This window comes from Lipophrys pholis (assembly GCF_963383615.2).
Source record: "Lipophrys pholis genome assembly, chromosome: 22".
In the NCBI taxonomy this organism is placed as follows: Eukaryota; Metazoa; Chordata; class Actinopteri; order Blenniiformes; family Blenniidae; genus Lipophrys; species Lipophrys pholis.
In genome coordinates, this window is record NC_137644.1 from 10,686,740 (window position 1) to 10,830,918 (window position 144,179).

Below are 144,179 nucleotides of genomic sequence, written 5' to 3' on the forward strand. Positions count from 1 at the left end.
TTTCATATGATCAACATCTTTTCAATTTGTGTCATTATATTAGTTTAAATATTCAGGTAACTAGTAGTAGTTACTATTTTGTATCCAATGAAATTGATTATATTTCATTTGTATTCAAAAGTCTGAACGAAAGCAGGTAATTTCTATTGCATCCTATGAGGAGGAAATATTTCAGTGTGACGCTTTGAAGATTGCTCACACTTACAAGAAACGCATTCACTTTGATGAGATCACACTTCACACATGATTGTACGTTACACCATCCATATATTCCCCTTGTATTAAATTCTCAAACTATTACTTGTACTTGCCCTTTTCAGGGTGGATGTGTTCAGACCTGCTACCATCACGTACTTTAAGTCGATTTAATCGTTAGCCAAAGATGTATTGTAACAGATGTTACTCTGCATCACGTTTTGGAGTGTGAACCGCCATCTCCAAACTTCACAACACAGCTGCTGAAGTACTGCGTCTGATCCAGCTCACTCCCGACACTTGTATCACGTCACAAGAGTCACTCATCGTTGTACTTAAGCGTGACTCAACTACTCTTCCATGCAAACTGCACACAGAAAGGCCTGGCCGGCATTTGAACCCGTGATCTCCGTAATATGAGTCCAGAGCTCCAAGCAATTGTACTCGATTGCAAAACTAAAAGTTCTGAAAAAACGACTCAAAGTACCAGTTACTCAACTCTTGAGTGCAACCGTTTGATTCAATACCTATGAATTTTCTCTTTACTGGCTATGAAAATGCTAGAAAAAAAAAAAAGTAGTTTTAAGCATATTTGACTATTTACTTGCTCACTATTTAAAGGCGTCGCCAGAACAAATCGTTGCAACTTGCAAGTCGTGCCAATTGAGATCTGGGTTACTCACACTCAAGGTCAAATCAGATTCCATGTAATGGATGGTACTTTATAAGGTAGAGATTTTGCCCCATGTGGACATGATAGCGCCACTCATTGGATGCAGATGATGCAAATGTCCCGTTCCGCCAAACCCCGAAGGGGCCGTATTGGATTGAGATCTGGTTACTGTCGGGGCCTTCGAAGGACAGTGGGCTCGTTGGTGGATGAAGCCGGCTTTAAGTTATTTGCAGGTTCACCAATATTGGAGATTAAAAAATGTTGCTTGTTCTATTGAGTCTTGATTTTTGCCGCGTCATTCCTACGGAAGGGTCAAAAATTCAGTGTAACACAAGGCGTCCATCCATCCCTGTCGTTCTTGTTTTATTTTATCAATGCACAAGGCACAATAAATTTGACTCAAAAGGATGTAGTATATGTGCACGACCTATAGGGGGTGCTGTAACTGCCACAGAAATGCACCAAAACTGGAGCATGAAAAGAATCCTTGTATTGGAGAAAGCAAACATGTTGCTTCTACTGCTCGAGCTGGAGCATGTTGTCTGGCGGGGTTATAGGGTCGAGAGGAAGGTGATGACATCATCATTTTCAGCCATTTCTCCATCCACGCGTCAAAGCTGAGGTGGCGTTTTTAAATTTCCCCTCGTTGGAACTCATTGTTTAAAAAGAATCTTGAAACGCTGCCCCGTGTGGATGATCGGCCAAAGAACGAAGCGATTACTAGAAACGGCGTTCTCGTATGGACAGGCCCTCAGCTGGACAGTGGCGTGGCGGAAAAATACGTAAACATCATCGGTGTGGACTGTGTTTACGAGAAATATGTCCTTGGTCTGGGGACAGAGTAAAGGACTTCACCCCGGGCCCTTTGACCTTTCAGCCGAAGTAACTAGAGGTACCAAAACAATCCCGAAATGAAATGATACGGACGAGTGTGAAGCGCTGGACGGCCTTTCCTGTGCGGAGTTTGCATGTTCTGCCGGTTCTTTATGGGGGATGTGGTTCAGTGTGAATGCAGAAGAGGGTGGAGGGAGGCGCTATAGGCAGAGAGGTGATGGAGCACACCTGAGAGTCCCATCAGGGACTAATACCCCCCCTCTGAGTCATAAAAGGAGAACATGGAGAGAAAGAAATAAACTGTGCAAAAGAGTAGAAATTCAGTTTGGGAGTGTGTGTGTGTGTGTGTGTGTGTGTGTGTGTGTGTGTGTGTGTGTGTGTGTGTGTGTGTGTAAACGCTGCAGTTTCCTGCTTCGGGTTTCCCTTTAAAAGGGGGCAAGGCTCAATGCTGGGAATTCACGTCATTTCGCCGTTTTACACACATCGAGATCAATGAGAGAGAGAGAGTGAGGGAGGGAGAGAGTGAGGGAGGGAGAGAGAGAGAGAGAGAGAGAGAGAGAGAGAGAGAGCGAGCGAGACAGAGCGAGAGAGAGAGAGAGACTTCCAGGAAGGGATTATTAACCAGCGCGCTGCCGACACGTGAAGGAAAACACACGCAGACAAAAGAAGTTTTTCACGCCGCGCGTCGCGCGCGATGGACCCGCACGGCGCTTAGAGCAGGAAACGCGACACACACACACACATAGAAGGAGGAAGGAGGAAGGAGAGAGAGCGAGAGAGAGAGAGAGAACGAGAGAAAAAAGCGGGCTGCATGAGGAAAAAACTACACAACTTCCTCCCACGACCACCGAGCCGAGCAGCCGCCGGAGCGCCGCTTCTGCTGCAGCCCAGCGGCGGCGCGTCCGCTCCCGCGAACCACGCAGCGCAGCGCCGCAGACACAGAGAGAGAGAGAGAAGTGGAAGGACGCGGAGAGAAGTTTGACGGGAGATAATGTCTGAATCCTCCTCCTCTGCTGCAAACAAGGTATCCCCCTTTCTTTCTATCTCTCCGTTTATTAACACGATCGCTCCACTTCCTCTCCGCTCTCTCGCGCTTGCCGTCCTCGCTGCGGATCATGGAGCCGCCGGAGCGCCATTCAGCCGAGGCGCGTTTGTTTTGCCCGTCATCTGTTGCTCTTTTCTTTTTTGAGTTCAGGAGAGGGGGGGTAGTCGTGACTGTCGGAGAACCGCTTGATCCAGAGTTTGGATCGATCAGAGCTGAGAGGGATACAACCTGGATTGACCGGTGGTCGCCGGGAGAAAGAGCGCGTTCTGGTAGATGATGCACACGAGAACAACGAGGGTTCTGCAACAGGACGGCACGATCATATCGTGTGCATTGCGATCGTAATAACATATTGCGATACATGCATGACAATTTCTGTTCTTCTGACTTCATCCCTGAGGTCACCTGGTATGACGTGATCAATCTACTAAAAACTTTTCATTAGTTGATCGCTCAATTTTTTGTAATTTAATCGTGATCAGTCATACTTTACCTCATTTAAAACCAAATACTTGTCGCATAATCTCTGGGATTAGCGGGCCCTTTGTATATTGTGCATCATGATAATAATTCATTTGTGATATATGGTGCAGCGATGACAGAACCTCTCCAAAATCTATGTATCCGTACATTAAATCGTGTTTTATCACAACACAGTCAGAATTTAAGCATCTGTCCCAGTTCAGCCACACAGAGAGAAACAACAGTGCAGATTACAAGTGTCAGATGAGGATACAACATAGAGACAGTTTCTTGTTCTTCCCAAACATGGATTTCCATGACTGCATTCAGTAATTTATTTAAAACCTGTTTTAACTGAGATTGAGTATCAAAAGTCACCCGACTGTCACAGCAGTTCAGCAACAACAAACTTACAAAAGAAGCAGATTGAATATTGATGAATAAAGATTGAATATTGATATAAACTCCACTTAACTTTTTATCAGTCCGGTGACCATATTTGTTACCTTCTGAGTTACCTCCTCGTTCCCCTGTACATTGATGAGGATCACGTTATAAATTGTTCTGGTAAAACATCTTTTCCTTTCAGTCCAGTTGGCGCACAAGCAAGTGTTCTAATTAAATGTACACATAGACCTAATGCACATACGTGTATTAGACACTTATAACTATTTGTATTGATTTATTTCAGCTGACAATACACTACATAGTATTGGCCAGTGGGGCGCAATAGCATGAAGTGAAAGCTTTATACAATTAAGAGATTTTATTATTATGCTGGAAATGGTGAAATATGTGTGTAAGAGTGTTTCACCTGGGCATCATAAGGCCCCGCGGGCCACATGGTTGACCATGCTTGACCGGCCCTCAGGGTGTCCCTGGAAAATCCTGAAGTGAAGTGTTATCATTGGCTTTATTACATCTAAAATAGTCACATTGTTCAGGTTATTTGTTGTTATTACATTATTGGTTGCAGCTTACAAAAAAAATGGCGTTTCACAGTGGAGGAACAAAAAAAGTGCTTAATGGGAAAATATAGTTTTTAGTCTGTTATTTACTAAACCGGAAAATTAGGGAAAAGTTAGGGAAAAGTCCAGCAGAGCAGCAGCAGTTTATAAAAATCTAGTTAAAAAAAGAAAATTTCAAGTATTGAAATATCTTAAGATAAAACTGTAAGAACTCAAACACCCATAATATTCAATTACAATATTGTAATCGGTTTCTCCCCATCCTGCATTTAATAGATGTTTATGAATGATTTACTCTCCCGGCTCGGTCAACAACTTTTTGTACACGTCGTGTTCCGGATGATTCATTCAACGAAAGTAGTCGATAGACGCATGGGAGTCGTGCATTCATCAGCTCGCACAGGGACAGAGAAGCAGGCGGATCAATATGCAACGGTCTTCATAGAGGTAAATTGTTTAATTTAAGCTGCGTCATCAAGTGGATTAATACCACATCTGAAGAAGTCACCTTGGGCTTCATTGTTTATTTTTCCGTCTTGGTGTTTGGTCACTTTTGTAAATCATGAAAGACGGGTTAATTGTTAGGCGCCAACACTAGTAGAAATATTATTTTGGATGTCGAGGTGAAGGAGCTGGAAACGGCGGCGCTGGCTGTGCGCGAGTGAAATACGGTGTTTTGTTTACGAGGGACGTCTCGCTCATTAGCCAGTCTGATGTCAGCGCACGGTTGCAGAGGAACGATCAGCACTTCACTCTGCTGCGATGGTGAAACTTCTCAGAGAGAGGGGGGGGGAGAGAGAGAGAGCGAGCGAGCGAGTATGACTCCCCTTCACCTCCACGCTGCAGCCAGTTCTCGCTTTGGGGCTGGTCTTTCTCGCCGACTTTGTCCTCTGCGAAGAGGGACCTGGTTGAAAGTCGCATGTGGCAGCATGACTTATTAGAATCGGAGAGACGAGGAAATAGACGACCGGGGGATTATTGCTCGGCCTCCACAGGAAATTCCTGGTGCTGGCGTGCAGGTCTCGGCGTGGCTGGGTGGTGACAGCAGCTGCACTGAAACTGGAAGGAGAAATGGAACAAAAAGCAAAAAAAAGAAAAGCTGAGCTTCATTTCCTCAAGAAACCTTATGTGGCTTCGTTTGCAGGAGAGAAAACCAGTCGCAAGGAGAAAAAAAAGAGCACAAACTGGGAAACCTCACACTTTAGCCTGGACCGTGTGGAGCGGTCCGGATTCGGCGGCTCATATTGTCGAGCGTCCCGCCGCAGTTTTCATTCAGTGACTCACCAAATCGCAGTTTAAATATAACAATGGAGACGGTGAAGGGGCCCGCATTGTAGTGTGACTGCTGGAGCACTCTCGCTTCAGGGGAAGAGTATCCCAGGTGTGATTCTGGGTTTGGGTTTTGAGTCAGTGGGTTTTCTAGTTTCCTTCCACTGTCCAAAGAAAGGCGCATTCTGTGAATTAGGCCCCCGTTTCCAAGTGAAAACAGCAAACGTTTGTAGCGTTTTGGGGCATCCGTTTTACACAACGGCGACCACTGCGCATGCGCACCACGGCCATAGTGAAAAGCTCTTCTGCACATGCTCAGTCGATGGACAATAAAAACAACGGCGGCCTCCAGAGTGTCATGACTCCCAGTCCATATTCTCACAAGACCTGGTAGTTTTATAGCCAGTCAACGTAATTACAATCCAACTATCATATTGTGCTCTGCAAACACCAGTGTGATTTGATTACTAAAACAAACGATGGCACCAACAGCTGCGTTTCTGCCGTTTCCATGTAAACAGACATCGTTTTCAAAAAGTTGCCTTGTGAACGCGAAACTTTTCGGAAACGAAAACAACAAAAAACAACACGTTTCCGCTTGAAACGTCGTGTGACTGTGTTCTGGACTGGTGAGGGGTCTGTCCAAGTCGGAAATGAAGTGGTGCGGATGGATGGATGGATGGATGGCAGGATGGATGGCTGGATGGCTGGATGGATGGCAGAAATTCTAGTAAAATATGAAACGTTTATTTTGTATGTTTCATTCGACCGTACTGCCTTCATTCCAAGCCTGACTATCTTAAGCGTTCTCGTCGGCGTGTTTCTGGAACTCTGGTTAGCAGATCCACCTGTACTGTACAGGTAAACTTTCGGCCAAATCGCTGGCTCTCGTATCGCCGGCGTAGCAAAGCGCGGCCGCCGTCGCCGTGGGTGCACGGCGAGGTGAGCGGCGTCGTCGCGGGGCTGTTTGGGTTCAGGGCCGGTGCACCGTGCAGCGTTGTGAGCCATGCTTTGTGTCTCTGTGTCTATTCATAGCCGGAGAGGAGCTCTTTCAGTCCTTCCGCGAACCCGCTGCCAAACTCCACTTCCTCCCCCGTCCATGCTCCCGCCGCGAGGCCGGCCAGCCGAATGGAGGACGAGCCCGCCAGGCTGCCTGCGCACCTGCGTGAGTCACACTCACACACACACACACACACACACACACACACACACACACACACACACACACACACACACACACACACACACACACACACACACACACACACACACACACACACACACACACACACACACACTAATGACCAGCGACTCCTACACACATCGATCATTCCAAGAGGACCAATTGATTTAAATGTTTGGGTTTTGCCTCAGGAGTTCGTTTGGTCTGATCCTCCAAACTCAGTCCGTCGACAGACTTGCTCTGTATTGAACGAGGAACTGACGGACCAACTGCACCGGCAGAACCAACCGTCTCACAGCGGTCAGAAGATAATGAGCAGAGTATAACAGGAAGTAGGATATTTAACTGGGTGACTATTGTTTTTGCCACATGTGCATCTTTAGGGCACGTTTGGACAGTTTTATTAAAATGTTTTGTCAATGTTTGAAGCTAGAAAAGTTGCAAAAAAAACAAAACCTACTTAGAAACGGAGCTTTTACTCATGAACTGACCAAACCAACTTTTGGGAATCAAACTGAAGTTTTTGCCGCTACAAAATGTCATCAAATTTGAAACGCGTACTTCTTTACATAAAGTGATTCCGTTATAGCTGCTCAGATGGTTGAATTGGAGGCGTCCTTGAATGGTCCTTGATTATGGAAAATGAAATTATTACAAAAATACGGCATTTTTAAAGAATCTAAATACAAGCGGACTACTTTTATATTCTTAGGTATTACAGATATTGATTTATGTGAAACAATTGCCCGTGCGTGGATTTCACCAATGTTATGTGCTAAATATAGACATTCTGGAAACATTCGCTTCCTGTTTGATGGCAGGTGAAGAGCCGTGATCATGTGACCAAATTCACCCACTGCCATTGGCTTAACAAGTCAGGGGAGGCAAACTGACTGCAGGAAGTAAACCTAGAGATTAAAAGAGTTCTTAAAAGTCTATGAGGAAGGAGATTTTTATCTCACAAGGAGCGCTTTTGTTTATTTCCAATGACACCACTTGAAACTGCTCCAATTGAAACTTCACCTGCCTTCAGTAGTGCAAAGTAAAAACGGGCTGAGTTTGCATGTTTCCCAGGTGGAACCAGTTGTTTGGGAACACCGATTGTCCATATTTGCTTTGAATCTGAGCAAAACCAGTTTGTTCAAATTCAGACGAAGGAAAACCAAGTTTATGCTCCGGAAGAGAGAAAACAGGGCGTGAAGCTTTGGTTTTGTTTTTGGGTTTTTTTTGGGTGAGTGAATCAAGAAGTTTTCGAGGGAAACGGTGAAGCAACACGGTGACATATACACTTCTGTGAAATTTGGGTTTGGTCTTTTTTATTTATTTATTTTTCTTCTTACTCAATCGCAGCAGCGGCGGAGCCGAAGCTCCCGGTTCAAAGATTAACCTCCAGCTGCTTCGCCCCGTCAATATTTAACCACTTCACGTCTGTTTTCTGGAGGAAGTGTGAAGTTCAGGGTGTTCGTCTGGGTGTTGGGTCTGGATCCGACGCGCCGGAAAACCCCCTCGGCACACTTCCTCTTTCGCATTGTTGCAGAAAAAAAGAAAAAAAAAAAAAAAAAGGAAGAGCGCTCAACAGGTCCGCGTTGAGTTTCCTGCCGGGGGCAAACCGACGGGGTCAGCTCACATCCGCAGGCGCGTGGAAGTCCCACTTTTGTTTGAGTAACATGTCAAACACAGACCGCTCTCTCTCGCACATCTGCAGGGAGATTGTGGCTTCTCTCTCTCTCTCTCTCTCTCTCCCTCTCGCCGGTGTTTAGATTATTTCAGCTGCCGGTGGAGATCCGCTCCGCTCGCCCAGACGGCCGGCGACACGTCTTCGTCACGGCTCGTACGGCCTTTCTTCTCCATCGCTGTTTAAACACACGTGCTGGAAAATGCAGCCGTCCATTAACCCCCCCCCTACACACACACACACATATATACAGACACTTTGTCCTGAGTGGAGGGGGAGAGGGAAGGAAGAGCGAGGAGGAGGAGAGGGGGAGGCAAGGGAGGAGGAGGAAAAAAAAAAAAAAACAGAGAAAAAGAATGAGGGAGGAAATTGCAGTGTGGGCAGAAATCCGCCTTCTCCATTTCCTGGGGAGGAAGTGGATTAGATCGGGGAGAGTTGCAGCCTGCTCCTCACACTAAAGAACGCTACTAGGCTCCATTTTTTTTTAACCCTTTCAGCCTGACACCACTGTGACACGCCGCAAACACCCACTCCATGAAGATGAATAATTCTGTTTTAACCCCCCCCCCTTTAAAAAAAAAAAAAAAGTAATTTTCTTGCGTTCGTTTTACTTTGTTGCAAATCTTTCAGCTTTTCCGACTCTTGTCTCATTTTCAGTCACTGAAGTGTTCGAATTTCCGTCAGATTGATTCCTGTGCGTCCTTCCAACATGTACGCCTCCAATTTGACTTAAATTGCCATCAAACTCTGTTCATGGAAATGTAATCATGTGTTAGAATTGGCAGTAGAACCACTCCATTGCCTCCATTAGCCTTTACCAGTTCACTCCTATTCACAGATTTGTCAAAAAAAAAAACAGGAGCAGGACTAAATATTCTGAATGAGTAGACTGGAAGATATGCGATCGGACGTCTAATCAGTGTGAAATGTGCGTTTTTCTCTCCAGGCGTTTGTTTAAGCATTTAAACGACTGTAGCTTAGAACGAATTGTGCTCGTCCTACCACAGCCTAGACGATACAGTCTTTTACCAGAGTTCTGGTTGTCGATTGACAACGGTTGTCCGCCCGTTGTAGTCATGCTGTCGGGATGCCATTGAGCCAAGTCAGACTCTTCCAAACGTGGAAGGCCGGCGGGTCGGCTAGCCCTGCAGCGTTAAGCTCGGCGCCACGAAAAACGTAACGCAGACGGCTTGTTAACTTGCTTGTAACAAGTAGTCCTTCCTTTATGGAGTCAGGTGTTCAGAGAATGTGTTTGGGTATAAATGAATTAACTTTTTGTTCCTGCGGCTTTAAACCAAAACTTGACAGGGACTGTGTGGTAGCATTAGCCTGCGACGCGACGGGTTTAAGCAGCTATAGCGGAGGAGTGCTGTCAACCGTCCATGTCACTTTGTTTTGTTTGGCTGTTTGTGTGAAAGACTAGACGACTTCTGAAAGACGGTCCCGCTCACGCACACGCGCAGATTACGAAGCGGCGCAGACGCTACGCTAACTGTCGAACTGGATTTGTCGGCTTGCAATTCAGCGGTAATCCTTGCGGCGGCGGGCCAACGCGGCGCCTACGAACCCCAGCGTGACGCAAACGATGGGGCCGGTCGGAGAGAACGCCGTTACTGAGAGGTCTTCAACGCAAGCTGACTGTGTGTTCGCTTACAACAAAGAGCCATGGGACACAAAAGAACAGCAAGAGAAGAAATATCTTGTCCGATTTAAAAAAAAAAAAATAAATCTATGTCCATGGAAACAAGACTGTGTGTATGTGTGTGTGTGTGTGTGTGTGCTCACAGCTGGGTTTGTGCTGTTCGTGCTGTACGAGTGGGTGGATGAGTGTGAGTGAATCTTGTGTCTTTGTGCAAAGCTTGTGCGTGTGTGTGTGTGTGTGTGTGTGTGTGTGTCTGTGTCTGTGTCTGTGTGCGTGTTTAGTCTTTCTGAGGGGAAATTTCCTGCCCCTGGAAGCAGCTCTTGTCCTCAGGAATTTCCTGAGTGGGCAGACAGCGCTTCCTGAATAAATGTTGTTGTTGTTATGTGTGTGTGTGTGGCTACGTGTGTGTGTGTGTGTGTGTGTGTGTTTTAACTTGCTCTCCTTTCTCCTCTGAAAAGGAAACTGTTTTCACATGCCAGCGAGGGAGCTAAGCGCCACCACCCCCACTCCCCCTTTCTCTTCCTGTTCGCGACGCGCTCCGCATGGCATTCTTCATTTTCTTTGGAGGGGGGGGGGGGGGGTCATCTCTGTATTGAAAACATCACAGTTGATGCACGCTAGTCTCACAGACTGATGGTGTGATGATAAAGACAAGTCATAAGACGATGCATTACATTGATCCCAGGTGGGTTTTTTCTTTCTTATTTGGAAGTTGAAGAAAGAGAAAGTTCCTCTGCCTCATGATAATAATAAAAGTGACACGTTTGACTGGTTTTGTGCCCCCAAAAAAGTGCCATTGATGGATGGTGAGATCTGTGCAGCACATGTATCAGATCTGTGCAAATTACAAGGGATTTTGTTGGCTGGTGTAAGACCCTTGTGGGCTTGCCAGACCTGCTGCCATAGAAACGTGGTTTTTATTCTACAAATGCTGATATCAAAGTGTGAAACAAAACCAAGTTCTAGACAGCTAGAATAGACGTCTCATAACTCTTTCATCACTCGTCATTGCTCACTCATCCATCACCTATACATTACTGATAAAAAAAGAAGCCGTGTAAATATTTAGTGAACGCGCCGACAGACGTCCCTGCAACACTTTCACAATATCAACACTGATTCTGTCCTTATTGTCCTGCCCTAGATTACAGTTCTGCATTGCGCAAGTTAGCCTGCACAGTCTCGAGAGAACTGAACATGAATATTGTTTTATGAGCACAATTAGGCCATTTAGTCTCATCAGTTCTCATTTAAGAGTGAAAATTGGGCTTTAAAATGAAATTTTTGGATCATTAGTCACAGATGAACGTTTGTGGCCATGAAACCACACTTGGTGTCGGAGCCGAGTGGTTCTGATGTATTTGATCGAGAACCAGTAAAATAATGGATTAACAACCACAACTCCAAATGTTCTCCCTTCGTTCCATCGTATAGGTTAAACTTTTAGAGGAAAAACTATTCAAATTTTGATAATACTTCTATTAAAGTAAGTGACTTGGTGTTTATATTATATTTAGCATTAACGTAACTTATCCAAATACCTGACTTAAAGAAGCCTTGACAATGAAAATGTACCTGTTATATATACGGTTTTGTATTGTTTTTGTATTAATATATTACAAAGGGATTATATTCATCTATAGAAATATATTAAATGAAATATATACAAGTCATACACGCCAATCATTCCTCATTTAAGATTTCTACTAGAAAATGTTTGAGGGAGTGGCTTAACGCTGGCAAGGTTCTGATAATCTCACGTCTGGCCACTTTCATCTCGCACAACTTGTGCTCATACTACTTCTCTGTTGCACTCGGTGACCACGCCGCCCCCCTACTGTTGCCGGCGGTACTGCAGGCGATGAACAGAACTGCAGACGATGGCTTTGTGCGTACGCCCGTCGCGCACAAATGAGCCTTTAGCGTGAATCGAGCAGCCTGGATGGACGGAACAAAGCTTTAGCCAATTGAACACTGCATTTATTTGTCGGACGTTAAGTAAAAAAAAAAAAAAAGCTGCAACACAATGTTGAAACACTCAAAAAATGAGGAGTTCATTAATTTTGGCTTCATACGTCAGGGACACTCCTCTTTAACTTTGCAATGTGGAAAAAGAGGATCAGTGAAGTTTCCAACATTGGGAAATATTAAAAACAGCTTTTGTAACCACGGCTAACTTTCTAACGTGTAGTTTTCTTGTACAGTTGACAAATAATTACAGTCTGTCAGTCGTTTAATTGCTCTTTCGAATCAAACTTCTGCTTTAAATGACTAAAAATAAAGACTTCCCATTCTCCACTTGGAGAAAAGAAGACGTGCTCTGACAGTTTGTGCGGGGTTTTGGACAAGCTGGGGCCTTTTCAGTGGGTTAACAAAAAGTCTTTGAAGTTGAAGCATTTACAAAAAACAAACCAAAAAAAACAAAAAACGAGGAGGGGAACAAGGTAGAGGAGGGGAAGAAAAAGTTGGCTGTAGAACAAAAGGAAGAGTGGCAGTTGACGTTGGATTCAGGAACTAACCTACAAGAGCCGGCTTGCTCCGGCGCTCGACAACAAACTAACCGCCCCCCCCCCCTCCGAAAAAAAAAAAAAAAAAAAACAGGTCGTGCTACTTCCTGGCCATAAAAGTTGAGCGTGATTGACGATCTGTTTAATGTTTGTTGTGACTGGATGCGGCCCAGTTTTGCCAGACGGGGACAGGCACGTGCACGCCGGAGGAGGAAGTTAGAGAATAAATATGAGAGGGGGGGGAGGAAGAGGAGATGGAGGAGGGGTGGCAGGGTTCTCCCGTACGATAAGTAAAAGTGTCAACGTGTTGGTGTGGAGGTGGATTTTTTTTTTTATTAAATTTTTTTCTCTCCCCCTGCCGCGCCCACCTGACGGGCAGCGGGGCTGTGCGGCCGGCGACGCTCACAAAGCGAGGAGGAGACGGAGGATCTGTGGAAATAACCACACGTCCCTGAGTCAGGGTGTCAGGAGGTCACAACAACACCTCCTCCTTCCTCCTTCCTCCTTCCTCCTCCTCCTCCTCCTCCTCCTCCTCCTCTGTCTGCAGAAAGAAAAACCTTTTCTCTATCGAGATAGCAAAACCAATATCCGCCTACTTCTGCTCGGAAGAGAAAAAGCAAACATTTGCCGAGGAGCGGTGTGACTAAGGATCGCTGGGTGTTCAGAGCAAAGTCCCGACATTACTGTTTTACTTCTTTTTCTCGTGTTTGTTGTTTACTCAGTTGTAGTCCGTCCAGATTGCTGACAGTCCGGACTTTCCTGATCCTTATACGACTCCAAATCTAGTTCCACTGATGAAAAAGAGAGGAAGCAGACTGCTCATGACTGCATGTGTGGACATGTTTTCCACTTTATTGCAGTTTATTGGATCCCCGGGACTATTAAAGCGGCACAGTATCCAGTGAACAGAAGATAAGCGATCTTGTTGCTTAATATTGCGATAGACAACGATTAATATTGTGCAGCCCAAGGCATCGATCTGGCGTCCTTGTACAACGACTTAAAGTACCTTCATAAGCAGTATAACATCTTGTTTACCCTAAAATCCTGTTGGACATATGTAGTAACATTGGGTTACGACAGACCAGGTGTTTAACTGGAATCTGTCCAACGCTCTACTTTATATATTGGAACATTAGAACATGTACCTCGCTGTTTGGGAAACTATACTTTCTACATTGTTGTACAGTAAGTTTACCTGCTGTTTATGGCCAATGCTACCGTTCTCAATGATGGTTCAATTCCGGGCTCCACACAGATGCCTCACTCCTAAAACGCAAAGTGGGAAAAAAAATCTGCTCATGGTGCGAGTTGGTTAAACAAATGTATTAATGTATTAATCTTAAAGGATTTGATTTTCTAATTAAATAACGATATTTTGACAAGTAACAAAACAAAGACTCCCGGGTCTCGTTTACTTATTTCTAAGTTCAAATAAAAACTGCGTTTTAGTGTCCGTTTACATGACAACGGTGCTCGGAGTCACAGAAAGACGCAAGTTTTTGAAAGTTTTTGAAACCACGGACACGATGAATAGTTCTTTTGCACATGCGCGAGTAGATGGTCAATAACAACAGTGGCTGCACCCCCTGGTGGCCTGGCGAGCTAATTGCATAGTTTCCAGCGTTTCGGCCATTTTCGTGTAAATGGGCATCTTTTTCAAAACAATGCATTATGACTTGAAACGTTGTGTGAGCGAGGGGGCTGGAGTTTTCAGTCGGGTGCGGAATGAGCGGCGCGGGGCAGCGGCGTTTTGGCGTGCGGCGCCGGGAGAGTGATTGCGGACGGGACCTTTCGGCAGAGCGGCAGGACGGACCTCATTAACTCGTCTGGCTGAGAGGGGAAGCTGAGGGCTTCTGTACCGCAACAACGAAACTGGATACCAGTGATCTCATCCTCCTCTTCCCTTCATTCATCCCGAGCGCTTACGAGTTGCCTTGGCAACTTGCGCGCGCTCTGTGTGTGTGTGTGTGTGTGTGTGTGTTAGCGGGGGCCTGAGAAACCACAGAGTGAAAATTATGTGTCATCAGAGAGGATTAGGAGCCCACGGTTTAGTCAAGGGTTTGGGATCCTGCTACTGTCATGCTTGAAGGTTTTATTCAATGTAAAAACACACAAACGTACACACAAACACGCGCACACACACACACACACGCGCACACACAGTCAGAACCGGAGATGCATTCATAGAAGGCAGGATGATGGCGAGGAAGACTGAAATTGATTTTCCTCCTGTAACAGATTTTCTGACAGAAAACAAGCGCAGAGGACAAATTTATCATCTCCGGGAAGCGTGTGAATGTGTGGAAGGAACAGAGTGTCAGGGTCGAGGGTGCTCTCTCTTTTTTTTTATTTTTTTTTTCTCTCCACCCCTCATTCACTCGCTGTCGAGGCCATCCATTTTCTTTCCCCCCTCAGAGTAAGCCAAGAGACCGTTTGCGTCTTGACGTCTCCTCTGCAGCGGAGACCTTAACATCGTATTTAGAATCGGTTCCTGCCTGCATCACACAGATAGCACAGATCAGAAAAGATCCCAAAATTGCAGCTTCAGTGTGACTCGGATGAGCCATGTTTAAAAAAAAAAAATAAAAAATGATGATAGAATGTGCGCGGCGAAATAAAGCACGTCGGCACAGACGTAGTTTTAATCTCTGAGACGCATTAATGAAGCCAAAATCCAACTTGGTCCCAAAAGGATTCGTTAAGACGTTGAACGATTTGAACGTTATCGTTAGATAGGTCATGAAGGTTTTTTTTTTTAGAGGCATTTAGGATGTTCCTGGCAACTGATTCTTCTGTTGATTTAAATAATCAGACCCCCCCGACAAATAACAGCACTGCCTTGCATGTCATTGTTTGTGAAAAACTGGCGTTTCTGGGCTGCTTTAAAAAAAACAAAATCAAGAGTATACTCAGTTCTCCAGGGACGACTAAACCACTGGTTGTGACCACAGAGTGGCTTTAATGCTGTAGTTGGTGATATCTATCAGGCAGCAAGTCAATATCAAAATGATGTGTTAGATGGAGGTAGAAAATGGGTGAACCGGCGACGGTGCCATTGATGGCCTTGTTTTTTTAAAGCACATGGGGAGTGAAGGCTGGTCCCGCCGGGGGTCAATTAAACGGACAACTGCTCGTTCTCAAATGGCGGAGATGGATAGAGAGATGTGAGAATATACACAGTCTTTAGTCACAGAGTTAAGTCTTTGCCGGAGTTCATACATGGAGTGCCGCTTTGTACACGAGCGACTGTCGCCTGCTCAAACCCTAAACAGGGAAAGTGCAGCATGGGGGGACCGTGCATGACTTCTCTTCCTGTTTGGCTTTTCTTTCCTCTTTCTTTAGTCCTCCTGTTCTTGGTACTTTTACTTCATCCGCCTTCAATTTATTTATTTATTTCTTTTCTCGCCGCTTCTGAACGCCATCCGCTGCGACTCTCACCACTCCTTCCTCTCCATTTCCATCTCTCGTCTTTATTTTTTTTTTCTCTTTTCTTCTCACCTTCTTTTCTTCTCCGCGCTGCCGCCGCCTGTTGAGAAAACCTCCCGGCATTGCTCTCTAACCTTACCGCGGGAAGTTTCCTGTGCTGAAACGGAGCCCACGCTGGATTGCTTCCTGCCAGAGTGCGTTGTGGGACACATTTGTTTGCCCCCACCCCCTCATTCCTCCTCCTCCTCCTCCTCCTCCTCCTCGTCTCTCCTGCTCCCCTTGTTGCTTCCTCCTCTGGGTCCTGTGCAGATGGCCGGGGCCGGCAGACCGGATCTCCGAGGGGTTTTGGCAGCGCTGCATCGTTCTCCGGCCCCGGAGAGAGCATACCGCAGCCGTGACCTCGCGACCCGGGGGCCGTGGCGCTGCCCGACCCGGCGTCGCTCCTCTCACAAGTCGGCGGCGAGGGACCGACGTACAGCTGGCGCATGCCGTGCAGATGGCAGCTTGATCCAATATTGATTTAAAAAAAAATAAATAAATAAAAAGTCTGATGTCTGCGACTGGTATTCCAGCGGACCCCAGATCTATTCTGGTTATGTGGTCCAGCTAAATTTAAACATAAAGCCATTGTACGAGCTGTAAAAAAGGGGGTCACGTATCAGCAGTTTAAATCAGTCCTGGCAGACATCAAAGTCTTCCCCTACCACCGATATTCAGACATATTGATCAAAAAGGTGTGTGAACACACATTTCTTTGTACATGGCACATACAGCCGTGTCACTTCCTGGGCCGAGGAACTGGACACCTCGTCAGAAGGTGTGAAGAGAAACCACCATCTCTTATCTGCAGGAGTTCCTGTGGTTGCGAAACACCTGTACCCCCCCCGTTCGCCGACACTTTCTTCAGATGTCTGTCGACACGGAGAGGGTCTGAGCTCGACAGGCTGCGAGCCGCGCTCCAGATAACCTCGGCCATCGCGGGGGGCTTATCGGTTGGAGGCCCTGCCTGCCATCTGAATGCAGAGCGCCAGAAGGGAAGGGAAGAAATGGGAAGCCGGCAATCTAGACAGGGTTTCATTTTATATTGATTGCACTCGGTGAAAACTTCCTTTGTTTGACGGACAGAGGGGGAGCTAAAGGGGCCGGGGGGGGGGGCTGAAAAGCGAGCACAAGGTTCCTATTACTTGTGTGACAGTGACATTGGCGGCCAGAGATAACAGCTGTCCGACTCCCAGAGGAAGTGTTTGAGGCCGGGCGATAAGTGAGACGTATGAAATGAGTAGCCGTCCTCCGTGTGGGTGTCGCAGGCGCAATGATCGGAGCGCGAGACGCTGTCGCAAGGCGTTTTTTTCGGGAAAGTGTGTGTGTCTGTGACAAAAAGAGAAGAGGAGTTGAAGCCTGAGTCACAGTGTAAATTATCGGGTTACAAAAAGCACAAACTGATGCGAATCGATGTTGACTGGGATAAAGAGAAATAAAGACCAGTGTGTCATACAAAGAAAATAGATCTTTTTATATTGTGTTGTGTCCGTTTTAAAGCATTTTGGAGACGACTACAGCGGGCAGAGTCAGAAAAACAATTATCGACGTGCTAAAATTGGGTTTCCTGTCATAATGTCTAAAAGAACAGAAAGTGAATAATAAACCTCGGACATTTATCTGTTTGAGCCAATTAGCTTTTTTTTTAAGTTTGTGTGTATAAATGGGGTAATAACTGTCAATTTGTTCAATAATAAAATCTCACCTTTTTTCAAATTAACATTTATTTCTCAATATAGAGACTTTAATATATCAAAGCACCGCCCATGTGTTTGTATTGCAGTCGTTTCCTTCATTCCTTCAACATGAAAACCCTTAAACTATAATTACGCAGTTTTTTTTTTTTTTTTTTTTAATAATGCACAAATTAAAACACAGCTCCAGTTACTCCTACTCCTTTTCTTTTGGTAGATCTAAGGCTGTCGACAATTCTTCACTCTTTGGCCTTGACAAAAATCTCACGCTCAGCCAGGCTCCGTTCGCGGCTGTGCAATGCTGCGTTCAAGTCCGCCTCGGAAAATTGCCCACTCTTCTACTTCTCGGTCGCAAGGATGCGTTTAGGGACCAAAACATGGTACCGTTTGATTTCAATTGGTACTCGGCGTTGCCATGTAAACGCAAAACTTAGAAGTTGATGTGGAAAACAAACATTATCTATGAAACATAGATAAACTCATGAGCTTCCCAATAGCAGAGTAATCTTCCAAAAAGGAAGGAATTCGACACGAACAGCTAAATTCAGAAGATGGAATAGAAGAATTTCTCTTGAGCAGACGTTTTGTGCTCAAATTAGAGGTAAAACTCAGTGAGAGCTTTGATTCTCTCTGAACGTTTGTTGGGGACCGGTGCAGATGTTTTACACTCCTGTTCCCACGCCAGTAAAAAAGACACATTTCTGAAGGAGGGAGGAGGCGGGGGTGGGTGGGGTGTTTCCTCCCCTCGTGTCCTCGTCCTTTCATACACAAACTAATAAGCCGCGTGTCCTCTGATGTTCCCGTCTGGAGTTCACAAAGAGCCGAGCAGATCAGAGCACATTAAAAAAAAAAAAGAAAGAAAAGTCTGACTGTTTCTCCACCTTCCTTTTTCCATTCCCGTGATTCATTTGGTATTCTTCCCTCGAAACATCTTCTAATCTTTTATTCTAACCTCCTCTCCCTTTCCTGACTCCGTCTCCTCCTCCATCTTTTTCTCTCTCTCTCTTTATCTCTGCTGCCGTTCCCGTAATCACTCCCTCCTTTTGGCTTTTATCTCCACTTCCTCAATATCCTTTTTACTGCCTCTGCCCCCCCCTTCGCTCTCTACATCCCCTTCCCCCTCCTCTCCTTCCTGCCTTTCCTTCTCTCTTCCTTCCTCGCCGCCCCCGTCCTCCTGCTGCTTTTTCACTTCTTGTTTTTTTTTTCTTCCCCCTCCTCTCTCCCTCCCCACCCCTCTGCAGGTTTGCAGCCGGTGTTTTGGAGCCGGGAGGACGTTGCTCAGTGGCTGCGGTGGGCAGAGAAGGAGTTCGCCCTGCGGCCCATCACCAGCGGCTCCTTCCAGATGAACGGCAAAGCTCTGCTCCTCCTCACCAAGGAGGACTTCCGCTACCGATCCCCTCACTCTGGTACCTCTCTCTCTCTCCCTCTCTCTCTCTCTCTCTCTCTCTCTCCCTCTCTCTCTTTTTTTTTTTCCTGGGTTGCCGGTTGCATCCCCGGCCTCGGAAAAAACTAGAGGCATCCTTGAAATGTTTCACACATGAGTCACTTCAATTGATCTCATCAGACATTTTTGGCGTCCACGGCTGTGGAAAACAAAAAGAAGAGGCACTTTTAAATCATGGAAACAGGACCAATGGCAGGAAAAAGTAAAAAAAAAATTTAAGGAGGGGGGGGGGAGAGAGAGAAGTGACACGCAGCGACTGAAGATGAGCAAACAATCTCTGACCTCGTTTGGCCCGGCAAAAAACTCAACCCTGCTCGGCGAAGTGAGAGAGGGAGGAAGTAGCAGACGGTTGATCAGGAAGTAGAACAACCTCAACCCGTCGCCACGGCGATGCCAGAGGCTCAGAACTCAAACGAGAGAGGAGAGTGAAAAGGAGATTTCCTGCTTTGATTTCATACTCGGGCGTCTGCGATCGAATAAAATGCGCCGAGTCGGGACGTGCAAGCAGGTGAAGATCGGGCAGTGTGACAAGTTTAGTGTTTGTATTGAGGGACGACTTCCAGAAAACTGCAAAGGACCCATGATGGCGTCAGATCCAGCATATTCAACATGTTCACACTCTGTTTAGCTTCGATGCTGATGGTACTAATATCACTAAAACACCATAATCCCCAGTACACACTGACATATTGAATATTTTATCAGTTCATTCTACACATTGAGATCAACAACATCAGCATAATCAGCATTATTTGTTTTAAAGCAGTCTGGTGATAATGCTGGTCTTTTTAAGCAGCGGTGGATTATATATTACAGAATATGAATATGTAAATGTTATTGTTGCGCTACAATCATTTGATCCTCGACGTTTTCCCATTCTCAACTCTAAATATGCGGATTTGAACCCTGATGAGGTAAATCAGTCACTCGCGGGTCACTTTATGAGCTTCCTCGTCACGATCAAATGTCATCTCCTTTTTATTTATTTTTTAAACAACTTTATTTTTGAAGGCAACAGCTTCATAATGAGGAGTGCGTCTGAGCGTTTTTTAATCTGCTCACTTAATTTCCAGTCACTCGTGCCGGAAAAAACGTTGGACAATCTGATTTATTGTCCGACGAAGGCGACGCGATAGAAGCCGGACTGGTTGCACGTCGGTGTCATCTGGGGCCTCCAGTTTTTAAGGAACTGAGCAGCTTTACGGCTTGTGATCCATTTCCTCCTCGATCATGAGAGCGCGGTTTTCGCGTCGGCCCCTGCAGCGCGCCTTCATTTCCTTTCCGAGAGTTGAAACGAGGAGCCGCATTTTCCTTCCGGGAACGTCGCACCTCCACTTCAAGTCACAGCTGCAGGTTTGGACTGGAACTAAAGGCTGAAAGAGGTGCCGCAGGTAAAAAAAAACAAACAAAAAAAAAAACCGCAGGGACGCGCTCAACCGTTTTCTTCTGATTCATTTCACGTTAAAATATATATATATAAAAACAAAAAAAGCAGAATCAAAACAAAAGTGGGGAGGTGGGAATTTTCCCCTTCGGTGCAACTCCATGCCACAGGACTTAGAAAGTGAGAACTGAAAGGGGCGTGTGTGTGCGCGTGTGTGTTTGTGTGTGTGTGTGTGCTTCCTTTTATGAGATTCATTTCCTTATGGTAAAAGTGTGTAGTTGTGCGAGATTAGGCGGAGCGGTGGCCTCGGTTGAAGCCCGGTTGGAGCAGCTGCGAATCGTTTGGTCCACTTCCTGCCGGGTGTCAACGCCGCTGCATAACCCCACTCACGGGCGACTTCGCAGCCCCGGCTCATTTACTGGAGTCGACAGGTCGGCTCTTTTGAGATGACTGAAAACCCCTTTCAGAAATGTCTTGCGTTCATAAGACGACAGGCAAGTTGTCTTTGCAATAAAAGTGCACAGAGAACGACACCCTGTGAACATTCGCGTTCGTACGCACAGGCGACCGAGTTGGATCTATAAAACTACCAAGTACCCCGGGCCGGCGTTTTGGCCCTTCCACTGTTGCTCAGGCTGCCCGGAAAAGCGGCGAGGAGCAGAAGAGGAACCAGCTCCTCTGCGCGTGACGGGCGTTGAAAAGTGTGGCCGTGGAGACGCGCGATAACCTCTTGGCCTCTGCTCCTCCTCCTCCTCCGCAGGCGACGTCCTGTACGAGCTGCTGCAGCACATCCTGAAGCAGAGGAAGTCCCACGTCTTGTACCCGTCGGCCTACTTCCCCGGGAACTCCTTCCACTCGCTGCCCGAGGGCGCCGTGCAGCACCTGAAACTGGAAGGTCAGTCGTCCCATCGCTCCCGGCAATCTGTCGAGGAAAACACACCAATGGTAGAAGCTGTAGGATTTAGGAGCTCACGCACACCGTAATGTATAGCGTGTGAATCTCAAATTGGAAATGAGCTTTGAACGACGGTCCGCTTCTTATAACCTGTTAAGATGTTTCTCTAAATAGACCCTTTTTTTGTCCACTTTTACACTCAAAATCTAATATTTTCCCAATTTAATGAGAAAAATAGACACACATTCGATACGATCAAGAAAATACAAACATTTCACTGTAAAACGTGCAAAAGTTGATTTAAAATTTAGATTTTTTGGGGGGGAGAACTCCGAGGTGGCGATTGGGCTGATTTCAAAGGCAGCAGCTCGTCTCTTAGCTCCCACGAGCACAGATGCGTTTGCTCGGCGAGGTGAAATACCTGATGCGGTTTTTCTGGCTCTGATCTCAGGAAAGGTGACACAGCATCTCGCTTCTTCGCCACGCTGACGGTAAAACCTGCCCCACCAGGAAGCGTTCGGCTCCCGGTTCAAACAATGCCGCACTTATTACCGCCGGCTTCCTCGTTTCGCCCGCGTCTGCATGAGCTGCTGCTCACTCTGAAAGGAAGGGGGGGGGGGGGGGGGATTTTAACCCATTCCCAGGGAAAACTGGGAGGAGGGTCCGCCTGCGGGGCGTTAGTGACACCTGGTGGAGATAACAACAAGCACCTGGCAGAGCTGATAAACACAACAAACACTGTTGCATAACTCTAAAACAATTAAAAACATGTCGGGCAACTTCAGTTTCCCTTCTGGCCACAGTGATTTACCTGCAGCGGTTGGATCACACGACACCCAGCAAGTGTCACAGCTTCGGAATGAAATGTTTTGAAAGAACCGGCGCCTCACACCTACCGTCAGTCTCAAAGCCATTCTCTCTTTCAGTTTTCTGAAGATGGAATGAAAGAAAATAACGAGTGGTAAAGTGACTTAAACTTAAAAATATACTGCACAATATATATTGCAAAATTGTTGTTACCGTGTCGTTAATATAGATTTCGCAAAAGACGGTCTGAGCTCAGATGCTTAATGCCTTCACTTAAAGAGTTAATCGGTTTTTCATTTTGTCTAAATGTTATGGCTGATGATCACCATGGATATGTTTTTAATAACAGTTTTATACAAACTATAGAAATATTTCATTAAGTGGTGTTAAACTGTAGGTGTGTATTAGGCCTCGTTTACACCGAAAACGCGTCGCCTTTGTTCTCAAAACGTTACCGTGTCAACGTGAGACTTTCCTTAAAACCAAAACGCAGTGTTGGTTTTCAAGAAAAACGGCAGAAACGCTGAAAACTATGTAGTCACATGCCAGACCACGAGTTGGTGGTGTTTGTTTTAGTAATGAAAGCACACACATGAATGCAGAGAACACTTCGCCATAAACAATAACAGACAACTGTAGGGACAGACGACCGAGTCTGTTATTAAGAGTGATTGTCGACTATAAAACTTGACGTCCTCAGACACGGTACGGCGAGGACCTCGCGGCACAGAACCCCTCCCTCAGCACCCGCCGACCATTGAGCTGCGGCACCGCTCCCGCTCCCCGCACCACCCCGCCATCCGACGCTCTCCGCCCGAGCCCAACCACCCCCGCCCCGCCGCCGAGGACCCCCTGCACACCTTCTCCCAGCTGCCCGACAGCAACCACCACCTCCCGGAGGAGATGTACCCGCTGTCGGTGTCGCCGGCCGCCACCACCAACGGCCGCTGCGGCACCCCCCGGGAGGGGCCCTGCCCGGGCAGCCCCGGGGGCCAGGAGGCGGGCCCTCCTCGCGTCATCCAGCTCATGCCGAGCACCATCATGAACCCTCTCCTCCTGAGCCCCATGAGGAGCGGCGGCGCCGCCGGCATGGACTTCAGGCACAACCGGGGCGGCGCTCTGTCCCAGGCCACGATGGAGAACGGGCGCGAGGGGAAAGTCCACGCCCACCAGCAGCTGAGCCAGCAGAGTCTGCTGCAGCAGCAGGAGGAGGCGCTGTACCGGAACCATGTCATCATGCCCGTTTCTCCTCCCGACGAGCAGCAGATGCCGATCGGACGCATAGCAGGTGAGCTTTAGTCCCGGATCTCGACTGAACACGTCACAAACGCAGTCGCGTGAGAGCGTGTCTCGAAGAAACACAATCTTGTTCCATTTTCTTCCCCCTTGCAGACTGCAGGCTCCTGTGGGACTACGTCTACCAGCTCCTCTCAGACAGCAGGTACGAGAACTACATCCGCTGGGAGGATCCGGAGAGCAAAGTCTTCCGCATCATGGACCCCAACGGCCTGGCCAGGCTCTGGGGCAATCACAAGGTGAGCACATGCTCGCTGAGGCCTTCAGACTTCAGGTCTTAATCCTCAGTCGGCAATCTTCTTCTGTTCGTCTCACGTCCTTTGGGGCAGAATTGTATAGCGTCTCACTTAAATTACACAAAAAGTCAGATAAAAACTCAAAAACAGCATGTATCTACATGCTGAAGTAGAATCTGGCGACATGAACCCGTTAACCCGTGAAAATCCTTAAATTAGCCGCAGGGTTCAAAGCGTGTGAATAAAGTAACGGCTTCTAGTCTGGAAATTACGGTAAGATATGGATCATATTCGCCTGCTTGGTGAAAGATCCCCAACTCTGGGCTTTGGGGCGTTTGTGTTTGGAGTCACCATGTTCTTGGCTTGGCACAAAGACATACACCTGAGGGCCACTGGTGACCCTAAGTTGCTCTGTGAATCTGTCCTGGATGTACCTGCCTCCACCCAAAACTCATCACAGCGTTAACTTGTATCTGCTGCCCCCAAGTGGCCAAATGGCGGCACGTCATTCATAAAGAATTCTGTTCTGTTTGCATCGTCAGCAGAGAGGATTTATTGGTCCCGGACCAGGTCTGGATTAATCGTGGTCAGATCAGAAAATGGAGATATTTCAGGACTTGACTAAAACGTATTGATCCTGTCTGTTGCTGCTGTGCTGCGGACGGATTCATAGCTCAAGAGGAGCTCACTGCCGCAGACTGACAAAAGAGAAATCACAGTCGTCTCCTCTCCACCCGGGGGAGTGCAGGACTCTCCAGGATCAGCTCTGTTTGTGACTCGCTTAAGTAAACCTCCTCCCGAGGACCTCGGGGATCTGGATGTTTCGTATTCTTCAAGTAAATCTGAGATTTATTCGGGCCTAAGATCATTCAAAGCTTTATAGACGAGAAGTAAGAATTTGAAGAGGTTCCTTTGGCACACAGGCAGCCAGTGCAGAGATTGAAGCTCAGGTGTGATGAAGTGCAGCGGGAGACATTCACACCCCGATCTAACGTCACCAACATATCCGCTGAAAGTGTGTGTTTTCAGTTCCTCCGTGTTCCCCTCACTAACGAGCGCTGTGCTCCGCCGGCCTCTACAGAACCGGACCAACATGACGTACGAGAAGATGTCGCGGGCGCTCAGACACTACTACAAACTGAACATCATCAGGAAAGAACCCGGACAAAGACTCTTGTTCAGGTACGTCGACCGTCAAACACAGTTTTTAACAACTCTGTTAAAGGCGAAACGACTCGGTGAATGTTTCTTTTCTTTTTTCCCACCGCAGGTTCATGAAAACCCCGGACGAGATCATGAACGGGCAGACGGACCGGCTGGAGCACCTGGAGGCCGACGACACGGACGAACAAATCTACATCAAGGAGGAGTGCTGAGGGGGAAAAAAAAAATAATAAACACAGTCCATGAACTTACTACAGTACCACAGCCGCTGATGCCTTTCAGAAGCAGCTTAGAAAGGAAAAAAAAAAAAATGGACGGGGGATCCGGAACGCGCGGACGTTTACTCGCTCTCCTCCGACGCGGAGAGCCATGGACTCAGACCTCCTGATGCCTTAAGAAAAGAAAAAAGACAAAAAAAAAAAAAAGACATTGCTGTTTTGATTTTTCCAATGGACATGAGCAGAACAGACTTTTTAACGTGTTCTCATTGATTTCTGAGCTGCAAAAAGCCAATCACTCTGTGCTTATGTCACCTTTTTTTTTTTTTTCTCCCCTGATTTTATTTTGGTCTCTTTCACAAGCATTATAACATGGAGGGTTTTTTTTGTGTGCGTGCGTGTGTGTGACAGGAACGTTTTCACTGTGGAATAAACGTTTTTTTGATCAAACCGGTGTGTGGCGTGCACGCGCACACACAGCTTCATCACTGTAAACTCCACCCAGGTCCACGTCTCGTGCAGTGCTTGCAGCGTCCACATGATGGCAGTAGTGTACAACACTTGATAACGGAGAGTTTGCCGAATTCGTCTCGGCTCATTGTGCACGCGCCACACCTCTACGATCACGGGCCTTTATAAATGTCCCACGGTTCAGCATGTTGTCAGAAGATGGTGATGGGAAACATATTGCGGGAGGATTTCCAGCTCCTGATGGTATCATTGCGGCGTTAATGGGGAAAATCGTTGGCATTGAGCTTAATTAATGAGACCACCTTGCTTTGATTGGCCCATAAGGCATCGCGACGTGGTTACTTTACCACGTGAATAGCTTGAATCGGTTGCACAACTTTTGTTTATGTGAGATTTCGTGTCTCGTCGCGCACGTCTGTGACGCCTCTAAATTCAAATTACCCTGAATATTTTATCACGCTGGGGCTTTAAATGAAGAAGAAAACTTGCAACGAATAAGATTACATCGTGCCGAAACGTTCCATAAGTTTGGAGCAGTAATCGGATTACTGTGGCGCTGTAACCAGCAGAGGTAGCGGCGGTGCGCCGTGCGCTCCGGAGTCTCTCCGTAATAAAAGTTGGAGCGCGCAGAGCGCAGCTGTCAGACTGAGCCGAGACGCGGCGGAGCGCAGGTCAACGGGATGGAGTGATCGACCCGGGATCCACATCACTTTACACAATCACCAGGTTCACCTCGAGTAGGAGTAGAGTAGATCTGATCTGACAGTCGGTCGGTCACCCACTCGAGGAGGCGCGCCGAGCGGGACGCAATTCAAGCTGATCGCCAGCCCGAATGTGACTGCCCGGCTTTGGTTTGTGGACGATCGGAAGAAAAAGGAAAAAAAACCTGGAGGTTTGGATGTAAGAGACTGACGACTGCGTTTTTGGATGACATACGCACGACTCTGTGTTAGTAGACGGACAACCGTGCGTTTTATTCCAGGAGGGGGAACTCTTATTTTTCTATTAAAAAGCCACCAGTCCTGATTTTTTCAGCCTGTCCAAATGTCTCCACACCACAGACCCGGCACTGGATTGTAGCAGCAGCAGGAGCAGCAGCAGCCCCACCGATGGTTTAAAAAAGGGCGTTAAGGTGCGGGAAGGGAGTGGGACAATTACAGGTAAGAGCCGTTCAGGCCGTGCGCATTTTCTGCAAAAGAAAAAAAAAAAAAAAGACGGGAGCGGCTGGGATCAGTGCCCCTCTGCGCCTGTGTGCGCACGGTCGGGGGGGCAGAAGCACACCGCAAAAAAGGGGGGGATCTGTAACCCATCAGCACCGCGTCAATATCCAATCAAAGCTGAAAGAATTACCGAGAGAGTCGAGAGAGTCGCTCCCCGGCTTCATCAGATCTTTTTTCAAATAGACACATAAACATATTAATCTCACACAATTCCACACGTCAATTAGGCTGATTTACATTGCTGTGTCATATTTAACAATGGTGTTTCATACCCACTTTTCATGAATTAGCTTTTTTCTTCCCATTTCATGGTGGAATGCGTAAATCCCTGTGCGTAAAAGCACTAATAATGGAGTTAAACCCAGCTTGGATGCGGCGTTTGGTTCTGTCATGGAGCTCTGCAACTTTGTTTCAGTGGATACATCATACACAAGATCAATACCGATGAAGAGTGTTTTCTTTTTAGTAAATACCCATGTGGGCATTTCCTCTTTCTTCCAGTGCAATGCATGGTGCTATAAGAGGAATTTCTTTTGAAAGAATCTGCTCACCTGAACCAAATGTTTGCTGTTGTGATGAAATGCAGCCTCCAACCTGCTGCCAAATAAAGGTTTGCATTGACCAGATAAAGAAGGGATTTGTCCTGCTGAGTTAGTAGATCTTTGAGGAATACAAGGATGTGCCGCAGAGAGATAAGCTGCATTCTCTAAATGCTGCATTTGAGGAATTGTGTTGACTGTGAGACCTGAGCAGTCCTCTTGTAAATAACATTGACTTTCATTCATTCAATGTTCGATCAAAGGTGCTCCTACATTTCCCATAATGCAGCTCAACTGTAATTAGAATCCCGACCAATAATATTATGATTAATATTTAATATACACATAACATTCAGGAGGTGTCGGAGCTCTGAAGAGATTCTTGTGACATTTATATTAAAACCTGAGCAGCCTAGTGGTTGCTGGGCTTCAGATGCTTCAGCCTTCCTCTCACTCACCTTCTTTTTGTTGTACACCAAACAATATTTTAGAGAGACTCTCATAAGCTGGAGGTCGCATATGTGAAGACAAAGTTATCATCTATAAATGTTGAGTTTTTAAAAGCTATAATGGACAAAAGAATAAATACCTCCATCAATAAAATGAGGTTGAAGTTTCCAGCTGACAGTGCAGGTTTACAGTTTGTTTGACAAGTGAAGAAACATTTTAAAAAAATCTAAAAAGTTGAGATGAAAGTACTCAAACAGCTAAAGGTACTAAAATGGCCCCTCAAAAAATGTTAAAAACAAAAGATAGAATAACTAAAGTGGTTAAAGCTGCTTAAAAAGTAAAATGGCTAAATTGGGTAAAAGTGGTTAAAAGGTGTTCGAAACTGTTTTATATATGCGTTTTATTGTAAAAACAAATCTCATTCAAGCAATAAAATTGGATAAAATATCTAAAATAGGACAACAACATTTTTTTACTTCTTTTATAGTAACACAATGTAACATCTGGAAACTTCCAGCAGCCAATCGCTGCTCGTGTCTTCGGGTTCGGGTACTGCCTGACCGGCGCTGGCGATTCGGCCACCGTCCCCTCTTTATTTTAATTCCTACTCTTGTGAGGTCGCATGACCTCATTGTGGCGTGGCCTTCATGGTCGGCTGCTCGTCGCCAACCAGAGCTGAAACCAACAGCTGGGACATGAAACACACACGCACACACACGCACACACACTGCAGGGGGCTGCTGGAGTTAGTTTTCCCAGGCCAACTTAGTTTTCGGCGAGCACGGCTCATTTTGGGTTTATTACGAACGCTCTGAAAGGTCATTGGGAAAAGCAGAGTAAGAGGAATAAATAAGAAATCGTGGCCAAAATGAGAAAAGATATCAGCATTATGAGAAACTTTGTCTTGGCAGTGCATTTAACGTTTTCTCTGCATCAGTGGCTTCCCACATTCAAGGACTAGACTGGGAGCCCTCATTGTTGTTATTGTCCATCTACTCATTCATGAGCAGAGGAATTATTGACTTTGGCCGTGGCGAGCATGCACAGTAGCAGTGTTTCCCCCTCGTTTTCCATGGGAAAGGGAGTCAAAGTGTTTTCAAAAAGTTGCGTTTTCCCACCATTTCCATTCAGCCGGAACAAAAAGTTCCACCTTGGGAGCCGTTTTCTAAAAATTGCATTTTCATCGGCTCTGGGCATCGTCGGTGTCGGATAACACTACACTTCGAATCAATGGAGAACTTTGTGTGTCACCATTGAGCAGATTTGAGGAAAATTCACGACTTGTTTTGTTTCTTTACAAATACATCACAAGATAATAAAATAGAATTAATGCCATCTTCCCTTTAAGACCTACGTGGAGCACAGTGACGCTTCTGTGAGATTTGATCCAAATGAGAGTCTTGAGGGGGCCGGCGGCCCCTCCCCCTCGTCTCTCCTCTCCGCAGAGCGATCGGGATCCGTGTAGAATATCGGCGTCTGATTGGCACCCTCTGCGCGGGCGTTTGATGTGAGCAGGAAGCGAAGGCCCTCGCTTCTCCTTTTTTTTTTTATATTCTGTTCTCCCTCTCTTTTGCATTCTATTTGATGTGCGGCACGCTCTCCTCCCTGTCTGTTTCATTTGAAGTAAAACAAAACCGCCAGCCGCTGAATAAACAGGCGCTCCGCAGGAATGATAAAACAACAGCGGAGAGGTTCCTATGTGCGCCGCTCGCTCTGACCTCTGTCTTCTGCTTCTGAATACATTCCTCCCCTCGCTTGCCAACCGTTCCTGGCAAAGCATCTTCTCTGTAACTTTCCTATTTGATAGTTTTCCCTCCGCCGTGACTCACGTTCCGACGAGGAGGTTTGAATCCTTTTCACCTGAGTGTCACACTCCCGGTGAATTATGACAGAGTGTACACACACCGAGCTGACAAGTGTTGGTAAACAACAAATATTCGTCTTGGAAAAATAGACTTCTCGACGTTTTCGAGACGCGTTTTGGACTCGGTTGGTGGCTGGAAAAGGTGTCGGAGAGAAAGCTTTGATTAAATAGCGAGATCCCTCACTGACGAATACCTGCAACCAGCAGCCTGCCAATCACAGTTCACAGGAAGCGTCAGTCAGACGAATTGTACAGCGAATGAACTTCAAGATGAGCAACAATTATACCACAAAATACTTTTTTTGTCTCTTTTTACATATTGTAAATACATATTGCGACTGAGGCCCCGCATACACAACATTTCAAGTAAAAGAATAAACAGCACAGTGTTAACGTTGCCGCCGCTGCTTTGTTGAGAGTCGCTCCAGAGCCGATCGAAAACGCGACATAAGCTACGCAACATTCGGGCCACTGGAACCGGTTCTCATCAAGAACTGTTTTTCAATTACCGTCACTTGTGAGATTATAATTGTGACGATTGGCGCCAGATTATTTGCGATAAGAGCTTCAAAAACATCACACTCTCGCCTGAGCGATGCTAGCTAGCATGGCTAGTAGCAGCAGCCGTTGTTCGGTGCAGCTTGAGGCCCCCAAACACAACGTTTAAAGTGAGAACGTATCGTTCGTTTGGACGCCCGCTAACAGCAGAAACGCAGAAAACAATGTCGTTTTCACAAATTTGCTTCGGGAAGCGACATTCTCAGAGCAGAGAAACACTCCAGCTTATAATCCACGACGACGGCGACCGTATTAGCTGCTGTGATGTCCGTCTGCACATTTCTGGTGAACGTGACATCGCAGAGAAAAAAAAAAAGAACGGAGGGACTTTCATCACATGTGGTCTCTGAAAGAGGAGTTCATCTGATTTTGGTGAAGCACTTTCACTTCACATTCGTCTCACTTTTTCTTTTTTCTTTTTTTGCAATTTGTCAGGATTCGTCTGAGAAAGCTTCTTGAAATTTGGTACATGTGAGACTGTCGATTCTAGCAGGAGCCAATCAGATTGTGGCTGGTTGAAGTTACAGGTCACTGTAACCGCAGGAAATACTTTATGGAGATTTAACTGAAGACACTACACAGTATTTATGGCTCAGTTTCACTTTAATGTTACCAACGGTGACACACCTTCTTCTAAATCTTGAATTTACTTGCAAAAATCCTTAAAGTTTCATTCATACTTGAGTCAGCAGCAAGATTTTCAGGGTTTTTTGAATGTTTGGTTTCTTTTCCTTGACAGGGTATGATCTTTCTACCGTCACGGACTCATCCGTCGACTGCACATTACCTCAATATTGCTTATTTACTCTATAGGTTTATTACGAAACTGAGGTTTCACTTCAACTTTCATTCTTTTTCATGCACCCTCGACTCAACTTCATTCAAACTAGACCTGTGGTCTATTCCAGGACTATCTTAAAGAGACAAGAAAACCACCCACGCGTTCATTCACCACGGTGCATTGTATTGATCCGTTTCTTTATATGGCAACAATAACAATACACTTGTTTCGAAACATTTCTGGATGGTTCAAAACTTACAGCAGAACGAGACTCCGATGTGGAGCTTTTCTTTAAACTTTTGATTGAAGAGGTTGTACAGGATGAGAAGGTCACTGTATAGTTAATATGAAACAGACTAATAAGACCAAGAATGAAACAGGAAGTCCTTTAAGTTTCACACTAAATAAACCTGCAGAAAGTTAAAGAGGGGAAAGTGCACAGATTACAGCAGTGGTATATACATAAATGAGGCATGGAAATGTTTTTAGTGCAATGACATACTATAGGAAAACAGCTATCGGAGAAGTTATCCGAATATTTCACTGAAATTGGCTTTGTGTCGAGATTGTAGTCATTTTCAATAGTTATTGTTTGGCTTTGCAAAAATATCGACTTTTTCACAAGGTCTACTCTCCTTTAAAGTTTAATTCTAAAATTCATTACGGCACTGTTTCAGTGGTCTGGCCCTCTCAAGATGAATTTGGGTTGTTTGTAGTACCTGAACTAGAATGTGTTCGACACCCCTGGTCTAAACACAGAGCAGCTCAACTAAGAAAGTCATGCAGGCCGACCTGATGCAGCTCTAACGTTTTACAGGACTTGTGAATGTGGAAAAAGGAATTTTTCCAAAGGGGATTAATAACGTATGATTAGTCATTACTTTCAGTAGGGATCCAATGTTTGACGGTCCAGATATAAAGCCAAAAAAAAATAAAAAATCCCACGCATATTGTGCATATTCTTACCACAGACTCGCTCAAAATGAAAGAAGGAAACCGTTTAAAAATATCATCACTCACTAGCAACGTACTCGGTGTATCCAAGAAGCTTTGAATCAGGCTAAATGATGGTACGTGACGATTACTTGGTCTCTTCTCTCAAGTCCCATTAGACGAACGTGAGCGTGCGCGGTCTGCACCTGCGGAAGAGTTTACGGTTATTAAAAGGAGAGAGAATATTTAAAGGGGTGCGCCACTTCCTGTGCTGGCATGGAGCGCTGGCTCGAGATGCAGATCGTGAGATGAGAAACTGTCCAGTGTGGGCGGACTTCCTTTTGGAACGGTGGCACAAAAACCACCGAAAGCAAAGGGCCAGGACGGGGGAAAAAAATAAAAATACCGGAATGTTTCAGTGACCCTCTCTTATGCATGGGAGGATTGGTCTACGAAAAGATCGGTGGAGCGATCAAAAGAGAAGTTACATGAAGCATTTCACTATCTCACCATGTTGATCCTATTTCGCGCAGAGGAAGAAGGAGGCGCAGATGTTGAGTGAGAGCGAAGAAGTGCTGGGCGGCGTTCGCCCCCTCCCTCCCTTCTCCCCCCCCCCACCAGGTCGCTTTATCCCTCAGCGTTGCTCCGTGTGTGGCCCGGTGGCTTGTGAACTTGTGTCCGTCACGCCGGGCGACTCCAGCATTCAAAACCAACTCGGATTCTGGACGGCGTCCGTCCCCGGCCGTCCTCGCTCTCATTCCGGGGGACACCGATGATGGCGTGCGCGGCGCCGCCGAGCCCCCAGTACTTTCATGATGTGAGCCCAAAGCCCATCTGGGACTCAATATCCTGTTTACCAGCCCTCAGCACTCTGGAAAACCACAGCAATACTGAGCACCAGGCAGAAAGTTCACAACTCATTACAGTTGTGTTCAGGTCACGGCCAAGGTCGAAGTCTTCTCCGTCTCCGTCAGTCCGCCGCGTCGTCGTCGTCGTCTTCCCCTCTTTCTAATCCACGCATGTTTTCACGTCATGCTTGGAGTGCAAATCTCCCACCTGAGGCTGTTGTGGCGTATAGTCGACAAGATCAGTGAAATTCTACAGCGGAAATGAATAAATCTGATGTGGGGGATTTGCTTCTAAATGGCGATTTAAAAAAAAAAAAGAAAAGAAGAAAAAAATCCAACTCGGAGATTTTTTTCCCCTAAATGTTTCTCCACGAAATGACATCATAACCGAGGCTGTGCTGTCTCGCAGAGACACAAACTGCATGTATAAATCTGCCGTGCCATTACGACTGCTTGTAAATCCACAGTTTGTTTTTTCTTTACTGACGAGTCATAATTCTAGTCGGAGGCGTCTTAAACTGGAGACGTGCTACTTACTATTTCTTATTTTCTCTCAAGTCAAAACATTATTACAGACATTTTCAGGTTCGTCTACACGACAATTTTTCAAACACACAAAACCTTCGACAGCAAATATTTGAAAACGACGTCAAGAAATGCTGAAAATGACGTAGTTAGCATGCCAGGCCATGCGTTGGCGCTGTTGTTGTGTTTTTGTGATGAATCTACACAGAGAACAATGCGCTCTAAATATTAGCAATGGTGAGTACAAGGACATTCTCAACTATAAAAACCAAGTCCCAGAAGAATATGGACAAGGAGTCATGACACTCTGGAGGCCGCCATTGTTGTTAATGTCCATCTACTGAGCATGTGCAGAAGAACTATACTGTAAACTACGGCCATGGTGCGCATGTGCCAAAAGTGTCGCTTCCCTCTCGTTTCCATGGATACAGAGTTGGTGCATGTTGAAAAGTTAAATTTCCTGTTTCCATTGAGACGGATTTGGAGCATTTTCACAAAAACTTGCGTTTTAAGCACCGTTGTCATGTAAACGGACACCCCAAAACACAACGAAAGTTTTAAATTGTCGCTTGAACATATTGTGTCAACAGGGCCTTAAAAGTACCTCATCAAAGAAAACAAGTTATTATGTAATTCCACTCATGGCCGTGTTGTAGTCACGATTACTGAAATTAGGAAGCGAACAGATAACCACAAAATAGGCAACGATTATATTTTACATCCTGCATCTTTAAAATACTCATTATTTGCAGCAACATACAACAGAACGGTCACAGTATTGTAAACAACAGTTTTTGTAATGGATACGGGGGGGGGTTGGGGGGATGACATAGCTGCCAGCTACTCCGACATTTGAGCAGAAAACCTTCATCATATCTACCAGAGTCCACAGTAGTGATCATTTATTGGGATATTAAAGCAAGTTTTGCTTCTTTTCAGTTCCACTTTCCTCCAGAGACTTCACTGAGAACGTGCTGCGGCTGTCCGTTCAGACAGAAATACTGGCGAAAGCATGCTTTGATGCACAAATAAGAGTGTCTTCACAGAGGATTGGCTACATTCATTAGAAGTCGACATTTAATATAAACAGATTTTATTCGGCACATCCACACAAACAGCTTTATGGATCCGTCTGTGTGCCCATCTTTATTTATGAAGACGGTTAAATATTCATTGTATGTCGGTTATGTGGAAAACATACAATGGTGTGTGTGTGTGTGTGTGTGTGTGTGTTTTCCTCTGGCAGAGTTTCATCCCCCTGCACGCACTCTGGCCGAGCTGCACGCCTCGCTTGGCTCACTCCGCACCCCTCGGGCTATTTAACCCGGGGGCTGTAACCTAAAGACCTGATCCTGGCAGCCTGTGGCTTTCAATCTGACCGCTCTCTCCCACTTATCTGGCAAATAAGCCGTTTTAATTGCTTACACACAGAGCCCCTATCAGGCCGTGTAGCCAGCGCAGAGATAAGGGTTACACAGACTCAGGCATTAGTAACAGGATGAGAGGACCGCAGAAAAACAGAGCTGCGGGGTCCCGGGAGGACGGCCAGTCAGGAAATGGCCCCGGACATCCTATTAATTTCAGACTCGCAGAGCCGCTGCACCACCGGACTGTAGGGCTCAGGAGTCCAGGCTGTTATGTGGCTAAAAAAATCAAAGATTTAGAGGACGGAGATATTCGCTGTCCGAGAGGTTTTTGGTCGTGCGGGAAGGAACGCATCCCTGGGACTTAGTTGAAGAGCTGGAGGACTTTTGTTGCGTTTTGTTTGTTTGCACATCGGGGATGCTCAGGGCCACTGAAAATGCAACTTTTTAAAATTGGATTGAATAGGGGGGGGGTGCAACCTTTTGAGAAACGCTTCAATTCACTTCATCTGGCCATACTAATGTCCGTGTACTCTCTATTGTTAATGCCAATACCGTATTGTTCTATTCACGCATGTGTGTGAGGTTCACAATGTTTTCAAGAAAAAATTATAAAATATTTCTGATTCTGGCAAAGATACACAACTTTGAATTAAATACGCTACGAGATGATTGGACTAGACTTGGCCAGGTTGGTCTCTTCCAGCCTGTCGGGTCGATCCAGCACCTCGTAGAGAGCACCGTCACCTTGTCGTTTGATCGAGGCCTCCGTCAACATCAAATCATCTTAGCTTTCCTGCGAGTATCCAGACTGTGGAGGTTCGACTGTGTATTGTTTTGACCTCTCATGAAGAGCGAGTCAACACAGTCGCTGGGTAAATGTCAGCTACAGCAGGTTTCTAATGAGCCCAGAGACCAAGGAGGGGGCTGACACCATCACAGGCTCTGTGCTGAGATGCTCATTTACATCATAGCGGGCGACAGCTGGAGATGAGAGGGAGAGATGGAAGCAGAGAAACGAGCTGGAGAAGTTAAGAAAAAAATAAAACAACATGTTGGTTTTAGCTCTGCAAACATTTCTTAGAAACAGAAATAATCTCACTGGCTGTGTTACAGCTAAGGGAGGGGCTTCAGAGATTTTTTTTTTGTGGTTGCTGTTCTAACAATGAATATCATTTTCGCATGCAAAGAAAAAAAAACAAACATGTTTCCTTGGGGGACGAGTCGAAGCAAATATGGTTTAACAAGGAAAATTAATCTTTTAGAAACGTGCTTTAGAAAGCATCCGTCGGGTTTGTTGAATTCTTTGTTGAATTTGTGTTTCCAGTCATTTAAACAGACAATTTTGAACATCTAAAACATTGATGTCCCAGCAGTGGTGAGGCCACACTGGGGTGGGTCAGCTCTCCATGACGGGGCGAGTAAAGAACACGCCAACTCCACACTGAGATGGAAACACAACCTGGATCTGCTTGCCGTGCGGTGTAAGTCTTACTACACCACCATGTCGGCCCCAAACTCCACCAGGCACACATAAATATTTAACATGGATTTTGAGGTTCACACTGTTTGCATACATTTAGAAGCGTGTCAGTATTTCCATCCGGATCCGTCGTTACATCCTCTCGCTTTTCTCACGTGAATTCAGTCTCACTTTGTGTGTGAAAACGCTGTGAATATCATTTGTGAATATGAAGGCTGAATGTCTCAGGCAGTGGCGGCCTTAAATTCTTACCACTTTTGAGCAGAGGTTGTTACAATGGCGTCGCTTCGCTGTCATTGCGCCGTCCGGCCACTAGTCGGAGCTAAAGAGCCGTCAGACGGCACTACCAATAATTAGAATAGTGCTCGAGAAACTTTTTAAAAGATCTCGTTTCTGTAAAACAGCAAGTACGTTTATCTTGAAAATATAAAGAAGTCATTTGACCAAGGGTGTAAATAAAGCTTGTTGTCGTCGTTCTTTCACCTTCCTGTTTGCACTGAACGACTGCTGCCGCGAGTGGCGCGAGCTAGCCAGCCACGCTCCAGCGTGAATAAATAAATCCAACGACAACTCCTGGTCCCACATTTCTTCAGCTTCACAAATGGCTGACACGAACAAACAAGCTGCTGCAGTTTGATTCGCCGAACAGATGCCAGGCTCTCTTCAGATATTACCATTCAGACAACATGTTGTTAAATTAAAGCTAACAGTGTGACCTCTCCTCCCATCTGTGCACAGATGAAATCTGCCTTTGCTTTAACAAGTCTGATGCGTTCTCGCCATCGCTGTGACAATATGTGTGCGCACGCGCACGCTGGGCTGATGGTAATTTAACTTCTACCTGGCTTGCCTTTTGATGGCTGCACTTCATAATGGGAACATGCTTCTTCACGTTCACCTTTCTGCCTCTGAGAAAATCAATGTCAAATTAAAACTCGTCTACGCCGTGGCAAAAACTGCGCCGCTGTGGGCCCGTGGCGTTAAATTAAATGGACTGTCTTCTCCAGCTCACTGGGATCCTTTAGTCTTACATCAGCCGCCTTTCTCTCAATCTCAAGCCGCGGAGGCGCCGATGAATAAACTCAGCATCGGCTGAACGGCGGCTGCTATACATGGGAAAGCGGGGTGGGAAGAGAGAGAGAGAGAGATGGGATTGCAGTGCCATGAAAAAAAGAAGAAGGAAAAAAAGAGTAACTGCAAACCTTCAGACCGCTTCGGTCCCGCGACTCTGCGGTCTGTTGATTTGTTGATGTACGAGCCAGATGTTCCAGGTGCCACTTGAGATTGCTGCCAATTTGTTCTACTTTCTGGACGGATTCATATTCAAATTATTCAATTAGCAGTGCGATTTGGCCCGTGGACGCAAAACCAGGAACAGGACAAACTGAGCAGGTGGATTTTTTTAATTTTTTTTTCTCGTTAAATTAAATCAAAACGATTCAAATAAAAGTGCGGAGAAGATCCGGAACAGGTTCGCTTCAGGTCAGCGGGTCAGGCTGCTTAATCACGAGTTTACTCACTGAAGCATCAACAGTGGAAGTACAATTCAAGCTCCTGATGAAGATTTAAAGCTGCACTAATCTGTGTTTTTTAGATTGATAATGGGTCAGATGTGGAAGGTGAAAAGTACTGCTGAGAGGGTGGAGGGCAGCGGTCTGCAACCTTTAAGACCAAAAATGTTTGAGAAAGAATTTTAATTTGTGCAAAATAAGTTGTTGATCAATTTGTTTCAGGAGCTCCTGTTATTTGAAATGTAATATTCTAATTTGGGATGCAGGGACCTGAAAAATTGCATTTAGTATAAAAATAACCCAGTTTAGTCACTTGAATATAAACTGTATGCAGTGAGCCCAGTTTGTTAGGGTTTGCTCGGAGGAGGACTCAGGATGGCAGACTGGTGGAGCCGAAAAAGACAAGAACCCCAAATTCAATTGACCAAAGTTACAAACTCCTGGATATACAGCAGGAGAGAGACGCTGCGAAGCCCAAACACACAGAAACACAGACTGAGACACTGACACACAGACGAACCAACGACCAGAACACACAGAAGAAACCTCAGTATATACTGCTGCCGCCAGGTGAGGACGATCAAACACCCAGTCACAGGTGAAACACATCAAGGCAGCAATCAGACAAGAGGAGGGGAAGTCCGGGGCTCCGTTCACACGGCAGGTCTTCATGCTCAATTCCGATTTTTTGCTGGGATCCGACTTCTTTGCGGGATCGTTCAGATTACATTGAAACGTGACCTCTATCAAACTGCCTTGTGAACCTGATTGGACCTGATGGCTTCGGGACCCCCGGGCACTTGAGACGCTGTTGACAGACGTAAATATGGATGGCACGCAGGTCAGAACCAGGGTTGCCAGATGTGACTCAGTGTTTTCTGCTCAAACAACGTAACACCCACACACCTCATGGAAAAACAGCCCAAATCTCAGCCTGTGTAGAAATCATGTTAATACCTTAAAACTATTATATGTGTAATAAAGAACAGTGGAACATATGAAAATCCAATTATTAAGTAGCGCAAGGTTAGTACTTGTATCGGTGCCTCCCTAGTTTCTGATGGGTTTAAACATTTACTTCATGAATCCACAGAGGATTGAAGAGGCCGTGGTAAAATGAGCATCCAGTGTACAACATTGTACTAGAAATACTAAAGATAGTGTAGGAAACCCATGAAGCCTCTCAGATCTTCTCTGGCTCGAGCTCGTTGTTGTTGAAGGAACGGCGTCGCTCCTCGTCGCTCCGGACTGAACGGCGCTGCTGGGAGCTCAACCTTTTCCTTTTCACTCACGTTGAAGGGCACGGCGTAAATCAAGTCCTCAAACAGCCACCTTTAATGAGTTTTTAAAACAGCATAGGAACCAATTACACTGCCAAGCTCAAGGTGGTGACAGCTAATTACAAAACCCGCAGCGAAGAAACACTCGCAATGCGCTTTTTAATCTTCCTCGGACAGCGCGCCTGACTGGAGCGAGTCATCATACTCATTTTTGAAATATGGTCCTCTTATCAGAATACATTTACATGGAGGGGAGTTGTACCTGGGCCAGGTGAGCTGCTGTAGACACGCAGCGATACGCTGCTGTCTATAAGCTTCACCGCCTGCAGCGAGGAATGAATGCAGTTAAGTCGCACGTATTGGAAACAAGCAAACTTCACAGATTCAATGGAGAATTAAGCTTGAGTGATGAAGATGATGGGTCATCTTTCAGCTGTTTTACGCCAGATGCTGTTGAGGTTGGTGGTAACTTGCCGCGAAAAGTTAGTTTTACTTCAGGATCACAGTTAAACTTCACGCGGCCTTGGACTCCAGCAGAAACAACCCTGAAGGCATGGTGAGACGTTTACAATATTTAGTTTCCTCGTCCGAGCAGCCAATCCCCCAAAGATTATTTCGCCAAACAAACTGTGAATAAGTACAGCAGAACAATATATTTAGGTTGCACGTCCGAAAAGGAGTGGAAAGCTGTAAAACGTATCAAATCCCACCCCTTCTCCATTAAAAAATACAGTTTAAGATTCCACTTATTTAATAACCAATTAATTTCAACATGTTAGAACTCTTTTAAGGCTAATTATCTGACGAAACGGTATAAGTAAATAATTATTTGTATATAATATAGAAAGAAAGTATCATCATGATAATGGAAGGATATTATTCTAAATATCACAAATAAATACAGATACATTTATCATTTTACAAAATAAATCTATGTTTGCTCTTCATCAACACGTGATGTTCGACAATATAAAAAACATACATGCATAAATTATTTTAAATACACAAATAGAAATGTGACATGCATAGGAATGTTTATACTCATATTTAGAAATATACAATATGAAGACACACATCTTCACACTCCATCGTTATACTGTTTAAAAATCCTCTCTTTATGTCTTTTTAAAAAAAAAACGTTTTATGTTTGGACATCGCTCGAGGTCCACATGAAGAATGTTCCAGAGTTTCAAGCCACATATGGAAATACAAAACTTTCTCCTTGTGCAAGAATTACTGGTCCTGTACATATATTGTATATTTACTTTGAATGTTATTTGTGCTATCTATAATCCTACCAGATCTAAAAAAAATTGGTATTTTTGATTCTAAAAATAATGAATTTTGTAGATTAACTCAGGTTTGTCTGACATTTCGGTAGTTATTACCCCGCACCTCAGCAAAGAACGTTAAATAAAGTCAAACTATGGAACAGTGTCATGAATGCAAAACTTTTCTGAAACAAAAAAAACGCCCATGATCACATGATCAGGAGGTCAGGTGAGCTTCTTCTGTATTGTGGGGTTTTTCATATTGTGAGGGCAAGTGTCCATACCAATGTCCATTTATACAGAAAGTGCAGAAACGCTGGAAACTAGAGTTTTCAAGTTGGGCCACTAGTGGGTGCTGTTGTTTATTTGCTGCTGCGTTTGCAAATGTTTCTGCATGCTGGTCATATTTCCTCCCTTTCGGTGAAATATGCACTTTGTGAGTATTGCAACAAAAGTTCTTCATTTTCACTGGAAAACATTGTGTAAACATTGCCTTAATGTGTTGATATATTTATATTAAAATGTTGATAAACATTGAGATATATATATTTATCATTGTAACACCTGATTTGAGATCAGCTATCAAGAACCAAAATTGCAATATTAAGGGTCCACTTACATTTGTTTACCAAAAGCTTTCAAAGGGCTAAAAACTGTGATGAAATCCAAATATTGATATATCTTTTGCTTCGTGAAAGCAAAACCCTCTTGAGGTAGTCTTGAGGTAGTCTTCGCGAGGCTTCGTTGAGCAGTGGAAGATCTCTCACATACAGGAGTGAACACACGGAGGTATCAGAGTCTGATAACGTGTGTTCTCCCAAGCGCCCAATTACAAAAATGCACTTATTTATGGTCTGCTTTCATCCTCGCTTTGAAGACGAAAAACTTATTCAACATATGAAATGTTTCAGTTCCTCGTGTCTGTTTGCAGGCGTAACGACGTCCCTCCGTCACACCGCTGTGCGGTAAAATCTGCAAAATAGCACAACTCAATAACAGAACTCTTCTTTGATGTCGTACTCTGAGAAAATGCCCGTCTTTAATGCCTGCTGTAGGTTTCAAAAGGAAGTCGCCTCCAAATTGATAAGGTCGCTATCACTTTCTGCGGAAAGTGTGAAACACTAAACTACAACCGCAATCTTCTGGCTCCCCCCTCGGGTGACGGCGGCTGAACACAAAGGGCTGTTATTTAATCGCAATAAGAAAGGTACACAGTGGAAAATGGGTGTGAATCTTACCAGAGGAGGGTGGGAATTTCATATCAGTGCTTGGGAAGGACAATAAACAGAAGAACTTCTGAAAAGCAATTATTGTTGTCTACAAATTAAATATTTTAGGAGGGCCGATCAGTCTGGACCCCAGACCATGCTGGGAGTACTGCCCGTAATAGCAGACGCTTGTTTCTGATCTTTTTGATTGGACTTTTGGTTTGACGTCTGAAACACGATCTGTGGTCGAACAACTTATGTCTTTAAAAAAATAGTGACCATTGAAGGTGTCGTGGGGGTGGGATGGGGGGGGGGGGGGGGGGGGGGGGGGGCTCATCATGTGATGCATGGATTAATCCTCGTCTTTTCAAACCGAGCCACTCAAAGGTGACGCCAAGGTGGACGGATTCACCAATTCCCAAACCAAGAACGTATGAAACTTCTGGTATTTTCCTTTTCCTTTCATAAGGTGGAAATTATTTGCGTCGTCACAGACGGCAATTGTACATCGGACCGGACACACGCACTGCATCAACTTGACTCTCTGAGGATTGCGCCGCCTGTTTTCACATCTAACGAGTCTTTGAACTGGACTATTGTTTGCAGTGTCTCACTCACAAACACCAACGCAGACCCTTGCAGTGGTTTGCTGACGGCTATATTGGGCCTCAGTCGCCCCCGGTGGGTGGCGTTCTGCTCCGTCGGTTAGTCAGGAGGGTGATAACATCCTGCGTTCTTTGTGGGATCCTTTCTCTCTTACTGGAAGCGAACCGAAAACATCACCGACAGGAAAACTGCGGCGTGTGTGGATGGAGACTCTGCGCTGTCTGATTAGAAACAGTTGATCCCATTCATAAAAGCTTTGACGATACTTTTAGTATGTATTTGCATGCATTTAAACCCACGTGTCAACCCCGATGCTTTCCAGGCTGACGCGGCGCCGAGCGCAATCATTTACCCGTCCGAGCACGCCCGTCAACAAACAACTCCGGCTGACGAAGCTTTAATGGCGGCATCTGAGGAGATTTCAGTGGCTGCTTCGCCAAATGCACAGAGTCACGTGGCCGCCGAGGTTTTTAAGGGGAGCTTCTGAGTGATAGTAATGAGCTGGAGGAGACAGCAGCGCTGCGGTTGTAGTCGGCACGGCGCCCAATTATCCGCCAGCACCTGTCGAAGTCGGTCGTGGTTGTACGGAGTGGCGCTTTCAAACGGCATGCGTGTAGTCCCCACCCCTCCGCTGGATCTCCCCTCGCACTTATAATGAGAGGCTGACTGCGATGGCAATGGCACACTGAATTCCAAATTCCTTTTTTTTTTGAAAATACTTTTTTTTTTCTTCATTTGTCCATTTTATACAACGGTAACTGATTTTCTCTGAATTTGGGGGGGGGGGGGGGCTGAGATTTCTGAGTCAGACGTTAAAGCGCAACAGAAAATCTCTGATGTCAGCTTAAGTACCTTTTGATTCTTGGGTACTTACTTCCTTGAAATGTGTGACAAACGCCACTTTTTCAAGCCGTTATAGTCGAGGCCAAACATGTATTTCTATTGGACGCCGAGTTTGTCACGCTGCGATGACATTTTTGATCGATTTCAGGAGAAAGCCGCTTGTCTTGAGCCTCTTTTCAGATCCCCGGTTGCTTTGGTTTCACAATCCGGCAACATTGATGAACGCGACGGCCCCAAATTGCAGCAAACCTTTCATGAACTTTAATGAAACAGCGTTCGTCACCTGAACTTTTTACTGCCTTTAAACTTGTGAGTGCAACTTTTCACATTTGAATATCGCTGCCGCCATCATCTTGTCACGCACACGCACGCCGCTGCTCCATTACTTGTTGATAGATTATGTAATAACTGCGCGGCTTGTAATAAATTGTCTTTACATGGCTCGGAAAATGCAATAAAGTCTGGTCAGGCAATCAATTCTCAGATAACATAACGTCACAGTATTACATTATCAACCTTCATATCTCCATGTGAGACATAACACAATGGTAATTGATGGTCCTGTAATATTAAAATGGCCCAAATTGTTATAGCTCATGTTATTAAATCCCATCTTTTCTTTCAGCTTGTCCTTTTTTTTTTTCTTTTTTTTTTTTTTAATTCGGTATCATGATCGCGCTTTCAGTCAACAATCAATTCTCACTAAAGGGCGGTAAAAAAAATGTGACTTTTATCTCGTTTAAACGACTGTAGTAAAACATATCAGCGGCCGTGACAGCGATTAATTTCTCTCATTATTAAAGTTGAAGTAAAAAAAAAATTGAGCTCCGAGGTTGAGATAATTCTGTGTGAACGAGCAGATCATTAAAACCCGTCCACTCAGCTGAAGTTCTGTGGCTTTGGGACGAACCAAACAAGCAGCCAAGTGCTCTCCCCCCCCCCCCCCCCCCCCCCCCCCGATTTCTTCAGACGGAGAATCTCATATATTGCATTTCGTGTGACAAAGCGAGGACCCGGGCCACCGTGCTCTTAATCACGTAAATCCACACGCAATCTGGCTCAGCCATCTTAGCCAAGGCCACGGATCCATTTGGCCCCTTCTCATTTCAGGGTGGGGGTGGGGGGGGGGCTGCCAACCCATTAGTTCTGCTATGCTCGGCTAGATTTCCCTATCCTTCCATTTCAGCATTTTCTGCGAGAAAATGGGAAAAGTTGGGGATTAATTCAAACTAATCCTCCATTTTTCTATTGCCTTTAATTACTTCTTCCAGCGTCTGACACCCTCAATGGTCATCAGCGTTAAGTTGACTTAGCGAGAGACTCCAGCTTATTGTTAAAGGAAAACGCTGTTGTCTCTGTGTTTAGGGGTATATCTCGCAGCTTGTGCCTTGCATTAACCCCCACGCACACACACACACACACACACACACACGCACACGCACACGCACACACACGCACACGCACACACACTGTGTGTGTTTAATTTCTTAGCATTCAGCTGGATGTTTTTGTCTCACCGTTAACGCCACTAGAGTCGCCTCTTGTCCCCTTTAATGGATTCCTGCCCCTGTAGAAAACCTATTTTCTCATTGCACGGACCTTTTAGTTCAGCTTAACTCTCAACACTCATTACGAACGCAGTAAATTCGTGCGATGATTACACCGAACACTCCGCCGACCTCCGGCTGCTTGGAAGTTTCCTCGGCGCTCTTACCTTCGGGACAATCAGCCCTTTTCTTTTTTTCCCCCCGCTTGTTCCCCTTCTGCGGTGAGAAGATTGAACGCGACTGAGGGAGCGTGGCTCGCCACCATTACTCCACCTCAACCTCCACCCCCTCCGCCACTTCCTGCCACTACTAAACCCGGTACACTTGTCAAGCGTGTCCGCTGAGGCAGAGCGGCCCTTTTCATACCCAAAACAACCCGATGAAAGCAATCTAATACCGCAAATTAGCCTGTCACTTAGCCCGGATTATAATCCTCGCGAGGGCCTCGGCTGAAATAACCGGAGTCTATAGCGGTGAAACAGAAACGAGCGAAGTGGACGTAAAATTAAGAAAAACAAACAATTGCAATTTCAAGGCAAAGATCCGCTTGATGTTTTTTTTTTTTTTTTTTTGGGCTCTTTTGAGATCCGGCCCGGCGGCTCAGCCTCCGACAGCCGCCAAGAAAAGAGGAACGGCCCCGATCAGATTCCGCCGCGCTCGTCCTCCGCCGCGCGGGTGAACAGAGGTTGGCGGCGAGAGAGCAGGAGATAAGAGCGCGCGAGGCGCCGTTGATTTATGGCCGGTGTCGGCGGAGCCTGTCATTTGAGGCGACCGTGATCAGTGTCGTACTGCGGCGACCGTCAGAATGTAAACACAACCTGTGAGGGAGAGTCGAGGATCAGTTAAGATAAGCCGGCGGGGCCTTCATCCTCCTCCTCCTCCTCCTCCTCCTCTTATTATTTATCTTACTATGCACACAAAAAGATTCACTCATGACTTTGGCTCATCTTTGCCTTCAAAATTTAAATTCAGTCCCTTCATTCACCTCAACTCACCCGCTCCTCCTGTTCACCTGAGGTTTTCTGACTCCTCTTCTTCTTCCACATCCACCCAGGATGCGTTTGTTTTGGGACCGGCACTATTGCCCCGCAGCCGTGTCTCATCACTTTGCTGACACGCGTACGAACGCATGTGCTTGGGAGGTTTGGTGTGAAAGCTTGACCTCTCTTGTGACTTGGCTGTATTTTGGTGTTTCAGCACTCTTAATCCACGATGATTCGTTTTATTGCTGCGACTTGAATGTTATTGGTTTGTTTGTGCCTGGGGGCGGGGCTTAGTAAACAGTTTAAATAGAATGAATGCTTGATAAAAGAGACACGTATTTACTGATATGTCAAAATTTGACTAAGGAACAATGCACCGGTTTCTTGAATTGTGCTTTGTTGGATTTCTTTATATTTGCAGAGACGGGGAAAAAAAAGGTGTTGAGATGATCAAGCTTTCTGTGAAAAAAAAAACTTTGATTCACTTTATTCATATTTTACAAAATACTTGAAAAGTGCCACCACTTTAGCCAACTCCGTCCTTCAGCCGGCAACTCCTTTCACAACTCCCATTTCAGCTGAGCTTTTCAGGCTTTTCATGACTTTTGTATTAGAGTTTCCGCGCGACAGACGCTTCAACACAAAGCTTGACGCCTCAGGAAGCCATGAGTGCGACTTCTGCTGGTGGTTTTGTTGGTTTGTTTGTCACTTTTTTTTCCCGCTGGAGTGTGTGTTGTGGACAAACATTCAAGTTTCTGTGTTTCGTGTGTTTTCTAAGTGAAAAGAAGTTCTGTTTGTATCTGTCAGGTGGGAACGGGGAACTGTGTGAATGACGCTCTAGGAAATTGTTCTGACTCTTTGAAGCTCAAACAGTCTTTTCATTGACAGATCAAGATGTTTTCTACTCTTGGATTTCTGAGGGTGGTGGCTGGAGCTCAGATGTTAGATCAGGTTGTCTTCCGATCCTAAAGATGGAGCTTCGACCTCCGATCTGACGACTGATGGTGTTTAAGTACATAACGTAGAGTCTGTTTGTGTGAACGTGACTGATCATTTAAAGCACATTAACATTACTGAAGCGGAAAAAAGTGCTATATAAGTAAAATCTACTTATGATTTCAAGATTTTGTTTAGAAAAAAGGTATTTAGCTGAATCCAGTCAGAATATACACAATTGTCTTGAGGGAAAGATTTTCACATTAAGGCGTCATCGCCCTTCAGATCAAAACTATATTTTTCCACGCAGGACAGGACAGGAGGCAGTTTAGTCTGAAACACTGTTGATGCTATAGATTTTGAATGGAAAAGATAGGCTCAAAGCCTAAACAATTGGATAACATCAGCAGGCGCATTATTGTGAAGGACTGTTTCCATGTACTTCATACTCTGCAGAACAACATATCTGGCCAATCAGATGAAAACACCCCAGACAAGAGTACTTTAAAATACGGGTCAGAACAAAGAATCCCTGTTACACGAAGCACAAAGACATTGACACCTGCAAAAGTGTTTGGATTTATTACAAATTACCGTTACCACTTTCAGGACGCGACCACTTTTTTTTATTTAATCAGCTGATCATAGCTAATAGAGACTAATCGGGAAGGTTCACACTTATTTTTCACGAGCGTTTTACCTCAGTGGTAAGTTAACTAGTTTGTGACATAAACATCTCAACATGTTTCTCATTTCCCATAATTTGTGTCATTCACGTTTGACTGATATGTTCGCTCGTTGTCCGTCTCCGTGCTTTTATCGCGGCAGCCACATCAGTTGGAGGTCGGCCATCTTTGATGTGACGCATCGACGGACGTCTTTACTAATCAGCGCTTCACCAGAGCACAAAAGAAGTTAATCAGCCAACATATAGATTATCAGATTTTGTTATTTTGTTATTGATTTGATGAAATGTGCTTCACTTCCTGTCAGAGTATAAAATCGACATATAAAATCACAAATATCGAGGAAACAAAACAAAGAATCTGGAAGAAAATATGACATACGACAGGAGAAACCTTATAAATTGTCACTTCCCAGCTCCGAGAACCAGAGTCGACGTCGTATTAGCTCATTTTTTTCCCAGTTATTACAGAAAGTAACCCCCCCCAAAAAAAAGTTTGAATCAAGATGTTCACATGTACGTTGACAGCAGCAGTGGGAGAGATGATGAAGCCGCGTTGGTTTTTCCAGCCTGGCTCAGATTCCTCCAACCCTCAGTGGGTGACGATGAAACTTGTACCACTTTGTCATGATTCCTCCACATAGAAATCCACAGATACGGCGCGTGCGTCACGAAACCCGGCCGCCGGCGCCGGCGCCGCGGCATTTGACATGAAACCTTGGTGGGAGGGCTCAGGCGTGGTACCGAGTGATAATTGGCCGGCAGATCCTCGCGAGCTCGGGAGCTAATTAAAGAGTATCATAATCGCCTGTCAACTTCTCGGCTGTTATCAGCGCGCCACTGAGAAGTTTCATTAGACACTTAAAAATAGATTTCCCCAGTGCGCCGGCACCTCACTCTTCACCTTTTCCTCTCATCAAAGTGTGCGGGAGCCGACTCCGTTCACGTGATTGGCTCCGATTAATCCGAGCTGGGAATTTTTGGGGTTTCCGATCACACGGACTGGAGGAGGGAGGCGTGCACGCTGAGGCTGTCACCAGAGGGGGCATTTAGAGTTACAAGTGTGATGGGAGTCGGGAAGGAGAAAAAAAGCTCTTAAACATGGAAACTTCCCACAGATTGTCTTCTGCTCTGATCGTCACAGACTCGCTGGTAGATTCTCCCGGTTGATCTTCACAAAGAGCGAGACGGTTTCACCCTCGACAGCCACGAGCGTGAGAATCACAAGGCTTGGATCGGTACTCGGTACTTGTTCTCTGAGGCTTTTCTGCTGAGTGTTTATATACTTTCCCGTGTTTTTCCTTCCCTTAGCAGTTAATTGGGAATTACAACACGGAGAGTGGGATGGAAACAAATTAAATGATAAAGTAATTATTATTGTGAAACCAAAAGTGAAACAGGTTCCGACTATATAGAAAGAATTAGGGATTTCCTGAACTCATACTTTCATATTAACTTCCTCAGTGGTACAAAATTACGTAATCATGTTGTGTTTATTCCCAATTTGCTCAATCATATTGTGGATGTCTTCCACCCAGGACAGTGTTTGCCTTCGAGGCTAAAGAAACAGACCTGGGATTGGAAGTTTGCAGGTTTGAATTTAAGCAACGTGGCAGCCGACCACTAGTCGGAGCTAGAGAGCCGTCAGACAGCAGAACAGTGCTCGAGAAACTTCAAAAGTTTATCTCGAAAATGCAAAAGTAGCATGTAGGCTGTGTCAAAAAATATCCTTTCACTTTTGCCAGATTATTTATCCTTCTTTTCAAAAGTTTTGCTGCTTCACTGTCGCATCCTTTTCATATGCTGCTTTTGTGAACGCTCAGCACGTGTTTACTTTTTAGATCGTTGTATCATATTGGTTGTATTGGACGAAGCTCTGAGATATTGTATATATGCAGTTCTTCCCTTTTTACTTGGGAATACTTGCGTTGCTAATGCTGCTACAGTGGCGTCGTTTTGTCTTTTTTCAAAAAGCATAAAAAGTTAAAGAAAAAATAAAACCGCCCAAACTGTCTCGATCTGGATATCCCTCAAAATAATTCCTAAACATTTCAAATTAAAAGCATCTAACTAGTTGAAGGCCCTGTTTACACAAAAAGGTTTTCAAGTGAAAAAGGAAAAATGATTAGTTAGCTAATTCACACGGCGACGGTTCTTGCAGCCACGTAAAACTGAGTGTGTGGTTTCATGACAAAAACAAACAACAGCACCCACTAGTGGCCCAACATGAGAACGTTTCTGTGTAAACGGACATTGCTTTCAAAAGGTTGCCGTGTAAACGAGGAGGAGGTCTTCTGCTATTCTTGTATCATTTGTCCCAGCAGCTCGTGACAACGATATACTGTCGAAAACATTACAAAGTGTAGCGTTCGTCTAAAACACGTCGTGCACGTCGTGTGGTTCAAGTTCTGCCTCTCACACTTTGAAAACCTTCTGTCGTAAAGCAGTGCAGGGTTTTAAAGGCAATTACAGCAGTTTAGGCTGTGCTAGGAACCACATTACTGTGTCGCAACGTGAGGAAGAGAGTTGGCAAAAAGCCCTCGAGGGGCTTCAACTTCAAGGATGAAGGGTGAAGAAAAGGCCACGGAGGACAGGAACCATCCATACAGGTGTACCACCGTACAGTAATGCTGATAAATGTTCTGCTCCGCACTGTGAATATGAATTAAATAGACGTTATATAAAAAGCGGCGGCCGCTCGGTTCCACAGTGCAGCCCTGGTTTAGTCGTGATTTGATTGTGTTTGGGTTGTTTATTGTTTCCAGATAGATGTAAATGTGAAGGTGAACAAAGCCGATCTGCTCAGGGCCATTTTCCCTAAAAAGCGCCATGACAGAACTATAATCGTCCTCGCTGAGGACATCGCAGTGGAAATAACTCTGAATCAACAAGACCCAATGTGACAACTGTTTAGATTCTGTCTTTACACAAGAACATTTATCACCATCTGGAAACTTGTGATATCAAAACAAATCGACCAATACCTCATTTTCAAACAAAGTCTTTGGGCTTTAAAATAGTGTGAGACAAAACTGGACTAGAGGCTTACATTGGCACAGATACGAGCATTTAATGTACGTACCAGTACCAGTACGTGCTTGTTTTAAATAATGAAATAACAAAATGTTAAATTTGTGTTCAACCCCTGTATAAAATGGATAAATGATATACAAACTTTTCGAAAACGCTGCTACTGTGCTTGCACACCACGATCGTAGTCGTAGTCCTTCTGCTCATGGGTAGATGGACAATAGCAACAATGGCCGCCTCCACCACCTCTTCTCCCACTCTCCCCATCTTCAAACTCATCTGTTCCGACTCGCCTCCTCTCTGTGACGACGTCACTTTATCCCACAGCGTCTTTATTGTTGGCTGTTTTTCTATCCTCTTATCCAACTTGTATTTCATCCTCTTATTTTGCTTTTGTGGAGCAAATTGAGTGTCCTGAAAGGCGCTTTTGAATTTATTACTATTATTATTATTATTATTATTATACATAGTTCTCAGGATTTCTGCTGTTTACGTGTAAACAGACTTAATTTTCAAAATGTTTCTGTGTAAATGTTACCATTTTCAATATTTGTCGTTATGTAATCGGGGCCTAAAGTCCCTTGAAGTGACAGGAAAGAACAACATTTGTATAAAAAGATCTTTGTCAGCAGCTACTACATAACTCTTCCTCAACAATATCAAAGTACATATCTAAATTCTCTTCGTTCAGTTATTTTTTGGTAAGTTTAGCCCAGTCTAATGCACATGCTTTGTTGCTTATAATTACTTATACTTTGCAGTTGTTTCTTTTCTCTCTCTCCAATAAACAGGCTCATATGTCCCCACAGTAAATTAACCGAAGAATCACACGTCTGCAGCAGATTACGGCGACTCCACCGTTATCAAACTGTCACAGACGAACACGTCAAATCAAAGTCGGCGGTTCAGCCGAGAAGAAGGACGCAGAAAGCTCCGCCGTCAGGTCGCCGGGTCCCGTTGTCCCTCCTCTTTATCCTCTGGAGCCGCAAAGAACGCCGTCTCTGAAGTGTGAGCGAGACGGCGAAGAGACAATAAAGCCAATTGAATTTAATCAGTCAAACATCCTGATGCGTGAGCGTGAAATTGTGACCCGCAGAAGTGAAATGAAATCAGCCCGAGCGCTTCCTGCCGACGCCCACACACCTGACTGCCTGTCGGGGATAAATAGAATTCCTCATACATCATTTATTTATCGTCCTGCGTTGCTGTTGTGCGGTCACCGAGCCGGCGCGCTCGGAGAGGCCGGGCGTCTCCTGCGGGGATCGAACCCACGTCCTACAAAAAAGCACAGACGCCACAATGTGACATTAATACACTTTTGGAAAGAGCTGACAAAAATCTGCTCGTTATTCAACCTTTATGCAGTCTTTCACTGTGCGTCCTTCGTGAAGCGGTTACATTTTGGATATTTGAGCTCAGAGGACATTTTCTCACTTTTGCGTCGTCCTTTTTCTCTCTTTTTGACTCAGGAACACCTTTTTTTTTAACTCTAATATTCACTATAATGAATTTAAAACTGCAGCATGAATCACCACAGACCATTTTCATGTAATTTAATTTAAAATCACACCGATTGTTGGTAAATAAATGAAATAGCAGCAGTGGAAACATCCCTAGTTTGACTCTGCTGTCGTTCTCTCCTGCGCTAAATTGGATAAATGGATATAAATCAAACTGCAAAATTACAATATCCAAAAGTCAGAGGGAAAATACACTAAAGGAACAACAACTGAGCTTCTCTGTTCTTCAACAGCTGGATTGTTACTATTCTTAACATCTTTAACAAGTTCAAAGGAGAAAAAAAAAAAAAGCCGAAACTGTTAAAAAGGTGTTGAAATGTATTGAAACCTGCAGGAAGCTCATTAAATGTGTAGTTGTGTTGGAGAAACTCAACTTTAATATATTGCACAGTTTCAGTTGACAGTAAAAACAATAGAATAGAATAGAATAGAATAGAATAGAATAGAATAGAATAGAATTCCAAGAAAAATGGGCTGGAGAGGAACCACGGAGGTTTCACAGGAGGAAATAAATACGTGTTTATTACTAAGTTGTGATAGTCAAGGCTGCTCACTCTGGCGTGTTTGACTCCAGACGAGCTTTTTCTCACACTGAGCCGCCGCAGTCATCAGCTTTATGCTGAACTTGTGTTTCACGCTGGAAAAATGATGATTCGACTACGAAAGGGAAACACTTCACATCTCATGCATGTTCACATTTACAGCTTTTAAATGATCCTTGTTTGGAACCACATCTGTCATGTTACTGTTGTTTCAAACACTCAGCTTCACAACAAAAAAAAGGGTATTTGAATTAGAACTGTTTTGTTTGTATCCATTCATACGTCACATTAAGGTTTCGTCCACAGCCATCAAATTCTCTCTGAAATGTATAGTGAACAGAATATTGTGTATTGTTTTAATATAAAATGTATATAATAACAATAAGCCATGCAAATTCATTGGGTATTTATGTTAATTCCCAATTTTAAATGTGAATGATCGTTTTATGAAATATATTTACAATTTTTGTATAGATTACACATATTTATAGGATACAAATGTACTTAGAAAATGATTTTTTTCTTGATGATCTGTGTTCATGTGACTGTGACAGTGAGCCTCCAACATTGTTTGCGTACACTCTGCGTAGATAACTGTTGCTCCATGACGTCTACAACTTTGAATATCACAACTTCTCTTAATGAGCCTCAGACTTAACTAAAATGTTTAAATTAAGCTCATTGATAATTCATAAAGCCTCAGCAAGGGAAGCAATTACAGGGGAGCAAACAATAGGCTGGTTATGTTATGAGATCCTCACTATAAAAAGATGAGAGTTTTTTTTTATTTTTTTTATTTTTTCAGCGGAACACTGAGATCTGTGTGAGTGTGCCTACCTGCTGATGGTGCCAGGCATTATTTGAGGCAGCGATGGACTGAAATAGCACACTGGATCATGAGACGCTGATACACCGACACTCTGATCAAAGGAAAACTAAGGTTGGGACCATTTGGCCGTTGCGGTTTTGATGAGCGCGGCCTCTCAGATAGCATCTCCACGTGTCGTTACGGAAGGTCGTTCTGGTGGTTAACTCTCTGAAAGGCACTCAGCGTCAGTGTCGGGTAACGCCGCTGATATTCGCCCTGCCTCGCTCACCGGCTTTGCTGAGATTTGAAATCAAGGCCTCCCCCCCCCCGCCCCTCATGCTGCCTCGGGTCGGCGCCACAGCTGGAGGCCTCCCAATCAGTCCCCCCCCCCCCCCCCCCCCCCCCCCCCCTTGGTTTTCCTCTGACTGTGGATTTCTGAAGCTCTGTGATTTCAGCTTTTCCAGCTCGATTGGAGAGCAGATGACTTGTGCTGATAAAAAACCCAAAGTCGATCTGTTAAGATCGTCGCAGGGAAGGCGGGAGATGCTCGACGGAGCGGTTTTGAAAATGAGTCCTTTTACACGGAAACGGCAGGAATGCTGAAAACAATGCAGTTTTCATGCCGGGCGAGTGGGTGTTGCATACACACAATATGCTATAAGCATTAACTGGTTAAGCTTTGCATTTTGACTTTAAAATGTGTGAACGGGACCGGAGGTTGGTTGGTGGTCCTGGATTGGCCGTGGGCGTGAAAGTGTGTGTGTGTGTGTGTGTGTGTGTGTGTGTGTGTGTGTGTGTGTGTGTGTGTGTGTGTGTGTGTGTGTGGGTCACAGCTCCAGGTTAAACAAACACAACATATATCGTCATGGTGATATCAACATGAGCTCCACTCCGGGGACTGGGGTCACAAATGACCAAAAACAATAAAGATGGAGAAACCAACAAAAGTAGCACGACCCAGTCTCAGGTTTTGTAAATTAAAGGGAAAGAGTTCTGTTACCTGAAAGACATTAATCAGTACAAGTGTTTATTTTTACTGCAGTACCTGGAATGGACTGGGCCCTGACTGGATGTGGCTTTGACCTTGGCCTGGTTGAAGTGGGAATACTTATAGACGGTCTGTTGATACGGGTTTATGTTGAAAATCTGTCAAAACTGTTAAACCCCCCCCCCTCCCCCAACGATCTATGAATCTGTATCATACATTTTCTCACGGCTGCCATCTCCTCGGCTTCTGATAGCCGTTACATCCCTGACTTAATATTAACAGTCATCCGGAAATAATCAGGCGTGTGCGTTGAAAGCCCGGGGAGTGAGTCGGGCCACTTACGGGCCCTTCGTGATAGAATCTGGAAAGACTGGCTCTGCGCTGCGGGCTGGTGTATTATGATTTGATTAGCAAGTCGTCAGGACAATGTGCTGGAGCGGGGGTGTGGGTGTGTGTGTGTGTGTGTGTGTGTGTGTGTGTGTGTGTGTGTGTGTGTGTGTGTGTGTGGGGGGGGGGTGTTCTCTTCATAGTCCCGACTCCATACATCAACTTCGGCGCGGCCCTGACAGCTGTCTTGTTTTGTTTATGAAGTGAACTGAGCAGGATTCGTGGCAGATGCTTCACAGGGCGCGTGACAAAGAGTGGGCAAACTCCCTTGTTTGGCTTGACAGGGTTGAGAGCTCCCCTCCTCGGCTGTCAGAAGGGAACATCTGTGTTCTGGCGAATGAGCGATGTTTGTTCTGCGACGGAGCAATCGGCTCCCTGCAGCCGTCCGAGGTGACAGTCTCTGTCACGGTCCAAGTGAGGAGTGAGATAGAGATGGAAGGGGAAGGGGGAGAGGTGGGTGGGTGGGGGGTAATCCCTGTATCAAATCCAGCTGCAGAAACAGAGAGGGAATGTCCAGCTTTTTATGGTTTTAGTCGCTCTCCCTCCGTCGGCCCTGCAATCTCTGTGATACCGCGGATTACACACTCGCCTTTGCTACAGCGGAGCAAAACAGAAAATTGAATCTTACACTTTTGAAGTGATTATTGCCATGAAAGTAAAGCACTTTTTTTTGGGGGGGGGTTATAAAGCTTCTTACAGAGAAGATATTTATGTACAAAAACACCCGAGTTATAAGCTTTGAAGTGTCTGAAACGAAACAGAATTTTGAAGCGGAAACACTTTTATACTCCCATTCAACTTTAATTCACGGCGAACTGAAAATGCAGACGACGTTCTTTAATGTGTCCGTGTTGACCTTTGTGGTCTTCCTGCATCTGCAGGATTGCGTCTATTCCTGCCCGCTAAATGTTGTAGACAGAAAACAAACGTCTTTTATGGGATACTGGAACATATTAAACACTAACTGGGTATAGAAGAAGGAGTCTTCTTTACTTCTTCCTTCTCCTTTTCAGACATAATTACCATTTGTGCGCACGCGTGGTACGAATCAGTTTATATACACGAGGACTTTAGAGATACATGCTTTGAGGCGAGAGTGCTCACAACTAAAAACACTGTGAGACCCCCATTACTTTCATTATATATGGTTAAACAGCAAACTGACCTCAACATCATCCGCCCTGTTGGGATTATCATGGCCACTGGAAAGACTTAAGGTTGCTGTACAATCTGAAATAAACTGTGACCATCTGAAGATTATTTATTTATTTATTTTTAATCTTAGATTGGATATTTCCACTCACACTGCCTCATTTCAGTGCCATGGTCTCAGATCGCCACGCCACAGAAGCCAACTGCACCGTTGAACGGACAGTTCTCTATAAGACTTTATGTTGTGTTTATCAATGAACGTTTACTACAACTTTCTTGGAGAGGCTGGCCAAGGTTGGATTGTTCAGTTTGGGGCTTAAGGTTTGCGTGATGCCAGCGACTTAAAAAGAGAAAGAAAACAAAAAAAAACAAAAAACGAATGGACGTATTGGAAGAAGTGAGTTAACATTTCCCCCATTAGATCAAAACTTTATCCATGAAACTGATATTTGATCATCCTGTGTCAGGATCGCACAGGCGTAAAAATCAAGATGAGGAATGATGGTGAGGAATGTCGGACCGACAAAACGTGAACATTTTAACGTTTTTGGGGGCGTACGAGCCCATTTCACCACACTGAGTCCCTCCAGCTTTCATATTCTCTTCTCACATGGAAGTTCTAATTTTTGGTTTCTGATGTTTCTCACATTAAAAGGTATCATTATTATTATCCACAGGTAGTAAAAAGAACTATGGCACGTTTAAAACCACTGAACTATGCCAGTGCTTCGAGCACGAGACACGAATAAAACCAACTGTACAAAGAGAGCAGTCTGCCTGTAATACTTCTTTTAAAAAGAAAATGTAAAGTGGTTCTTTGGTTTCTAAAAGAAAGAAAGAAAAAAGAAAAGAATCCATAGCTTGGCTTGCTGGGCCTCCAGTTTGTGTTCTAAACCAAAGGATGACTCATTACTGGTTGGCTGGTTCGGAGCAAATTATTCATCCTTCTTTTGATTGAGTAAGTCGAGATTTTCTTTCAGCCAAAACTCTCCAAATTGCCTTCCGCAGGCTTAGCTGAACTTGTTTCTGTTTGCATTTTTTATTAGGAGAGTCGCACAGAGCTAAGCAGCGAGCCAACAGGCCCACTGCTCAGATTAAGACTCGCTTTTGACTCAACGCAGCACACTCCTGCCCAGTGAAGTGTGTGTGTGTGTGTGTGTGTGTGTGGTTTAAAGTACTCCTCTATTAATGTGGGAGAAAAATCTAAAATAGAGGGGAATCATTACAAGGAGGAACTTTGCCAGTTAGGAAGAAGAACATGATTTGGAGACACATTATCACTCATTATCTCATAGAGCAGAAGGTTTTTGCATAAAGTGAAAATGTTTAACTCAAACTTTTATTCTTTATTGGCTTGATTTAAACGGGAGTCGTGACTATTGGACACGTTTTTTCAGCCGACTGTACATACGGTTTTTTGTTCTTGTCTTTCTAATAGTTCGTAAAAAATTGTTTAGTAAAAGTAGCAATGCTGCTCGCTGTGGACTAGTACCCCATCTAGTTTTTAGTTTTTCACCAATATCCCATCTGGTTTGACTGGACAGTTTTTTTGGGTTTTTTTTGCAATTATTGCGGAAACGGTTTGTTGAAGCATTAACAAAAGTCATAGCACACTATTGCAAAATTTTCCACATGATTTGATGTTTTTTTTTTTTTTTGTGTATAATCTCCCAAAGGCGTGGGAGTAGTAATAGGATTGTAATCTTTGTGCCTTGCCTCTTAAAGAGACAGACACTCAGAACTACACATGAATCATGAGGGTCTTTAAGGGAAATGAAATAAAAGGTCACTTGAAACTTCTCAAATTCTTTCCAGAGAAAGCTGAATTGTTCAATTTGATGACAACTCCATGATATTTCCCCAACAGATTAAAACCACACTTCTGTTAAGAATGCACATTTTTCCATCCTCGTTGATCCTTAAATTCTGTATTTGCGAACACGTTCGGTCTTTAGAGAGCAGGTAAAGAATTAATGAACCAATTTTTTTTTTTTACCCACCTCTTTTTCAAACATTTGCTATTAATAGGCCAAGGTCGATGGGAGTCCTTTCCTCACTAATGAAAAGTATTGTGGCCTGTGCCGGCCCATCAAAGCAGAAAAATCAGTGACACAAATGGGACAACAAAGAGAAAACAGGTCAGAATCTACTTGTCGTCCTCCGCTTCCCTCAAAATGTTCCCCACTTTCCATGTTTCACAGTCACGTTTACTTTATTTTCCTAACTCTAACATAAATAATAACCAATTCTGGGGCTTAGGAATATCGATGTACTCACATATACTACCTCCGTCTTTCATCCGCCTGTGCTTACAAGCGAAGGAAATCATACAGTAGTCAACGTGTCAGTTGGTGATGTTGTGTCACGTAATCTGTGGTCTTGCGCAGAAAAGCGTAAACAGACGCCCAAAAACACAATGAAAACTTTCCATTTTTACTTGAAAATGTTCTGTAAACGGGGGCCTGAAAAGCCAAGTTGACAATTTCAATGCTGCGATGAGTTTAATTGAAATTTTACTATTAACTCCAGCCTCAATGTGGCCGCGTGTTGCGAGCAGGAGAAGGAAATATGACCTGAAGTAAGTAAAAGTATTGCTTTACCTCACTGTCTCTGCAGGAAGGAGGGCAAAAAAATAAATAAAAAATATTGGGCAAAAAGTGAAGTTTGAGGGCTGTTCGCTGTGTCTCTAGGCAACACTCGACCAAATGTGATTATTTCTCCACCAGCAGCAATAAAGTGGAAGTAGACTCAGGGCAGAGTGGGGCTCGCCTTCTTCAAACTTCAACACTCTTTTTTTTTTATTGCATTTAAAGAACCATGAAAACAGGAACTGCCCGATAATGTGATTCATCCTGTGACCGCACTCCAGCAGGAGAAGACAACGTGGATCAACACAATAGATTCATTTGCATCACTAATGAGGAGTCGCGGTTGTCGTTTATTACATTTATAATTCATTTTGGTTTGTTTCTGGGTGGAGGTGCTGCAGAGTGCTAAAGTGTGTATTGGACAGTGTGTTACACTGAGAGTGTTTTCATTTTCTTCAGGGTCTTTTTTTTTTTTTTTTTACCTTCCGCTCACCAATGCCGAACTTCCAACCTGAGTCTCTTGAGTGAATCCGCCGCCACTCGAGTGGAAGCGAGTGGGAGGGCGGCGCGAAGCGGCCGGGGACGCTTCCACGTTTTCGGTCCGAGATGTCGGGGATTTCTGGCTTCATTCAGTTTTAAACAAATTCACTTTGTACTCTTGAAAGGAAATTCGATGAGCCACACCGCGGCGGGCTTGACAGAGCCGACTCATAACAAAGAGATAAAAAAAAAAAGAATTTGAGGACACATATTTTCCGGGTGGAGCGTCTGAAAGATTCGATGCGACGCCACAATAAAAGTTCATCTACATTTCGAAGTGTCCTCGAGTGTAACGTGCAATATACTGCAGATAGGTGGAGCGAGGAGAAGTGAAGCGCCGCAGACAATCAAAAGACAATTACACATTTCATTTAAGCTTTGCTTTATTAGTGTTTGTTTCTTCCTCCTGCTTCTCGCAATCATCTGCATACATTATGAGCTTCATTTCTTTTGTGCATTCTGTGGCCACAGACTTAGATCCAACATGAAGTACTGCCAGACTTGAATACTGACGTAAACCTTTTTGGGGGACTTTGCAATGAACACTCAGACAGGCCTTTTAAGAAGAAACAAACTGCAATGTGCACATGTGAAAACTGCAGGATGTATGAAATTAAACAATATACCCTGGGGGTGATTGTTGCCAAGAGAATTACTTTTATCATCCTTCATTATTTTAGCATAATGAAAAATAAGGGAGAACCTACGTGATGCTATAGCGCATCATACCTCGTGCAAATAATCTACAGCTGTGAGAAATTGTCTTTAATACACCTTTTATTATCAATCTCATGTTTGTGCGTTAACTAGATCAAAGCAGATCAAAGTTAGCGTCATATTCAGATGAAACTAAAGCGTTTAAAAGACTTATTCTGAAGGTTTTTTATGTTACATATTAGATCTTGCCGATTTAATGGAGGATTTAAGGGGAAGTAAATGTTCTAATTATTCAAGCAAAGACTTTTGTGATGCCAAACTGTTCAGACTTGCTTCAAAAAAGAAGCTATTGCATCTGTTTGGATTAAACTCATGCCTGCATGAGTTACTCTGGTATTATTCATTTTGGAAGAATTTCTATTTAAGTCCACTACTTTTGAAGTATTAACCAATTTCACTAACTTGCACCAGACTGTGTAAGCTATGTAAAAAGAGTTCAAGCAAAAATTCCCGGCGTCCCGCAGCGTTTTCAACTCTGAGCCATGCTACATGCTACATGCTAAAGAGTTGTCGGGGCTCACCAAGCAGCGGCGCTACGCATGATTAAAGTATAAATACTACACTCATTCACAGCGAACTGGAGCGAGTGGTGGCTTACAGCTCGACGCTACGCTTCCTCAAACAAACAATGACGAAGCAGTTTTCGCATCAGATTTTTCAAACGTTTAAATGAACTCCATGAACCGAACCCGGAGCGGCTCACGTTGTTATGTCACATCACAGTTATGGATTTTTTTTTTTTTTTTTTTAACGTTTCTCCCAAGTTGCTGCGGACCTCCGAGTCAAGGTCGCGACGTGAAACGGCCTCAAACTGTAACAAATCTGCAGCTCAGCGAAGCACGGCGCTGCACCAATGACAACACGGCAGAGTCAGGGACAACAACATGTCATTTGTGGAACTGGGCTCTTAGACGGCACCTAACAAATGATGTCGGTCCGCCCCGCACTCTTTACCCCCCCCCCCCCTTTTTTTTTCTCACACGCGCACACACTATTGCTGTGGACTGCACAGCAATGTCCACTCGTCCACTTCCAATTTCTCGACCATAAATCAGTCGCCAAGGAGCTGACCGTTAGCGCCCACGCCAACCTATCTGGTCAATTTGTGCTCCATTTGAGAAAATACATAAACCTCAACCTTCAATGGCCATTACACTGGATGTTCCTGAGAATTTCCTTCGGCACGTCTCGATAGCCGCCTTGAATTTCCTGCTCAGTGTCATGAAAGAGACAAACGTCTCCATATGTGGCCGATGGAAATGATAAGGGATCGCTTGTGTCCATTGAGTTCGGTGTGTTATTCTACTTCTTGGAGACAAGTGGCTTCCAGCTTGTTCTAAAGATCTTGGAAATGGAAACAATCTGTACAAACCAGGTGATATTTGAAGAAAGAACAGAACAAAGTGATGAGGAAAAGTAATGATAGTAAGATTATTCTCCATTCTTCTTCATAGTCGGTTTTAATGATGTGTTTTGATGTATGTGTGGAAGAAACGATTTCACAGTTTTTAGCATCGAGGTTATAAAAAACTGCTAACTTGCTTACATGTGGAAAAAAAAAGAAAAAAGAATCTGTCCACTGGCTCATGGTGAACTCTCTAATTAACTACTGCATCTTGTTAAAACGCTGCAAAAGCTGAAGCATGAAAACCAGGATCAACGCGTTTCTTGACCTTGCTGAGTTTTTTTTGCTGCCGGTGACCAACTAGCAGATAATAATCCTCACACGGCAGAGTTGGTATAAAATCACAAGTGACTGTGAATTTCAAAGTGATTGTTGTATTTTGGTCGTCTTTTAAAGGCGCGGCGCGCCTATTTTTTTTCTTGGTTATCATTTTGTTCCGCCGGATATTTAACGCATGACAAGTCCTGCACCGGCCGTTTTTTTGACAAAATCTTTAAAAAACAAACGGCGAAAATCCAGAAAATCCCAGTCGACCAATATTATCCGAAACACTCCCGCCATTCTGGCACCGACAACCGTTCCACATTGAAAGCCCATTCTCACGGTGTTTTAACTTCGGCGTCTCATCTTCACCTTGTAACTCAGCGACTCTCCTCTTCTGCCCCGTGTTTTTGTAATATTTCATATCTGGCGGCTTCGAAGACAGAAAATAGTGTTTTATCGGTTTTACATGATGTGTAGCGTTTCTGTGTGTTTGTACCTACGATAGTAGAGACTTTGTTTGTAGACAGCAGATAATGATGACTTAAAATTTGGTTTTAAGGCTTCACAACTAAGGTGGGTAATTTGCCAAGAAGTACAAATGTGGGAGGAAGCTAAAGCAGCTATGATCAAGAAATAAAAATCAAATCGCCAAGACAACACAGGCATCATATCACAGTGATCGTCAGCCCTCTTCAATCCCTCTGTAGCAGCTGCCTGAAGCCTCCATTAAATCTTATTTTTTACTTGTTTACAGCTTGTTTACGAGCTACAAAGCTAAAAATGCTTCAAAATGGTTAAAACTGGTTAAACAGCTGATATGGGTAACAGTTTAAACTTTTAAAAAATAAAGTTAAAACTGTTCAAACTGTTAAAAAATGTTTCGTTTTTTTTTCAAAAGAGATAAAAATGCTAATCACAGCTGCACAAACTGTTAAAAAACATTCTCGGTTAAAAACATTTGGCAAACTTTATAACTAAATTTGAAAGGTTTGACAAAAGTGTCTCTTTTGGCCATAAAGGTTGCAAAGGTGGGGAATTCCAGAATCACTGATATTTCACTCAAAGTTTTTTTTTTTGTTTGTTTTTTTTAATCAAATGCCAAGTCCAGATTTTCTCCCTTTACGACACGTCGAAACTCCCCATTTGTATGACTAGCGTTTTCTAGTGAAAAGGGAAACAGAGTTCATGTTGTTACCGCCAGCGTAACTTGTCATTAGAATTCTAGAGGACAAACTCAGACATGCGAGTCCTGCTTTGTTTTGTTGCCACGCCGCTCGATTCGCATTCCGTTGCAACAGTGGGAGGTTTAAGAAAAACCTCGATAAAGGTCATGTTTGCTTTGCAAAAATAAACTTAATTACACAAATAATCTGAGATCCCCAATGAGGTTTAGCCAATCTATATGTCAATGCGGCGAGCAGATAAGAGGCGGGAGGCGGTAAATAAGGCGTAAACGCAGCTTGTAACATTGCACGGCTCCTGCCATACGACACCGTGCCTCTTCCAGTAATTACCGCGCCGCTCCTGCATCCTCGTTTGAAATTTGATCGCTGTCTGCCAGTGATAACGCGCTGTGCCAGATGGTTTATGCAGTGTGGCCTTGGCCGCACCACACTTCATTAGAGGGAGGGAGTGCAACGGGGAAAAGAAAGGTGCTCCGTGCGGGATGGATTAGCCACTGGTGCTCGGCTGGAGGGGCTTACCGGAGCCTGTCGGGCCTTTACCTTCTGCTCATACTGCTACTGTAGGAGCCGGTCGCACCGGGGCTGCAGGGGGGGGTGTAGGAGGAGAGGATTTGGATGGAGGGGTGCCTGCAGAGCTGTAGTCTGTCTTTGAAAAGCAACGAGATATTAGTCCGTCTTTGTGCTGTTTGGGTAAATATGTGAGCAGAGAAGTGACGCTGCTGTGAAGTTAAGTTAGTGGAACTGCGAGCTCGCTCGGTTCTGTGCCATAGAAACCGGAAAAAAAGGCGCCGAGTGAAAATGGAAAAACGACAACGGTGCTTGGAACTTTTCAAACATGCTTCGATCCCATCTACCTGAAAATGGGGGAAAACACAACTTTTCCAAAACTGCGCACCACGGTCGTAATAAATAGTCCTGCACATGCATGAATCGATAACAAACACAACGGCGGCGGCCTCCAGAGTGGTCAAGGTCAATGTAAAAGTAAAACTGACTTTATTGGTATTTTTCTGCAGGAGCAGGCGAAGCGTCTCGCAATACACACTGACACATTTAAAACACACACAGGAAGGTAAGAAATAGCAAGGACACAGACATAGATCGGCGCACAGGCTCGCGGACAGGATTAAAAAGTGAACAGATAATTAAAAGAACCACTAAAAGTCCCAATATAAAAAAAAAATATGAAAAATATGATGAAAAAGGGACAATAAATAGGTCAAAACGAGGTCGAACTTCCATTAGATAATAAGATAAAACCCAAAAGTAAAGAGCAGTACGACTTAAGAAAAATAGGATAAATTATAAATTTTGCTTGTTTGGGATTTTTCTGCAAACTTTCAGATTTTTCTCAATTGAAACTGCCTTCAGGTGGGATTGTGACTGTGTGTGTGTGTGTGTGTGTGTGTGTGTGTGTGTGTGTGTGTGTGTGTGTGTGTGTGTGTGTGTGTGTGTGTGTGTGTGTGTGTGTGTGTGTGTGTGTGTGTGTGTGTGAGACTGTCTGGAATCCTGCCCAGGTCTGCCCTGCTTGTGCCCATAAAAGTCGCAAACATTAAATTGTGTTAAGTGATACCGAAGATGAACAAATAGATGATCTTTACCATGGTAAATTTCGATCATCCTAATTTGACTGACTGTAGACATTTCTTGAATTGCCTACTCGTCATAACACTCCACTCTCTCTCTCTCTCTCTCTCTCTCTCCTTTCTTTTTCAGGATGAGTGAGCGATACACGCAGATCGGAAGCAAACTGGCTCTACTTGTAATGGTGCTTGTGATCAGTGTCTGGGAAATGTCAGTGCCGACAGAAGGGGCGACAGGTGAGCGGAACTCAAACAAAAATTGACATTTTTCAACATCTGGATGCGTTGTCCTACAACTCTTTTTTTTTTTTTAAGAACTTAATTATCTTATTTATCCCTTTTCTTTGTCCTCCAGCTTACATGCGCAGCGAACAGCTGTTTTTTATTTTGCTGTGCTTATTGTTTATACTGCCAACAGTTATGAATCAATCGTGAATGTGTTTGTGCTCAGATTTATGGCAATGTATTTATACAAACGTGTGTTTTATGCTCTTTCGTGGAGTTAAAGGACAAAGCTGGATGATAAATGCATCGTCAGAGCTGATGCATGTTTTCTCCTGAGAGTATTCTCAATATCAGTAGGGGTCGGTGGGGGTAAAGACGACATCAGACAACGGCACAAAGGTTCATCTGACAGCAATGTAACATTTTCTTTTCATTTCCCTTCAAACTAATACAAATTTATTTGCTTCGGCTCTTATTTTATCTTGATGAAATTAGGTTTTTTTTTTCAATCGTCTCCATGTACTGCACCGAAAAGCAAGAAAAAGTTTTTTTTTTTTCTAGTGCAGTGGTTATAAATGGATGCAGATGTGTATGAAAGTCACACAAGTTGTTTAACTGAACAATTATGTCAAATTAGATCGGTAACAAACATCAGGGGGTCAATAAAACTAAATGAGATGTCATAGTATGGCGACTCTGACTCAAAACACACAAACTTTCTGAGGTTGCTCGTCACAGGCAACGTCTCCTGATGTGAGCCGAGGGTTCTTCCCTCAAGAATTGTTAATTTGCATCAGACCATCCAACCGGAAGAGGTCACAAAGACATCTCCGAGACGTTCTTCACAAACTTGAAATTCAAGATTTATCGGGTGTTCACTCCAAAGGCACAACGCAGGTGAAAGAAACGCCTCAAGACGTTAGAAGTGTGAGCAGGTTTCCATCTCAGTTCATTAGTTACAAGACTTGGAATGGCATAAAGAGAGGAAGCTATTAAGCCCCCCCCTCCCCCCCAAAAAAAAAGAAAGATTCCCTTTTATACTCTCTGTACCATTGCAGGTCTGACAGTTACAATAAACAGTAAAGTATTAGTAAGACAGCACAAAGAGCCACTATGAAAAATGGTAAGACGTGCTCCTCCGGTAGTGAAAGGTGGAGATGGAAAAGAAATCAATTGTTTTGATGTAATTTAGCAGCTCCCACGACTCCATGTAGAGTGCTTTAACACATTTCCTCCCTTTGTCCCCAAGCTGCTCCATCTAGTTTGTTCTGCATCTTTTAACTGAACATCACCGTGAGTAGTCATTCTTTCAGAGCTAATTGAGTCATTATTTACTTCCGCTAAGTATCTTCGAGCACCTGTGTTTGCTGATATTTTATTAATTTTATGTTAGTCTGCGTTCATTATGACTTCAAAGCCTTTATTGTCCCAGTCGTTAGAGCTCTCACGGTCCCTAATCAAGATGTTTTAAGTCACAAATAAAGATAAAATTGAAGCGTCAAGATGACTTATGTTGCTTCAGTTAAAACTACTAAAACGTGTTGGTATAACTGGTCATTTATTTGGTTTGCGTCATGGCCTGAACAAGATTCGGGTTCCCGATGGTGTGCAGGCATCTCTTAAATTAAACTGTTAATTTATTTCTCTGTTTAGCTTTTTGAGAAGTTTTAATATTTCAAGGAATACTTTGTAATGCAAATGTGTGAATTCACGGGATCGGTTTTAACTTACTTTAAATATCAGCTAAGAACACTGAAATGGCAAAAGTGTTTGTTACAGCTGTTGCCGTCGTTTTGCTCAACAATTGAAATTGTGAAGCGGTGTGTTTGAGTATATAAACATTTAGCATCAGCGCACCTTGATAGCTGTTCAAAGAATTTTCGCTTAAAAAAGGATGAACAGAAACAACAAAGTCCTGAAGTTCAACCTGCAGTAAGGAGCTGACACGTGCAGCACATGTTGGATAATTACTATAGAAAGGGAGTACAGGCCAAACAATAGGAAAGAATATCACTATTTTCCCTTCAATACCCCAAAATGTCACTGGAAGGCGTTGTTGTATGCTGATGACACCAAGCTCTTTGCAACCAATTTATGAAGACAAGTAGACAATGTATGATACCTTAGTACTATTAAATTGACTTTACTAATGTAGTGCATCTTCTACTTCAGACACTATCAGACACTCACCCCTTCATACACACACGAGCGTCATGGCTGCTGTGCAAGGTGCTCAAACCACCATTGGCGAAATGCCTTTCAACGCACGGATGAGATGGAAGACGGGACCGTCAACATTAGGATTGGAAGATGACCTGAAGTACTCTTCATCAGTGTGTCTGAAGGCCCGGCTAGTGGCAAATTGTCCTGATGTACAATATGAAAAAGTCATGTCGCAGTTGGGGCAAAACAGGACGGACTGCCACCGGCAGCAGAGGTAGTTTCATCAAGGTCCACAGCAAAAGCCAAAGGCACTAAAGAGGCAATTAAATATTGATCATCCAGATGCCTTGAACAGCGAGTTGAAGCAGACGCTCGGAGTGATACTGCAAGAGAATGTAGTTCAGGTCCAAGTTTTGGACTTTGTTTAAAAGGAAGACGAGTTGCAGTCGTCTTCACGAAGGCATAATCTGAACCCATCCTTCAGCACAAGGTCTGACTTCTCATTCACGTCGAAACATAGAGAACGTCTCCTCATCAACACGTGTGTTGGGTGTCTTTCATTCTTCTCACTTATTTCTGGAGAGAAGGAAACCGGGTCACGGCAACTCGTTTGATCTGCCTGAATCTGAGTAACCTGTTGCACGGCGGGACACAGAGCAAAGCTGTCAGAGAGGCCGCCACTCCTCAGGCGAGGTGTTTGGAAGGGAAACTGACACTATTCTGCATCGCAAATAAAACGTCACGGTGGCTAAAAAGGGTTAATTGGATTGAAAAAGCCATTTCGGGGGTGGGTGGGCGAGTGGGTGGGTGGGTGGTGGGGCGGGGAGGTACAAGTTAAAGCTGTCTCCTCTTGCCTAATTAAAAGTGTTGTTGAATCGTCGCCAGCGAACCCACGGAGATCAATTATGGCAACTCAGCAACATTAGAAGTGGAGGCCAAACCCACATGTTTCATCTCTGGGAGTCCCACTGACGAAGCGCAGCCTCAGGTAATTGGTGGTGCGCGGGCAGTTCTGCTGCGAGCCGGCGTGTCCATTTGTGAGCATGATAGAAATCGCCCGGACCGCTCTCCTCTCTCTTTGTCGACCAATTAGATGGCGGCACGGCGCTCTGATTCGCGTGGCTTTGATTGGCAGCGTCCCCCCCACTCAAGGCGCTCATCATTTCAGCAGGAAGTGGATCAGAATAATCTTGTACAACATTCAATTTCTCTCTGATAGCCAGCGCGGCCCTCTGATTTCCCCCGGGTGTTATTTCTGTTGCTGTAAACCTGTTATCATTCAAGAGCTGAAATGAACGCCAAACACATCCAAAACATCCTTTTTTTTTTTTTTCCCCTCCTCGAGAGGGAGGAAAACCAAGCTTTCTCTCGGAGAGGCAGGACAAATTCACTGTTCAACACGGGGGACAAGTCGATTCATTAATACACACATGAGCTTTCACTCCTTTAAATAACCGGCTTGTGACGGCAAAGACGGGATCATGTTTGCACCATCAGCAATGCAATCCCCCTGACACTTATGGAAATTCTCATTTATTAAAAAAAAACTAACAAAAAAGAAGCCTTTACTCAGTTGTTAGACAGAGAAGCCCACTTGGTACAACAGTGAGTGTTTACAGCACAAACCAAATAAGCGTCTGTGGTCATCCTGTGTTTCCTTGTGCCTGTTTGTCCTTTATTGACCGGGAAGAAGCCGCGCAGGGGGGAGGAGTCGGACAGGAATTACTCCCAGGACCGTAAAGTCGTGGGGACATCTGATTTATTTTAATTAGCCGCTTATTATAATTGATTGTTAGAGTTTACTTGCTTTCCTGTGCTCGTACTCACACACACACACACACACACACACACACACACACACACACACACACACACACACACACACACACACACACACACACACACACACACACACACACACACACACACACACACACACACACACACACACCCCATGGAGCTCCGGCATTGTTTTTTATTGCGTCTCTTGCAAGCAAGTCAATAGGCCACTTTGCCGCGTTTATACAGAACAAATAAAAACAGATATTTCCTTTTCAGTCCACTTGCTGCTCAGGATAGCTGGACCCACATCAATATTGTAGCAAAAACAAACAGTATGATATTGTTTAAGTTCCTCTGGATTTTAAGACGATTCTGTTCTGGATGATTTAACCTCGGGTATATAGGCCACACGTTGCGTTGATGACAGTATTAACTATTTAATGTAAAAGGGGCCGACACGTAATTGGTCAGGTCAAGAAAACTATTTGACTTTATTTGCTGTTTTGTGAGTTTTCTTGTGTTTTTAAACACGGTTGGTGTAATTTAGCTCCATTAAAGTATTCCTATACTCATTAAACCAAACAACCAACCAACGTTTGTAATCTATTTGCTGGATGATAATAAATAAAACACATACATCCACCTACACACTTTGCTCGGTATTATATTTACCAACGTATGCACACAAAAACAAAACCACACACATAAAAGAAATCAGAATAGAAGTGCTCCTTCCATCTCATCTATTGTAACTTATAGACCATTGAATGTACCTGAATATAAGCCGCACCACCAAATTACAAAAGGAAAAAAGAAAAAGAAACGTGTAATTCAGGGCAATAAGTAAAATGTGGGCAAAAGTAAAGAATTCAGAAGAATGTTCCTGATATGAAATGTTTTTCAGTGTTTTTTTGCTTGCAAATGGGAAGTCAAATATTTGAAACATGAAATGAGGACGCAGGAAGATGCATTTCAACACGGCCATCATAATCAGAGAAAACACACTTTATTTTTCTTTCCAAGCTGCCGCAGTTAGACCTGTTGATGCTGTTTCTATCAGACGCCAATTTAAAAGTACCACTCTTCTTAGCCACCAACAAGACAATTTGCTCCAAGATTGAGGTTATCTCGGCATTGGTGCTGAAAATAAAGAAAAACTTTGAGCAAAGATGACAAACAGACCAGAAACCTTTAATTCACACATTATGTCTAACTTTTTTAAAATGAATTAGGGGTATTACCCGGACTCAAACGTCACAGGGGCACAATTTTCCTGCAATTCTTCCTATGCGAAGGTCTGATCACCCACTGTCAGAGGTACGCAGTGCAATTGTAAGGTAGAACTCTTCAAAGTCACTTCGAAAACACTGCCACTTTGCGGCCGTACTAAATATTTCTTCTCCACGTCTGAGTAGATGGACAATAACAACAATGGCGCCCTCCACAGTGTCATGACTCCCAGTCCGTGTTCTCCTGGGACTTGGTAGTTTTCTACAAAAATCGACCTTGTTTTCAAAACCGTTGCCGTGAAACTTTTCTAAAACATAAACAATGTTGTGTTTGATGTGTTTTCACTTGAAACGTTGTCGTGTCAACGGGAAATCGTAAGAATGACTTTGATTGAGGCTAAAAACCTTTGGAGTTATTTGTCATACAGTGAGAGGGGTTCATGGACGGCTGTTACCACAGCTATGTCATCTTTTGACTGACGTGTCTCTTCTAATAACCAATAGAAATACAGTAGAAAATGATTGGCTCACGACATGAGCTCTGTCTACTTTCATCCCAAACTTTTCTCCCCGCACATAAATGCTACTAAAAACAACAGCTCGATTCTTGGATTGCTTAATTTACCGATCCGCTGGAGGCACCAGTGGTGTGTGTCGATGATGTACAGGATAATTAATTTTCTTTTCCTCCATATTGAAGCGCGTCGTCGCCTCTGATTCACTGGAGGTGAAGTCAAATGATAATCTTATAAGACAGCTGAAATCAGTCTCTAGACGTTAATCCTCTCACATCTTCAGAGGATATCCAGAGTAGCACTGTTGAGTTTCCAGTGTTTATATGATATTGACACTTCTTTAGTTGTAAAGAGAGACTCACGAGTTGTTGTAAGTCAGGACGACCTCTGAATAGACAGAAACAGGAGCTTTACTCAGAGGTGTAAAGTTAAAAAATACGCATGTTCAGGTTTGGTCATCGTAAAACTTTGCTGCCCATTGCTCTCTTTTTATGCTCCTGAAGTTCAGATATTTCCAGTGCTCAAGCGCCCAGTTAAGGCCCTGACTGCCAAGAATGACATGGCTCTTGCGGGAGCACTAACGAGTGATTGACTCTGACAGACCAAAATAAAGTGTGTGCACGACTTCTGCAAACTGACGTAACTTCAGTCGAACTTAATGAGTGAATCAGTCATCAGACTGACTCACTCACTGAGTGCTGACAGCACAGAAGAACCACCAGAAGACAAAAAAAAAAAAAAAAAACTGTGCCTACATTATCATTATTGTGTACAATGTATTAAGAAATCTCCTTTATCAAGCAACTAGGCCACATAAACTTGGTCAACATCAATAAATTCTCTCATACAAACAGTGTAGAGAACATGAGAACCTAACAAACACTGTAGAAAAGTTCCATTGCCCTGTTTTGTTTATTGGTATTTTTCTTAATACTGTTTTTATTTAGAAACCAAATCAGACCGCTCCTCTCGCTCCCCTGTATCTGACCCCAGCTGTTGGCGAACCTTTTGAGCACCTGCTGGTAGACTGTGTGCGTCGGAAGAAGTCTGGAAAATAAATTCCTGGCAACCGTCACGTGTGCGGTGACCCGTTTTCCAGAGGTGTTGTGGTGAAGGCACTGACCAAGTTCTTCTTGTTGTCTGGGCTGCCTCGCATGGTGCAGACTGATCAGGGCTGGAACTTTATGTCCAAAGTATTCAGCCGGTTCCTGAAGCAGCTTAAAATACAGCACTGTCACTCGAACGCTTACTACCCCGAGAGTCAAGACGCCTTCGTCAGATGCTTCAAACAATGCACCGTACTTACCGTCTGGAGTTTCACTAAGACTGGGATGACAGGATTCATTTACAGCTGTTTCCTATATATGGCAGATGGTTCAGGAGTCTCTTGGTTTTAGTCCCTCAGAATAGGTTTTCGCGCACACAGTTATTGGCCTTTTCAAATTGTTTAAGGAGGAGAGGTTATGTGTGGTTTAATAGAAACACTCGGTTCAGAGACTTCAGACCTGGTCAGAAAGTGTTCTAATTACTGCCCATCCCTTGCTCCAGTTTGCAGGCGCGATGTGGTGGCCCTTGCGTCATTAAAAGCAAAGTTGGTGATAGGTACTATTCGATTTCCACCCCTGAACGTGGCCAGGTTAATATGCTGAAGCTGTATTTTGACTGAGGTCCCCCGGCTAGCTCAGTTGGTAGAGCATGAGACTCTCAATCTCAGGGTAGTGGGTTCGTGTCCCATGCCGGGCGCCACCTTCCCGTGGGCTCACCACCTGCAGGAAGGTTCTTAAATGGTGCGATGTGATCTGGGTGACAGTGCTCAGACTGTCATCCCCGGAAACGGATAAGCGGAAGAAAATGAATGAATGAATGAATGTATTTTGACTGAGTCAGAGAATCCTGTTGCGGCGCCTCTGGAGCTGTCCGGTGGCTCTTGTGCTGAACGCTCTGGGCTGTGGGTCAGTTTGTGTGCAGACGTGCAGGAGCTGTCCAGTTCAGCACCCCCTGAGGAGGATGGCTTAACAGTGGCTTTGACTGAGGGAAAGTTTGTCAATCCAGTTGCATTACATCATTTGCCCTTGCTGCTTTCCCATCGATCTGATTCGGAGCAGTTCTGATCTTGCAGGTTTGATTCATTCTTATTTCTCGTTGTTTGGTGATGTCTGCGCTCAGACGCAGGTCCTCAGCCACGCTATTGACGTGTGTGACGCTGGACCCATTAAACAAGACCCCCATCAGGTATATCCTGACAAACGTAGTCATTTGAACAGATCGGTGGACTATGTGGGACTACATGGCATAGCCGAGAACAGGAGCAGTGCGTGGAACTCGGCATGCCTGTTGGTGATAAAAGACAATGGTGAAGAGCACTTCTGTAGGGATTTCAGGAAAGTCAATGGGGTAACCAGGCTGGATTGTCATCCGCTGCCGGGGATGGAAGATTGTGTTGATCATGTTGGTGCAGCCAAATATGTCACCAAGCTTGACTTGCTTAAAGGGTACTGGCAGGTCTTTTTTTAACAGAATGCGCCAAAGAAATATCTGCATTTGTTACACCCGACGACTTACTCCAGTATAAGGTCATGGCTTTCGGCATGTGCTTTTAAATGTCTGATGAATGTTGTGCTGTCTGGTTTGCCTTTCTGTGAAGCCTACCTTGATGACTTGGTTATTTGTTTGTCATCCTGGGTAGAGCATTCAGACCCTTTGGCCAGGGTCTTCATGTGTCTACGGGAAGGCAGTCCGACGGTGAACTTATATAAATGTGAATTTGACCAAGCTACTGTAATGTACTTGGGGAAACAAATGGGGGGTAGGTCAGGTGCACCCGGTTCAAGCCAAGGATCAAGGCAATTTCAGTTGTCCCGCCTCCTACTAACCGTACTGATGTTTTGGGGGCACATTTTCCCCCTTTTTTCTTCTATTGCTTTTTTTCTCCCCGTTATTTTTCTTCATACCGTTTTTAGATATTAAGCGGTTTGAACTCATTCTTTTTTGCGAGTCTGTTTAGTAATCAGTGCTCTCCGTAGTATTTTCTCCTTTAAACGCTCCCGCTCTGTCTATAAATAGGCCGGGTTGCAGAGGTTTTGATTGCATCTCCGCTGCCAGGAGTGCGCCTTGTCTTGATGCACGCTCCCGCCATCAGCTATGCCACGCCGCCGGCCTCTGTCCTGAACTGCCGGTAGCCATTAGGCTATTTGTTAGCAGAAGCTTGTTTTGGCATGGCTGGACCGGCTGTCCTGTTTGTGCTTATTGATCTGATTTTGTTTGGGTTTTTGACTTAGCCGGGTGTCGGTACTGGCTCCTATGGCCCTGCATAGGGTTGACCATTCTGCTAACTCTTTCCTGACATATGCAGGTATAATAGAAACAAATCTGCTTCACTTGAACCTTTTGTCCTGAGTGATGCTGGCCACATTAGCTCAGTGACCACGTAATCAGTGCGCTCAGTGAAAGCCAGCATCGCATCTCCCTCCGACGAGCACCATGGATACACCTGCACCTGAATTTCATATTGCGCTGCCATCTCAGCACACTGCACCTCTGGCTGCTCAAGTGGGTGGAGAGAGTTTTAAATTCTGACCTTCAGATTGTGCCAGTGCCATCCCCGCAGACGCATCGCGGCCTTGAGTTTCAGCGCCCACAATGGGAAACCACTTAGCAAGAATCAAAACACACAGGTTGCTGAGGGGGAACTTGAACCTGAGAGGAATGAAATGTTTCCAGAGGACCATACTGGGTGCTTTTAGACGTTAGCGGCGATCGGGTGGTGCAGATTCGGCAGCATGTCACTTGAGGTGCTTTCCATGCTGCTCTGAATGTTTCTCTGACGCGTGACCTCCATATCTGACTTATGCTCTGTTGTATGCATTGGAGAGACGCTTGCTCTGCACCTTCCACTCTCTGTACTTTGTAATAAAAATGACTTATATGATGCATAAGGAGCATCTTGCCAAGGAAAGGAAAACACTACTTGCACCCCTGAGAGAGCCATTACTACTGGTTCAACATAACAATCATTTCCACCCTTCAGTTTTGTGACGGTGGCTTAAAGATGGTCTAAAAATGTTGTTTGTCATGTGTCACTCTTCAAATAGTTTCAGAGGAAAACTGCTTACTCCTATTAGCGCAATGCTTCATCTCCTCATTATGTTGTAAAGAAGGAAAATCCACTCAGCCACTTCATCACTAAAGAAGAATCCCTCTATGAGAGAGTCAGTGTTTTGGCGACACACAAAGCAAAGCAATGATTACATTATCATTCACAACAGCTTCATGAATGATACAAAGTATGCATCATTTGCAGTTTCCCCGACGGTCTCCCGAGACCAATGTATAAAAGCTTCTGGAGCAAAGTAATTTCAGCGGTGCGCAGAAAAGAAAAAGCCCATCACTTCTCACTGAAAGCTGCTTTGGTTCAAAGGATCCTCGAAAAGGCACAAATGCCTGCTGTCTGCCTGTCAGTGTCAGGTGTCGGGAGTTCACACAGGAGTTTGTGCTCAGGACTAAAACCCATTTTGAGTCTGAGGTGTTGGATTTAACTGAGACAACAAGCTGGTTTGCTGTGATGGACTTTTCATTACCGACCATGAACAGTGGCTTTATCAGGTCCTTGAGGTGGTCTCACCTGAACCCATTCACCAAGTTTCACTCATGCACCACTTTTTTTTTGTCAACAGTCTACGTTCTCTTTATATTTTTATGTTTTTTTTTTTTTTTTTTTTAAATACGAATCACAGGCATGTTCACGCTCACATTATTTTAAACAAAAACAACAACACACTGATGTCTTCTTTTGAGTTGTTAATGCACTTGAGAGGAAATGAGAAACTGAGGTGTCAAAAAATTGCATTTATTTACTACAAGATTAGATTATCTTTCTGTAGAAAATATCTGACTTCTTTTTTAATCAGGGAAGTAATAGAAGAAATTCTAATCGGAATGGAAATGTTTTATCCGGAGCCTAAACATTGCTAAAACACAAACAACAAAGAAACATAACACAACAAAAGAAGTGTGGCCCAAGCAGGTGAAAGAAAAGACAAATACATTATTATGCCAAAATCTAAAGGCTGGGAGAAAACATGCTGCAGAAAATTCTCTGAAGGAGTTAAGCACTAAAACAAATGACGATGCGGTGGAATAAAATGCTGTGACACTAAAATTACTTTGCCACATGACAAAAATGTAAAATCGATACTTTTACCCCCCGAAAACAAGTTGTCACTTAAACAGGAAAAGTACAGGGACATAGTGAAAGTATATGTATGATGTCATTGTTTTGAAACGACCAATGGAATTCAATGAGGGTGAACCCATCATGCGTCCAGCTCTGAAATGGTGAAGCGCTGCTTCAGGCCTCGACGAGTTCCCACACACTATGGAATCAACATGGAGCCTCTCTCTGAATGTAGTTGTAATCGAGTATTCATAACAGTGACTTACAGCGGATTAACCCAAACACAAATCTACACACAAGAATCGAAAATCAGGAATTAGAGCTCCAGTATTAATCCATCGACAAGGCACTAACAGAGATTTAAGGACAGGAGAGAAAAAAAATAAATTCTCACACTTTAAGTTAAGAGCATCTTTTATGAGCTGAAGGATGAGATGGGATCAACAATAGAGTGTTTCATATTTTATCGGGCTTACATCACTGTAATGAAAAGTTGAGTTTCCGATGCAGTAGATGCAGCGTTCATATCTGAAGAAGGTTAAAAAGCTAAAACATTTACATAAGACACAACGAAATTGCAAATTTAGGCTGAGGAGTGGGCTGAAGAGTTTGAAAGACATCCGTATTTTAGACTTTATCTCTGATATTTGAATAATGCGTCAACTTTGACTCCCCAGGACAAATTAGCCTTACTTAAGGACTCTAAAGCATTGCTGAACCACGCAACTGTATAATTACTGGTCGCACTAAAAAAAAAAAACCCCGCTGTGGTGGTGGGAGACACGAGAGGCATAGATTCCAGGCTGAAAACCCAGATGGATACAGAGACTGTGTTGGGAAGACGAAAGAGAAGCCGTCTGCCTCGAGGGCTTCGCACAACACGCCAGATGTGAGAAAAGGAATGTGTCATGCGACCGATGTTTGCATCAGCGTGTGAAACGCACTTTACTGTAGGTGGGAAGGTTTTTTTTTTTTTTTTTGGTTGTTGTTTGGAAGGGGATGTGACGCTGCATTATGCTCTGATAAAATGGTAGTTTCACATCAAATAACCCGCTTCTTTTCTTAATGACATGATTGATGTTTTGGCTGATTGCGCGAGCGATTTCATAAAAGGTCATCCAAACATGATGCACGTTTTTCGCTTTCCTGAAAAATCCCATGGAAACAGACACGTCGGTGCGGGGTCGGAGTCAACCTTCAAAAAGCTGCTTTCCATCAAATGACAGGCCTCAGATTTGACTGGTGGTCGAGCAGGTCGTCCTTCAAACGCACGCCCGAGCTTTGATTCCCGGTTTGTGTCCTTGTTGCTCCCAATGGCGGGCGAGTATCTTATTCAGAAGCATTCAGACCAGAATTTACAGTCTGTCTCGCTTCTGTCATTCTCATAAAGACTGTTGGACATGAAGGACAGACTCATTTGTAGTCTAGGAAATTTTTAGGGGGAATGCTACTCACTTCACTCACTTCATTTTGAACATTTGAGCATTCGTGGTAACCCAGAAATACAGATTTGAATATGGGATTACTTCTGCAACCATTTACCAACATATATAATGCACTCATACTTTAAAAAAAAAAGAAAAAAGAAAAGACCAAGACAACATGCAACACCGTCTCCGTCCAACTACAAATGCTGCTTTTATAAGATTTGTTTTGCCACCCGGGTGTCCCGACATCCTCTTATCTAAATTTAATGGCATTGTGCTTGTCTTATAAAAGTTTTAAAACATGAGCGTGGCAGCAACAGCAGCGGACCTGTCGAGGGATCGGGGGTTTGGGGGATGTCGTGGGGTGGGGGGGGACTCTCTCCGTCTCTCCGTCACGGCAGGTTTAAAGACGGACTCCGGCTTTGCAGGACAGCCCGATCCCCGAGCGAAATGCTTTCTCTTCTGTATCCGCTGGCTGGGGGAGCTGAGCGGGCATCAAAGTAGAAGCGCAAATCCAGTCCGAAACACCGGAGCCTCTCAGTGTGAAGCTCCTGGCAGCACTTCTCTTGCAAACCTCTAAAGCAGCTTCGGCTTGCTGTCTGTTTGTCTCTCAAATCTCCTCTCGCTCGCGGGCAGAGCATGACTGAGCACTTTTTTTTTTTTTTTTGGCGACTACCTGCGTTATTTTTTCGCCGTATGCGGAAGGGCAGAAGCGGTTTTACAAACAGACTTCATAATATGCAAAAAGAGTTTTCAGAAAGGCTTCCCCTTTACATGGCGGAAACGCCGAAATCGATGTGGGTGCACCGTTTTGGGAGACGCTTTCACGTGAAAACTTTGTCACGTAAACGTGGCCTAAAGCAGGATTTCCCTTTTTTCCTTTCCCCACTGTTTGTATTTATTGTCCTCCACTAACTGCTGTTTATTTATCTCTTTATCGGCTATTGGTGAAACGTCTGATACCATCTGAACCCATAAAAGCGGCCTTCTAAAAGTGAAAGCCATTCACTCGACACTCGTTACGCGGATCCTAAATCAAATAACACTGACATCCCAGAGGAGTTAAAGTGCTTAATATTGTTAGATCGGTTTCCAGCAAAAAGCAGCTGATTCTTCCACCGCGAGCTGCTGCAGCTGCCAGGAAGCGTTTCCGTCCCCACCTATATAACGGCGAAAAGCCACATGAACTTTATTTGAGTTGCGACAGTACAGACAGTCAGCACGAGTTTGTGGATTTACTGTTTACCGCTGCAGCGGCGGAGAGTATTTCTGCAGAAAATGTCACATGCAATTAAAAGAGAATGGAGCCGCTCGGGCTGTAAATAATTCAGACAATGGAGCGTGATCTGGAAATTGGCTCCAGATACTGCAGAGCTGCACTTTCCCCCCCTTTACATATCTGAATTTTTCACGCGCTGCAGCTTGTTGTGAGAACTCTCGAAAGATATTATAAATGGGTGATTGAATGATTTAACGGGCAGTTTCTTTGAATTTTCCAATAGTGATACACCGATGCCACCGTTTTAAAGGATGAGTACAAAAACGAGTACTAATCTTGCTGATACCGAGTACCGATACTGGTATCGGTATCTGCTCATCCCTAATTTCACTGTGATGATGGAGGTTGAATACTTCCAGGGTTGTTGATGTCAGATCTTGATTGATACTTAAAGGGTATTTAAAGGTGTCGTGACTCAACAGATAATATTTCTCTGTACAATTCATCATGTGATTTCCTTGAAGCCATGTTGACTGGATGACCTTTTTAGTTTTTGTACATTCGTCATACAAAATAAAAATAAAACTGCAGCAACCATCAAGATCAGCAATTTTTTGGAGGTTACACATCTTGACAAAGAATTTCTTATTGCTCTTAATTTCCCTCGAATAACCCTATGCTGATAACTGATGATCTGAATACCACAGGCCAGATGGTGAATTGAATAATGGCTAAAAATCCCATCGCAACCAACACAAAATGAAAACAAAAAAACAAATCAAGAAAAGTCAAAGCGGCTAATTTGTGTCCTTTTGATTTGAATGGATGAAGTGAATTAAAAACACTTTAAAGAGCAATCAGTGTTGGAAAAAGGAACAAACAACATTAAGAAATCAACATTTTTGTTGCCTTTCGATTCATCGTGGATGAAAGTAACCTTTCAGAGAAGCGTTGCCTCGACAGCAACGGAGTGGCGACAACAACACAGTTTGCATGGTTTGCAACTAGTTAGTGTTGGTGTTTTTTTTTTTTTTTTCTTTGATACATCGCACCCGGCAGGGAATAATACATGCAAATGTACATCTTATTGGAGAAACTGTTAAATCCTCCACTGTTATTGTCTTCAATTTACTTGCATATGTGTCGGGAAAAGTACTGGCAGGGACTGTGTGTGAAAGCATGTGGAAAACTTTCGCACAAGAGCACACATAATATCCATTTAGCAGTTTTGATTTAATGAATACGGAAAGGTGGGCACAAACTACATGGAGGAGTTCATCCTAATACACTAATTCACGTACAATGTGATCTGTGGTGCCTGAAAGCATCTGCAGCGTTTCTGATTGCATCTGACACTTGAGAAAGGAGGGTGCAAATCAGCTGGAACAGAGGAGGCTGCTGTTATTGTGGCAGAGAGGCGATTCCTCAGACGCACTTTTATTATGACAACTTCTTGGATATTGCAATCATTTCTTAATTTCTTCTGTTGTTCTTTTCGCTGGATTCAGAGCGGAGTGCAGTGCTCTTTTCTCGCAATTCTGAGAGAAAATCATCATTCCCAAAAAAAAGCAATAAGTTTTAATTAATTCAAACACAGATTTAGAACAGACGTTCCAGTGAAAAAGTTTTCAAATAAGTTCTAATATATAATTGTTACAGATATGAAGGTTGCAGACTGTATATCAAGACTGTTTATTAGTCTCAAAGTGAAGTCCTGTGACTGTTTACACAACATTTCCGAGTGAAATCACAAACCTTTCGCTGCGGGTTGGGGGTCCATTTTCACAACAACGGTGTTCGGAGGCGCTGAAAACACACATTTTCTGAGACTCCCAGTCCCAGAGTACATCCAAATTGTTCCAATTTTCTCCTTTCCGATCCACTTTTCATTCACCCCGTGGAAAACGTCACGGGGTTAAAGAAAGGTGTGAGAAGGCTTCCTAAAGGAGTTAGGGTTTTACATTATTTAAAGTTGTTCAAGGCATATTATTGCATTGGTAAATTATCATGATCTACGTTGAGTCATCGTGAGTTTCCCTGAAAGCTGAGCGGGTCCCTTTAAATGTTGTCGCCGCAAGAAATTGTGGGGCAGCATTATCTCATCTCCTTTGGCAACAGAGACAAGATTTTTTTTTTTTATCTATCTTTACTTAAACACTTCCGGTGGTTAAGGAAAAGTGGATAGGAAAGGAGACAGGAGGGACTATTAGTTTGTAGTCACACTCTCCTGGGACTTGGTAATTTCATAGCTGAGAGTGATTGTAACAACAGTCCAACATTGTTGTCTGTGTACTTGTACTCACCGTTGTTAATGTTTAAAGAGTATTGTTCTTATTTCTGCCATTTCTGTATAAACGGACATAGTTTTCAAGATGTTTCACTTGAAACACTATAAAAATGACACCTGTTACCTAAAAATACAGAAAATGGGACAAACATGAAAACGTACAACTTTGTGTGACGCAGACTGTATACGTTCAGACTGTATATGTTCAGACTGTATACTTTCAGACTGGATACGTTCAGACTGGATATGTTCAGACTGGATAACATGATTGAAGACTAGTTTCATACAAATAATTGAATAGAGATGTATGTATGTATCTATGTAGACCAGTGGGAGGGATACCTGCCCCTTTAAGGCAACTGGCGGTCTGCCTTTTCCACTACGAACACGGAGAGAAAAGAGACTTTCCTTTTGGGACTCGATCCAAGGCCGGCAGCGTGGATTGTGAACCACAGCAGCAAATTATTCTGATGCCGCCGTTGTTTTTCTTGTCGTGTCTCCAGCAGCGCACCATGTCCGGACGGGGACCTGCGAAGTGGTGGCGCTGCACCGCTGCTGCAACAAGAACAAAATCGAGGAGAGATCACAAACCGTGAAGTGCTCCTGCTTTCCCGGGCAAGTGGCTGGCACCACCAGAGCCGCCCCGTCGTGTGTAGATGGTACGGTCCACTCACTGAATAGTTCATGGACAATCTTTTTTTTTTTTTTTGTTGGTTTTGGGACTGATGCTTCTTTTGAGTTTTGGTAATATCTGAACGTCAACGCACACACGCACACACGCACACACGCACGATAGAAACTGCCAATTAAATTTTAAACAGCTGAAAAAAAATGTCAAAGGAAAATGATATACAGCGACAGTTAAATTATTAAAAGTGCCTCGTGTTTGTCAATGTTTCAATTTTCATCATTCACCGCTTTCAAGATCTGTGCTAGAAATGTCGTCTCGGTGTTTGTTTACACGATAACGGCGCTCGGAGCCAATGAAATCGCAACTTTCTCAAAATGGCCCCCAAGGTGGAACTTTTCAAAAATGCTCCGACTGCTCCGATCTGTGTACCAAACCAGGTTATCCTCAGAGGAAATTTATAGCGCTCTGTTTTTAAACTGGAAACAAAACCCGTGAGATGACGGGGAGAGTTTTTTGAAGGTGTGTCACGTTTCCAGTAAGCGAATGTGACGCTGCTCAGACTGTGAAGTCCGTGACCCAGACGCTCCGTTAGCATGCTAATGTGTCGGACCCCCGACGCGCCTCGAGTGGCTGCTTGACTTTGGTCTGAAAAGCGCAGCTTCCTGGCCCAGCGCCGGGAGTCGGTGGTGTTTGACCTATTCCTTGACATTTTAGTATTGACATTTTCTGCAAATTAGAGCTGTGAGCCACCGGCTTCGGTTTAAAGCTCCACGGGTGATCCCAGAAAAAATGATCAGCACTTAACCTTTTAATTATTCTTTTTTTTCTATGACCAGGAATTACCTTTAGTTCCACTCGGCGTGAGGCAATCGTCTCTCTATATGAAGATAAATGTCCTTCAAGATAAATCCTCCAAGACGTCGAGTCGTGGCTTTGTACACTCCACCTTTATGGCGACTTCAGACTTTAATACCATTTGTATCGGTGTTCTTGAGGAAACTGGTTCTCAAGACACCCAAGGCACAATGAAAGTTTTCCATTTTCACCTGAAAACGTCGCGTCAACGGGGCCACAGTCAACTCATAGCTCCGACTAGTGGTGAGACGCTGCATGACAGCTGAGCGGTAACGTTTCCGTGTATTAAACACCAACGGCTCGCTGGATTTACAGTCACACAAACACTTTGTAAAGTCCTGATTTTACTGACTCCTTTGTCAGTTTTAGTTTTGAGCTGCGATTTCAAACTGAAATTAAATTACAAAGTCACCATCAGCTTTACAGCCACAGCTTGTTTCTTTTTGTTTGTTTTGTTTTTTTACTTCTCTGCCAGAACTAGGATTTGGCCACAGTTCCTTTCTGGCACATAAATCTAATTAGGACATTTTGATTCAAACACTTTTCTTTTCTCTACAAAAAAAATTAATCGCTAATGTTTCAGTTTTTCTTTTTTTAAAGTGGCCACAAAACTGAAGTATTGATAAGAACTGACAGGTGAGCACTAACTAATCACACGCACACACACACACACGCCCACGCACACACACACGCACACACACACAAAAGAAAACTCTGATCATTCATGATTATGAGCTCAAGGTTGAAGCGGCGATTCACAGGCGCTTCAGATGAAAGTGTAATTCCTGCTCCCAGATGTTTTCGGTCTGAGCGGCCCTCGTCTTTGTGAGGCCTCATTAACCATCAAGTGAAATGTATCCCTGCACTCTCTGTGTGTTTGATCATCAATAGTCCCATTTAATTTCAGGAGAAACCTTTGTGGCTTTTTAATAGCCGCTGTTACACAACCACCATCTGCCCACAGTTGACCTGATGCACTTTTTGCGCCACACTGCCGCCGTAACCATCGCCGTGTAATACAAATGGATTCCCCCGTGTCATAAAGGCGCCATTCTGTGCAATTTACTCGAGTGTGGCTCCGATGTTATGCGTGGATCATAATGGCCGCCCTCTTCATTAGAAAGCAGCACTAATGCCTGTGGATGGGGGTGTGAAACGTGGATAATGACCGCTACAATACAGCAAATCTAACTGATGTCCTGTGTGTGGCACTGGCAGGAGCTTAATGTGCCGTTATGGAGGCCGTTGGGGGGGGGGGGGTTGGGGGTTATTATGCCCTCACATGACGGGAGTCGCATCTGCTTCCGCTTCCCGTCCCTGACACGTCGACATGTGGCAACCAGCCGGAGACCTGCGTGTCTGAATACCCAAAAATAGACGTGTTACTGCTCTTGAAGAAAATCTTACATCACTTACCTGAGACAGCTGTCAGGAATGTGACACGGCCTGATGAGACGCCGTGATGACGATTTGATTGATACTTCAAGGGAAGCTTTCACTTCAGGCGTCGGAGGGAAATGTACCCGGGAACAGAAACGCCATCTCCGCCATGAGCTGGAAAATTAATCAGCCCCTCTTCGTCTTTGGGACGAATTTATATCGTTTGTTGGTTTTTAGGACATCGATTCAGTGAGACTGAATGTGCATGGAAATGTTCTATGATGTAAGCACAGGAGTCACATGGTGGTGCGCTGGTTACAAAATCAGTAACAAAAATGTGAACCTTTAAATACAATAAAATACTTCAAAATTAAATTATGTTATAGTTTTCCATGTCAGACAACTCGACAGTAACTTCAAATATAATGGTAAATTATCCAAATTTTATTAGATTCCTTCTGATTCACAACCTCTGCAGCAGCTTGACCGGTTTACAAGACACATTTTCAAGAGAAAGAGCATTGTGTTGGCTTCACAAAAGTTTTTGCAGGAATGTCGAAAATGTTGTAGTTCGCATGACAGGCCACTAGTGGGTGCCGTTTGTTTTTGTAATGAAACGACACACACATGCAAATGAGAATGGCGAGTACACAAACATTAATATGGACACTATAAAACTACCCAAGTCACAGACATCATGCCACTGAAGTCCACCATTTTTTGCTATTGTCCATTTACTCGAGCAGCAGCAGCGTTTCAGAAAAGTTGTGTTTCCATGGAGACGGAATAGGAACGTAAAAGTAGCATTTTCAGTGACTCTATATGTAAAAAAATAATTAAGTAAAGCTTTTGTTTTACTATTTATTGTCTGTATCTAATAACATTTTTCATCGATTCCGTTGATTAATTACTATTTATCCCGATAAAAATGTAAAGTAAAATACATTTTCCACCTCACGTATTGAGAAAAAAATAAGTTTTTTGACATTTTCTCCTTTGACCTCCGCGTTTTTTCTACGTCAGCCTCGATAGTGGAGCAGAAGTGGTGGTGTCAGATGCATCCGTGCCTTGATGGGGAGGAATGCAAAGTGCTTCCCGATCTGAAGGGCTGGAGCTGCGCTACGGGGAACAAGATCAAAACTACCAAGGTAAGCTCCAGAAACAAGGCTGTCTCTTTAATGACGCCACGTTGGAACCTGTTGAATCCGACCTGACACGCTTCAACACTTTCTGCTCCTCAAGGTCAAGCGGGCCGTGGCTTCTGTTACTTTCTCACCCCCCTCTCCCCGCCTCCTCTGCCTTTACCTAAAAACTAATGTTTGCAGGCGGTGCGCGGACCCTCTGGGGCCTTTAATCAATGAGTGCCGTGTCTTCTTAGCACTTTCAGGCCACTCTGAGCACCCAAACTGGCCAATTACTCGCTCCAATTACCTGCTTTTAACATTGTAACACGATGCCCGTATCCTTCACTGTGTTATGACGAGCCGTAGACTTCGGTTCAGCCTCTCTCCATGTACTTAATTATTTAAACAGGCTGCACCACACCTGCCTGGAGCCGGGAGCCTGGAGCCAGAGGCTATTGATTCAGGGGGTTTGTCGGGACCTCAAAATGGAATCTATATATAATCTTTTTCTCTCTTTTTTTCCAGAAGTCGTGTCGAGAAATAAGCATGTCGTGATGACAGGTTTTTGCTAATTGCCCTTTTTCTTTTGTCGTCTTCTTGAACAGATTTCTGCTGACAGAGACCAGCTTTGGTAACGTCTGGTGCTTCACAGCGGAGTCCAGGTGATTGATCTGCTCGTCTTGTTCCCACTGTGATATTTTAGAGTTTGTTTATTGACGTTTTGAAGAGGCCCTGTTGAAACAGGAGTACATCTAATCATTCCAGTACAATTACAGTACATTGACTTTTTTCCTAATTCCAAGCGAAGAAATCCAATAACTTATTAACTTAAAAATGACTAATCTGTAATCTAAATAGACAAAGGGATATATGGTTAGACCTGCAGTACCAAATTCACCTGACATTAGTTACATATTTCCTCATCTTAACTTGATCATCTTCGCATATAGAACAAACTTTAAATATTTGCTTTCCTATTATTACAATAATGTTTAACGTGTTTTCCAGACTACACTCTTTCTTTAGGTTGTTTGTCTGTTTATGCGACTTGTACATTAAGCAGTGACTTCTAATATATATCAAAATATACCTGTACATACCATCTTCGACCAATAGAGGTTAAAAAAAAAACAAGAAAAAAAAAAAAAACTACTGGAAAATACCCCAACCCATTATTACCGTATTTCAAAATTTGATAAAAATTAAAAGGAAACCAATTTAACATATACATAATATATATATATAAACACCTTCAAGTATATTTTGCAATGAAGAATAGTAATATAGACTACATTCGTGAGGCGATTGTATCTTTCCAGATGAATGATAAATAAAAATGTTAGAGGAAAATGTTTCTTTTGTTTAAAAAAGACATTTTTACCATCTTTTTCACCATCGCGAACTCCGTACTTGGACAACTAATGCGACTTATTTTCGGTGAAAACGCGAAAAAGACTTTACATGCTCGTGTACGGTCATTTGAAAAAAAAAGAATTGAGAGAAATTCTCCCTACGAATCGTGAAACGCCGGCTTATTGCGCCCTCACTGTGAAACAGCACTATTAACCACACTCCCAGTAGGAAAGCTCCACGAGAGACGGTGAGGCGAACGATCCAAACACACAACAACAACGTGTTCAAAGCGCCGGCGTTACCCGGCGGACTTACTTTGCACACCTTTGAACTCAGTCGGTTTCATAAGTTGGGCGTCTTTCTGCGGGGCTGGATGAAGCCGCGGCGGCTTGGCGGGGAGCGCACACGCTTTCTTCTACCGAGCTTTTGGGAAAGCAGCACAACCCCCCCCCCCCCCCCCCCCCCCCCCCCCCCCCCGGAAACCCCCCTCAGCTGGACTGACCTCTGTAGCAGCAACGCATTCGTATGCGCGGTGGAAACACCTTGAACCAAGTGGGGACTGGTTGCAACAAAGCCCGGGACACGGCGGGGAATCTCGGAGCTGATGAGGGATGAACGGTTGCGGAGACGGCCGGCCCGCGGCGCCGCGTTGTGAAGCCCCGGACGTCAGCGAGAGGCAACTGTTTAAACGGAGACAAACACAGAAATCCTCAAAGGTGACATCCGTAACCCGCGCTGTCTGCGATGCTTTCAACCAGAGCCAGGAGACTGAATGAAAAGCTTCGACTGGCAGGAGCAGCTTTCTGCTTTTTTAAAATTTTTATTTATTTTTTTATTACGTTGTTTGTAGTCCTCTCAGAACTCGAGACGTTCCCAACCCCTTCTGGTCCTGCTCAAGACTGCAGTCAGGATTCAGTTTGAGGAGAAACATTTAACCCAGTATTGTCAAACATGCATCCCTGGGGCCAAAACCAGCCTGCAGCAGAGGTCAATCCAGGGGATTAATAACTATACAAAGTGTAAAAACTACAAAGAAAACACAATTTAATAATAGTAACTGCTCTTCCTAATGTATCCACTGGGAGGAGAAAAACCCAAATGCAGATGCTCAACTGAAGAAGTCAGTATTTTTGGTTTAAATCTCGATTATTCTAATTTAACTCTTCATCACAGTGGCCATGTTTGGTCACGCTCACGTCCTTCTTGTTTCTTCTAAACCGACAGTCCAACAGAATCTAGGAGGAAATAGACGTGTGAGACACTGAGATGGGATCCGCCATTTTTTTCTCTCGAGGTTTTGGATCTCTGGAATTGACACAGTCCTCAGACTGGAAAAAGGTCTTGCTTTGCTGCAGTTACACAATCTATCATACATTTCTAAAGGGAGGAGGATAACGTGCTCGTACTGCCAACTTTCTCACATTCTGATCACATTCTCACACCACAAATGTTTTTTTGGTGTTTTTTTTCCTTCCCCTCACACTCAGCGGCAGTTTTTAGCTCCGTGTGGAACTTCTTGTGTTTCACATGAACAGATGACGTTTCGGCTACTATTAGGAATCCCGACGAAAAGCCAGCAGACTCTTTAATTTGTGGTATTGGGAATCTTTTTCTTTTTTTTTTTAAACTGATGATCATTCCATGTTTATTGCCTCCAGCCGGGTCTCCATGGTCGTTTACACCATCAGTTTTAATGTCTTCTTGTTACAATTATTGTACTTTTAATGGAAACACGACAAAAAAGGTATGTTGGGAAATAAAACACTGTTTCAATATAATAAAGTTCATAGTACTTCTAGCACATGTTGAATAAGTTTAAGCCATTGAGGAAATGTCCCAAAAACGTTGTCCTCCAATTTTGGTTTGTACCTTTTATTCATTTATTATAATCATTTTGTTGAATCCAAACAGCAGATACTTTACTTGGATCTGCGACGAGAAGTCAAATCTGGTCTGTTACAGCGTTTCTCTTCAGAGTATTGTGGAGGAAAGAAAAGCCCCAAATAAAAGTATTAATGCTGCGCCGCTGCTGCATCACTGATGTTTTGCTCAGTGCGATCCCTATTTATTGAAGTAGAAAGAATAAAAAAGTTGTATTGGGGGAAAAAGGGCTGCAACTAACAATTATTTTGCTAATCGATTGATTTTTACAAGTCTTCATCAAATAATTTTTTTTTTCCAACACGTGACGCAAAATGAGGTCAACTATTGGCTGTTCGCTTCTTCTGCTGCGATGCTGGTAGATTGCAGCCACAGGCTCATTACTGCCACACTGTGGTCGCTGCATGTACAGCGTGGTTGAAATTTTGAAAAAAAAAAAACTAAACAAAAACGGGTCATTTACGTTTTAAAGAAATTATTTTTCGATGACTATATTCAATTACTTTTTTCAGCCCTCATTGGAAAATACTTTTATCTATGATTTTTACACTTTTCACGATGAGCTTTATGCTCATGCCGCCATTTAACCGGATGAAAAGTGAACATCTGATCTGTGCATTTTTTTTTTCCCCTCAAGATGTTTTTCAAAGTTTACTTTTTTTTTTTTGATGTGCTGGACAAAAGTAGTCCCCACTTTAAAACTTCTCCCGGCCCGAAGGCAGATGGGGCGTTCTCACACTTTCCGGTTTCACCGACTCTCCAGGCAGATTTCTGTGTCACGTTTGTGCCAAGTGTAACTTGAAAATGACCATTCCCCGGGAAAAATAATAAAAAAGAAAAAGAAAAAGCCCAGTCACAGTAGTTATTACACAAAACATATTGCTGAGAAGAATACTGCGTCGTGCCAATTACACGGCTGAATTGCACAAACACGGGCTCCGCACCTGCTGTGTTAAATCTCTCAGCCAGGCTTTCTTCAGGCACTAAATGGAAATGAATCCTTCGCCAGTTAAATTAGCACTTGTCAGCCACCAATTAAACGAAGGCTACACCCAGGGATGGCTTGGTTGTTGTTTTGTTTTTTTGTGTGAGTGTTTTTTTTTTCCCCTCCCTCTCAGTATTTTTAGCGTCTTTTCAGACAGTCACTCAAATATTGTGAATGATTATCCCCCTCGTTCTGAAGTGAGCCGCGGTGCAGATCCATCTCCGAAGACATTTTCCTCCACTGACAAGGAACAGCTCCGCTCTTTGTCTTTCCAGCCTGAAATTACTCTCAAATTAGTACCACATTAATCACAGTGACAGCTCCAAATGTAAATGACTCCGTAAAGGAAGGAATTCATCGCGGCGACGGGCAAAGTGCAGCAACTACCTTAATTTATGGACACTCTTGGCTGTGTGTATGATATGATTATGCAGGTTTGCTTGTCAAGCGATGGCCTGATGGGTTCTCGCACTGTTTGGGTTCTTCTGCATAATTGCGGATGATTTATATGGCGCTGTGCACTGCCACGCTGCCGCTCTGCCCTGTCCTGTGTCAAACTGCCTATTTGCGAATTAATCTAACGAGGCTGTCTGAGCTGTCTGTCTTCTATCAAAAGTTGGGCATCCATAATGGGGGCCTTACAAGTCCGGCAGTGGCTTCCCCGCTGCAGTTCGTCAAACCTGTGCAGTGGCTGACAGACGGCCGGAATCGATAGCGGACGTGGCTATGAAGGTTGTTATGTTATGTTCCTCGGGAGTCTTTTGGAGAATGTACTTTTTAGAGGAGCAGAGGAGCTGCCAGTCAGCCACTGAGCTCTATGACAGGCAATTTAATCTCAAGGAGAATGGAGGTCTTCACAGTGTCTGACAGCAGCGAACCAGACTGGGGAGAAGGAAAAAAAAAATAAAAAGTCTCCACATGAAGTGCAAACGAACTCCCCAGCAACCTGCATTGAAAATACTGAACTGAAATGACCCGGAATATGCTGATTTGTAAAGATGATACTTTTTGGGCACAAGAATGATGCTGGAATTTCCAACTTCCGTCAGACACAAACCAAAGACTTCGGTTTAACCTTCACAGGCTGTTTGGGTCAAAATGGATCCATTGTGACATTAGACACCAGCAAAACTGTACTTTACAACCACATTGGGTCAAATGAACATCAAATGCTCCAAATATTAACGATCAGCTGATATGTTCTCATATGCTGTCCAAAACATGGCAACTTTTCATATAACAGATGTGTAAAGCAAAGTGTAAAGCCAGATGTACCAGAACTGTTTTCACTTCAGACTTTTTTTTTTTTTTTTGCTGGTTGAATAAAAATGATTATTGTTTTTTCTTTTCTTTGGGTTCTGTCAAGGATTGCTGATTGGGGAAGCACTCCTTAGGCCAGACACTGTCGTATAAGTCACAGCAGCTTGCTATATCAGAAGCACTAGGGAAGGGGAAGCTGGAGCAAACAGCCAACAAAGCCATGCCTTCGAGATAACAATCCAAAAAGTGAAGAAAAAAAAACAAACACGGAGGAAAAAACAGGAACGGGACAACAACCAACGCTGAAACACAGACAAACTGGCAAACCAGACACACAAGTGAAGCCCCATTAAATACCAAAGCCACCAGGTGAAGACAATCACTGTCAGACACAGGTGAAAGACATCAGGGCAGCAATCAGACACGAGGAGGAGGAGACAAAAAGGTTGGAACGAGAGGCAGATTCAGGCCACGTTTACAGGGACCCGCATATACACCTGTATCAGAGCTACTGTGAGAATGCTGAACCTGTAGGGGGCAGTGTAATGAGACGCGGGAAGCCATGATAGCCAATCAGAATCCTGTAAGAAACACCAACGTCCCAAATTGTGACGGAAATTTCCACCTACCCTAGTTAACCTAGTTAAGCCCGTCTGTTCTGTGGTTTTTGATTAAAAATAGGATTTATGGCTCTTTTCATTACTTTTGATTACCATTGTTGACGTTTTAATTACCGATCGGATGTGTGTTTCCTTTGCTTGTCCATGTCCAACACTGGACGTGACAGAAGTAATGTGAATTATTTAGGTGTTTGGTTTTTGTGTCACGTCTTTAATTTCATGATAAGTAGATGAACTACGAAATTGACCTATATTATAAGATAAAAACATGTTTCCGCTGACCACTGCTGGAGCTCCTCATACCGACGGACTGCTGTTTGTCTCTTCTTTGTCCCTTTTCCTCTGAGGGTCACTCAAACTGGTTCTAAAACCTTTCGTCCAATTTCTTATTTTTTTCCCTTTCAACCTAATGAGTTTTTCTCACAATGGCAAACATGAAAAGTAAACGAAAGGAGTGAAAATGGAGCCCAGCGGTGAATAATGCATCCAATTCTCTCGCTGCTTTGCAAATGTTTTCAACATGTTAATCCCCCGTAGGTAGAAAAGCTGAGTTATTATGTCGAGTTCCTTGTGAGCTTTTTTTTTTTTTTTCCTGATAAAATATTTTTCCTTCTAATTTTGTCTTTTCATGCTTCTCTTCCCGTACAGGTTCAGTTCTGGACTCATGAATCTTTAAAAAGGAGCGTAATGCAAAGGACCTTTTCTGTAAATAAAGACATCCTTTCTTCTGGACTGCAGTTAATCTTTGGCAAAGCGAATGCTTCTTCTTCTCGAACTTTGTGGACATCAGAAGGAAGGAAAAAAAAAGACAATTGGAAGTTATGGATCTTTGAGCTCTTCTATGGAAGGACTCCATTTGTTTAGCCTTACCGGACCACAGGATTTAATCTCTGACATTGTACTGCTTGTAGTGGATTACAATGGTGAACTTTGCCTGTATGTTAATTTCTAGAGTATAATGTCCTCGCGAGGAATTTCGCATCACGACTTGTCCAGACTGAATAGTATGTTGTGTCAGTAGGGCTGGGTGATATGGACAAAAATGTAATACCCTAATAGTTTTAACCGAATACCTCAAATGTTGATATTGTGATGACAATGCAGGGTCACATTTTGGTGCTTTTCACAAAACTCCTGTGACACAATTTGATAAATCACTTAACCAGAACACAGCGTTTGGGAGCAGCTCTAACCAAATCCGCATTCATTCACTTTCAACAACATATTTACAGTCGAACATGATTTCTTCACATTATTACAGCACTGGATATTAAAATTTGTATCTTGTCTCATACTAAAATAAAATAATATCCAACATTTTAGAAAAACATGACACTGTTTTTCAAAATCAAAGCTAATACCCAGTTTCTAAAGAGAATATTCTGATAGATAAAATTCCTATATGAAGGAATTCAGAGTACTGAGGACCTTTTTTTCAGCTCAAGGTGAGGACTTCATCTAAAAATGTTGTTTTAAACATGGATTACCGGTGTGAAGAGTCTGGCACATGGTTCAATGTGCTTGGGGTTCCACTTTTGATTCTACAAAGAACTGATTTGGACGTACAATCAAATAAATCATCGCTACTTTAAGAGCGTACAATCGACCACATAATAGAGATGTTACCGTATTTTCTGGATTATAAGTCACACTTTTGTTGGTTGTTTGACTCGTCATCCGACCCGTATCAAAAAGCGACTGGCCGAGGAAAAATAAATGTGTCTTATACACCAGTGTGACTTATAGATGTTTGTTTGTTTTTGTTTTTATGCCAGATGCAATTTATACGGTAAAATACGGTACCCTCCTCCATTACTTGTGCGGAAATTGTTGGATTTTCTGTAACGTTTTATGCACTCTTCCAAAAAACAAACAAATCAGTTTAGTGCTGTAAGACAATGATGTAATTTTAATTGTAAATAAAGCAAATGAAGAAGATTGGAAATCGCCTATCATGAGATTCGTCAAGCAATAGTGAAAGAGAAAGCTGAAGTTCAGGACTCCGAACAAACATTCCGCTGCACGTACATCATGAAGACAGAGGTTTTTTTTTTTTCTAAACCACTAAAACAACTGACTTATTGGATTGGTCAGAAGAAATATCACTTTTTTTTTTTTTTTTTTTTGCTTTGAAACACAAACATTGGAAAAATACAGAAAAAATTTCACTCTCATATCACATTAACATGCTCTTAATACCAAAGTGGTATTTAATCTGGTGGAATTCGAAATCTGCGGCCATATATTTATTCTCCTATCGTGATATTGATAATTATTGATATATTGCCCAGCCCTACGTACAGACATTGCAGATGCTCAGCGCAACGGGTGGATTTGTTTAAACAGCCAGGTGGGACTTTCTTCTCTGACAGAGTGTCGTTTCAAAATTTCAAGCAGCGCTAAATGAGAAAATGTGGCCAGGCAGCTGAAAGCCAGAGTGATTTTCAAAGAAGTACTCGACCACATTGTCCGTTATCTTGGTATTCCGAATCAAACACGCTGATTAAACAAAAACGGGATGAAAAGAAGGTGTTTTTTTCCTCTGAAAATCACTCTGCCACTACCTGCCACCTGTCACATTTTGGGGAGTTTTTTTTTTTTTGTATCGCAGTTTCGGAGTTCAGGTTTTTGACAAGTGCAGTGTAAAAAAAAAGAAATGAAATGGCGCATCTGGTTGTTTGGGGGGGGCTTTTGTTACAAAAGCAATGTTTCCAAAACTGTTCTTGATCAGAGACTCTAGTATGATTTGCTGATCACCTTCCAGTGGGGATCGCTGACACTCCCTCTGTCTGTGTAAGTGATGACATCAGTAATAAACTATGGTTGTGTAACTAAAGGCGCGTCTTTCTAATTCATGTCTGCAAGCTTGACGCTATTGGACGTTTGTCAAAAGTTCTAGGTGTTGACCCAATAGAACATGAAAAACACCCTTTTCTCATTTCTCAAATTCTCATTTTGAATTTGTAATTTGAGAGTGCTTCGAAACATACTTCATCAAATTCAATCCGTCTGCTGTGACGTGGATATTTTGCGTGAATTTACTATAGGGCATAAAACCCCCCCAAAATATCCAAATGTGACACAAAAGCACACATATAGTTCAGGTTTACTTCTTATACATCAAAACTGAAACCCTGCAGTAACCCCGCCTTTTATACGGTTTATTAAGTTTAATTCCGCTTGTAATCGTCAAGGTCTTTGTCACCAGTAAGAGTGATTTACACTCAGTTTTTTTTCTTTTTTTCCTCAGTATAATGTTAGAAAAAGAAGCCATTTTTAGATTTTTATCTTTCCATAACTTTTGGAACCAGACAGCCATCGGATCGCTGTTTGTGAGTTCAGTCGAGTTCAATCAGCAGCTCTGCTGTCATTTCAAACTCCCCCACAACATCAAGGGTCCTTTACAGACCGATCACCTCAGAGGGGAGGCTGGGAGTTATCGAAAAACAGCAAAAGTTGGTTTTCAGCACTTGTGAAAAAAAAAAGAAAAAAAAACAGAGAAAAGAAGCAGCAGCCTGTGATGAGTCCTGCAGTGTATGAAATCACACGGCGCAGGGCAGTGAAGCGTTTTGATGTAAATCAGCAGGAAACCGGTCAGTTTATTTTGAAATGTGCAGCCGGGCCACAGTTTTATTCCTACTCAGTAGTTTAATTTGTCACAACGATGGTCTTTTCTTTTTTTCCTCCTTTCTTTTTTATCTTCCCCTGCCTTCTGTACCATGCAAGCCATCTGTTATCACAATATTGAACCAATCCAAAGTCCAAGCCTTTTTTTTTTTCTCTCTCTCTCTGAAAAATGAAACGTTCCTGTGACTAATGATTTTATTTATGTGTTTATTGTGTGTGTTGAATTGATGCATCTTGCTTTTCGATACACACAAAGTCATTTTGCGTCACTTTTCAGCACAGGGGGTAAATAGAAAACAAAGTTCACTTTAATTTGTGGCCTTTTTCAACAGTTCCACCAACAAATGTCATTTAAATGGGACCTGAGTGTTCCAGTTTGCTTCTGAGCTGAAAGGGAATTATCCACTAAAGGTTTGTATTTAGAAATGGGATGAAAATCTGGAAGCTGATCGGGTGAAGTGCTGAGGATGGATCTTTTGTACTAAAGACTGTAGGAGGAGTTTTATACTAAAAGACTCATGTTGAATGAGTGAAATCATTTTTGTTGTTTATGATCGTGTCTGTTTTAACAGGTGCGAAAAAAAGACGTGCAAATCAGTTCAGCCTTTTACAAAGATGTTGTTATTGTGGCAAGCTGGATCTCCACGACTTTTAGATGCATATTTTATTCTAAGATTTTTATTTTTTTTTAATGTCTTGTAATCGTTTCTGAATCTTTTCCGTCGCTTCTGTTTTTCCCAGTTTCTCAGATTGTGTTCTTTTTTAAGCAAATTTCAAATAGATTAGCTTTAATGTTTCTAAACAACGGTAGATTTGTGCTCCTTCCATCACTCCATGGTGAACGCATGCAAACAAACTGAGAAGCAATCCGGTTTCCAGCAGGTCCTTTTACCAAAAGGGACCCAAAACCTTCATCTGAATTTTTCTCTTTGCGTGTAATTTCGTGATGTTATGCTCGTTTCATCACCTGCAGAACACATCAAATGGGAAACCACAACCTATTTAAATGGAGCAGGGAATTAGCAGGCTTCAGACAGGATCTTAGGCCCCGTTTACAGGAAGTTTCAAGTGAAGACACATGTTTTTTGTATGTTTTCGTTTTGTTTACACACGGCAACGTTTTGAAAAGGATGCAGTTTGCATGTTGATCCACTAGTGGCCACTAGTTGTCGTGTAAACGGATACCCAAAATGCAACAAAAAATTTTCCATTTCTGTTGTCATGGAAACGGGGCCCTAGTAAATCAGACTCGGAATCTCAAATTCTTTTTAGAGTTGAGGAGCTGAAGCTGGAAAGACCTCAACCCCCTAGATGTCAAGATTTTTGATGTTTAACTTGGACAAATTTTAAAGTCTACTCGTGTAAACTTTGGCACAGTATGGCATATGTGCATGGATCATGTATGAATACAGTATTTTTCTCACACTTGTAACCGTTTTAACTGACTTAAATGTCGCCTGTCTGTATGAAGTGACAGTGTCGTTATTCATACACAAAACTAGACAAGAACAACCACATTGTTTTCCAACTTGCAATGTCGTCCACAAATGGAAAGCTATTTCCCAGACAACTGGTTAGCCGGTTGGATTGCGGCATCACTCACAGCTACTGCCGGGAAAAGTTCAAGTGGCTTTGAGAAACATGAAAAATTTCACCTTCACAGTAACTCTACTGTCAGATTTCCTCTCTTTAATCAAGCTGCTGTTCTCCAGACAATCTCGCCCACAAAATTTCCCGATATTACACAAAAATCTGCTGTCGAGATGAGTGGTTCTTAAATGTTTATTTTTTTTTTTATCTGAAGACCCCTGTGAGAAATTACTTTTCCGGCAGCACTGGGAAACACACTTATTAAAAAATTTCATATCCTCGTCATAAAGGGAGCCACGAGCAGCCAGACTGTAAGTCAATTTGGATCTCAAGCCACAGTTTAGGAGGCGCAGCTCCAGATTACTTCTGAGGATTTTCCAACACTTTCTGATGCCCTGCTGACATCGCCACTTCTCAGAAATGTCTGCCTTTCAGGAAATTGCAAGAAAACAATAAAAAGACACAGAGAAGATTGTTTATTCAGAAAGCTGCAGCTGTTTACCAGACCTAAATAAATCAAAGAACTTGCGAAAGGGAGGATATTGCGTTTTCTTTTTTAAATATTTTCAATTGGCTCTTAAGTGGAGCTGGCTTTTTGGTTTCGTAACATCCTCTGCGCTCACCGTGAACGCTGTTGCTCGTCTGTGCCTGTCAGACATAGTTACTCTGAATGACTGTGTTTTTTTTTCCAAGGCGCCCGATCCGTGTTTTTTTTTTTTTTTCCCAAACAGCGCCGTCCGTGTAATGCGTAACGCCGTGAACAGAAGACGAGCTCTCCTCAAAACGCTCCTCTGGCGAGGCGACAACTCTCCGCTCGCATCAAATCGCTCCGACATCAGCGTCCTTGGCACGTCAAAGCACTTTGACACTTCCAGGGTCAATCTCAGACTCCGGTGTGGCATTCAGGAGTCCGAGGGGGCGGCGGCGGAATACAGAAAATCCTGCTTTCAAAGCTTTGGTTTCTTTCAAGAGATTCAAATGATGTCAATTCTCGGTCTCTCGCGCCTTTTTTCCCCCCGCTGCAGTCATTACAAGAGCACATCAAAGGAATCCCCTCCTCTCGCCATATGCTGTATAGTTTCATAATCTAATGAGGGTTTTGTAATTACACAGTCCACCGGGGGAATACAGCCCATCGATTCTCTGGGAAAAGAAATTTCATTACGCGGGCCGGCGGTAAACTGTCGATGCGATCAAACGCCTTTGTACTTTTAATTTCATTTAATCGTTCGACATAACAAAAGCACTTGTCAGAATTACACGTCGGCAGGAGGGAGACGGGGCAACGCATGCGGCTGTGAATGTTTCAGAACTTTCCAGATCTGTTGCAAAGCAGGTAATGCTACATGCCCGAGGTACCGAGGACATTTCGCACCTGATCACGTAAATTGTTTTCCGGCTCGTGTGAAATATATGAAACTAATGGATACTGCGTTTAAAAAAATAAAATAAAAAAATGCTCTGATGCAAGCCATCAAATGACAAATGAGAAACTCCCTGTAGGAATATTTTATTTATGTTTCTGTGGGTGTAATAAAGGCTGGAGCTGTTAGAAGTGTCGATTCACCGTCTCTCTGCTGTGTGTGTGCGTGTGTGTGTGTGTGTGTAGAATCTTTTAAGTAAAGCCTGGGAACTCCAGATCTAACCTAACTTTGTCTCAGCGGTGAAACAGACAGCACCTCGAGTCGTGACCAGAATACGAGGCCAAGAGCAGCTTACAGACTCAACAAACCCGTGACCCAGCAGTGAGGTGCTGGACTCCACTCCTTCGACATCTCACAAATCAGACCAACTAAAAACTAACGTATAGAAGCCGTGTCTGAGCACGTAGCAACAATTTTCACCCTTTCACCGGGCCGTATGTTTGAGCCCCCCCCCCCCCCCCCCCCCGCACCGTATTGAAGCGTTTCGTCGCTTAGTGTTGAACTAAATCTTGGCGCTTTCGCTACCTGCGAGGTGTGCGACATGCCGTCGGTGGGAAAAGGCAAACTAAAACAGTAACACATTGAGTAAACTAAGGAACACAAAGGAAATACAAAAAAGTGAAAAGAAACCGGGTGGTAATTTCCTGTGTTGTTGCCACAACACGCAGCTGATCTTCTTGCATTCGCGTCGGGAGCGTTTGACACATCTAGAATAGCAGGAGCCTTCTTCTTCCTGGTTGTCTCGCTTAACAACCTGAGTGTGTTTTGAGAAACAAGAGAAAGAGAGAGAGAGAGTGAAGCTGTTGGAATGCTTTTAAATATGGGAACAAGCCATGAATCGGCATTATTTTAATATGGCGGTTTATTGTTTAGCAGTTTGCTGGGCTGAATGGGGGGGTCTGGGTTGGAGGACCCTCTAAAGTCAAAGTTCAGTTTTTGAAGTTGTGCTTTGGCAAAATTAGTTTGCTATACTGGAGAAGTTGATTGTCTTAATTACCAGTCCTAATAAATAAAATGATAGAGTCTTCAGTTTCATGGAGGATCCATAGGTATATCTGCTTTTAGTTTAGTTTTGTTTAAACGGAATCATTAATTAAATAATTAATTATTATTTCCACTGACTCAAGATGTTAGTCACTTTCCAACTTACATTCACACACAAATGGAGGCAGCAGCCATGCACACAGTCCTGATCCCAACATCATTGACAGACCAAAGATGTTTTGGAAAAGTTTGTCGCAGAATTCATTCACAGTTTAATCAAGGTTCGGAGTGTAAAAACTGATCACATTAAACACAGGCTTCTCTTGCGTTTATTCTTTTTGCATTAAGTGATAGAAATGAGCCACTAATGCTCTCTTTTCTTTTGCTACATGCCTAAAACATTTGCACAAAAAAACCCGCAACAAACAGGCCCTTAGATCTTGTCCCCTCTGGCAACTAAAAAAAAAAAAAAAGTAATAATAATAATCCACAAAGGCAGGAATATACAGACAAGAAGGTAAGAATCCTTCCCAATACTTACGGAACAAGAGTTGTAACCATGACAACCTGTCATCACATAATGTGTCAAATGTTAAAAATATTATAGACTGCACACAGTTTTAATCTTTTTATGTGGAATTTTATCACTTCGATCGATTCCTATGAGGCTTTTCAGCAGAATTCCAATGTAATAAAGTAAAGTTTCCAATAATAACATCACACACGTAGACACACGAAGACACAGGAAGAGAAAAATATAAATCAGAGTTGTGATCTGAAGTGGCTCAGCCAATAGAGTCTTGCTGCAACAGTAAAAAACAAAAAACGATTTGAATAAATATGAGACATTGCTGTATTTATTCAACAGGTGCTGTAGTTTCATCCAGCCAATGTAATTGTCTGAAGACGTGTTCGCCATACTGATGAATGCCTCGCGCTACAGCGCAGACAGAACGTTCCATTCAGACCACACGCATCGCTAACGGCTGCATAAACACCGAGCCACCCCCGAGGACATCCTTTACTGTTAATATAGGAGCTGCGGTGATGCATCGCCGTCGTCCTCATTAATGTCGTTACTCTCAGGAGTGTTATCGCTATATTTAGTTATCGGAAAATTTGATGAGGACTGAACCCACTGAGCGCGCACGTCGACCGGTGCTGACGTTATCCGGCCATTCTCCCGCCAATAAAACTGAGACGTCTCTAATTAGCACCAAGATGGATCACGCCTGTTTGGCGCGTTCCCCCGGGGGTCCCTGCGAGATCCCTCCCAGCGCCAGGTTGGATTACATGTGGATAAAGACAAAAGGAAGTGGGAGGGATTCGTTCTACTTATAACACCCCGCTTCCTGTAAGTTTAACCCCAACGCTGTTTAACATCTCCAAAAGACTGACACCTTCCACTTCTGCCCATCAACGCGACGGCTCAGATTGACTCGTTTACATGGTAATGAAATGATGGCAAGTGCAAAAAAATAAAAAAATCAGAAGGTGAACCCAAACATGAGCAAAGGTGATACGACACGAGTGCAAAGCTTTTTCTCGGAGCCACACTGAGAAAAAAAAAAAGGACACACATGTATTCCACCTTTCTGATGGAAACACTTAGACCTCCATCAAGGCCGACTGTCAACTTTTCTATAGTATGAAGACTTACAGCCACAATACGTCCACATAAAGCCGATATTTTCAAAGCTATTACAGCTTCTTCTTATACCCCGCTGAAGCCTTTTGGTAATCATGGATGTTAATAGTAATACAGAGTAATTGTACACGCATCACTGTTGGTACAAGTTGTCGATAGTCATCTTTTTACTTACCAGCCGAAATCAAGAGATACTAAATCTGCACATTTGGCTGCAGCTATTGGCATAATGTTTCACCCAAGAACAAGCAACAAATCAAGTTGATGGAAGTTTTTTTTTTTTATTATCTTAAACTAAAACATGGAGCTTGCCGTGTTTTTTTATTGTCGATCTATTAGCGCCACAAATCTAATATACTTTTGGCCACAACGTGAAGCTGCATGACGTAAGTCGACGTGATTATGTGCGATAATACGAGTTTGTTCAATTATACATGATTGTGTGCTCACGGAGGGAAATCCCCAAAAAGGGAGGAGGAGGAGAATATGGACCCGGTAGTGGCTCGGAAAGAGAGGCCAACCTGGACTGACAATTTCGCAAAGGGAGCTTTGAGTTGTTAGCGGCCATGCCAGTTTCTAATAAAGGCAGCAACAAGAGGAAGTTCCAAATCTCTTCCGGTTGCGAGAGCAAAAACTGTTCCGACACTGAAAGGCTACTAGCATTTTCCGTTAGCATTTGCTGCTCTAGTCTTTCTTTTCTTAACAAAACACACGACGCAACAATCAGGTTGCAGAATGGCTACAATTCTCTCACGACTTTTATTTCTTGTGGCCGAAATTTGCACAGAAACACATTGTAACCTCGAGTTGTGTATAGAGTCAATTTCACCGTGCACATATGTTTAGCTACTAAGCTAAAGCTAGGAAATCACAAGCTTTACGACGCAGTGACCTGACAACAGTTAGTAAGATATAACAGAATTACTGTTAATTTCACCAATTCTGTGGGTAAAGAAACGCTGTCAAAGCCCTCAGAGAAGAGAGAGATTTGCATTATGCTCCTTGCGAGGTTGAGCAGCCGCATTAAAGAGACACAGATACAATGAGCACCGAGGCATCTGGGGCTACATACTGTCTGCGGCAATCATTTCCCCTCAAAGCTGTCTCCTCATTGTCTGCTTCTGACACAAATTTCTCGATCTATTGTCGAGCTAAAAACCGGTGTAAAACTGGTAAAAAAGCGACAGAAAATTAGATGCTGCTGAGCTTTACGTTGTCTGCAACAAAGCGGTGGAATGAATGGCGTCGATGATTGGAGCGGCGCCGTCGGTGCAATCAGACTTACCTGGGAGCTGCGCTGGAGAGGAGAGACACGCGGCTGCACGCGGCCCAGCCTCTGATAGTTATTTTGATGTGCCATTGTGTCGCTCCGTTGCCGCGGTTCTATGATCTGGCAGCCCGGGATGAATTTGCTATCATTAAACCGGGCCTGTGACAACAATGGTGCCCAGGAGATTGACAATAACCAAATAACACATGAGTGAGGAAACACGGGCTCCTCGTGAAAGCAAGTAATTTCAATAACTGTCAGATTTCTGGTGGCACATCAGAACTCAACAAATGTGTCTTTTGTCAGTTTTGTCAGGGCCTTTGTTTCCTGACAGTGTCTTTATCCGACTGATCCAAACACGCCGTCTAGGTATGCTCTCGCATTCGTCAAGGGCCCCGGCTGACATATTTCCTCCCTGGAAGACTAGCTTCCATATCTGCCAGGCGACACAATCAGAGCGGTTTCTTTTTTACTCTATTCCCTCGTGGCGGTTTCTTATTTTACCTATTCAATTGTGGCGAGTAAAATACAGAATTTGATTTTTCTTTTTTTCCCGGAGCTTCTTTTTTTTCCCCCTCTGCGCACAATCCATTTTTATGGTTTCGAATTTTCCGCTGTGTGGAATTTGTCAGTCACATGTTAATTAATCAGGTAGAGACCGTGCGGGTGACTGTAAATCAGGACAAAAATGATCCATATTGAGCACGACTTCACTCTGTGCTTTCTGGGAAAGAAAAGCAGCGTTGGACGGCGGGTGCTCGGCGCGGCTGCGGTCGCCGGTTTTTTTTTTTTTAACGAGATAAACCCTCCACTGACAGTGACCCGAGATGAAAGTAGGAGACGCAAAGCCAGCGAGAGTTCAGGGAAAGTTCTCCAGCAGCCCTGCCTAAACCTCGCAGCTGAAAGATGGGAGGGAAGCGGGAAGAATAGCAGAGCACGGCGGCGCACTAGAAAAGTTCCTTCGCCTCTATTACAACTTTGCGGTTGATCCCACAAGGAGGCCTCGCTAGGTGCTAAAGACGCCGGGATTGACATCTCTAATCTCGCTGACTCTCTTTGTCTCGCTCGAACTTGGCCTCTCCTTTTGTTCTTTAAGCCCGGGATTCTTTTGTTTCTACAACTCTATTTGGACGCAGGGCTGGTTTCTCGCCTCGGGGAGGGAAGAGGAGGCTGCTGCAGAGGTTCATCCTCCTTTAAAGAAACAGACTGCTGCTGTTCATCCCGTTGATCCATGTGAACGACTCCATCAGCTGCATTCACACACACTAAAGAGATACAACAAACGGAATGATCTCGCGTGACATATTACAAGTCAATTAAACCTATGTTCCTCGGCGAGTTTCAGCTTTCAGCTCGACTCGTTTCATATAACCTGACACATAACAATAGAAATATCAAGCATATTAATGTTCAGCCATCCAGCAATAATGACAATGCAATCTAATGAAGAGGCCTGAAAACTCAAAACTTCCAAAACACTGTTTGTCGCTTAGGTTCTACCGACTTTGAGAGAAGTTACAGTGGTAACTAGGAAGTGGGAATTTATACCTCGACATAATCTTTAGTATGAGGTCATGGTGCTCCCTGTAATGTACCACCTCAATCCTAGATACTCAAGCCATGAGTTGGCACTGTTGTTTCTTTTTGTAATGCAACCACACACACACACGCATGCACAGAGAAGAATAAGTTACGGTATAAATACTAACAATGTACATCGATATTCATATGAACAGACGACCATGGATTGCACATGTGCAAAATAACTATTTACTACAGTCGTGGTGTGCATCTGCAGTAGCAGCACAACTGAAGTTTTCCATTTTCACTTGAAAACATTGAGGAAACGGAGCCTGAGTTTGCATCACACCGACATGGAGATACATCCTTTTCTCATGTAATAAATACAATTAATCTGAAGCGCTGTGGATGTCAGCATGGATATACTCCAGCAACTCCATGTTTGTTATTATTTATGCTGTGTAGCATGGCGGCACCTCATTAGCAATGTTTGAGGACTTGGATAAAAAGGTTGCTAATGAATATGTCCCCCGCTGCTCAAGCCAACATATTGGGGGCGAATGACAGCAAATCCTGACCCCCTCTTACTAACCCTTTGTTTGCTGTGTATTCATGAGGCTGCTGTGTTCAAGTGGTGGGGTTTATTTGAGGCGCAGCTCTCCAGCGCTGATCCCCTCTCTCCAGCAGGCAGCCGTCTGTTAGTTTTCCAGACGGAAAGGTTGGCGAGCAGTGGTGCTCGAACGGACGCCGGGCTGCCAGCGTGAGACGTTAATGACCGCGCATTTCAGATGGGCGCAGAGGGGAGCCTCGCGATGTCAGAGCCTGTGTTCACTGGGCAGCGTTGCGTGGTAAGCACCTGTAAGCATCAGCAAAATGACAGCACATCCACTCCATGTTCACAAACACCAACAGCAGCAAGACGGCAGGAAACCGAAATCTGCCTTGAAAAAGACCTTTTGACGATTTTCCTTTGCACATCGCCACAAAACGCACCCATACCCAACATGTGGAAAGAACACTAATTCTCTACAGCGGGGTGCGGTTTGGGATTAAATCAGAGGTTTGGGGGTAAAAACAAGATTAATTCCATTAAAGAACAAAAGTTTCAATTTGAATAAAAAATAATGAAAATAAATGTAATGATGTATCGCAAACAAAACAGCCTTTGAGATCATTATCAGTGTTTCAGGTGCATCAAGTGTAGAGAATAAAAGCTTTGAGGAGATGTGTGAGAGGTGAGAGCCCTGCTTTACTTCAAATACACTCAAAATAATGTGCAGTATGGAATTCTGGGCCTGTCTCCCAGGGTGTGTATTCAATGTAATTTACTATGTCGGAAAACATTTCAACGGTTTTTGATTGCATCTGTTCGTAACACATTTGAAATGGTGGTGTGAATCAACTGTCTAGTGCCTAGGCTTGCATGAAGGTGGACTCAAGACAGAGCTCATTTTATCAGAGCGCCAAAAAAACCCAAAAATTCAAAAAGAAAACCGCAAACTCACAGGAAAACCAACAAAAAACACTCAATATATTCGAGAAGGACCAGGTGAAGACAAGCGCACAGGTGAAACACATCAGGGCAGGGAACGACAATCAGAAACGAGGAGGAGAATTCAAGGAGTGTGAAAACGAGAGCCAGAATCAGAATTTCTAAATATCATCAGAAATTAAACATGAACCATGACAATGAATGTGGTGACTGGTATTTTCCTCAGTCGGCTCTCCATAACTCTAATCTGTGAACTTCTTTCACTCTGTGATCGATCATCTTCCATATCAATTTTGAATTTTTTTGTGTTAAATTAAATAAAAAAACATTTTTGCTGTACATTTCTTGCTTTACATTTTGGTGCCTCAGCTCTCCAATCAATCAAACCATAGCAAACCAAGGAAATGAACAGTGAAACAATACAATTTCCAGAAGACCACTATAATGGACAATTTAATTAACAAAAACAAAACAAAAAAAACCTCCACATTGAGATATTACTGTTTGAACTGAAAGCAAAATCTAATGCCATTCAACCTGTTTTATCATAAGATGTTAGCAAATAATGGTCCCTAATTTTGAACCTTTACCGTCTTTTCTTTTAACATTGTTTTGCTTTTACAGTCATGGACCACCAGGCTAGCACAGTAGTCATGGCAACCAAGTGATATGGCAAAGTGAGGCTTTCTTACTTCTGTTGCACCAATGTGATTGCCAACTAACCATTAATCCCAACAATCAGTCCAGCCTATTTGTGTGACTTCAGCTCGAGTTCTATCGTGTCCATCTCCAGCTCCAGCTCCGCTCACATCACTGATCTGAGCACAGGGAACAACTTTGCTGAGGCCCAGACCGTCGCAGCTCATTTCTTTAAGAGAAACTGTCAAATTTTGTTGAAAAAGTTGAAACACAGTGGAAGGTGACTTTGACCTGCCGGATGGTTGAAGGGTTTTCAGTAAAGCTGGATAATATAAAATCCCTTTTAATATATATATAAGTGGCAATAAGATCACGTTTAACAAGCCGCCTCCTCTGAGCAAGGACATTCAGGGCATCGTGCTTGTTTTCAGCATGTTTCAGCAGTCAGTGTTTAGCATGTAAACAAGGGTTACAACACGTTTTTAGCCATGTGAGGGAACAGGTTAAAAAAAAATGGTCTTGTTCTTTTGGTTTTTGCCTGGATATCTGCTAAATGATGACAGGGCCATCCTCCTCTGCAGTACTGTGCTTTGTGCTAATTAGGATAAAGCAAAAATACTTCAGAAGGTGATATCATGGTAAACCAATTTGAATCAGCTCAGCATGTGAATGGAATACAAATGTGGTGAAATGTTCATTTGGGATGTCTCCTAATCTTGTATTGATATTGTCTGCGATAGAAAACACAATCTTTCTCATTTTGAAATGATACCAATGTTTTTTAAAGTTAGTTTAGGATTGATTGGTTGACCTTGATCTGTGGAGGGTACACTTTTGTTGTGACTATTCTTATTCAGTTGCTTGGTTGGTTGATGTGCGTTTGCAGCTCTGTAGTTCCACCCTTCTAAAGTTTAATTGTTTTTTTTCTGTGTTCTTTAAAGCTACACTACATTGTCCATCTTCCTCTTGCCCCAGCATTTTATTTGTCTCCACGTTTTAGGCGCACTCACCTCACGATATAGATCTACAGTGACTTCAGGTTGCAGGTTAATGACTTAAATGGGCCAAAGGGTGACTGAGCAACAGAAACTTAAAGAATCTGAGCCAATAACAACATCCCCAAACTCTCAACCACCCAATTATACCCCGTTTACTTGGCTAAATGCTTTACATCCGTACTGTCTCAATACTATTGATACAATCAGACGTGCTTCTTCACATATGTCAATTTACTGATATGTTTAGCTAATTGTTTGTCACAGAGCCAATTACAGATATCGTGTGATACAGAGCTGTTTAGCAAATGTCAGTTCTCACTTTCTGAGTGATAATTAGTCCCACTTCTGTGAAACGACTAATGAGCCTCCCATTCATGTGGCCGGCGCCCGTTTCAGACGGAGAGCTGCCCGTGATGACTCAAGCAGGAGCATCACAACTTCCTGGACCTTTCCACAACAGTGAGAAGAATAGATTGCTCTATTGGCTTGTGAGCTGAATGTGAATGATTCAGCTCACAAGCAGCAGATGCCACGATAAATTGTGAGCCTCTCTCATCTCAGCAGTGCTTCTCAGTTAAAACCGGGAGGCATGCTCGGTCTTCCCCTGCTTGGTGCTTTGGACAGCGGAAGGAACGGAAAGCCCGCTGCTGGCTGGATGAGACTGTCGGATCTCAAACCGAATTGCTGGTGCAGCGGTGTTTTCTCTCTTTCTCTCTGTGTGTGTGTGAGTGTGTGTGAGTGTGTGTGTGTGTGTGTGTGTGCGCGCGACTGCCAGGCAACAGGAACTGTCTGGCCAAAGTCACAGATGGTGTTCAGAGCCTTTGGCGCTTTGCAGTCACAGAGGCTCAAGAAGCTCTCAGCTCTGACGCCGTCTTTATTGTGATTAAATGTAGGAGCAGACACCAGCTCTCTCACACACACACAACACCGGTGACGTTGCTTTAAAGCTGCCTTTAATGTGGCCTTTCTTTTTACTTTTGCCAACGAATGTTGGGGGATGGAGATGTTTTTGTCTGCGTGTATGTATTGACTTGGTTTGTATGTATGTATTTGACCAACTTTTTGCATGAAATCCTCCGGGATGATTTGTCATCATCCAAGGACCAATCAATTAGATTTTTGCGATGTTAACGACCGTTTCCACATTAATCCCCAAAAAACTGTGAAAAGATGTCCCATACAAAGCAGATGGGAGAGGCACCTTATGGAGGAGATCAGAGGAGATCAGTGCTTGTTGCCATGGAGACGCTCCCTGCTCAGTGTCTCGCACAGCGATGTTGCTATCTGACAGGATAGTTAGCATCGATTTGAGCAAACAGCTACCATGCGAGCGATGCTAACTCGGTTTTGCAAACAAATATGGGGTTGGTGAAGGGATGCGCTCTACCGAGTGTAGCTCTAGCTTTTTAATGTTATCTTTCCGCGGTTGTCTTGGTCAGCTCGTGCTGTGAAAGGTCCAACCTCTGTGGTTCTGAGCAGATTGAATTGATTTTTTAATTAAATAAGGATTCTGATTGTTTTTCGTTGCGTCTGCCAAGAGGGTCTACAGCCCACATGACGCTCTTCAGCTCCTCTGCCATGGATCATTGTAGATTTCACAAAATCTGGTTCAGATAACCTTTTCAAAGGTAATATCTCACAAAGATGAACAAATATGATTACAAAAATGAGAGGAAAATAGAAAGTGTCAATATGGAGAGACAGAGATCTATTTGGATGTACATGCCTTGCATTGACCATGTATGGATGAATGTATAAGTCCATTGTTCGTATATGACTGCAAACCAGAAAGCAGCTCCCCTCAGCTCAAAGTTGCGGCATCTCTAACTTCTTTCAGCTCCAGGCCGTCCCAGGGGCCCCTTCGGACCCTCTGACCCGAGCGTCTTCTTTGCCGCGCACTCAAGAAAAGACACCATGTGAATGCAGACCGCTGCAACAGGCGAAAAGGACAAAAGCAAATCAAAAGCTCATAATTTCGCGATCATTCGCGAGAAGCAAAGGCTGCTCCTTCCTTCATCACACACTGTGATCTCGGTGTCTCGGGGGGGGGGGTTCTTGTCTCTTTATCATACATGCCGCCACTGCAGGGGACGGCGAGTCAAGAGGGTTCAATAGGAATGGTGGGACCTCGCAGAAACTAATTACATACAGGCTCTGAAGACCCCCGATTCTGTACTGGAGCTGTGCATGGTTTTGATATTCCATGATGAATTACCACATCCAAATGAGGAGGGGGAGAACGAGGCAGGGAGAGAGAGCTAGACGAGCAGAGCAAGAAAGCGACTGAAAAGAGAAAATCCAGGAGGAATTCTTCGCCTCAACTCCCCCGGGGCATTCAGTGTGTTGGTGGAGTACTGTACGTTTCTCTGGAAAGCCTATCTCCTCTCTTCCACCAACGCAAGTCTCTCAAAACCGACTGAAGTCCCAGCGGAGGAGTTCCTTCATGCAGCCAGAGTGTTCTTATGTAGCACACACCTCCCTCTTAATTAAACAATGGCAAGAGCTGAAAATCTTGTTTGATGGAGGAAATTAACTTGGTCTCCAGAAACGGAAAATATAAATATATGAAAAGAGTGAAAGCTGGAAAACTCTTGATTTGTCTGTCTTCGAGCCACGTCTCCTGTTGATTCGATCACGCTAACGAAGCATCTGACGATATGTCTTCACATCTTCCCTGCTCCGGCTTGAGAGCAACACGTTGCAACGACACGGACGGCTGTACGCAAAGTCCTACAGGGAGAGAGCATGCACACTAACCAACGCCCGGAAGGAAGTATTTTCATCTGAGTAATCAGAATGAATATATTTCTGTGGTGTACATTAATATGCACACACACACAAACACACACATTGTAAACACTCCTCCTCCCTGCTTGAAGCTATATTTCGTTTACAGTGTTTGTACACTACACAGTTCAAAGTAACATGCTCTTAATGATGAAGGCGCTTTCTTTAGTGAGATTATGTAATAAATGGTATCGGGCTCCTTCTCCACAGCGCATGCGGTCGTATATTAAAGAGCCACATGTGTTATTTGTGAAAGATTGTTCCTCAGTTTGTAAAGCCGCTTGAGAAAGTCTGACTTCCTGTGAACGTAGAAAAGGGGACCACGTTCACACTGCAGGAAAATGTGAACTAATTGCGATTTTCTGCTCACAAGTGTCCCTAATCCGGCTTGTTTTGAGACAGTGTGAACGTTGCAATTTCTATTTTTTGCACACCAGAGTGTTGAGCATCAACACCTGAAATGTGAACGTAGCCAAAGGCCGCGTTTACACAACAGTTTCAAGTGACAGCAGGAAACCACTGTTGCACTTTGGGTGTCCGTTTACACGACCAAGATGCTTGGAGCCCCTGAAAACACAGTTTTTGGAAAATTAAACTTTTTTGAAGTGATTTTTGAGTGATTACTACACAAACACTAATTATTAGAAGTGTTTTGTATCTTTATTCTGTTGGGGGAAAAAAACAAAGATAATGAGTTGGTGTAGGAAAAGCGATTGAAAAACAAAACAAAAAAACTGCTGCCTTTTAAAATTAGTCATTAAATAATTTGCTTTATGCAGACAAGAATAGCTTGAAATCTTTGATTTGAATTGCTTCAAAATGTAAAACTCCAACAACTCTGCAAGCAAATCTTGAGTGACTATTAAAGCTTCCAGCTTCATAATTTAACCTAGCAGCTATCTAAAGGGTGAATTGAGGAGGGGGGGGGGGGGGGGGGGGGGTTGATTGATTGTGTTCATCGCTGAGTGATTGAACAGCCGAGTTTCACAAGTTCAGAACAAAATGTGATTTTGTGGAACAAATTGTGATTGAAATGCAGTTTTGGTCATTGTTTGAATAATACTAAAACATAATACATGTATTTACTTCTTCCATTGAAATGTGACTAACATGGCTTTTGTAAACTCTGTGAAATTGGATTAACACTATCGTCTGGGCTTCAGTGATGTGAGTTTCTGAGTCAGAGAAACTATTTCCACTGACTTCACTAAACTGTACTATTCACTTTCTGAAATGCTGATTCACCCCATAAAAGTAGTACGGCCATTCAACTCTTAGCAAGATGGCAACAATGGAAAGTATTTTGAGGAGTAGAGGCAGCGCTTTGGCTGATATGTTACTCCGTTTGACGTCAACAGCTTTCATATTAAAGCATTTTAAACCCAGTTCATGAGGAAAACTGCCCCCATAACCACTTTGGACGCACACAATGCTCATAAAGACCTCATTACATGCAGAAATAAGAATTTCCCTTTGATTTATACAGCTAAATAGACATAAGACATGAGACCTTAATTTTAAACACAGAATTCCTTTTAATGGTATCCTACATGAAGCAGTTAGACATTAAAAAAAGCAATATTTAAGAAATACTAACATGTAAGTTGCTGAAATATGAAAAAAGATAAACAAAAACTCAATAAACTCACCTCATGTCTATATAAGTGTGTTTTTAAGAAGTGACTCTAATCTTCTCGGCCAGGTTGTGTAAAAGCTGAAGGGCCCTCATAGCAGAAATCGGTCACCTTTAGATTTCAATCTCGACGTCATGAGGATCTGAAGAGACTCGCCGGAGGATCCGAGGTCACACACAAACACCTTTTCTGAAATAGATAATGGAGGCAAGACCAGCAGAGCTTTAAAAATGATCAGCCTGTTGAAACCAGTGATGTAATTATAGAAATTAGTAGAATTCTTTCCGTTAGCTGAATGTCAGAGAGCAGCAGCGTAAGACTGGTCCTCATTAGACGTCCCTTTGATGTGACAATATCACAAATGAAAGTAATTATTCATGTGTAGAAACATGTGAATGCACTTCCTATTCATCCCTCCTGACGTGAGTTTTCCCTTAATTCCCCTGCAGGTAGAGCACATAAGTAGTAAACCCTGTTGGGTTATAGAAAAGTCTTTGTGATAAAGGTTTAGGTTCAAAGTCTGAGAGTTTGGGCCGTAATGAGGTGGCGTGCTTCACAGATTTCGCCCGACATCCTTTGCAAATGTGATTTATGCTCGCGCCGCGGCGAAGAGCTCAGATCTTTAATTACCGTGCAAATTACTGGCCACCGTAATTCATCAGTACACAACCACCAGAACCTCGTTTCCACACTAATTTAATGAATAATTGGCTTCTTGGAAAAACCTGCCTCTTCGAGTACAATGGCGAGAGGCCCCGGTGGATTGCAGGAGCTGATGTGGAGACGCGACCACCCGACCACTACCTTGTTTTAAAGGGAAAACCTGCGGGGGCGCCGTGAGGGTCCAAGGCATTGCATTGGCGTTCACGTCTTCACGCTGCAGGGAATCCAGGAGGGATTAGGAATATGGTGGTGGAGACTCATTGACCCCTGCTTTATTTTCTGAAGCCCATAAAGTTGAACATCCGATCTATTTCTTTCCACAACCACAGTAAATCTATTTTGGTAGAGCACGAGGTGCCTGATCGTCGGGAGTGTTTCATTCCCTGAAATGTTGCTTCATTTATCACGTTGCTTCAATCTCTAAACAAGAAGAAAGACATTTCTTCTTAGTCTCAAAACCGAGATCTTAATCTCACCTTGCAGAAATGCTCACTTAAATTGAAAGTGTGATTACCGAACACAGCCTCACGATCTAATCCTCGCCCCGCGGAGACCCCCGCATCATAAATTGAATCCCTTTCCTATTGATTCCAGCTTTCATGTTAACTTCACTTCTTGCAATAGAAAGAAGAACCCGAAGGAAAAGCCGGGTACAAACGTGCTGACCTTCACTTGCTCCCCCCCCCCAAAAAAAAACATGAGGATCTAGGAACCGCGGCTCGTATCCGATCAATTACTCGGTGGCCTAATTGATTTGCAAAGGTAATCACTGGGCACGCATCCACCAGGACGGAGTATTTGATGTTTTAATAAATGGTTTTACAGCACAACTGGGTGACTGAATCGATTTTGCCTCAGCGGCCTTGATTATAGCACGAGTTGGGGAAAAACTGCAGTGAAGCAGTGGGACAAGCCAAACGACGTGATTGGTTGGACTCTCCTTCACTGTTTTACACTGGAGCGTTGTACAGCAGTGTGGCAAAGAACAAAGCCGACCACATTACTCAATTTACTCCAACGGGAAGGAGACCGAGATCGGGAGCTTACTGTACCTCTTGTAGCACGTCAGTGCTTCGAGAGTCACGGCCCAGTTGACATTTGCCATCAACATGTTTTTGGACTGTGGGGAGAAACTGGAGTACCTGGAGGAAACCCACGCACACATGGGGAGAACATGCAAACACCTCGCGGAGAAGGCCAGCCTGGATTCGAACCCACCAAGCCGAATGCTGTTGGAGGCGTTCGATTGATGCTACATCATCCACAACATCCTCTGCATGAAGCAGAAACACTTTTTCAACAATATTGCATCAAATAGTAAATGTTTGCAGCATTTTCGCTAACATATAGGCAACATGCTCAATACTGCCTCCTACAGTGAGGCAGGGGTACTGATTGTCTTATATTCTGCTTGTCATTGAGGTTCTGTCAAATTACTGAGACTATCAATGTTATTGATGTGCATAACTTATACTCGCTTTTCTTCACAAAGTTAAATCTTTTAATAAAAGTGTCTGCTAACATTGCATCGAGAAAGTCATATCCAATTTGAATGGAACTGTAAAATAGAGGAAGCTTTTACTTATAAATGACACTGGGAGCAGAGCTTGAAGCAGTCCGACTTTGCTCACCTCTTCTGCAAAATTGAAGATTTTTATGATAAATATATTGACGTTTTTGGCCATATACATAAAATACATCTTGAGTACATCAATACATACAAATATCAACGAGAGTGTGTTTTTCACTCCCTGTATTAAGAGGTGATTCGGCTTCATCTGACCACGGGGCCACGGTTGGCTCCGAGATGCGGCGGACATTCCTCCTCAAGCTGTGAGTCACTGTGATCACCGCTTCTGAAACTTTACAGCAATTTCTGCACAAACCAATTTCGCGGGATTTTCAAGGCTACAGAGGCAATAAATCAATTTCACTTCTCCCTCACCTCTGAGATCTTTAGTGCTGTTAAACTCAAGAGGGATTAGAGTGTAATTGTTGAAATAAAGCCATTTTGAGGTATATATAGTCACACTGCTATTACTTTGAAATTAAACTTAGTACATAGGAGATGATCCATCAGTTACACATCAGTCAGTATGTAAGCCAGCTCTTAAACTTAAGCAGGACATCAGATTATTGGATTCATAATTCAAATAATATATATATTTAACAGTTTTTAGCTGTATTTTGGATATCTTCAACTCTAATGACTGGAGTGCCTGATCAGCACTGCAGCCAAGTCACATTATCTTCCACTGGGTTGCTTGTGTCATCGTGGACGGGCAACATTCCAGTGTACACACGATCCACAATCCACACGTATCCCACATTGCCCTCCGAAGCACATTTAACAGACTACAGTCAAAGTTCTACAAAATCCTTGCAAATATTTACAAGTAAACAAATTAAGAAAGGCTGCTGCCGCCAGGTGTGCAGCAGAGATAAATAATATCCTTATTCATGATTTGTATGTCAGGTTCAGGCCACAAAGTAATAATATAAGATAACATGATACAAAAACAACCACTGTTCAGATCTTCTTGCATAAAAACCTACAAGGTCGCAGCCTGAAAGAAAATCCTGTTGATATGGATAAGTTCAGCAACTATGATGAAAAAGCTCTGAAAGGCGAACGAGGTTTCGCCTCATGTTGTCAACAAAAGTAACGGGTCCTCCATTTTGTTGCCAATTACTCTCAAATCTGAATTCTGGCAGAGGAGCAACCAATAGCTACAAAGTGGAGCGGCTCTGACAGGTATGACTTTGTGAAAACATGCCAAACAAACAGATGGGAAGCCTTTAAATCAGCACGTCGACAGACAGCACAGCTGAAGAAAGGCCAGAAGCAATAAAATGAGTAAGCAAACAGAAATGGTTGATGGAATCACTAATAATCAAAATGAGGCTTGGCCGCATGAGAGTGTAGTCATTAGTACTCCTGACTTCAAGTTCAGACTTGGCCTTTCTGTGTGCAGTTTGCATGTTCTCTGTGCATACATATGTTCAATAGTTCAAAACATGTATTTTAGATTCATTGCTGACTTTAAAGGTCCCATATTTTACACATTTTCAACAATCTCCCATAGTTATCAGAGGTCCAATACATTTTGTATTCAATGTATATTGCCCCCAAATCCAGCGCTGGTTCAGAATTTCAGCCAGTCTAAAAGTCCCTCCAGTGAGCTCTACTGAGAACAGGCTGTTTTTGTGTCTGTACCTTTAAATGCTAATGAGCTGTGTGTGTCCACGCCTACCCCATGTTTGTTTTCCAGTCGCATTTCCGAGGAGTAAAAAACGGTACCCTCTCATAATTTTAGAAGGCAGAGCTCATCTACCTGTGGGAGAGTCATCGGGAGCATCCACTACCAGAGGAACTGGTTACAACCCCAGATGACATCATGAAGGGAAAATCTCTGATTTGCCCGTTTTGTGCACACATTCGCTTAAAAGCGGAGCAAGCAAGTGAGGGAGACTTTCTTCACTTCTCGGGGCTCATACACAGGCTATGGGGACACATATCACTGCTTGAAAATCTTTATAAAGTGAATTTTGCACGATATGTAACGTTTAAATTATTTGTAGGCATAAGTGTGTGTATGTAGTGACCTGTCCACAGTGTAAAACAACTTCACCTATGGTCAGCGGGGGTTGGCTCCATCTTGTCACAACTGCACATTGAATAAAGTGGTGAAGAGGCTGGATGAATCGAACAAAAACACTGAAATTCACTTTGAATAGTTGGTGTGTTTGGAGGAATCTTCAAAAGACAAATATTCAGCATGTAGCCTGATCTTTGCTGAACTCTTTAGACTGAACTGCTGCTAAAGATGATGCAGCATGGCTGGGAAGAAGTCATCTGCATCTTTTGATGACATTCCCCTCTGTCAATAACCTGCACAAAGATTTAAAGGAGCAATGTTTGGTGAACTACTTGGATGACTTGAAGTTTAGTAAAGCTTTTTGCTTTCCATTGGGATTCGTCTTTTTCTGCGGGCGCATTTCTGATGAAATATATTTGAAGCGCAACTTTTTGGGGTTTAAATTTATGAAAATCGTTGAAGTTCAAGTCAGACATCAACAAAGCTTTTTGTCTGACAGAAAGAAGAGTATGTAAGGTTTTGTTTTAAATATTGTAGAACAGGACACTATGCCCCCCCCCACAGACAAGGATGGAAACATAAAATGTCATTAATTATGTTGTTTGTTTATAAAGACGACAGTCATGGACTTCAATGTGAACAAGCCCTTCAGTTTAACAAGTAACATAATAAAATTATAAAGCAATTCAATCAGGTTGAAGACATTTTATACGAGCAATGTCAAAAAGCCCAAAGCAACTAGAAAGCAGCATCAGTCGGAGCACATGCCGCCAATGGCTGCTGTGACAAGTCATACATGTGATACTCTCATATAGTACAGCGTAAGAAAATGAACAGATATTCCTATCCTGGACTTACACCCGCTAAGCGTTGCCTACTTTCTAGTCTATCATTAGACATGATGAAAACTGAAGGTCAAACAATCACTAATGAAAATGCCTACAATCTCAGGATAAAGCCAATTTTTTATGAGACATTCTGGTTCAAAATACAATGAAATGTCCCCAAATAAACAACTTCTCCTGTTGGTGTTGCATTATGGGTGTTTTTCCAAACTCGCCCTGACAGCATGACTTAGTGTTGTATCCTTAGAAAATTTGTTTAAAAAAAACCCAAATAAAAAAAAAAAAAGAAATCAATATTTTCATTAATATTCTTCCCATTTGCTTGTTTGTTTGACGACAAGATTTGAGCTTCTTGCAGGCCGGTCTTGGTCCCTAGGCCTTATGTTTGACACCCTTAAAAAAAAAAAGAAAGAAAAAATTCCAGAAAAACCTAAACCCATTTCAAAAAGATGGGAGAGGTCATCTTTGGACTTTTCACTGTGCAGTTTGCATGTTGTTTCTGTGCCAGTGTTAAACCCCAATGGAGCGCCTTTCTGATACTTAATAAATTTTTAGCAGTGGGAGGGGAGGGGTGGGTGGGGGGGGGGGGGGGGGGGGGGGGGGCTGTGCTGTCCCAAAGACTGAACCAGAATCTCCATCTGTGCTTGCAAAGGTCACAGACTGAAAGGTGGAAAATGATTCGTACGGATAATCAGATTGGCTGAGAACAAACACATAATGAGGTGAGTCGGTGCTAAATCACGACAGGCATGAAAGCAAATACGCAACAGAGAAAGCTGAACTGTGATAGAGCTAATGAGAGTTGACTCCAAATAAAGAAAACAAACAAACAAAAACAATCAGTTCTGAGGAGAAAGTGATGTATGGTTGCATGGCTGCTGTGCCCGTGGCTCCAGCGAGGCCCTCAGAGAGCCGCAGTCCACCGGCGCCTGATTATTTTTCACCTTGTTTACGGCTGCACTCCTTCATGGCGCTGCCTCCATCTCCCTCCCTGCATGGACCTGTCTCATTATGTCCACCTCAACGAGCCACTCAGCCGAGAGAGAGAGAGAGAGAGAGAGACAGAGAGAGAGAGCGAGAGAGGGGAGGAGGGAGGGACGGGTGGAAAAACAGGTAACACAAGGACAGGTGAGGAAAGGCGATTAAAAAGAAAGAAATGAATATAGTAGGAGCAGTGATGTCCAAATCTGTTCTGACAAGAGACGAGAAAGTGTTTAGTGTGGAAATCAGCGGGAGAATGTAAATTCATCAGAAGCAGGACGAGCTGGGAAGGACAAAGTAGCACCTTACATTATGCCTGTACCTGCTTTATACAAGGGAGGATGTCCTCGAGACGAGTGAACAGTGTCTCCACCTTTTCTTTGCACTGCAAAAACTAATAGTATTTAAGTTTATAAAGATTCCATACAGGCTTAAAACATTTTCCCTTTGATAAAGATAGCGATTCAGGTCACACTGGACCATTTTCTAGTGAAGCTGCTATAGGTTCAGGCTGCTGGGAGACTTTTACTTTCAAAAACTGAGCACGCGTTTCAGCGTGACGTGCTTCAGAAGCCAGACTGGCCATCCAAGAAGAGACGTAAAAAGCAAGAGAATGTGGCATTAAAAAGGAAACATTTCATCATTTTTTAAAACGTATTCTAATGATCCGTGTGACAGGCGACACTGGAAACCAGCTGCAGAGACACCCAAAGGTTTCTCATCCGTCTTCTACCGAATAAAAAATACAACAAAGATTATGAGGAGCAACAGACCGGTGCTGAATACCAAAACCATTCACAGATTTCAACATTTATCAAAGGGAATCGATGAATCATGATCCAACTCACGACTCACTCAATCTTCAGTTTATGACTTATTTCACAGTGCAGCTCGAGCACAAAGCAGTCCGGGATGAGAAAGAGTCCCCGGCGACAATTGGAGCCTCATTTACGACTCACACACGTCAAGGAAGGGACACGACCAAGAAATGCAAGGAAATCACAAATTACAACGCCTCTGCTGAGGATGTCGGCGGCCCAACCCGGTCGCTTCAGAGCTGAGGAAAAACACGAAATATGACGTGAGAGTGCTTTGAATCCACACATCGACAGAGACAGTCACACGCCGGCAGGTGTTCTTGGCGTGACGTCACAGCCAAGATGGCGGCGCTTCAGAAAGCCCGCTTGGCGGTGCCCGTGAGTCACGACTTAATGTCAAAAATATCTCACAGTTGCTTCCTGGCAGACGACAGCAGCATGGCTAAAACGTTTTACCGTGTGGACACTTTTATCGTTCTATCGCTTTTTCTCCACGTCATTTTTGGCGACAACGAGCAATTTAAGATCCATATTTGCCCATTATGAAACGGCTCAGTGCAGACGTGTGCATCTGTTACGCATCGATGAAAGGTTCTAACAGCAAAGCACTCCTATATTTCCGTTTTCAGTGCTTCTGCCGTTGTAAACAAACACCATTTTTCAAAAGAAATAGAAACGGAAAAGGTTTTCGACAGTTTCACTAGTCACACTCAGAGCCACTATCCACTCCCCCGTTCACTACAAATTAAACATGTACTGAACAGCTTTGCAAGACCGTATTAATAAGAAGAACGAGCATGAAGGTGACATTGTAGTTCATTTGGCATTGTGAGTGTTGTCACAATTAGAAATGTAAACTTCATTAAAGTAAAATGAGTCTGCCAGCAGTCTCGCTCCACACGACGGTACTGGCTGACACTCCTTGTACCTAATGGACTCGTGTATCAATCCAAACCTGTTAATTACAATATAAATACCCCCTGATGCAGTCAATCACTCTTGCTGATCATTTCCGCAGAAGACGGATGAACGCCGCGTGTCTCTCGCTGCACGGCGGCAGGACTTCCCCGAGTACAATTCAATTCAGCTGCGCCTCTGGTTGGCCTCCGCGCATACGTCGGTAGAACCAGTCACGCACGGGCAGCGGCGGGGCAAGAACTTCTGTATTAGTTCTGCTCCAGAAATGTGGAGAGTGACGAGCTAATCGCGAGCGGCGGCTCGGTGACCCGCCCGGGGGCCAGAGGACGGCTGCAGGTGACTGCTTCGCGTGGCCGCGGAGGACGAGCTGCCACTTTGAACGTCCCACCAACACAAACCTCGCTTCTACGTCGAGCCCATGAGCAGCAGCGAGCACTCAGAGGTGTGATTGTCAGAGGGACGCGGTGTGAAAAAGTTTACTTGTTTATATATATATATATATATATATATATATATACACCGCTGATCCACATCATCCCACATACTGAGTAAATGTCTCTAAATGTGCCCACGTATGTGGAAAATGGAAACATTTATGTAAAGTCGAACGTGTCCCCCCCCTGGGGTGCTCCGCCACCAGGAAACACTTTCACAGCTCACATATTTGCATTTTACACCTTAATGGTTCGGCTGCACTTGAACTTTGCCCAAGCTGTGAGACTCATTTGTTTGTCGGGCTGCTTCACTTCTTTCACCGGTGGGTGATTAGGAGGCGATGCAGAATGATATTCCGCGCGTCATCAGGAGTTAAATCATTAAAAAAACAGTTAGGATACTTTATGCCAAAAAGGAATAGTGTGAGAATTTAAGATGTGTTTTTTTCTCACACATATCAATTTGCTACAGCTACAAAAAAATAAAAAATAAAAAATCGGGACTTTATTTTTAACATTTTTATCATCATCTCTATTACGAGCAGCTGAAAACAAATAATTTATTCCACTTCTTTGAGGACAACAAACAAAAACATTCCTCAAAGACAGTTTCTTGGGAGGACCGCCGGGGACGTGACTGAACTACGTGTGTGTGTGTGTGTGTGTGTGTGTGTGTGTGTGTGTGTGTGTGTGTGTGTGTGTGTGTGTGTGTGTGTGTGTGTGTGTGTGTGTGTGTGTGTGTGTGTGTGTGTGTGTGCGTGTCTTGCCATCCCCCACAGCTATACAGAAATTAGATGAATAGTCGGGGAGAAAGCGTCAGCCCCAAATGTTTCTTTTTGTTTTACAGCCACATTGTCGAAAATATGTTCGTTTTTTTTTTCTTCAGTATTTCCAAACAGTTTCACCTTGGGAGCCGTTTTCATAAAGCTGCATTTTGGTTGACTGTGACCATCCTTGCCATGTAGACGGACACCCCGAAACACAACGGAAGTCTTCCGTTTTCACTTGCAATTTCAACTTGCACCATTTTTTTTAATAACACGTGGCTGACTGGCTCTTGCTTAATTACCGTCACCAATGGGAACCAATTCAACCATTCAATAGGCCCAATATCATGCATGATGGGAGTTCCCCTTATCTAATGAGTCACACTAACCAGGCACGTGGGATCAACCAGGCCTGCAACACGGCCCGCAGGATAAAAGTTCTTCACTTGCACGGCTGCCGCCTCCCCAGAGCACTTTCTTCTGTGCAAACACTTTTTTTTTCTTTTGAATTTAATTCAGTCCTGCGCATTTAGTCGCATAAAATATTAACAGTATTTGAATATTTTAGCGCAAATAATGAGGGCTCTTGACCTCTGTATTTAAATTTAATCATTGCATGCAGAATTTATTAGATGGATTTTCCCCTTGTCTGTCTCACAATTTTCCCAGAAAGCACGGGGTGATGAGGAATCGGTGTTTCTATAATAGGTGAACACAATTGAAAAATCAGGAGGTGTGCTCCCAATTAATAAAATTCAACAAATAAGGTTGGGCATGAATTGTAATGATGTCATTCGGTACAGATAAATATTTTGCCACGGGACTCTTTAGCGAAATAAAGGTGGAATCCACGTGTGATAAGGAAAAGAGGCCAAGCATGAAGCGTGTGACAGCTCCATCATGGAGATGAAGGTCAGGCGCGCTGTAATTGCCGCATCCCGTCCCCATTTGTCTAAAGCGCGTTGAGAAATCGGCTGCAGGTGAAAAGGCATTCGGCTGCCTGTCATCCTCAGTCACCTTCATCCCTGCAGTTATCAGTGCAGAGCAGTGACAGGAGGCCACAGGTAGAGCGTCACCTCTTATCACCAGGTGAAAACCAACTCCAATTCAAATACGTCCTCTTGATATTGTGCCTTTCTTCCATGGACACACCGCATGTAATGTTAATGCCAGCGCGGGACTTTAATAAAAGCACCGACCCCATGCAATCACTGTTGCTATTCACAGATTTAAAAACTGTATAATTTTCCCAACTGAAGACAAAACATTTAGCAAATTAACAGCCTTTAGTGTCGTATTAGGCTCAGAGGAGGACTCGAGGTGCCAGACACTGCCTTAGGTGGAGCAGAAGCTCATCTTTGTTTCCAACAAGCAAAAACCAAAAGTCCAAATTACCCAAAAAAAAGAAATAGACACAGACTGAGCTTCTGCCTCACACAGGAGCACAGATGAACCGTGAACTCAGGCACAGGTGAAACACATCATGGCAGCAATCAGACATGAGGGGAAGACGAGGAACCTGAAACCAGGGACAGTCAGACCACATGTACATGTATCAGGGTATTTAAAAAACAATGATATTCCACTGTGTTTGGGCCTTGCATTTACACAAACACGCAGCTACGAGTCACAATAAATGTGGATTCCTGAAAACGCCGGCTCCAGTGGAGATTTTTGAAAAACTGCATCTAAAATGGGCGGTAGGCGGAGATTTACATCACAATTCGTAACGTTGTGGGGTTTTTTTTCCCCCCAGGATTCTGATTGGCTATAATGGCTTCATGCTTCTCGTTACACTGCCCCCTGCAGGTTTGGCATGCTCATAGGGGCCCTGAACCAGGCAAAATATTAAGAGGGAAATATCAATTTTTCTAAAAACCTGGGTAAGCCGAAACATGGCCTCAGTAAGAACATAAAACACAAAATGTGAATCATTACACTTAACTTGGATTACTATGTATTTCACCCAAAAAATTATTTCCAGCCGAATGTTTTCACAATCTAAAACCAGTGGGGTTTTTTTACAACTCCACTCAGAAATGCTTTCAACTGAACTAGTTTGCGTGAGTTGACCAATCTTAAAGATGGAACGTTTTATGGAAGAATTTTCCAGGAAAAACTTATATACATATAATCTATTCAAAACAAATAGATGTACAAATCATAAATAAATGATCGTTTTCAAGGTGATTATCATTTTATCACTGGTTGATGTGTGTTAAACAGTAAATTTGGCTTTAAGGTTCTTTAAGGTTCAGGTCAAAACCTCCGCGTGAGTTAAAAACAGTGTCGTCTCTCCAAACCCACACTGTTTGCACATATGCCAGCAACTATTGTGTTGACTTGGTTTTCAATTATTTCCAACACTGAAGAAATTAGTTTAGGAAAGTATTGAAATGAGAAAAATCTTAAAAGTAACTAGATTTTGTGCTTACAAACCAGGTGAGAAGAGATAGTATGTGACCGCCGGTGTGAGACTCGTCAAATGATTCCATTGCACGTTGGTGACGGTGCCAAAAGGATGACATCATCTGCAAAGGGGAAAATGCTTCAAATGCCATTTTCATTTTTGGAGCCTCGTAGACTTTGGCTTATTTCTAAGTTTTAAGCAGAAAATTCATATTCGGATCTCCTGACCTTCTGAAAATGAATGTAAATGAAATCAAAACAACTGTAGCTGAAACCTCAGTACCTATTTTCCATCAGCTTCTTCTTAAAGAGCAGAGGTTCCACTTTCCCATTTGTTTTCACAGTAGGAAGCCGTCTTCACTTAACGTTACTCAGGTTAAGGTTAAAGTCCTCTTGAGCCGAGTAACCTTGGAGGCTTTGTGCCTTCGGCATTAAGCTTGACCTCAGTTTTCATGTGCAGCTCCACTTTGTGTGAAACAGCCATCATGTCCTTCTAGAATCCTTCATTTGTTATCCTCCAGAATAAAGCCGCTGCCACACTTTGGTCTCGTTACTTTGCATCGCCACCATGAATAAGTGAGTGATTAGCAGCAGCTGCAGACACATTTTCTCTCAGCAAATTAGCCAAACCACATTTGACTTTATTAAACTTGCAAAAGTGAGAAAAAAAACTAGACAAAACAAAACAAAACGCCTTAAAAACACAAAGAACGAGTCAGTAATCCACGGACTCACATGCTTTTTTTGCATTGAGGATAATATCTAGCTGCACCACTTGGCTGCAGTGTGCGGATTAAGGGATCAGATCAGATAGATAAAGCAAAACTAATCAGCCAAGTGGGGATTTTAGAAGAGAATAGTTGTTGCCAGGTTTTTTTTTTTTTTTTTTTTTTTTGTTCCTTAAGTATTTGCACACAGTCGGCACATTTAAAGACACTGTAAGACGCTTTCATACGTACAACTGGTTTTCCTCCTCCAGAAGAACTCATTTGCTGCTTTTTTTAAAAGAAAAAAAACAACGAAATTCTCGTTCAGCATGAAAAACGATTTCAGCAGAAGGAGACTATCCATCACAGTAAACAAGAATGTTTTTTGTTTTTTTTTTAATCCCTATTTCTTTGGGCCAGGTTCGGTTTGTTCATATCTGCACGGCATAATGTTACTCCATGCTCGGTATCAATCACCTGACACCCACGTGAAGAAACGGAAGCCAGTAATTTCAAGCAAGGTTTGAAATTTAATTTCATATACGACAAAGTGCTCGGGGAAATGCAAATGATACACAGACAGGCGAAGTGTTTTTTTCCCCCCATAATCTGTTTATTTAAAGCATCCTGCTGTGAAAAGTCTAACATACAGTGAATGAGGAGTTATTATTACATATGAATGGAAATGCGGGACCGTAAGACACAGTTTTCTCCTCCAATACAAGATCAAACTGTAATTTTTGTCCCCTTGCAGAAATGTCGGTGTTGTGTTTGTTGTCTGAAAGACTTATTATATAGTCCCACAAATCATAAGAATGGCTTCTATGCAGAGTGCAACACAAACGCGCACATAATACAAGGTTGCCGAAGCTCAATTGTAGCAATAATCTGCTTTTGACAGGCTGAAAATGTACAATGTGCCTCGCTACATGATCCACAGCACATATATTACTCCCTCAAAAACCAAAACAAACAGCCAAAAGGACACACAAGCAACACTGAATCGCAAAAAAAAAGTGTGTTATAGGAGATATCTATGACGGGAAGTTTTTTCTCAAAAATACTGAAAAGTAATGAAGTGTGGGTTGTTTTTATGACCAATACACTCATATCAATTAGCTTAGTAGCAACTAGACACCAGGAGATATTTTCCAGTAATCTAATTGTTGGCTTATGTTTTCTATAATAGAATTAGTTTTTGCTAAGAATAACACAAGTGGATTAAACGAAAAAAGACGCCACTTTCGTGGCACTTTAACTGGTTATTTTCTTTTCAACTTAAAAAAAAAGATTAGATATATATTCTCCCCGTCGTTCTTAATAAGTATTACGTCCACGTGACTCCAGGTCAACTACTCAAAACCATGTAGTACATATGCCAGGCCTATAGGTGGTGCTGTAACTGCCACAGAAATACACCGAAAACAGGGAAATCGCCAAATCCAACATCCGGCCAGGTTATGCAGCATAATCTGGAGCTTGTAGTCCACAATTGTTTTTGTTAAGTTCCGTCGCGGAGTTATCGGGTTGGGAGGTGGGGGCGATGACATCAACGTTTTCAGCAAATGTTATTCTCCAACATATTAGTGGCCCCAGCCACAAATCAAAGTTTTCATATGAATGTGTCGACTCCAGCTCAAGATATTTTCATATTTCACTTAAAAATATACATGCTCCTCAACCGACGCCACTAATAAGGCCGATCGCTCACAAGTAAGTAAATGAGATGACGGAGGCCGTCGGGAACATTATGTGATCACATTGAGTATCTGCTGGAAAAGGAAGTGCTCGTATTCAAGGTAATGGACGAGTGTCTCCGACCGGCTTTGTCTGCCCCGGGATCATTTCCTCACAGTGCAGGAAGAGAGCAAGAGGTTCTCGAGGAGCAGTAGATAGAATCATAATATTTACTGAACATCCATATCAATGAATCCACCTACATGACAGCCTATGGTTAAAAGCTTTTAGCCGTCAGACGGAAAGAGCATCGTTATTGATTCTCACTGAAACACGGAACGTCCTGTGTTGACGGGAAATAAATGATTACATGTAATCTGTTGTTTTTGAAGCAAAAATGTTAGTCTAAGAAAAGTGATTGGAGTGTAGGGGGTTAAAAGGTAAATGATTAAATACTTAAAAACAGGGGAGGATGGAAAATGGTTGGGATGTTCTTTGTTCCATCTGAGACACCCATCTGTCCCGAAGACCTGAATTCCAAAAGAAAAAAAATTGGATAAGGAATATTGATTCCTATGCGTCTTTCACCTGCAATCAGATACAGTACAAATTGCCTTTTGTCAATTTGTAATTATATAGGTGAATGATTTCCTGGCAAAGCCCTGATACGGATAAAATGTGTTTTTCTGCTGATGCCTGGTTGGCCATGCGAGGTGGACGGAAAGCACTGGGGAGGCTCGAATCTAAATAACTGATGGAATGAACGAGGGAGGAGGAAGGAGCGCTTGGTCTCTCTCTCTCTCTCTCTATCTCTCTCTCTCTCTCTCTCTCTCTCGCTTTCTCGTGAGGATCGTCTTAACAAATCTGAGCGGGATTCATCAGGACAGTGTTACGCTTGTCGTAAACAAATTTTCATCTCCGTCAGCATGACCTCGGACTTAAACCAAAGCTCGGGAACGCAAGAATAGATTTGTTGCGGTAGGGGGCGTGGATTTGGATTTCTGCATCTAAAAAAAGGAGAGACGAGATGAGAACCCGCAGCGTGACCTTTGTAACGATAAATGTTCATGATTGGAAAAAGCAGAAATCTGGCAAACAAAACTGCAGACGTCACAGAACACCCCCACCCCCCCACCCCCCCACCCCCCTCCCCTTTTCACCTGGCTGATGAATTCTGGTGGTGAAAAGTGAAAAACGTTCCTCGTCTCCCACTGCGGCTCAACGCTGCCCTGCCTAAGGTGATTGTATTCGCCTTATCGGCTGCACTTCGTCTCAGGTGAATTGCATGAGATTTACTTATTGTCATGGCAACTCTGAAATAATCTACTCTTTAGTGCTCAAATACTCAAATGAATTCAGACTTGTGGGCCTACACAGATTACGTCGTTCACACTCATTCAGTAGGACCAGGTATCGGTTGCTTTCCTCTACAAGGTAAACCTCATTTGTTTTAATCACATGTTTAGTCCTTTCCCGGTTTCTGAATTAACTCAACCACACAGCGAACTCAACTGAGTGTCTGGAGATTTCGGTTTTCCGTGGTCGGGAATCACTGCGCTCAATTACCAGTCCCCCTTCTGTCCCACCTGCACGCTCACTCAGTCACACAAACGAGGTGATTACAATCAAATTAAATTATGGATGCGCTGTATGTGTGCTCTTCAAAGCAGCATGAGTACTTAGTGGCACTTATGCTGGGCGATTGATCCGCCACGCCGGCAGTGGGAGGACAGAGGACATGACGAGCTCACCCTGTTTGACACGCCTCAAGATAAAACCGGACTGAACTCAAATGTGTTTGACACCTCTGTGCTTAGTATCGAACATGTGAGAAATAGTGACCATGGTTGGAGAAATTATGTTATATTTGGAGCTGCCAATCAGATTGATGGATGTCAAGATGGAGGACATGATGATGCTGGTGTTTCACCTGACGAAGATACACGTATCAAGCCGTGGCGCATTTCCGTCTCCACTTCCTGATGGTTTACCGTGATTTCTTAATTCTCTCTCACGCTGTTCACCCTTTCATTGGGCGTACTGGGTTTTCGGATTACACACGAATGGAGGCTTGAATAAAATCTGCACCAGCTCACAAAGCCCTCCTTCGAAGAATTGCCCGGCTCTGCCAGCAGCGTCCCACTCCAGAGGTTTGACAGAAACATGTGCACACTTTTAAAAAGAAGTCTGGATTTACGGATCGGCAACTTCATTCATCTGAATGTGAGAGGGAGACAGAGATATCGTCTACCTACCCCGAAGCCAAAATAAAAACCCAGTGGGGGTTTGGAAGTCGAGACACTTTGCATGCAAATGACTTCATACTTTCAGGAGCACTTTGTAGAATAATGGCAGAAAAAGAAAAGCTGGATTCTATTGCTGGGCTCTGAGATAATTCGTCGCACCGTTCATTGTCTGTGTTGCCTTTGCTTGCCACATGGTCTCATTTGGTGAAATGAAGCCGGTGATGAGACGCCGTCTCACATTCTGCTCTTCCAGTGCTTACTGACCCACAGCATCACCGCAGCAGGCGCATCCTCTGATATTAAAAGATTATGCCGGTCAGAGGTTAGAAAGACTGTGACCAGTAAGTGAGACATGAACCACATCCTGAATGGGTGGGTGGGTGGGTGGGGGTGGTGGGGGGGGGTTATATATCTGATATTAGCTTCCCGCCGCGTCCCTTTACCTCCATCCTGTTGGAGAACACGTTTCGCCAGCGTCAGTCAGGGTTCAGCAAGTCTGTGTTCGTTGGGTGTGTTTGGTTTTAGCAGCTCTTCTCGTTCACAGCTCCTCTGCAGTGTTACTTCACTTTGGGTGACTGAGGGTGCAGCAATTTCCAGGGGGGAAAAAAAAAAAAAAAAAAGGCAACATGGAGAGCCAGAAAATGAACCTTTGGGCTCTCCGAAAGGAAAATGTTTTATTCATCAGATCTTTTTTTTTTTTTTTTTTTTTTACAAGGGAGTGATTTCAACCAATTGCGTAAAACGGCCACAAAAGACAAGAAATTGTAAGTTGGTGGAAAGAAATGTGAGTGACCGTCCACATTTTCTTCAGGCGATGGTTCCAGTCATCTTAACAGAACATTTTTATCATGAATCTATTTCAGATATGAAGCCTGACGATGACTCAATTGAAGTAAAGACACACAATTAATAATTAATCATTATTGTTTTGTGTCTTTTTGTTTTTGTTTTTATAACTAATTGCAAATAATTGGTGAACAGCTTTGAGAGTAAAGTTGTCATTTCAGAATCAGAATAGTCTTTATTGTGATCGTAATTCTAAGTGTCATCCGTGTCAACAGTTTTTAAGGTCCGGTGGAATCATGGTGCCAACCTTGATTCCAAAAGACAAAAGTGTCGCAGTGATTTCCGATAAGTTATATTTACATATAGACTTTCTGCTTTTCGCTAATCCTCTAATCCGGCTTTAAACGGCAAAGAAATACATGAATAACTGCAGGAATAAATAAATACATATAGTTTGAATTTCATACATAAATGAAAGATACAAAAAAAAAAGGAACAACCTCATTCCAATAATAGTATTTTTTTGTCTTTACTACAAAAGGAAGAAAAGCCTGATGAGACTTTGTTTTCATTTTGTTTTTTAACCCAGTGGTTTCAGTTTTCTCTGCGTTTTTTTTTTTTTTAAAAAGTCGAAGGAGTGCCGGGTCAAAGCAGTCTCAGAAAAAGCACGAGTGTGCGAGTTTAAAACACCGGCGGTGGGTTTTGAGGTGAGATCAATACGTTTTCATCAGGGACTCTTCATCTTTTGTACACGAGCGAGAAGAAAACTTTTCCGAGTCACTTACCTTCATCTGACAGCTCTGATTAGCACTAAATAACACGACGTAGACCTGGCAGCTTGACAAGCAATGAAACTGACTAAGATTTCAATTCATTTCCAGTTTGAATTATGTGTTTTGTGCAAATGCCTTCAATGCACATTGTCGAAATACTTACACACATTATTTAACGACTAATAATAATATTTTCTGCAATTATTAGCAGTTGGAATCATCGTGATAGACGGGGAAATGTCATATGGTGAAAAGCGGCTTCTTAATGCTTGAAGTGCTGTCATGGATCAGTGGGTAGGCTCTCAAACTCAAGGTCATGTGTTGAAGTGTCCTTGAGCAAGATGCTGAACTGCCAAGCATCATGTGATGTGCGTTCCTGCCTTTTTACCACAAAAAGGATAACCTCCATTCCGTTTTGAGGGTGCGTTCACACAGCGACGGCGCTCGAAGCCACGGAAAACGCAACTTTTTGAAAACGTTTCCGGATCCATCTTGCCACCTGGACATCACTCCGATCGCCGTGTAAAGCTCGAAAACGGTGACATGTCGGTTCTTCGTGCAGCAAACACAATGGCCGACCTTCCCAGCGAGTCAGTAAACATTCAACACATAGCGACAAAGACTGTTTGCCCTTCCAAGTCAACATCCTTCGTCACCATGACAGGAAACCTCCCCTTTAAATAGTCTTGTCACTACACGGCTCCGACACAATGCATTTTCAAACCGGGCCCAAGTTTCATATTTGACTCTGTCGTCGTCGGACTTTTCCAGACTGGAACAGATTCACACGCGCGTATTTCTTCAAATGAAAACAGAAATGTGAATGAACATCTCTGTGACTCCAGTTTAATCTGAAATCAGTTTATTTTTGAGAAATCCAGGTATGGAAAGAAACAGTTTACAATGTAACCAACAGAGAGAAACGCTAAATACTGTTTTCTGATTAAAGTGTAAATTGGACGTGTGGAATCTTTCAGAAAAAGGCAAAGCTCTGATGATATGCTGCTGCGTAAATGAGATTTTGGCACAGAAAACTGCATTAGCATTTTTAATTTGTTACAGATTCATCAATCCACGGGGCCCACAGACACGGCTGTGGCGAAGAGTCGGTCCTCTGGGGGGGGGGGGGGGCGTTTGAGCCTCAAGCCTCGTGATTCAGGTCACACGAGATCCGGCTGCACAAAATGAGCCAGTCAATCAAGAACAGCTCTATTTTATCATTACGGTTACTACTTCTGCTTCAGACCCTCATAAAAAAGAAAGAGACGTCAGCAAGAATGACGTGAAAAAAACAAAAAAACAACAATACTCAGCCGACTTTCAGCACAAATCTGTAGCTTAATAAAGCATGGCAGACTCTGATTTGTTAAAGTTTACTTTGGCGGTTAATGAGCACTTCTCCCATCAGGATGCGTGGCTTCACATCATCACTCCACAGCTGCCAGAAGTCAGACACACAATGTAAGATTCAAAACTGAGACCAGTAAAAATACTCACTGCTGTGCGTCTGAATGTTTTCAAACTGAAATTACACAATATGCAAATCAAAGAATTCATTTCAAGTTTATTTAATTAAAATGCGGGCCATCTGCGAGCGTCCCCCCGACGAGCCGGAGTCGGTTGCTTACAGACGCCGTCCGGGCTTGTAGTCGATCAGCGTCGAGATAAATGAGACACGGAGCCAAACTGCACCGGCCGTGAACTTTTCCAACGCGGAGTTAGAAAAGTAAATGAACAGCAGGTGCGGCTGGACCCCGGACCGCCGAGAGACGGCTAACGGCTCCTGCTGCGCCGCATCCCGCTCTGCGCGGTTCACATGGCAACGAGACCTTCCAACCTCCAGAGGCCGGCCACGCGGGATTTCTGCAGGAGCCGGGCTGTCAGATCTAGTAGCCACTCAGGCGTAGCAGCACACACACACACACACTCAGGCGGCACACACACACACACACACACACATACACGTGTTCGCTCAAATTCCCCAAATCCATCAGCGTTACATCCAGCATCACTATTACACCAGCTTCGCTTCCAGCACTGCTCCTCCTCCTCCTCCTCCTCTTCCCTGGCAACCATCTTGAAGCTTTACCCGGGTTAAGCTGATACTCTCAGGGGCCGGACGGGTGGCGAGGGCCCAAACTGGCAGGAGGACGCCAAGGGTTTCAAGGGATGCAATTAATCTCGATCAAAATTCCTCTCCTTTTAGGTGTGATTAGAAAGGAGCTGGACGGAGAAAGAGAGGCAGAGCGTTCCAGCGGCGGGATGCGGGGGTGAGCCAAACACCGAGACGGGGGATAATTTGTCTCGCTAACGAGGATGTAATATTGATCAGGATGCGGGCTGAGATCATACGGCACCTCGGTAGCATTTTCGTCCTCGTATTGATTTCAAAGATCCAACCAAGTCCAAGGTTCAAACAGTATCTGTGGTATTATGAAGCCCCGCAGAGGTCAACGCAAATGTTATTGAAATGAAATTAGTACGTAGGATGCGAATACATGTATTATTATTGGCTTTTTGTAAATGATGGCTTACGCCGGTCCAAAAAGTCAAATGGAAAAACTAAAGTAGAATGGGTAGTAAAACAGTCAAAACTGCAAAAAGAAAATTTGAAAAAAGAAAGAAAAAAAACTGCAAACAAAAAAAAACTGCGACAACCCAAATTGATAAATTTGTAAAAAAAAAAAAAAAATACCTGAAATTGTGGTGATTTTGTTATTTTGGCCTCGTTTCAAGTGAAAGTCTGTTTCCACGGAGAGGGCAGAACCGCTGAAAACGATATAGTGAACCTGCCAGGCCACCAGCTGCTGCTGTAGGTTGTTTTGGTTATGAAATCACACGCACATGCTTTAAACATTAACAATGGCGAATAGACGGCCATTCGTATGGACAGACGACGAAGTTGGATTGTTGTTTTTTTTTTAATGATTCTCAACTATAAAAGTACCAACTCCCTGGAGAACATGGAGGCTGCCATTGTCGAGTTGGAGCGTTTTCAAGCAGAGCGCATTTTGAGAAGTTCCACCTTGGGAGCCAATTTCAAAAAGTCGCATTCTCAGTGGCTCCGGGCAGTGTTGTCGTGTAAACGGAGCGTAAATATCATACATAACAGACAGTTTCTGTACGACTTCATTAACCCTGTTTTCTTCATCTTAAGTGATACATTTTGCATCCTATGATCCAGCGTTCAACAATCTGAAAGGAAAAAATAGCAGAATTATAATAAATTCAGCAAAAACCTGAGCTCTTTGGGGTGAATATAAAAAGAAAGAAAGATATAAAATCCAGATATTCAAAAACCCTTTTAAAAAAAACATATGAAACTAACTTGTGGGTCAAATACTCTAAGACTAATAAAGTAATATTCTTCAACAGTGAGCTGAGTTGTAATAATTCATCAAGTTCAGGATGAGTTATTCAAACCATACACAATTAATTCATGTCTCCATTTATTTCATGAGGTTGTATAACCCGTTAAACGATTTGAAACGCCGTCTATCAAAGCGCCATTCTCAATCCGAACACACGCCGTCAGTGTGTAACCGTTATATTTACTGTTTATGCTTTTTCTTCGTGCTGAATACTTTCACTCCCTGCAGCCGCCTGGTTCCCCCACAGGGATCAATACATTTTTATAGGATCTCATGTTGTGTTTGGATATCTGATTCAAACCCAAACACCGAGCAGAAAGCGGCGCGTCGACGCGCGGGGCTGCGTGCCTTTGAATTCAGAGTCTTTCCTCCGTGATAAAGACTCTTGATCCTCCTCGCCTGAACCTTGTGCGTCGGCTCACACTGAAATTGTGCCATCAGCGCTCGGCTTTGATCACCATGTCGGCAGATGAATTTCTCGCTTGCAAAAAAAAGATTTGAAAAAAGGCTGAGCAACACCCGGATCCGAAGCAGGCGTTTTTTTTTTGTTGTTTTTTTCCACAATTAGCGAGGTGTTCGACATCATTAGGTCATGCGGGCATTAATAAAGGAGGGAGGGTTTGAGAGGGCCGGGAAAAGGTGATTTAAATGCAAAAGAGCAATCTGTCTCGTGAACCCGACGGTGGACTAAATGCTTGATTCATAATCTCAGAGTAATGACTTTGCTGTCAGAGTTGGATTTGATCGTCTCGTACTGCTGCCGGGCGTCTCAGGTCAAACGCGAAGGTGAGAAAAATTTAAGAAAAATAGATAAATAAAAAAAGTGTGAAGAGCCAACAAGTGGTTGAAGGTGAGCTTTGAATCTTTGTGTGGTTACAAGCAAAGATGGATAAAGTAGTGTAGTTACATTGTTTAGATTATACTAGATTCTATCTATCCTGACAAAATCAAAGTGTAATTAAGAGTAAATATATTACATTTTGCAGTGTTGTTCCATAATGTGGCCTTAAAACTTTGTGTTAAATACACTAAAGTATTTGATCTGATTAATAACATGTAATGGTTTAACGTTGAGGAATACAGAAACACAAGTCAGAGCCATGTAAACATGATGTTCTTGTCGTCATGGAAACAGGAAGCTTCACCAGTTGGTGGAAAAAGTTGAACATAGATCAGTTCTACATTATGACCTCTTACAGGTCCACTTATCAGAACCTTTGGATCCATTATTTAATGAGTCCTAACTTAAAATGTGTTTTTTAATGTGAGTACTACTTCTTCTTCATGTATTGTTACTAGTTTTTGTCTAAGATGGCGAGATTTAGTTGGAAATGTGTTGATTTGAAGACGTCATTGTTCAGGCCACATCCAGAAAGAATTGCAGAGATTGCTTTTCTTTTCTTTTCTTTTCTTTTTTGTTGCTGATACTTCAGGTTGAAGTTCATTTTGAAGTCAGCGCTGCTGCAGGAGCCTCATATTGTTACCTTAACTGGCTCGACCCTGCAGCTCTGCAGCAACAAGCTCTTTCTCAGTTCCAAATTCCAAAAAAAAATACCCCCCAAAAAACCCACCAAAAAAACATCCTCTTTCGTTTCCCTGAAAAGGATCGGGCTTCAGCTGCTGTTTGAAGAAAGGTGTCATGACTCAGAAAATGTGATGGATGTTTGTTCGGGATTAGAATCCCTGGAAAAGCTTCACCTGCTCTCGGCAGCAGAGTAGGTTCACTCCTCCAGGAACCATCAGAGCAGCTCCACTGCTCACTGATAACAAATATCCCTTTTTTTTAAAGGAGTGCAATGTAAACTAGTCTTTACACGGCACGCTACAGCCCGCCAGTATGGGTTAGTTAGTTCAAGTCACAGTCAAACAAAGGCTCACTTTAATGTATCAGAAAACGTTGAAAGCAGAAATGTTGAAAAGGAATAAAAACGGCAGTTTTTCAATATGTATTGCTTATAATTTTAAACAATAAAGATGAGACTCTGACACACTTTTCCTATATTTCTCTGCGTTCACAGTCTGAACGAAAATGGTGCAAACCTCCATCTCCACTCTAAAACGTCCCTGATGACCTTGAGTTTTTCCAAAGGAGCTCGATCCCAAATGTAACCTTGTGCTCTATACGTCAGGGATTTCATGCACACTTCACATCCCCTTTACGGTGCTCCGCGCCGCCGATTCACTGGCCAACATGTGCGCTTGTGGACTCGCGCATGAAGTTCAGTCGGGTTGACAAGAGTGTTGAGCTGCATTGTGCATGAACTTCAACGCCGTCGATCTGCGGCGGAAGTCACGTTTCCGTCGTTACTCGAGGAGTCGCCGTGACCGGGAACATATCCACATTAATCAGCCACACGTGTGGAAAAGTTCCCTGTTCATCCGCAGCGTCTGACAACCGTTCGCGTCGTCGTCTCGCTTATTGTGAAACGTCGCTGCCGAGAGCGTCTGCCGACTGAGTGCTTCTGAGATGGGAACAATTAGAGAGCAGGCTCCATTCGCATGATGCTCAGGATCCGATGATCAATACGGGGATTGTTGACATTACAGGCCACCGCGTCAGTGTTGAACATATAATGACAGAATTGTATTTTCTTGTACTGAAAAATCCCGAAATTGTGTCTGGCGCACACCGTCCCACAAACCGTGTAATCCCCCACTTTTTGATGGGACAGTGGAGGCGTTCATTTGCAGTAAAAGTAGAAGAAAATAGTTACGCTGCGACGATAAAACCCTTATATTTTATTAGGAATTTGCGGGTGCCGTAAAGCATGACAAACGGGAGCCAAATGTGCCACCGCTGACTGATTCGAATTGAGGCAGAAAGCTGAAATGACATCCCCCCGCGAAGCTGTTTCTCTGCGCTTTAAAACACACCGACACCATTTCCAAGTGCAGAAAGTATGAAGCCACTGATGTCATTAGCGTCTGCATTCATATTCCCAAATGCCTCGCAGCCGGGCAATTACTGCTAAGGCTTGACAAGAAGCGGGAGGAGAGCAGAGGCACTAACTGCTGCTCGCGGATTCATCTGCCAAAACAGAAGTGTGTGTCGTACGTCGCGATGTCAATGGCGGATAAATAAATAAAGAAAAGCAAGAAGCACCCATCCGATCTCCATCTACTGCACAGCGGGGGGGGGGGGGGGGTCCGCCTGAAGGGCCGGGCCGGTGCGGGCCCATCCAGAGCAGGTGATACGCAGATCAAATGGCCTGCCAGCCAGCAGAGGCGACCTGTGGCAGCCAGCGCCACCCCCAGCCGCCTCTTGAAAGGAGACACAATCCCGATAAATGTATTCCTGTCAACATTGCTGCGATGCCTTTTTAATACAGCCCCCGGAGGATTCGGGCCAAGAACAGCCCGAGTCAAACTCCATTTCTCCGAGCAGAAAGAGAGATGTGACAAGAGCCTCCTGCAGGTCAGGGACAGTCAGGGACTTGCTGGCAGCACCGGGAATAGAGGACAGATGAAGGCTGTTAAAGCTTTTTGTTTTTCTGCATGTTTTTTTTTTTTTTTTTTTTTACCACGGCTGAATAAACCCCAAAACCTTCATCGCTTATTGCGAGTACTGAGGGAAGGAATAAACTGGGCCAGTGGTTTTTTCAGGAGCGTGTGGAAAGAGCAATTTAGTGTGCAGTCACACCTCCAGCACAGTCGGTGAAACTCTGAGCCTCACAAACTTTGTTCCACTCGGAGGTGGCGTGCAAAATGTCAGCCACATGGCCGCTCCGCGCAAAAAGCGGCGGTGTGACAGTTGTGGTAACCTTTCAGCTGGATAGAGATTCAGAAAGTATTTCACTTTGGTCCTCTGCAGATTCTCCAGAAGTACCTAAGCATGCGTCGTGCGCGCGTTTTTAGTTTTTTTTTACGGGGTAATTTCTTGCGGCTGGTTAGGAACGGCCTACATGTGCAGCCCAAACACACTTCAGACTGCGAGCCAAAGTGTCGGCCCTCATAGACTCACATTTAAAAAGCGTACGGTCTCGGTGCACGGAGCTACCTTTTGAAGCTGAGCAGCTTTGACTCCTGATTCTGCTCGTAGTCGGGAATGAAATATGGTGCTTTTGTTTTGAAGATGGCGGCCCACAGTGTGACATCTCAGCATTAACACGGTCTGGTGATTGCTGGAACCATTTTAAATGACTTTCAATGAATGAAATGCAAGATAACATTTGATTTATACGTAAAAAAAGCTTTTATGCATTTGCTATATTTTTTTCTAATCATTTGCTGAGTCATATTCTCCTCGCCCTGTTCACATTACAGTGTTCTCAAATGAAAACAAAAAACTTTTGGGGGAATTTTGGGTGCTTGTAACCACCAAAAATGACAATTGAAAATGTCTCCCAAGGTGGAAATTTTAGAAAACTCTCTAGACTCTCTACCCATGGAAATTGGGGGTAAAATGCAACTTTTTGAAAATGCTCACACAAAACTTTTCTGCAAAGCTACTATTGCACACGTGCACCACGTCAGTAGTAAGTTGTTCTTCTGCACATTGCTGACTAGCTCAACGATAACAACAACGGCGGCCTCCAGAGTGTCTTGACTCCCAGTCCATACTCTCCTGGGACTATCTGCATTTCCATTAAAGTTTAAAGCATCGTCCCATTTGTTTGTCTCATTTTGATATCAGCTGCTGATGAACAGCTTGTGGCAGAAGTCACCAGTTAACAGGGGCACCAGTGAAACCAAAACACTGGACACTGAAGCAGGATTGTAACGATCCAAAAGTTTGTAATATTGTTAATAAATATATGAAAAGATTACTATTTACTGTATTATTTGGAAAACACTCTGATGACTCCGCCCATGCCGCGGTGGTACTATATCTTAATAGAAAACGAACGAAACTGAGATGAGTGGAGGCAAGGCAAGGAGAGCCGAGTCAAGTAGGACTGAGTAGGTACGAGTGGAAAAACGGGATTAGTTGGTGCGAACGTCAACATCATGCTCCATCCTGGAGCTGCTCGGTTCCTTCAGGAAAACTTTGCTGTGTCCACTTCATAATCAGACGTTCCCAATAACCGTGACATCCAAACGGCACAGCTTTCATGATCGGCCATCCATCGACCAATGTTACGTCAGGAAGGAAACAATAAAAGCCTCTCTGGCTGGTGGCACTTTGCATGTAAAGCTGAGGGTTCGTTAAGTTTCTTGAAGCTGCTGACGGGGCAGGAGGCAAAAAAAACCAACTTTTAGGGCAAAAACAGGTCACATCCTCGATCCTCCTCTCGGCCTCGGTGTCCCGATCTGACTGCGTTACACAACCTCAACATTTATCGGCTTCTGAAAGGTTATATGTGAGAGCTGAATATTGAGCCTGGCAGACATGGTGGAAAAAGCGGGGCAACCCGGATCGGAGGGAGGCAGGAGGGAAGCCAGTCGCCAGCGGGCGAGACCTCGCTTTATATTAAACCTTCTTAGGACTGAAATTATAACTGCAGAATTGTAAAAAAAAAAATAAAATAAAAAAAAAAAGCGCCTGTAACTTTCAGTATCTGGTAGTTATTTAATATCAGGGTGAGTTTTGAAAAGCTCAGGCTGAAGATGAGAGAAACCTTTTTAAATTTCATTGACAGGTCATGTGTTAATGCTTATATGCGTCTCCTATAAGTACTTATTTGTTTGTTTCTATGGTTACATGTGTAAACGTTAGGTGAATACATGTAAGTGTGCATCAGCATATCTAAGCAGATTTATTTTTAGTTTAATTTTGCCGCAATGCAAATCTATAAGGACATAAACCGTTTTTTCGTGAAGAAGTGCATCACATGACTTGTATAACCTACAAATAGAAGTATATTTTAAGCTCCTATGATATTAAGATCTATAAGAGGTTTAGTTGATCCTGCGTGGAATCAAAGATCGGGCTGCGTGACACATAGCAAATTTATTACAATATCAACATTTGGATTAGACCTATCGAAAAAAACTGGACTGTGATGAATTATGTTTCCACCCACTAAGCTGTACCGCCTTAGCTTATGTTGTTATACTAAATTATGTCAACAGGACCAAAATCAAGGAAAAATAACTGAAAACAATAAAAATCAACGACTACTGTCTTTTGGTGTTGTTGCATTTCAGAAGCAAACATATCACACAACATTATCACCTATCACTTGTTTAACATGTCGTGTATTTGGACCAAATGTGTTAATTCAAAAGATTTTTTTCAGATCACAGCTAAGTTAGCGGGGAAAATGTGTCTTTATAATACTTAATTATGTTTTACTTTGAGCCCTTCTTTATGTATTCACTGACAGAGCTAATAATAATTGCGAAAGCTGCCCTGAAAGTGCTGTTATAAATATATTGGTAGTGTTTAATTCATTTATTCCCATTTGGTTGTTTTGCCTTTATTCATTATCTAAATGTAATTGACTTCATGTGTTGTGGTATGTCTTTACACTCTCCTGTACGGTGATTAAAACGGCATCCCATGGATCAAACATGTCAAATGAATTTACAGACACTTCTTAGACGATGTCCAGCATGCAAGAGCGGGAGTCTCCTCGCTCCTGAAACTCCTGCCTGATCCGCCTGTCTGGAGTGTTTGCTCAGATCAAAGTGGGATGGAGGTGCAGCACCGGAGATCACAGTGGAACGGCAGGTTTGGTCCACTGCCAGCGGGCTACTTTAGAGCAGCCCAGCAGTGGCCGTCTGGTCTTGGAGGGCTTTTCTTTATGGTAAAATCTCTGACAGTCCGTATTAATAATCAAATCCGTCGGCTGTCTGGAGCTGCTGGAGCAGAACTTGAAGGCCGGATCTCAGCCGAGCGGGGTTAAATGTAGTATTTTACATCAGCAGGTTTGGGAGCCAGTTTCAAGAAGTTGCTTTTTCAGCGACTCTGAGCACAGTTGTCGGGGAAACGGACACCGAAAAAACTGATTTTAGTTTTCACTTGTGTAAACGGGGTTGAAAGCATTTCTCATTAAAAGAGTTTGATGGGATCCACAGACATTCCCTTTTACGCACACAGTTCAAGTCCAGTATAGCTAATTTCATCATATCAATGTCTCTTCTTTGCATTTAAATAACATTTAGTTTTAAAATGTGCCTTGTTCAAAACAGCTATACATTTTTAAAACCAACTTATTTTTTCTGTTTCAGAAAAACAGGAAAATAAGGCCTCCTCTGGTATATTTGCAGCCCTGCACAATAACATAGTTAATTTATTCTTAACAATCCATTATTATGATGTGATATTTAAAACCATAAGACCTGTTGGCGAAAGCTCCTGATATAAGAGAAATACTGCATCATAAGATCTTTTCAAGGACCAATAAAAGAGCCAAATACTTGATCCTGACCAGTCTATTTATGTCTTATGTCCAAAAAAAGACTCAAAATACCCTGTGAGCTTATATGTTTTAACAGTAAACTCTCTTTATAGCGATTTCACAGAAGTCTTCGATTGGCTGAAACACAATTCCAGGATTTCTCCAATCTCAAGTGATGTTCCTGCAGACATCCTGAATCCTGGATCAATACCTGTTGAATCCTAGTTTTGGGTTAACTTAAAGCAATCCTGTCCCATTATACGTAAGCACGGACAATTATATCCTGAAGGTAGCGTCACCATTGTGGCAGAGCCTCAACAACACGGCTCCATTACCAGCAAACTTTAAATAAAACTTTCACTTTCTGACACGATAGTCTCCACCAGCAGACGAGGAAATGAGATTTCAGTTGGACGTTAACAAGCAGGCAAGCTGGACCGGCAGCTTTTGAGCCATTAACTGAACCATCAACAGCAAACTTTGGCCGGGTGAAAGTTTTTGACACGAGGCGACTGCATTTAGGTTTAGTCACCAGGCGTACGTCTGAAAGATGCTCAGGCGTCACTGGTGTGCATCACATTCTGGGAATGGAAGGACTTCTTCCATACAGACACTCTGGTAATGAGAAGAAAGAAGTTCAGCCCTGTTTTTGACCAGTCAGTCAGGACAGTGAGGCGCGGACAAACACAAGGCATGACCTAATCCATCACGAGTGGACGTCACGACTGTTCCTCAAAAATCAGACAGACTGGTCAAGGCCAAAGTCAAGGTCAACTTTACCACCACTGAGGGGCATTTTGTTGTACAGGCAGCAGGAAAGCACACATAAAAGAATCGACACACCTATTTAAAGTTGGAATAAAGGAGATTTTGCATCTGCTGGATCTGCAACTACAACTCAACTACCAAATTACAAAGTGCCAGGACAATATGGTCTTGTCTCCTTTTTTACACGGACTTTGAAAAGGTTCCACTTTAGGAGCTATTTCTAAAAAAAAGGCTCTGAGCAGACAAAATAGTACAACATTTTTCTTTTCATTTAAAATCATTGTCGCGTAAACGGGTCTTGAATCTCCTGCCGATGGCACTCATGAAAATGAATTCTTCTGCGGAGTCCTTAAATGGCTGGGAATAAAAGAATTGTTGAACTCCCCCATTTGAAATGATGAAGTTGAAACGTTTATCCAGACCATTCTTTTTCTTTCTACCCCCAGCCCTAGTGTCACAGTGGCCTTGAACAGGATACTGGATGCTGAACCCTCCAAAAACAAGACATTTGAACTCAAATATAACTGTCCTAAAGGCTTAAAAACATCACTTTTTTTTTTTTAAAACACTGAAAGAACCTTTTGAACAAACCCGAGACGTTACCACTCTGTTACAGAATGAAGAATATCGATATCATTTGTCTATTAAAAGCTGCCTGTATTATCTGTTAAAGCCGAGAAAATTAATTTACCGTGACATCATAACTGCAATAAATCGGGTTTGATGAAAGGTCACCAAGAACTCTATAATCTCTGCTGTGTGCATGAGTTCAGGCGGGCTTCATATTTCAGCGTGTGTTGGATCATTTTGGCTTCATCGTGGGCGATTTACTGAACCTAATAATGAAGTTGGTTTGTATGAAGATGAAGCCATTTGTGACAGTTAGTTTTTATTAGTTGCTGTAGCTTTTGACGGCAAGAGTGCCGTCAAAAGTCATATTCCAGATCGCTAATGATTATTTGAGGAATTACACTGTCTTGGGACTCTTTAGGTTGCGAAGCAGGAATGATGCCGCGCGGAATTGCTTAATTAGCTATGTGATTGAGTATTCAATCTATAAATTCATATTTCTCTCTCGCCCTTACAGCCACGAGATAATGGATGACTGTTTTGTCTGAATAAACCCCCCCCCCCCCCCTGCACGCAAAGCCGGAGCATTTTCCCCATTTCCTCCTCGTCCCAACAGGTTGACAAAGCGGGAATAAACGTGAACTCATTCCGTTTCAAGTCGGAGCCGAGAATAAGCGAAGAAGCGCTCTTTTCATTCCGCCGACAATCTTAAAGAAATTGGACTTATTCTCTGGAGTTCAACTATCGGAGTTGTAATCAACTTCCCTCCAAACCAAACATCCCACATCTCATTTCGACAAATGCTGTGCTGACAAATAACACGCGGGGTACAAATGCATTTACATATAAATTAAAGCCAGCCAAGGCTGCAGCGCAATGCCGTGTTATGAGTCAATAATTTAGACTAATGACTGCAATAATGGCAGCGTTACTGTAAAACAACATAAGTGGATGTCATTTGCATCCAGCATGTGTTCTGCACGTCCGTGAAAGACAGCAGCATCCGTCTTGTGCGTTTAGTTTTTTTTTTTTTTTAACAGCTCGGAACAGTCACATGTGAGAGACAAGCCGAGAGCTGACTGTGGAGAGCGCATCGCAGTTTTGAGCCCGTTATTGATCTCACTTTGGAAATCCGAAGGTGTTATTTTAAAATTGTTACCGTGGCTTTGTTGACTGGCGTTCACACATCCCCAACATCCTCGAGTCTCAGCTTTAACGGTGTTTACATTGACGACTGGCTCAGCTACTCTTAATTATAAGGTTTGATGTTCCTACCTTGGCTTGTTTCTCACGAAAAAGAAAACAAAAGAACATCAGGTGGTGTTAATACAGAGACAACATGATGACAATTACAAAAATAGGGTAGACAAATAAAGTTGGTATGAGAAAAAGGGTTAGGTGCGATATGTGATGAAAGCAGAAAGCGGCAATATTTTACAAATTGTGAAAAAAAAAAAAAAGGTTAAACTGAAAGGAAAAAAACAAAAAACAAAACACAACCGGATGTTGTCCATGAGCAGACATTATTTCACCCCTAAGCACCACAAACATTTTTCTTTTACAGCGATCATATCTGGTTTTAGAGTTAAAATAATCACTCAGGATGTCTTATCACATTTCACAGCCCATTTTATTAAGCTAAATACATCAACGACATAGAGAACTGAAATACCAGCAACATTTCTAATATAAGGTTTCATTTTCATTTCAGGTGATTGCATATGCATATTGCAATATGAGCGCGTCCTCAGAATACCCAGAGGTTGTAGTACTAGCTGTACGGCAGCTGCCCAATGTACAGAATACCTTCGGTGGATGACCTCTGATTCCAGGGCCTGCCAGAGAACTGAGGCGCTCAACTTGGAAATCACTCAACTACATTTTGCCACCTGACAGATAGAGAACATGTTGGTGAAAAACGTGGAAAATGCTGATTTGTTATTGGTCTTTTGTAACCTTTCTTGTGTTAGTTTGTGTACAGTCGGCTCCTTGTGGTTGTTTTAAAGCACTTCATAAATATAGATGGTTTTGGATAGAATTTGCCAATGATTGCCTCAAGAAAGTACGTCAAAACCCTCAACATCATGTGGTCAAAAAGCTTTTTACTGTTCACTGTTTGCTATAAAAATGATGATTGCGACTGAGCTCTGTCAGGTTTTCTTTCCCCCCCCCAGGTGTGTGCATTCATATTTTATTGTAGGAGAACTGACTGATTAAACAGAGCGACTGTCTTCACCAGAGTGACCGGAGTGTGTTTTGTCAGCTAAACAGGAGATAATTCAGCGGTGTGAAATTCACAGTCAACCTCATCACTGTGACGCTTTTCTGCTGCTCTCCTAATGAAACTGTAAACTGAACACCGGGGATCACATGCCATGTCGATTGATTGCAATTTTACCTTCCCTGCAGGCGAGTGTAGATTGCTCCCACAGTGGATAGGTTTCTGCATGATTATGTTCGCTGTGATGGCAGGGGGAGGGAAAAAAAAAAAAAAGCGTGACTCCTGTTCTTGCTGGAGTCACGTCGGGGTTGGGCTGAGGCGCAGCGCTGCAAATCTGAATGCACCTCCACCGCCTCCACCTCGCCCTCGCAGCTGTGCCTTCACTTCCTCCTCACTCTCGGAAAAGGTTAATGTGTTTTCCAAAAACAGCCATGTGCTGGGGGATTTTTCAAACTTTCCACACCAAGTTAAAGTGTCTGACGGCAGACTAGATCCTGATCTCTGTGAGCCATATGCCTCAAGATATGTTTCACTGGCTTCCCAATAACGCTGACACATCGCGTTTTGGTTACGTGCTGTCCGTTTTTTTCGAGTATACCCACTTCCATTAGCCAGGAACGTGCACTGATGTTATTTGTGTCTATTCATTCATGCTTTTTTTTTTTTTTTTTTTTGGGAGACCTGCTTGACCAAACTTAAGGTCGTGGATCCATCTGAGAAATAAACACACAACCTCAGGCCTTTTAAAATTTCCCCAATCCACCTAATGTGTGTGTCCAAAGTATCCAGGGGAACTGCACAGTTGTGGAAAAACATGCAAAATCCAAAAAGAGAGCACCCGGAAGCGATCAAATAAATAACAGAATGACATAAACATTGTTCAATGTCATACTAGAGCCTGTATTGAGCTACATCATGAGTACATATACATTCAATATTAAAGTTAAGAAAAAAAAATAGAAAATTATAATGACTATGACTCCTGACTTATGATGTGATGATGATGTGAACTGTTGGATCTTGATATTAATGTAGTGGAAGCTGGAAAAAGGAATGAGAGAAAGGACCATGCAGTGATGGATGATGTTTTCTACGCACATCATGAGAGATGTGTTGGAAGGAAGTGTTTAATTCATGCAGCTTCCAGGACTTGAAGAGTCTTGGTTCCTCATATGTCAGAACACCTTCGGAGGTCTTTGAAACTTAGTCATTTGCAGCTTGGTGAGATTTCATCCATTTCAGTTTGTACTTACACTCACCGGCCACTTTATTAGGTACACCTTGCTAGTACCGGGTTGGACCCCCTTTTGCCTTCAGAACTGCCTTAATCCTTCGTGGCATAGAGTCAACAAGGTACTGGAAACATCCGTCAGAGAGTTTGGGATGTGGTGGAACGGGAGATTCACATCATGGATGTGCAGCCGACAAATCTGCAGCAACTGCGTGATGCTATCAAGTCAATATGGACCAAAGGTGGTCTATTGGATTGAGATCTGGTGAATGGGGAGGCCATTTGAGTACAGTGAACTCATTGTCATGTTCAAGAAACCAGTCTGAGATGATTCGCGCTTTATGTCATGGCGCGCTATCCTGCTGGAAGTAGCCATCAGAAGATGGGTACACTGTGGTCATAAAGGGATGGACATGGTCAGCAACAATACTCAGGTAGGCTGTGGCGTTGACACGAGGCTCAGTTGGTACTAAGGGGCCCAAAGTGTGCCAAGAAATTATCCCCCACACCATGACACCACCACCACCAGCCTGAACCGTTGATACAAGGCAGGATGGATCCATGCTTTTAGCTTTTTGACGCCAAATTCCAAACCTACCATTCGAATGTCACATTTTTTCAATTTTTTCAATCTTCTGTTGTCCAATTTTGGTGAGCCTGTGCAAATTGTAGCCTCAGTTTCCTGTTCTCAACTGACAGGAGTGGCACCCGGTGTGGTCTTCTGCTGCTGTAGCCCAGCCACCTCAAGGTTGGACCAGTTGTGTGTTCAGAGATGCTCTTCTGCATACCTCGGTTGTAACGAGTGGTTATTTGAGTTACTGTTGCCTTTCTATCAGCTCGAACCAGTCTGTCCATTCTCCTCTGACCTCTGGCATCAACAAGGCATTTTCACCGACAGAACTGCCGCTCACTGGATATTTTCTCTTTTTCAGACCATTCTCTGTAAACCCTAGAGATGGTTGTGCGTGAAAATCCCAGTAGATCAGCAGTTTCTGAAATACTCAGACCAGCCCGTCTGGCACCAACAACCACGTCACGTTCAAAGTCACCTAAATCACCTTTCTTCCCCATTCTGATGCTCGGTTTGAACTGCAGCAGATCGTCTTGACCATGTCTACATGCCTAAATGCATTGAGTTGTCGCCATGTGATTGGCTGATTAGAAATTTGCGTTAACGAGCAGTTGGACAGGTGTATCTAATAAAGTGGCCTGTGAGTGTATTCTTCTACCTTGATTTAAAAGTAATCCTATCAGCTAATATACTCTCTACTAATGTGATAAACCACATCTTCACTCCATCCCTCTCCGGAGGAGATGTCCTTTATTCAAACCACTCCCTTCAGAGTGCCATATTAGCGTCTGTATCAGATGGATTTTTTGGGGGAGGAAGGAAGATGCTGCCTCAGGAAATCATTTGTTTCTTTTTTGCAATCCACCCCGCGGTGGGACCTTCACATGCCCAGCAAAGGCAATCGTTAAGAGCTTCTTTTTTTCTTTTTTTTTCTGCTGCCATTAAGATCTAATATATCAGTTGTGCAGTCAATTGTACTTGACAGGCAGCTTCTTGAACTTGAACTGGGTCATCTGGTGACAGATAACATGGCCTGTTTGTTCAATTTCCTCCTTTACAATGGCATCGCTCTGAAGTGAGTTATTATAAATCACTGTGGATGCGTTCATCATGTATCTTGTCAGTGATGGAGAGAGAGTGGTGCA

General features: G+C 43.4%; 2 protein-coding genes across 4 annotated transcripts; both read left to right on the plus strand.

Annotated features, from left to right (window-relative positions):
• The first annotated feature begins 2,180 nt into the window (after positions 1 to 2,180).
• Positions 2,181 to 25,506, plus strand: etv6 (ETS variant transcription factor 6). Of its 3 annotated transcripts, none has more exons than XM_080492380.1 (8): positions 2,181 to 2,726; positions 6,482 to 6,611; positions 18,857 to 19,021; positions 21,204 to 21,338; positions 22,846 to 23,433; positions 23,538 to 23,680; positions 24,759 to 24,859; positions 24,948 to 25,506. In XM_080492380.1, exons 1-8 carry the CDS (start codon positions 2,694 to 2,696, stop codon positions 25,051 to 25,053), a joined length of 1,401 nt encoding a protein of 466 aa, XP_080348506.1. In that variant the 5' UTR covers positions 2,181 to 2,693; the 3' UTR covers positions 25,054 to 25,506. The 3 variants fall into 3 exon arrangements, with proteins under 3 accessions (XP_080348506.1, XP_080348507.1, XP_080348505.1); XM_080492381.1 differs by lacking the exon at positions 2,181 to 2,726 and adding an exon at positions 2,785 to 3,016; XM_080492379.1 differs by lacking the exon at positions 2,181 to 2,726 and adding an exon at positions 4,530 to 4,624.
• A 666-nt stretch (positions 25,507 to 26,172) lies between these two features.
• LOC308127367 (chemokine-like protein TAFA-2) lies at positions 26,173 to 92,615 on the plus strand. The gene is made up of 6 exons (XM_080492382.1): positions 26,173 to 26,690; positions 63,807 to 63,910; positions 80,197 to 80,352; positions 83,583 to 83,707; positions 84,289 to 84,345; positions 90,431 to 92,615. The coding sequence occupies exons 2-5, from the start codon at positions 63,808 to 63,810 to the stop codon at positions 84,316 to 84,318; spliced, it is 414 nt and encodes a 137-aa protein (XP_080348508.1). The 5' UTR covers positions 26,173 to 26,690; position 63,807; the 3' UTR covers positions 84,319 to 84,345; positions 90,431 to 92,615.
• Positions 92,616 to 144,179: the final 51,564 nt, after the last annotated feature.

Excerpts from the sequence above, each read along its gene's own strand:
- etv6 (XM_080492379.1), top strand. The coding sequence starts at position 4,550 with ATGGGAGTCGTGCATTCATCAGCTCGCACAGGGACAGAGAAGCAGGCG. Across the intron at positions 4,625-6,481 it reads ATGCAACGGTCTTCATAGAG|CCGGAGAGGAGCTCTTTCAG; the intron begins GTAAATTGTTTA and ends GTCTATTCATAG. Across the intron at positions 24,860-24,947 it reads GGACAAAGACTCTTGTTCAG|GTTCATGAAAACCCCGGACG; the intron begins GTACGTCGACCG and ends TTCCCACCGCAG.
- LOC308127367 (XM_080492382.1), top strand. The coding sequence starts at position 63,808 with ATGAGTGAGCGATACACGCAGATCGGAAGCAAACTGGCTCTACTTGTA. Across the intron at positions 63,911-80,196 it reads GCCGACAGAAGGGGCGACAG|CAGCGCACCATGTCCGGACG; the intron begins GTGAGCGGAACT and ends TCGTGTCTCCAG. Across the intron at positions 83,708-84,288 it reads ACAAGATCAAAACTACCAAG|ATTTCTGCTGACAGAGACCA; the intron begins GTAAGCTCCAGA and ends CTTCTTGAACAG.